Source organism: Heterodontus francisci, chromosome 29 (assembly GCF_036365525.1).
Source record: "Heterodontus francisci isolate sHetFra1 chromosome 29, sHetFra1.hap1, whole genome shotgun sequence".
NCBI lineage: Eukaryota > Metazoa > Chordata > Chondrichthyes > Heterodontiformes > Heterodontidae > Heterodontus > Heterodontus francisci.
The window spans coordinates 23,221,527-23,365,705 of NC_090399.1; the positions used below are offsets into that span (position 1 = coordinate 23,221,527).

The 144,179-nt window shown below is 46.1% G+C and overlaps 3 protein-coding genes across 11 annotated transcripts; 1 reads left to right on the forward strand and 2 right to left on the reverse strand.

The window, feature by feature from the left end:
* Positions 1-15,345: 15,345 nt before the first annotated feature.
* On the reverse strand, positions 15,346-30,457 carry LOC137346192 (zinc-binding protein A33-like). The gene is made up of 6 exons (XM_068009584.1): positions 29,893-30,457; positions 28,189-28,284; positions 27,869-28,102; positions 21,056-21,078; positions 20,838-20,953; positions 15,346-18,808 (listed from the first exon to the last, which is right to left on the reverse strand). Exons 1-6 carry the CDS (start codon positions 30,307-30,309, stop codon positions 18,258-18,260), a joined length of 1,437 nt encoding a protein of 478 aa, XP_067865685.1. The 5' UTR covers positions 30,310-30,457; the 3' UTR covers positions 15,346-18,257.
* A 2,547-nt stretch (positions 30,458-33,004) lies between these two features.
* On the reverse strand, positions 33,005-71,040 carry LOC137346194 (E3 ubiquitin-protein ligase TRIM39-like). 8 transcript variants are annotated; one of them, XM_068009589.1, is made up of 9 exons: positions 70,544-70,791; positions 68,273-68,417; positions 57,298-57,409; positions 52,187-54,503; positions 50,724-50,819; positions 36,960-37,193; positions 36,839-36,861; positions 36,653-36,759; positions 33,005-35,128 (listed from the first exon to the last, which is right to left on the reverse strand). In XM_068009589.1, exons 4-9 carry the CDS (start codon positions 52,595-52,597, stop codon positions 34,578-34,580), a joined length of 1,422 nt encoding a protein of 473 aa, XP_067865690.1. In that variant the 5' UTR covers positions 52,598-54,503; positions 57,298-57,409; positions 68,273-68,417; positions 70,544-70,791; the 3' UTR covers positions 33,005-34,577. The 8 variants fall into 8 exon arrangements, with proteins under 8 accessions (XP_067865690.1, XP_067865693.1, XP_067865691.1 ...); XM_068009592.1 differs by lacking the exons at positions 68,273-68,417; positions 70,544-70,791 and adding an exon at positions 70,891-71,040; XM_068009590.1 differs by lacking the exon at positions 68,273-68,417.
* Positions 56,658-93,956, forward strand: LOC137346193 (zinc-binding protein A33-like). 2 transcript variants are annotated; one of them, XR_010968677.1, is made up of 8 exons: positions 56,658-56,833; positions 58,854-59,318; positions 75,517-75,612; positions 80,967-81,200; positions 88,360-88,382; positions 89,277-89,392; positions 89,859-91,892; positions 93,497-93,955. XR_010968677.1 is itself a non-coding variant. In XM_068009585.1 (7 exons), exons 2-7 carry the CDS (start codon positions 58,905-58,907, stop codon positions 90,401-90,403), a joined length of 1,428 nt encoding a protein of 475 aa, XP_067865686.1. In that variant the 5' UTR covers positions 56,658-56,833; positions 58,854-58,904; the 3' UTR covers positions 90,404-93,956. The 2 variants fall into 2 exon arrangements, 1 of the variants encoding a protein (XP_067865686.1); XM_068009585.1 differs by having other exon boundaries at positions 89,859-93,956.
* The last annotated feature ends 50,223 nt before the right edge of the window (positions 93,957-144,179 follow it).

Sequence of the window (144,179 nt, forward strand, 5' to 3'; positions counted from 1 at the left end):
TTGGAGGGGATGTGCGAGGCAAGGTTTTTACACAGAGGGTGGTGAGTGCCTGGAACTTGCTGCCAGGGGAGGTGGTGGAAGCAGATACGATAGCGACGTTTAAGAAACATCTTGACAAATATATGAATAGGAAGAGAATAGAGGGATATTGGCCTCGGAAGTGCAGAAGGTGTTAGTTTCGGCAGGCATCAAGATCAGCGCAGGCTTGGAGGGCCGAATGGCCTGTTCCTGTGCTGTACTGTTCTTTGTTCTTTGAGAGAGAGGGTTCCTCTGGAGAATGCACTGAGGGTCATGACCGGAATGTTATGGCTGACTCAGCTGTGCTGGGATGGAGAAAAAGGGACAAGAGAGCAATAGTGGCAGGGGATTCTATGGTTAGAGGAACAGATAAGCATTTCTGTGGTTGCAGACGTGATTCCAGGATGGTATGTTGCCTCCCTGGTGCAAGGGTCTTGGATATCACTGAGCGGTTGCAAAGTATTCTGGAGGGTGAGGGTGCACATCCAGTGGTCCTGGTCCATGTTGGTACCAATGACATAATTAGAAAGAGGGATGAGGTCCTGCAAAAAGAATTTACAGAGCTAGGGTCGCAGAAGAGTTGACTTACCCCTGATCCTGCCAACTACGCCAATTGTTAGTGGGAATGAATCTAGAAGAATCACTCGACACTCAGGTCTGCTCCAATGTCAAACAGTTTATTACGCCAGCCAGCGGGGAGCAGGTCACTGGTCTGTCCAGATGCCTCTCCACCGAACAAAGGAAAATCATCAATACTTATACATTTTCAAACAGTTACTCAGCCCATCCTGGCCGGACATGGTCCAATCACAACGATTATAGATCATATACATTGATTATTAGAGCCAATAGAAGTGGTTACTAGGCATGGAGGGACTGCACAACTGGCCCATAGACAGATAGGGGATTACTCATGATGTTTTCCATTCCCTCTTATCCATTATCCTTGGTTCTCATGTACGCGTACCATCTTATCTTGACCTCGTTGCAGGCTGGTACCTTTGTCAGCATTCCACAAGGACATCTGCTTTCCATTCAATGAGTCTTTGTTTGAATTTATGTTACTCAGCTCCAGTGTGGAATGTGGTCAAGTTGGCTACGCCCCATGATGCCTTGCAACCTCTTCATTGTTCACTAAGATTATACGTTACTGGTTACTCAAATAACATTTCAACAGTATGATATTCACTGCAGGTGCCTCTGGAGAGTTGGCTGGAGCCTGATCCCGAACTTGAGAACAGGATTCGGCGGTCGCTTGATGCCATCAGGAATACCGGGTGAGTATCTTTAAAGCTTATCCCGGGGCCGGGTGGTGTTTCGCGACCAACGAATGCCAAGTTTGTGAACAGGATCTGAACAATGGACAAACAGTGGTAGGTAGTTCGTTAAGAGACGTAGGCACTGTCAAGGAGGGTTTGGAATATATGTATGCGTATATATATCATAAGCTTGTTGCATGAAATACGGACAGACTTGTGACCCGACAGTTAGCCAGGAGACGGTCTACTACAAGTTGCGCTAGGTTAAAAGCAGACCTCTGAGAGTAGATTCTAACGGTTCTACACAAGTATGGCCAGTGAAAAAATAGAGCTCGAGTGGGGACCGGAGGGGTCCGTTACCTGCCAGGTGGCAGAGAAACAAAAAGGAAAAAAGTTTATGGCAGAGTGACACAAAGGACTATGTTTTCGAGTAAAACAAGTTACTGTGTTTTTGATTCGAATGTGTGATTGTTGGAAGCGTCCACGAATGAATTGAATGTCTGGAATGTACAGCTTGTGTTCTGTACAGCTTGTTTTCTGTAGAACTGACTGTCGTTAACTCTTTGTTGTCTGGCTTTAATGTTGAAAGCATGAGTCTATTAAGTTGTTTGGAATTGAATGAGTGTGAAAAGTGATTGTTGAGTGTGTTCATTTCGATTTAAGATTGTGCACCCAGGAATGGGATATAAAATTGAATTATATTTTAAGTTAAAATTTTATTTTGATTTTAAAAGTTGGTTTTGCAACTGTGAAAAGGCAATGAACAATTTTCTAAGAGATAAGCTTCAGCCTTGAAGGTCTGAAGATGTTTGGCAGAAATCCAATTTGAAGTTTACAACTCCTGCTTTAATTGGAGTTCCAGTTTAAAATCTGTTCTAGTTTTTTTGGAGTTTAAATTAAAGACATGTTTTACTGACTCTCTTAAGTAGCAAATGTCAGGAATTGGATATTGGTTTAAGGGAGAGAGGGATAAGCAAAGGAGATAATGGGAAAGATTAAAGTTTGTGTAAGGAACTGGTGTTAAATCTTTTGTTATAAGAATGTTAAATAACTTTTTCTTTAGTTTTTGGTTTTATTACAGTCATTTGAAAAGGCGCCTGAAGAACAAGAAAAATGACGTAATTTACCTATCTTTTTTTTTTAAAAAGCACGTGCTATTCTGTTCTGTGTGTAGTTAATAAGTATTATAAGTTAATAAGTCTGAATTAAATAAATACTGTTACGGTTAATTGACCTGTTAAATTTAAAAAAACTGGAAATGTCATTTGCAACCACAATGAACTTTCAAGTTTAGCATGTCGAGTTTTGGGGGAGTCTTAAGTTTCGGACATCGGACTCACACATATAACATCGGCAGTTTTGATTTTTAAATATTTATTGCAGTAGATTGGAATTTGGAATCATCTTTGTTTTATAAAAAATCCTTGGATTAGAAACCTCTTACAAAAGTTTAATCTAAAATGCTGTCGTTCCTGATGGAAATGGTTTCCTTTGAAGTTGATAATGTTACTAAAGATTTTGTTGTTTGAAAATCCTAAGGATACCAAAAACCATTTAAAATGGAGTTAGTTCTTTTTCGATAAAAAAAGGGTTACGTAAAGCGACGCAGCGGAGAATGCTTTGCTCCGCCCCCTTGGAGACAAGCAAGAAATTAACCTTGCTGCAACTATCTTTATCAATGAGACAAAGTGCTTGAGAAGGAGAAATAGTTGCAAGCACTTCTGTCTTTACTAAAAAAAAATGCAATATCACCAAGTCTGGGCATAAGAAATTGGAATCGATAAACAAAATTAAATTGATATGAGTGGTTAACTAAAGCATTCAAAGGGAAATTTACTGTTATTTGAATTTGGAATAATCTGAGATGTCGAAAATCCAGTTTAATTTGACAAGTTATTTCAGGAATTAAAATGTCATCAAAGGTTAAAAAAAAAACACAAACAATATACACTAATGTCTGGAATCAAACGGAAATGTTTGATTTCTGTTTTAAGGAATTATGAATATTAATTGTAAAGGTTCTCCAGGGCTCAAAATGAAATAGAATTATAATTAATGGGAATTGGCAATCAGATCTGGCTGATGCAAGCGCTAATAAAGGAATTCTGGGGATAAACAAATAGTGAAATAAACAGCTAATTTCCAAGAATATAAATTAACTCCTGGATTCCCCAGGACATGTTCGGTCCCCACAGGTAGACATGTATCCGTCGTTAGGGGATACTCACTACATGGACAAGTACTAACACCTGGTGACCACCAGGGCAGTGTGTTTCAATTACAGATTTAACCACTAGTGGCGATTGGGAAAGAACCGGACTGCAGTGGCTGTGGGGCCTGATGCTAATATCCGGAGAGGAAGAACAAAGACCCAGTAATGGATGCACGACGGATTAATGAAAGGAGTATTAATATGGACTATACACTCGGACACGGAACACAAAAGTCCGAGTGTATCAGGCCTGTGTCCTCAGTACCTTGCTCTATGGCAGCGAGGCCTGGACAACGTATGCCAGCCAAGAGCGACGTCTCAATTCATTCCATCTTCGCTGCCTTCGGAGAATACTTGGCATCAGGTGGCAGGACTATATCTCCAACACAGAAGTCCTTGAAGCGGCCAACATCCCCAGCTTATACACACTACTGAGTCAGCGGCGCTTGAGATGGCTTGGCCATGTGAGCCGCATGGAAGATGGCAGGATCCCCAAAGACACATTGTACAGCGAGCTCGCCACTGGTATCAGACCCACCGGCCGTCCATGTCTCCGTTATAAAGACGTCTGCAAACGCGACATGAAATCGTGTGACATTGATCACAAGTCGTGGGAGTCAGTTGCCAGCATTCGCCAGAGCTGGCGGGCAGCCATAAAGACAGGGCTAAATTGTGGCGAGTCGAAGAGACTTAGTAGTTGGCAGGAAAAAAGACAGAGGCGCAAGGGGAGAGCCAACTGTGCAACAGCCCCAACAAACAAATTTCTCTGCAGCACCTGTGGAAGAGCCTGTCACTCCAGAATTGGCCTTTATAGCCACTCCAGGCGCTGCTTCACAAACCACTGACCACCTCCAGGCGCGTATCCATTGTCTCTCGAGATAAGGAGGCCCAAAAGAAAGAAAAGAATATGAACTTTGGGGCTTTGTACATTTTTGCTGATGGTGTGTGTATCCCAGCGACAATGGACCCGGGTGATGAGAACTCTTTTGCTGCATGGCTACGTGCTCACCTGGGAAGGGATGAGATATGTGTACAGTGTTCAGCCGGGTTAACCATCAGACCAGCATGGGCCCGCTGCATCCGACGGGGAAAAACTGAGAGGTGCTGCATTAGGCGGGGAGATACGTGTGTTTTCCTCCCCCTTTAATGCACCCCCCCCACCGTAATAACCACCACACAACCCGAGGAATTACCATGCCCCTTAATTATCGAAGGGCCTAAAAACGGAATTGTGCTTTTTAATGAAGGAGAGATGTTATATGATAATGTTAAACATGAGATTGTGCCTGTCCTGGTCAATATCTCAGGGATGCAAATGCCAGGATATTGTACGGAACAGGCAAGAAATATGTATAGTGTGTTAAGTAAGGTTGTAATGCAGCAGGCTGCCGATGCCATGGGTGCCGTCAAATTTCGAGGTCAGAATCAACTTTATAGGACAAAGAGGGGGATAGTTAATGATGTTGCTACCGGATTCAATACCGGTGCCTCCAGAGTAAACTCATTAGATATACAAGGTCTGAATGAAAAGATAGAACATCTTAAAGGAGTAATGAAGGGACTTTTAAAGAGAGCAGAGAAAAATCAGGAGGATCAGACCAATCTGGGAGAAGAGGGCATGGAGATACAATTAGACGGAATTACAATACTAGAGGCACATGCCAGAACCATCAACCACCTCATAGATAGAGAACGGGAAGATGTCGGAAAATTAAGACAGGGGCAACTCTGCCACGCTTATGGCTTATGGATGGTGGGACAAATACAACACAATCTCGATCAGATCCAAAGTGGGGAGGTGCCCGATTGGATAGACAGCCTACATTTGGCTCAGCTGGCCGAGAGGAAGGGGACACTGGACAACTGTACGCTAAAGGGACTCACCAGAGTGTACCCAGTGATCCCAGACTGTGAGTTGGGTAAATCCACCGGAGTGGGAATGGTCCTGATGGGCCATTCCCCCACGACCAGGTGGAAAATATTGGGGTTGTACGTGATAACACCTCCCTCTGACACGATCTAACTGAAGCCTCTGCCATACTTAGAAATAACACGCTGTATGGAATTTCACTTACGGGATGTAAGCAGAGGGGAGATATGACAGTCTGTCCCCACCCAGTGGGACAGGGAAAATTGGATGAATGTGGGTTTAATCGAACAGATGGTTGTGTCGTAGAGGTCATCCCTGCCCCAAAGCATTTTGCAAGGACAGGCTACGGAGGTAAAAGGAAATATTGCGTTTCCCCGACAGAAAGTTCCTATCGTTACAATAATCTACAGTGCCCCATCCCGTTTCCTAATTTTTGCTTTACGCTCTTACGACCAGTCACTATAGGGCAAGCCCGAATTATCCAGGTGCGGCGCAGAGGTACCATGACCCTTAACATCACCGATTATCTCCATGACCACCTGCAGGATTACGAGGAACCAGAGCCAGCCCCCCTCCCACACCTAGCTGAGGTACTGAGGGAATTAAGGCTCAGGGTGGGCCAATCTGTAAAAATCTACCACCAACTGCAGACAAAAATCAAAAGGTTAGAGGAAGATACAGACACAGAATTACAGGAACAGAGTTGGTGGGAGAAAATTTGGGATTGGGGGATGAATTTGAATATCCACCCTTGGATTAGGATAATTTCTCATATGCTAGTTGGGGTACAGCTGATACTGGCTATAACATGGGGCATACTGGCCTGCCAAACATGCAGGCGATATGTGCAGCGAAGGAGGATAAAACCTAGAGTAAAGGCAAGGGAGACAATTCGTCCATCTAGGGGAATAAGTCATTTGGATCACATTAATGTGATATAGTACGACCGGAATTCCTGAAATCACGTGACTGGCCAGCACGTCCGAGGCAGGGAATACCGGGCGAGTTTAAAGGGTTAAAAAAAAACAATAAATGGTGTCGGTTAAGGAGACTGGGGTTAGTCTCCCTACCAAAAGGGGGGATTGTTGTAGGGTATTACCAAGTGCAGAGGCACCTGCAGTAAATATCATACTGTTTAAATGTTATTTGAGTAACCAGTAACGTATAATCTTAGTGAACAATGAAGAGGTTGCAAGGCATCATGGGGCTTAGCCAACTTGACCACATTCCACACAGGAGCTGAGTAACATAAATTCAAACAAAGACTCATTGAATGGAAAGCAGATGTCCTTGTGGAATTCTGACAAAGGTACCAGCCTGCAACGAGGTCAAGATAAGATGGTACGCGTACATGAGAAACAAGGATAATGGATAAGAGGGAATGGAAAACATCATGAGTAATCCCCTATCTGTCTATGGGCCGGTTGTGCAGTCCCTCCATGCCTAGCAACCACTTCTATTGGCTCTAATAATCAATGTATATGATCTATAATCGTTGTGATTGGACCATGTCCAGCCAGGATGGGCTGAGTAACTGTTTGAAAATGTATAAGAAAAGATGATTTTCCTTTGTTCGGTGGAGAGGCATCTGGACAGACCAGTGACCTGCTCCCCGCTGGCTGGCGTAATAAACTGTTTGACATTGGAGCAGACCTGAGTGTCGAGTGATTCTTCTAGATTCATTCCCGCTAACAGGCGGCACTGGACTTAATCCTAGGGAATGAAGCCGGACATGTGGCAGCACAGTGGCGCAGTGGTTAGCACTGCCGCCTCACAGCTCCAGCGACCTGGGTTCAATTCTGGGTACTGCCTGTGTGGAGTTTGCAAGTTCTCCCTGTGTCTGCGTGGGTTTCCTCCGGGTGCTCCAGTTTCCTCCCACATGCCAAAGACTTGCAGGTTGATAGGTTAATTGGCCATTATAAATTGCCCCTAGAATAGGTAGGTGGTAGGGAAATATAGGGGCAGGTGGGGATGTGGTAGGAATATGGGATTAGTGTAGGATTAGTGTAAACGGGTGGTTGATGGTCGGCACAGACTCGGTGGGCCGAAGGGCCTGTTTCAGTGCTGTATCTCTAAACTAAACTAAATTAAGTGGTAGAAGTGGCAGTGGGGGAGCATTTCGGGGATAGTGACCACAACTCTAAGATTTAAGGTTGTTATGGAAAAGGACATAGAGGGACCGGAAATAAGAGTACTGATTGGGGGAAGGCAGATTTCAATATGTTAAAACAGGATCTGGCCAAAGCGAACTGGGAGCAGCTTCTTGTAGGAAAGTCTACATCAGACCAGTGGGAGTCATTTAGAAGGGAAATTGTGAGGGTTCAGGTGCAGCATGTTCCTGTAAAAGTGAAGAGTAGGACCAACAGGGCAAGGGAACCCTGGATGTCAAGGGATATAGAGGATTGGATAAGGAAAAATAAAGGCGGCGTATGGCGATTCAGAGTGCTGAAAACAGCGGAGGCCAGAGAGGAGTATAAAAAGTGTAGGGGAGTACTTAAAAAAGTAATTAGGAGAGCGAAGAGGGGGCCTGAAAAATCACTGGCAGACAAGATAAAGGAAAATCCCAAGGCGTTTTATATTTTAATAGGCACAAGAGTCTAACCAGGGAAAAAGTGGGGCCCATTAGGGATCATAGAGGCAATCTGTGTGTGGAGCCAGAGGACATAGGTGAAGTTTTGAACAATTACTTGGCATCTGTGTTCACTATGGAGAGGAACGATGTAGGTGTAGTGATCAGGGAAAGGGATTGTGATATACTTGATCAAATTAGCATTGAAAAGGAGGAAGTATTGGCTGTATTAGCGGGCTTAAAGGTGGATCAATCCCCAGGCCCAGATGAGATGTATCCCAGGGTGCTATGTGAGGCAAAGGACGAGATAGCAGGGGCTCTGACACAAATTTTCAGATCCTCTCTGGCCACAGGAGAGGTACCAGTGGATCGGAGGACAGCGAATGTGCTACATTATTCAAGAAGGGTAGCAGGGATAAACCAGGTAATTCTAGGCCGGTGAGTCTAACATCAGTGGTAGGGAAATTATTGGAAAAAATTCTGAGGGACAGGATTAATCTCCACTTGGAGAGGCAGGGATTAATCAGGGATAGTCAGCATGGCTTTGTCAGGGAGAGATCGTGTCTAACAAATTTGATTGAGTTTTGAGAGGCCGTAACTAGATGTGTAGATGAGGGTAAAGCAGTTGATGTGGTCTACATGGACTTCAGTAAGGCTTTTGATATGGTCCCACACGGGAGATTGGTTAAGAAAGTAAAAGCCCATGGGATCCAGGGTAATTTGGCAAATTGGATTCAAAATTGGCTTAGTGACAGGAGTCAGAGGGTGATGGTAGAGTGTTGTTTTTGTGAATGGAGGCCTGTGACCAGTGGGGTACCGCAGGGATTGGTGCTGGGACCCTTACTGTTTGTAATGTACATTAATGATTTCGACATGAATATAGGAGGTATGATCAGTAAGTTCGCAGATAACACGAAAATTGGTGGTGTCGTAAATAGTGAGGAGGAAAGCCTTAGACTCAGCCACAACATAAAATTCCAGCCGGTGTATTCGGAAGTTGAGTTTCATCCTTAACTGGTCTTCCAGCGTAGACCATATTTTGCTTGCGTCTTTTGAGGTTGTCCTCTAACAGTCCTGATGTGTTCAGTCTGTGGAGACCTTCGTTGCCATGGCTATTTTTAAGCTTTATGGCTTGTCAGTCTGGTTTGGAGACAGCCAGCTCCAGAAAACATAGCTCCATCCACTGCCTGGACAACTTAAATTCAGTAAGGAAGTCTGCTGCCTTCCAATAGAGGAATGAGAATTTTATAGTCATCCTGTCAGTATTCACAGAGGTTTCACTTAAATCTGGGGCAGGAACAAATATTCAAGCATGCAGTGCTTACGGGGTTAAATTCTGTGGCTCCACTGGCTTGCAGTACACTGGATGGCCAGACCGAGATGTTAGGCTTAGGATCGACGGCACTGTTGGTACCATCCCGCTCTTTAGCTCTGCCACCCCCACGCAGCTGGGTTTTGGAGCCAAAAATGTGAATGAAGGTGAAGGCCTTTTCCAGCCTTCTCAAAGCGGTTGGCGGCTGCCACTTGACGGACTTATCTTTCTATTTTCCGGCACCATCTCAAATATTCGGTCGCTTCCACTGTGACGTGTTTGCTTTTCTTTGTGTTAGCATGAACTATACACAAAACCGACCGTACGTCAGGCATTAGTTAACACTTCAGTGAGTAAAGAACGCTCCATGCAGTTGGACCGTGCCGTACCACCTATCCTTCGTGGAGCAGTTTCTGCGGGAAAACACCTTTGACCACCAATCCATCAGGCAATGGTCTGCACGAAATGTCCTCAAGGCCCTACGGGAAAAGGAGACAGTGGATCCTGTCGGATGGTTCCCCGAGCAGACTGCCAAAGTCATTTGGCAGATTGCCTCATCACCAGAACTTTCAAACAAGCACCAAGATGTAGTTTGGCTGGTGGTGAGAAGAGCCCTCCCCGTCAGATCCTTCCTGCACGCCCGAAGTCTCACCCCCTCCGCGCAATGCCCCCGCGGTGGCTGTGGTGGGGAAGAGACGGTTGCCCACCTCCTCCTGGAATGTGTCTTTGCAAAGCACGTGTGGAAAGAGATGCAGTGGTTTTTGTCGCGGTTCATCCCAAGCAGCTCTGTAAGTGCTCTACGGGCTGTTCCCAGGGACGCACACCGAGACAAACATCAACTGCTGCTGGAAGACTATCAATTCAGTGAAAGACGCCCTTTGGTCAGCCCGAAACTTGCTGGTCTTCCAGCACAAAGAGTTGTCCATGACCGAATGTTGTGGACTGGCACATTCCAAGGTTCAGGACTACGTGCTGAGGGACACACTAAAGCTTGGGCAGCCGCAGCAAAGGCTCAATGGGGAAAGACCACAGTGTAAGGTCCCAACACCAAGCTGAACTGAGGGGCTGGATCCATGGGAAACCCCTCGAACTGCATCGGGAAAATTTTCATTTGCTGTAAATGTAAAAATGTAATTGGCATGACAAATGTGAAATGGAAGGGTTGTGAAGCAACTCATGATTGTATTGAAGGAAACGGATCTCCCTTGCAATGTTTGTATTTTTTGGTGCTGTTTGAAACTGTTTGGCAATGTATTTTTTACAGATTTTTATGAATAAAGTATATTTTGGAAAAAAAAAAGAGCATGACCTGTTTATAGTCAGCTTTTTACAGTAGTTAGAGTATATAATAAATGTCATTTGAAACCAGAAACCTCCCTTGTCTTTTTGTTTTAAATTGATCATTTTCATGTTTTGTTGCAATGCCGTGAAATTTACAATTTAAATACTTGCAATTCACAATTCTTAAGATGCTGTGATTATGAAATTTGTAAAATTTGACTGTGAATTTGGTAGGGTCCTATTTCCGGGTCTTGGGACACCCAGCATGTAAAAGGTGGCGTGAAGGGCTGGATCCATAAGGTAAGTGCATTTACAGCACTGTTTATTGGCCAGGAGGAACAGAATTGTTTCTCATAACCCACAGCATTCATCCAACATCTCCACCTGGATGCCAGTGATCTCCCACCCACATCCCAACCCACACCCTCCTTACAATTTTTCCTCTGAACACATCTTTCTGCTTGCACTCTGCCCCTCAGCTGGCTGTTGGGTGGGAAATCTTGTTAAAAATTTTCAAACACAGCCTGTCATTTATTTTTGCAGCCCGGGATTTCCGGTTTTTCCACCTAAAATTCTGGCATCCACACCCGCCCCCACCGTCTCGCAAATATCGAGGACATAGAGCACAAAAGCAAGTCCATTAAACGTTTAAAAATCACTGTTTAGGCCTCAGCTAGAGTATCCTATCCAATTCTGGGCTCCACACTTTAGGCCTTGTCAAGGCCTTGGAGAAGGTGCAGAAGAGATTTACCAGAATGATACCAAGGATGAAAGACTTCATTTATGTGGGGAAACGAGAGAAGCTGGGATTGTTCTCCTTACTTTCACAGGGGCAGCAAAAGAGTTCCACGACCGATGTCACAGTTCAGAAAGTGATGCGTTGCAAGAGGAGGCAGCTGATTGGTAAGTAGGAACAGGTGGGTATTTCTACTCTTTTTTGTACTACTTTCAGTAGCTGAACTAAAAGTAAAGGTAGGGATTTTAGATTGTAGTCGGTAGTGTTTGGAGTGGAATAAAGTCCAGCGTAATTTGTACTCGATATGAAAGGGAGTAGTTTAGTTTAGTTTATAGATACAGCACTGAAACAGGCCCTTCGGCCCACCGAGTCTGTGCTGACCATCAACCACCCATTTATACTAATCCTGCACTAATCCCATATCCCTACCTGTCCCTATATTTCCCTACCACCTATCTATACTAGGGGCAATTTATAATGGCCAATTAACCTATCAACCTGCAAGTCTTTGGCATGTGGGAGGAAACCAGAGCACCCAGAGGAAACCCACACAGACACAGGGAGAACTTGCAAACTCCACACAGGCAGTACCCAGAATTGAACCCGGGTCACTGGAGCTGTGAGGCTGCGGTGCTAACCACTGCGCCACTGTGCCGCCCTAACTAAGTAACTAAGATAAGAAAGATCTGCAGTTTATTTTCATATATAGTAAGTAATGTTTTTTTTTAAAGAGAATTCTGTAGTAACGAGGACCAGGGAAAAAGGGCCCTAACATAATTGATATTATTTGATATTAAGCATCTTCCAAAAGGTTTAATTTAAAGGGTTAAGTCATGACAGGAGAGCTCAAAGCCATGGTGTGCTCCTCGTGCTCTATGTGGGAAGCCGGGAACAATTCCAATGCTCGGGACCAGCATGTGTGCAGGAAGTGCCTCCAGCTGCAGCTCCTGGAAGCCCGGGTTTCAGAGCTGGAGCGACGGCTGGGGACACTGTGGAGCATCCACGAGGCGCAGAGTATCGTGGATAGCACGTATAGAGAGGTGGTCACACCACAGGCTCAGACTCCACAGGCAGGAAGGGAATGGGTGACCACCAGGCAGAGCAAGAGGACTGGGCAGGCAGTGCAGGAATCTCCTGTGGCTATTCCCCTGCAAAACAGGTATGATGCTTTGGATACTGTTGGAGGGAATGGGTGACCACCAGGCAGAGCAAGAGGACTAGACAGGCAGTGCAGAAATCTCCTGTGGCTATTCCCCTGCAAAACAGATATACTGCTTTGGATACTGTTGGGGGAATGGCCTCTCAGGGGAAAGCAGTAACAGCCCAATTCGTTGCACCACGGTTGGCTCTGCTGCACAGGGGAAGCGGAAAAAGAGTGGGAATGCAATAGTTATAGGGGATTCAATTGTAAGGGGAATAGATAGGCGTTTCTGTGGCCGCAAAAGAGACTCAAGGATGGTATGTTGCCTCTTTGGTGCTAGAGTCAAGAATGTCTCACAGCAGTTACAGGACATTCTGAAGGGAGAGAGTGAGCAGCTAGTGGTCGTGGTACACATTGGTACAAACAACATCGGTAAAAAAATGGATGAGGTCCTAAAAAAATATAGGGAGTTAAGAAGTAAGTTGAAAAATAGGACCTCAAAGGTAATGATCTCAGGATTACTACCAGTGCCACGTGCCAGCCAGAGTAGAAATAGCAGGATATATCGGATGAATACGTGGCTGAAGAGATGGTGTGAATGGGGAGGGTTTTAGATTCCTGGGACATTGGGACCGGTTCTGGGGGATGTGGGACCAGGACAAACTGGACGGGTTACACTTGGGCAGGACCGGGACTGATGTCCTAGGGGGAGTATTTGCTAGAGTGGTTGGGAAGCGTTTAAACTAAAATGGCAGGGGGATGGGAACCTTTCCAAGGAGTCAGAGGAGGGGGGAATCAAAGACAAGAACAAAAGACAGAAAGGGGAATAAGAAAAGTGATAGGCAGTGAAATCAAGGGCCAGAATCAAACAGGGCTGCAGTGAAAAATAGTGGGAAGGGGACAAGTAATGTTAAAAAGACAAGCCTTAAGGCTTTGTGCCTTAACATGTGGAGCATTCGGAATAAAGTGGATGAATTAATCGCGCAAATAGATGTAAACGGGTATGATATAATCGGGATTACGGAGATATGGCTGCAGGGTGACCGAGGATGGGAAATGAGCATCCAGGGCTATTCAGTATTTAGGAAGAACAGACAAAAAGCAAAAGGCGGTGGAGTTACATTGTTGGTTAGAGGAAATTAATGCAATAGTGAGGAAGGATATTAGCTCTGACGATGTGGAATCTGTATGGGGAGAACTGAGAAACAGCAAGGGGAAAAAAACATTAATGGGGGTTGTATATAGACCCCCAAACTGTAGTGATGTTGGGAATGGCATTAAACAGGAAATTTGAGACGCATGCAATAAAAGGAACATCTGTAATTATGGGTGACTTTAATCTGCATATAGATTGGACATATCAAATTAGTCACAATACCGTAGAGGAGGAATTCATGGAATGTATATGGGATGGTTTTCTGGACCAATATGTTGAGAAACCAACTACAGAACAGGCCATCCTAGACTGGGTATGGTGTAATGAGAGAGGAATAATTGGCAATCTAGTTGTGCGAGACCCCTTGGGGATGAGCGACCATAATATGATAGAATTCTTCATCAAGATGGAGAGTGACATAGTTAATTCTGAGACTAGGATCCTGACTCTTAATAAAGGTAACTACGAAGGTATGAGATGCGAGTTGGCTATGATGGATTGGGAAACGTTACTTAAAGGGATGACGGTGGATAGGCAATGGCAAAGATTCAAAGAGCGCATGGATGAACTGCAACAACTGTTTATTCCTGTCTGGCGCAAAAGTAAAATGGGAAAGGTAGCCAAACCATGGCTTACAAGGGAAATTAGAAATATCATTCGATCCAAGGAAGAGGCATACAAATTCGCCAGAAAAAACAACAGACCTGAGGATTGGGAGCAGTTTAGAATTCAGAAAAGGAGGACCGAGGGATTGATTGAGAGGGGGAAAATAGAGTACGAGAGTAAGCTTGCGGGGAACATAAAAACTGACTAACAGTTTCTATAGATATGTAAAAAGAAAAAGATTGAAGATAAATGTAGGTTCCTTAGTCAGAAACGGGGGAATTGATTATGGGGAACAAAGAAATGGCTGACCGACTAAATGCATACTTTGGTTCTGTCTTCACAGAGGAGGATACAAATATCATACCAGAAATGTTGGGGAACACAGGTTTAGTGAGAGAGAGGAACTGAAGGAAATCAGTATTAGTAGAGAAATGGTGTTAGGGTAATTGATGGGATTGAAGGCCGATAAATCCCCAGGGCCAGATAATCTACATCCCAGAGTACTGATGGAAGTGGCCCTAGAAATAGTGGATGCTTTGGTGGTCATCTTCCAAAATTCTATAGACAGTTCCTACAGATTGGAGGGTAGATAATGTAACCCCACTATTTAAAAAGGGGGGGTCAAGAGAAAACAGGGAATTATAGACCAGTCAGCCTGACGTCGGTAGTAGGGAAAATTCTAGAATCCATTATAAAAAGATTTTATAGCAGAACACTTGGAGAACAGTGGTAGAATCGGACAGAGTCAGCATGGATTTACGAAAGGGAATTCATGCTTGACAAATCTACTCTAATTCTTCGAGGATGTAACTAGTAGAGTTGATGAGGAGGAGCCAGTGGATGTGGTTTATTTCAACTTTCAGAAGGCTTTCAACAAAGTCCCACATAAGAGATTAGCATGTAAAATTAAAGCACATGGGATTGGGGGTAGTGTATTGTGATGGATAGAAAATTAGTTGACAGACAGGGAAACAGAGTAGGAATAAACGGGTCTTTTTCTCAATGGTGGGCAGTGACTAGTGGGGTACTGCAGGGATCGGTGCGGGGACCCTAACTATTAACAACATTAATTAATGATTTAAATGAGGGAACTAAATATAATATCTCCAAATTCGCAGATGACAAAACTGGGTGGGAGGGTGAGTTGTGAGGAGGATACAGAGAGGCTTCAGGGTGATTTGGACATGTTGAGTGAGTGGGCAAATGCATGGCAGTTGCAGTATAATGTGAATAAATGTGAGGTTATCCACTTTGGTAGCAAAAACAGGAAGGCAGATTATCTGAATGGCTATAAACAGAGAGATTTTTTTTTTTTTATTTTTATTTTAGAGATACAGCACTGAAACAGGCCCTTCGGCCCACCAAGTCTGTGCCGACTATCAACCATCCTATATTAATTCCATATTCCTACCACATCCCCATCTGTCCCTATATTTCCCTGCCACCTACCTATACTAGGGGCAATTTATAATGGCCAATTTACCTATCAACCTGCAAGTCTTTGGCATGTGGGAGGAAACCGGAGCACCCGGAGGAAACCCAAGCAGACACAGGGAGAACTTGCAAACTCCACACAGGCAGTACCCAGAATTGAACCCGGGTCCCTGGAGCTGTGAGGCTGCGGTGCTAACCACTGCGCCACTGTGCCGCCCTTTGGGAATATGCAACGAGACCTGGGTGTTCTTCTACACCAGTCGCTGAAGGTAAGCATGCAGGTGCAACAGGCGGTAAAAAAGGCAAATGGTATGTTGGCCTTCATAGCGAGAGGATTCGAGTACAGGAGCAGGGATGGCTTTCTGCAATTATACAGGGCCTTGGTGAGGCCACACCTAGAATATTGTTTGCAGTTTTGGTCTCCTTATCTGAGGAAGGATGTTCTTGCTATAGAGGGAGTGCAATGAAGGTTTACCAGACTGATTCCTGGGATGGTGGGACTGACGTATGAGGAGAGATTGGGTCGGTTAGGATTATATTCGCTGGAGTTCAGAAGCGTGAGGGGGGATCTCATAGAAACATATAAAATTCGAACAGGACTTGACAGGGTAGATGCAGGAAGGATGTTCCCGATGGTGGGGGAATCCAGAACCAGGGGTCATAGTCTAAGGATACAGGGTAAACCTTTCAGGACTGAGATGAGGAGAAATTACTTCACCCAGAGAGTGGTGAGCCTGTGGAGTTTGCTACCACAGAAAGCAGTTGAGGCCAAAACATTGTATGTTTTCAAGAAGGAGTTAAATATAGCTCTTGGGGTGAAAGGGATCAAAGGATATGGGGAGAAAGCGAGAACAGGTTATGGAGATGGATGATCAGCCATGATCATAATGAATGGCAGAGCAGGCTCGAAGGGCCGAATGGCCTATTCCTGCTCCTATTTTCTATCTTTCTATGTTTACAGCAAGAGAAGGTTAAGGGGAGATTCAATGGAGGTCTTGAAAATTATTAGGGATTTTGATAGAGAAAGTAAGAAGGAACTGCACCCACCATGAGGATTGGTAGCCAGAGGACAAAGATTTAAGATTATTCGCAAAAGAAACAGAGTGGAAATAAGGAGACCATTGTTTATGTTGTGAATTATTCTGATATGGAACGCACAGACCTGAAACGTTAACTCTGTTTCTCTGTCCACAGATGCTGCCAGAACCGGCTGAGTATTTCCAGCATTTTCTGTTTTTATTCCAAATTTCCAGCATCCACAGTATTTTACTTTTATATTGCAGATTGCAAATTCCTTTTCCTTGCTTTCTAACCCCTTTTCTGTACAGTTACTAGTTATGCAGTTTTCACATCTCTCCGCCCTCTGTTGTAACTGGGACTCTTTCATTTATCAACATCCCTCAAAAAACACAACTCACAGTCCTTATATTAATCACACTTCTCTCAGCCGCCTACCTCCTTCTGGAATGTGCCTTTGCAAAGCATGTGTAGAAAAAGATGCAGTGGTTTTTGTCGAGGTTCATCCCAGTAACACAGGAGTCTGTGCTCCATAGGCTGTTCCCAGGGACGCACACCAAAGAGCTGTCGACGACCAAATGTTGCAGACTGGCACCTTCCAAGGTCCAGGACTACGTGCTGAGGGATGCACTAAAGCTTGGGGCAGCTGCCGCAAAGGCTCAATGGGGAAAGACCACTGTGTAAGATTCTCCGACCATAGTACACCGAGGGTCTGGAACCCATGTAAAACCCCTCGGGCTGTAGGCGTGTTTCCCTCTAGATTTGAATTCCGACTGGTGCTCACTTTTAATTTGTATTTCCAAGTGTTTTGTTTTACAGAATCACAGAATTCTTACAGCGCAGAAGGAGGCCATTCGGCCCATCGTGTCTGCACTGGCCCTCTGAAAGACCAATTCCCTCAGTCCCATTCCCCTGCCTTCTCCCTATAACCCTACTTATACTTGATACTTCCCTCTGGTATGAGTTAATTTGCTGCTTCTAGGAGGGTTTTCCTTTGCCATGTACTCCCCACTGGCATTCTCCTTCACATGGTTTCTCACCCCTGCCCTCGCTTTACCTTTAACTTCCCAATTGAAGTTCCCTTTGGTGTATTCCTGCCCGTGTTTTAATGCCTTTTGTAGCTCGGCCGGGATGATTCTCATGTTGCTCTTTTGTTTTGAGACTGCATTTTGCAGGAGCCTCTGGAGTATCTGCCATGAGTTTGAGAATGTAAAAAGTTTCTCACTGGGTTATACCCACCCTGACCTCTGGTGGCATTAGCATTGCCAATTCTGCTTCGACATATCCCTGGAGGTTTTATCACATGACCTTCAGCTTCCAAGCACCCCGCCCCCCACAGTCCTGCCATTGGTCAGCCAACATGTCCATCCTCATGGTGCGCAGCCAATCAGAAAGTGAATGAGCTCTTCATTACCCGACTGGATCATTCTTGGCTGTCAGTCAAATATAATTTTTCTTTGATGGCCTTGACTTTCTCCCAGCTGTGTCCTGCAGATTATGCTCGAATTCCTGGAGATTCCAGGGAAATCCTGGAGGGTTGGCAACCCCGAGGTCACATCTGGACTGTCCGGACCACTTGTGACTGAGTCAAAGCCCAGCAGTTTGAGACTGGCTGGTCGGTAATGGGGAATTGATGGGTGGACCTGTCAGTGACCTTTCACCCGGCAGAGTATCAGCGGGGCTGAGTTTTTCCCACCATCAAGTGGTCCTGGGTGAAAGATTGGCAACAGTCTCTCAGTGAAAATGTGGGTGAAAGTGTGGAGATGGGACATGTCATCTGCATTGTAAAAGGACAGCTGTCCACCCTCATAGTCCAGGTAAACTCCCAGCTTCCGGGGCTTTGCACTCACAGCGAGGCGGGTTGGTGATGGAGAGGTGAGTGCAAAATAGTCACTTCCGGCCAACAGCCACACAGTCCAGTATCCAGCCTCCGGTCTCAGTCTTATTCTCCCTTTCCTGTCGGCAAACTCTCGGGCCACTCCCACACGCCAGAAAGTCTTGTTTCCCACCTCCACCTCCCAGTAGTGTCTCCCTGACGTGAATCCCTCCGATCCCAGGACGCAGCCCCAGGAATCAAACCGCTCCGGGGTGTCAGGGAGCGGCTGCCATTTGTCTCCGAGCCTCACACTGGTCCGGTCTTCAGACACGATGAGCCGGGGATGGGCTGTGTTCGGATCCAGAGTCAGAAAGGCTGGAGCTGGGGATGGGAGGGAAGTTAAAAACAGCACACAGTCAGTGGTTCACATTCTTGCTGCAAATTATTACATTGAATTTACAGCACGGAAACAGGCCATTCAGCCCGACTTGTCCATATTGGTGTTTATGCTCCAAGATGGGCCTCTTCCCAACCTCAGCTTCTAGCCCCATCAGCATTTCCTTTAATTCTTAATGGCCTCATGTGATTATCTAGCTTCCCATTAAATGCATCGATATTATTGTCCTCAATTCCTCCTTGTGTTAGCGAGTTCCACATTCTCATCACTCCATCGCTAAAGATCTTTCTCCTGACTTTAGTGAACTTATTTGTAACTATCTTACATTGATGGGCTCTAGTGTTGGGCTACCCCACAAGTGGGAAAACTGGGGGGGGTGGATATTAACATGGGAGTGTCAATGGGATGGGTTGCAGGTGGTGGGGGGTGGGGGGGGCAGTGGGATGGGGGTTAAATGGCAAAAATTCCAAGCGTGTTGGGAAGCTGACTCAATAAAGTGGGCCCGGGACGGACAGCATAGCCGCTCTCAGGTGTCGGGTTAGCATTTTAAATACAGTAATGAGTCCTGGAGCCTCAGATTTAACCAGTTTTGCTGGCTTGACTGCAGCCCGGCCTACTTTCCCAGACCTGCAGTGAGCCGATGATAGCCTCAGCCTTCACAGCACTGCCAGTCAGTCAGCAGGAGCTGGAGTGCTTACTACTCACTACCGGACCGCCCCCCCCCCCCCCCAGCCTGTGAGCAGTAAAAATTCCCCCGATTTTCCTCATGTCTGCCCTATCAGACACCTCACTCTATTAGGTCACTACTCAGCTTCCTCTTTCTTCAAGAAAAGTGCTCCAGCCTGTGCTAAAAAAAAAAATTCATTTTTAAAGCGTCTGCTCAGAGGAATCCCGGATATTTTGAAAGGGTTCCTGTTTCAATTGTTGAAACCTGTTTCCACCCTGGGGTGCAGCCACGGCCGTTTTACAATCCTTGGACTGTCTGGCTTCCCAAACCAGTAAAGAGCAGGGACGTGCTCAGAGTATTGCTTTTGTTTTGCCTTTCGCCAGTCTCTGGTGGCCACTGCAATCCTGACCTGCTGGAGTGATCTCTGTGGTCACGGTTCCCTGGGATTTCCAGTGCCTGTAGGGTATCGCAGCAACCTTCAGAAATATACAAAGGCCCAGATATTAATGGGGAGGTGGGGAGGGTGCAGGGGAAGCCAGACTCAGCCTTAGGACGCAGCAAGGCCAGAGACTGGAGGCCTTGCCCATCTCAAAATGATAACCCTAAATCTCAACAGCCTCCAACACAGAATCAGGCAAAACAATAACTGGTCTACTGTGCCCATTTTGGCTCAGTGGGTCAAACACTCAGAGTCAGATGGTTGTGGATTCAAGTCCCACTCCAGGGCCCAGAGCACAAAATCCTGGCCGACATGCCTCAGTGTAGTACTGAGGGAGTGCTGCACTGTCAGAGGTGCCACCCATTTGGATGAGACACTGAATCGAGGCACTGCCTTGGTCTCTCAGGTGAGTGTTAAAGATCCCTTGGCACTATCTTGAAGAGGAGCAAGGTAGTATTCCCCGGTGTCCTGGCCAATATTTACCCCTCAACCAGCAACATTACAACACAGATCATCTGGTCAGTATCAGCTTGCTTTGGTGGGATCTTCCTGTACACAAATTGGCAGTCAGGATTCTTACATTGTGACAGTCACTACACATCAAAAGAAAAGAAAACAGTACTTTGTTGGCTGCGAAGCACTTTGGGACATTCTGAGGTTGTGAAAGGCACTGTTTAAATGTCAGCTATTTTATTCTTCTTACAGAAAAGGACAGGTGGATCTCTGCAGAAGACGCTCCTCACTGCCCTCAGATCTGGGTTAGAAGATGGATAACACTTTTGAGAGACAGATTTTGAACTGTATTTTTTGTAGCCACTTTGTGTTTAAAGATATCCCTCTTCAATATGATTTAACTTTCTATATATAGAAAAATGCTATATATTAGGAAAAGAAATACGAGTTTTACCGGGATTAATGACGTCTATCAATTCTCTCCACACCAAGTACTGTAAAAGGCCGTTGATCTTTCCGATCGACAGCTCATCATCTGCCAATGACAGGTCATCATAATCCTCATCAGTCCTGTAATTATGAAACAGTTGATGTTATAAATGGACCATAACAAACACTTTGCTCAGATATTTTACTAAACTGTACAAAGTTTAACTAACAGCTTATCATTACCTCCTCTTGTGGTGCGTTTTCTCCTGAAATAAATAGAATACAAATCTGAGTTAACAGGGACTGACCATCAATATCCAGACAGCAGAAATACATTGTTACAAGTTGCTGGTATTCCCACGTCTCAATGCTGGGGTCATACAGATAGGAAATCGGATTTCTGTTGGCAGGTTCTGGGACTCAGCACAATTCCCACTCTCAGACACAGAGGGGGTAATTTTAACCCCCAGAAACGGGACTGTTTCGGTCAGGTGGGAGGTTGAAAAGTTAAAAATCTGAATGAGAACCCGCTCGCTTTGTGTTTTAACAGAAACAGGTAACCAATCTGCTCCCAGCAGACAGGCAGGTCACCCAAACCTTTACCTTATCAGTACTAGTAAGGTTTTATTAATAATTCTAAGGTGTTGTAGTATTGGTAAGGTTTCTTTTTTTCTTAGCAGTAGCAAATGTTCAACTAATAAATAAAGGAATGGCAGGGGTGCTTCAACCTCAAGAGTGCACCTCCTGTGCTGCGTGGAAGCTCCAGGATGCTTCCCGTAACCTGGAGAACCATTTGCACAGCAAGTGTCGTCAATTGCAGCAGCTCCAGCTCTGGGTTTCGGAACTTGAGCAGCAGCTGGCGACACTGCTGCGCATTCATGATGATGAAAGCTACATGGATCACATGTTTATAGATGTGGTCACCCCACCGCTAAAGAGTATGCAGGGAGAGAGGGAATGGGTGACCACCAGGCGGTCAAAAGGTATCAGGCAGCTACTGCAGGAGACCCCTGAGTGCATCTCACTCTCCAACAGGTTTTCAGTTCTGAATACTGAGGAAAATGATGCTCACCTGGGGAATGCAGCCAGAGCCAAGTCCTTGGCACCACGGGTTGTTCAGCTGCACACAGCGGGGTACAGGGAAGACTGGAAGAGCCATAGTGATGGGTGATTCAATAGTCAGGGGAACAAATAGGTGTTTCTGTGGCCACAGACATGAATCCAGGATGGTGTGTTGCCTCGCTGGTGCCAGGGTCAAGGATGCCACTGAGCAGCTGCAGAGAATCCTGTAGGGGGATGTTGAATAGCCAGCAGTCGTGGTCCACATCGGAACCAATGACATAGGTAGAAAGAGGGATGTGGTCCTGCAGTCAGAATTTAGGAAGGTAGGTAAGAAATTAGTGAGGAGCTCAAAAGTTGTAATCGCCGGATTAATCTCAGTGCCACACTCAAGTGAGTATAGAAATAGAAGGATAAGACAGATGAATGTGTGGCTGGAAAGATGGTGCAGGAGGGAGGGCTTGAGATGCCTGGGACCGGCCCTGGGGGAGATGAGACCTGTACAGGCCGGACGGGTTGCACCTGAACAGAGCCGGGACTGAATTCCTTGCAGGACATGTTGCTCATGCTGTTGGGGAGGGTTTAAACTAGTTTGGCAGGGGGATGGGGACCTGAGGGTAGACTCAGTTGGGGCCGAATGAAAAATGAAAATGGAAGGCAGAAAATTAATGGATGACTCTGGAAGACAGAGGAAACAAAGTTTAGAAAATAAAAAGAGTTTGGCAGTGCTCAAGGGTATCTATTTCAAAGCAAGGAGTATAGCAAATAAAGCAGATGAGCTGAGGACACAGATAGACATGTGGCAGTATGATAACATAGCTATTCCAGAAACACGGCTGAAGGAGGAACAGGAATGGCAGCTTCATGTTCCTGGTTACAGGGTTTTCAGACACGGTAGGGAGGGGGATAAGAAAGGAGGGGGAGTGGCAATTTTGGTCAAGCAAATTATTATAGCTGTGAGGAGGGATGATATGTTGGAAGGTTTAATCAAAGACGCCACATGGATTGAACTAAGGAACAAAAAAGGGGTAATCATACTGCTGGGAGTGTACTATAGACCCCCAAAAGGTCAGAGGGAGATAGAAGAGTAGATATGTAGGCACATCTCAGAAGTGCAAGAACAATAGGACAGTAACAGGAGGGGATTTTAACTACCCCAATATTAACTGGGAAAGTTTTAGTGTGAAAGGAACTGAGAGAGCAGAATTTTTGAGGTGCATTCCGGAGAACATTTTTGGCCAGTACATAGCAAGTCCAACAAGAGAGGGCACAGTTTTAAGAAATGAAGATGGGCAGGTGGAAGGAGTGGCAGTGGGAGAGCATTTTGGTTGTAGTGATCATAATTCAGTCAGTTTTAACAATTATGGAAAAGGATAGGAGTTAGAGTTCTCAATTGGGACAAGGCCAATTTTACTAAACTGAGGAGTGATTTAGCAAAAGTGGACTGGAAACAGATACTTGAAGGTAAATCAGTGTTAGAACAGTGGGAGACATTCAAAGTGGAGATTCAAGGGGTTCAGAGCAAACACGTTCCCACAAAGAAAAAGGGTGAGATGACCAAATCTAGAACCCCATGGATGTCAAGGAGCCTACAGGGTAAAACAAGGCAGAAAAGGAAAGTTTATGTCTGACACCGAGAACTCAATACTACAGAAAACTGTCACTTAAAAGGCACAGATTAATCAAGGATAGTCAGCATGGATTTGTTAAGGGAAGATCTTGTTTGGCCAACTTGATCGAATTTTTTGAAGAAATAACAAGGAAGATGGAGGAGGGTAGTGCAGTTGATGTGGTCCACATGGATTTTAGCACGACTTTAGACAGGGTTCCACATGGCAGACTGGTTAAAAAAATAAAATCCCAGGGGATCCAGGGAAATGCAGCAATGTGCATACAAAATTGGCTCAGTGGTCGGAAACAAAGGGTAATTGTTGACGGCTTAATTGTTTTAGCCACTAAAGCGCTGTTTCCAGTGGCGTTCTGCAGGGCTCAGTACTGGGTCCCCTGTTTTTTGTGGCATATATTAACGATTTGGACGTAAATGTAGGAGGCATGATCAAGAAGTTTGCAGACGACACAAAGATTGGCCGTGTGGTAGATCGCGAGGAGGATAGCTAATAGGCTGCAGGAAGATATTGATGGTCTGGTCAGATGGGCAGAAAAGTGGCAAATGGAATTCGACCTGGAGAAGTGTGAGGTGATGCGTTTGGGGAGGTCAAACAAGGCAAAGGAATACACGATTAATGGGAAAATACGGAGAAGTGCAGAGGAAGTGAGGGACCTTGGAGTGAATGTCCACAAAACCCTGAAGGTAGCAGGACAGATCGTTAAGGTGGTTAAGAAGGCACATGGAATCTTTTCCTTTATTAGACAAGGTATAGAATACAAGAGCAGGGAGGTTATGCTGGACCAAGCGCAGACTGGGTGACCGCTTTGTGGAACATCTCCACTCAGTCTGCAAGCAGGACCCTGAGCTTCCAGTTGCTTGCCATTTCAACACTCCCCCCTGCACTCATGCTCACATCTCTGTCCTGGGATTGCTGCAGTGTTCCAGTAAACATCAACGCAAGCTCGAGGAACAACATCTCATCTACCGATTAGGCACACTACAGCCTGCCGGACTGAACATTGAGTTCAATAATTTCAGAGCATGACAGCCCCCCATTTTACTTTCATTTTTAGTTATTTTTTCTTCCTTGTTTTTACATTCTTTTTTACAATTTTTTTTTTTGCATTTATTTCATTTCATCTTAGTTTGTTCAGTTTGCTTACCCACTGTTTTTTTTTCAGGTTTGCACTTGCTGCTGTTCAATATTCAGTGTATTTACACCTAATCTGTACTAATGCTTTGTCTTTCAACACACCATTAACATATTGTTTGCCTTTGCTCCGTGACCTTTTGGTCAGCTATGTGGCCTGGTCCAATCTACACCTTCTCCTTTGTTATCTCTTGCCCCACCCCCACCTCACTTACTTATAATCTGTGACTTTTCTAATATTTGTCAGTTCCAAAGAAGGGTCACTGACCCGAAACGTTAACTCTGCTTCTCTTTCCACAGATGCTGCCAGACCTGCTGAGTGATTCCAGCATTTCTTGTTTTTATTTCAGATTTCCAGCATCCGCAGTATTTTGCTTTTATTTTAGGTTATGCTGGAACTGTATAACTCATTGGTTAGGCCACAACTGAAGTACTGTGTACAGTTCTGGTCACCTCATTACAGAAAGGATGTAATTGCACTAGAGAGGGTACAGAGGAGATTTGAGGATGTTGCTAGGACTGGAAAAATGCGGCGATGAGGAAAGGTTGCATAGGCTGGGGTTGTTCTCCTTGGAACAGAGAAGGGAGATTTGATTGAAATGTGCAAAATTTTGAAGGGCCTGGATAGAGAGGCAGTGAAGGGTCTATTCACCTTAGCCAAGAGGGCAGGATGAGGGGGCATAGATTTAAGATGATTGGTAGAAACATTAGAGGGGAGATGAGGAAAAACCTTTTCACCGAGAGGGTGGTGGGGGACTGGGACTCACTGCCTGAAAGGGTAGTTGAGGCAGAAACCCTCAACTCATTCAAAAGGAGTCTGGATGTGCACCTCAAGTACAGTAATCTGCAGGGCTACGGACCAAATGCTGGAAGGTGGGATTAGAATAGGGGGATCGTTTTTCAGCCGACACAGACACGATGGGCCAAGTGGCCTCTTTCTGTGTCTTAAACTTTCTAGGATTCTAGGATATATGCTTTGATTTTAAGTGTTCTATTTTAAACCCACGTTGGTCTGGTTTCACAGGTCTCAGGAAACCCAGCAAATAAAAGGCAGCGAGAAGTGCTGGATCTATCAGTGTCTTTACAGCATTGCTTCTGGGTCAGGAGGAGCAGGGAGTGTTTCCTCCAGGGCCAGCAAGTTGATCTGTAAACATCCCCCCACCTCCAAGAACACCTCCGATACCCTACATCCACCAGTGTCCCCCAAAACAAACATTCCTGATCCTCGGCTGCGGCTTTGACTGGAGAACGTCCCCGCCCAGCAGTCAGGATAGTTTCCAGGTGGGGAATGTTAAAAAAAAAAAAACACACACACCACGGAGTTCAAAACTTTTCCTCCACCAACCACCCCACCCCCTGCCACTTCTTCCGAACCCTGTCCCAGTAATTATCGGCACCAGTGACTTTCACATCCAACGTATTATATACGTGCATACACACACGTACAGAATTGTTACAGCTCAGAAGGAGACCATTCTGCCCATCATGTCTGCACCGGCTCGCCGAATGAGCATTTCACCACCTTCTCCCCATAACCCTGCACATTCTTCCTTTTTATATAACTGTCTAATTCCCTTTTGAATACTTCAATTGAACTTGCCTGCACCACGTTCTCAGGCAGCGCATTCCAGACCTTAACCACTCGCTGCGAGAAAAACTTTTCCTCAGGTCACTTTTGCTTCTTTTACCAAGTACTTTCAATCTGTGCCCTCTCGTTCTCAATCCTTTCACGAGTGGGAAAAGATTCTCTCTATCTACTCTGTCCAGACCCCTCATGATTTTGAATACTTCTATCAAATCACCTCTCAGCCTTTTCTTCTCCAAGGAATACAATCCTAACTTGTCCAACCTACCTTCGTAACTGAAGTTCCTCACCCATGGTACCATTCTTGTAAATCTATTCTGCACCCTCTCTAACTCTTTCACATTGCTGCCTAAAGCACGGCATCCAGAACTGGGCTGAAGCTGAACTAGTGTCTTATACAAGTTCACTATAACCCCCTCGCTCTTGTACTCTATGCCCCTATTAATAAAGTCCAGGATACTGTACGCTTTATTAACCGCGCTCTCAGCCTGTCCTGCCACCATCAATGACTTATGCACAGATGCACCTAGGTCCCTCTGCTTCTGCACCCCCTTTAGAATTGTACCCTTTATTCTATATTGTCTCTCCGTGTTCTTCCTCCCAAAATGAATCACTTCACATTTCTCCGCACGCACACACTCACAGCAGCTTGCATTTACATAATGCCTTTAACGTAGCAAAAGGACGTAAGGAATTTCACAGGAGCATTATGAAACAAGATTTTACATGGAGTCACATAAGCAAATATTAAGATGTGACCAAAAGCTTGGTTCAAAGAGATAAGTTTTTAAAAATGTCTTGAAGGAGGAGAGCGAGAGAGCCTGAATTGCAATGTGAATTCCAGGGCAATATTTAACACGTAGGGAACACAGATATAATTTCAAGTAAAGTATCAGGACCACAGCACAACATAAAAGCAAAATACTGTGGAATTAGGAAATATAAAGTGTAAAGACAAAATGCTGGAAACATTCATCAGGTTAGGCAGTGTCCATGGAGACAGAAACAGAGTTTCAAAGATCCATGACCTTTCGTCAGAAGTGGAAGAAGGCAGAGATTTAACAGTTTATAAGCAAGTGCGGAGAAAGTGTGGGGAGGGGGAGGAAAGAACAAAAGGGAAGTTCTATGATACAGTAGAAGGCAGGAGTGATTAAAGGATATAACAGATGGTAGTGCAAGGCAAAGTATTACAGTAGAACCAGTACGAGCACCTGCTACCCGAGTGTGGTGGTTATGATCTAAAGTTCTTGAACTCAAACTTTCAATCTGCAAGATTGCAAAGTGCCGAATCAAAACATTCTGAATGCTGTTTCTCGAGCTTGTAATGAGTTTCACAGGAACCCTGTAGGAGGCCGAGGACAGGGAGGTTGGAGTGGGGTGGAGAATTAAAATGGCAAGAGATCAAAAGCTCAGGGTCACACTTGCGGACTGCATGGAAGATCGCGGGATCTTATTCTAGGATGGTTACAGTCATACCGGGATTGTCAGGACAGTTTGGGAGCCTGACAGATTTGCCCAGGGAACGGTTAAATCGATCAACTAGATGAAATCAGTATCAAATTTTTCAAGAAATTCTGCACTTAATTCAAAATACTCCTGTTATTTTGTGACCGTGTGAAGCATCATTGATCTAAACCACAACAGAATTCTCACCTTCAGAAATATCAGAGCATCTTTTTGCTCTATCTGTTTTCGCAGCTTTGAGAGCTTTTCCTCCATCCAATTTAAATTATCTTCAATTCCCTGAAGGTTTTCCTCCATTCTTTCTAGAATCCTTTCCTCTTGTTCTTGGAGATCACAGATTAAACGCTGCTCTTTCTCAGTGAGAAGCTGGTGCATTTTAGTGAACTCAGATCTGATGTAGGACTGCAGACTGCATGACTGTGCCTACAAAACAAAACGTGAAACTGCAAAAACGGGACAAGACGAGTCCAGATCGAAGAAACTTTGCACAGGGAGATTTTTTTTTTTACCCGGACTTGTGCGATCTTCTGCTTTTGGTTCAGTTCCATTTTACGAGCAGTTGTTTTCTTCTCAGTGAGAGAATCTAGGGAAGATTTCAGCTGGTGCTGGGATTGGGAGAGAAAAATTACAGAATAAAAGTCACATAGAATTTGCAGCTCACAAACAGGCCATTCAGCCCAGCTGCCCTGTGCCTGTGTTTATGCTCCACACAAGCCTCCACCCACACTACCTCATCTCATGTTATCAGCATAACCTTCTTTTCCTTTCTCCCTTTTGTGCTTATCTCATTTCCCCTTAAATGCATCTAATGCTATTCACCTCAACCACTCATTGCAGTCACGAGACTGGCATTTTAACCACTTTCTTGGCAAAGAAGTTCCTGAATGCTTTATTGGATTTATTAGTGACTATCATATTTATGACCTCTAGTTTTGGAATCTACACGAAGTGGAATCATCTCCCCTATGAATATCCAATCAAACCTCTTTATATTCTTAAAGGCCTCTACCAGGTCATCTCTTTTCAATAGAAAAGAGCACCAGCTTCTTCTGTCTTTCCCTTAGTTCTGGTATTGTGCTTGTAAAAATAAAACAGAATTTACAGCACAGAAACAAACCTTTCAACCCAAGTGGCCTACGCTGGTGTTTCGGCTCCACACCAGCCTTCTGCATCCTCTCTTCCTCTAACCTGATCAACACATCCTTCGATTTGTTTCTCCATTCTGTGGTTAAAAGACTTCCCTCTATGTAGTGCCTTTCATGACGTCAGGACATCCCAAAGCACTTTACAAATAACAAAGTACTTTTGAAGTGTAGTCATAGAAACCGTTACATCACAGGAGGAGGCCATTCGGCCCATCGAGTCCGCACCATCTCTCTGAATGTGCAATTCCCACCATTTCCCGCCTTCTCCACATAGCCCTGCACATCCTCCCTTTTCCGATAGCAGTCTAATTCCCTCTTGAATGCCTTGATTGAAGCTGCCTCCACCACGCTCTCAGGCAGTGCATTCCAGATCCTAACCACTTGCTGCATGTCACTGTCGTTCCTCATGTCTCTTTTTCTGTGTAAAGTAGGAAACACAGCAGCCAATTTCCGCACAGCAAGCTCCCACATTCAGATAATCTGTTCTTGGTGAAATTGATTAAAGGATAAATATTGGCCAGGTGAACTCCCCTGCCCTGCCCTCCCATGTTTGAAACGGTGCCATCGGATCTTTGACATGCGCCCGAGAAAGCAGATGGGGCCTCGGTTTAACGTCTCATCTGAAAGACAGAGAAAGAGAGTAGGAGGTCACGATCGAAAGGGAGAGGGAGTCCAAGAGATGGATATGCAGAGAACACGAACGAGAGCCAGAGGGAGAGAATGAGAACTGGAGAGGCAAAGATAAGCTTTGGTCAACAAATGCTATAGTATAGGTCTTGATTTTGCTCCCCACATTTCCGAGTTACTGCAGTTCAATATCTCTGTTATCTTCTTTTTTTAAAATATATCTTGATGACAATTAATTAGGTTCTTTGGGACCTTCTGCTCTCTCCAGAAGAGGCAGAACAGCTTCTGTGGGACGCTCAGCAAGTCTGGACACCCAGTCTTGTTATCTAGCTTGCCCTGAAATGCATCTGTGCTCCTCCCCTCAACCAGATGGCCAGGTCCATATTCTTGATCACCATATAAAAATGGCCCAAGTGATGGGAAAACATGTTCCCCTTTTACCTTGTAGATTTCAACAGCTTCTTTAATGGGCATGAAGTCGTGAGATTTGTGTTCCCGCGCATCTCTGCAGATCAGGCAGATCAGTTTCTGGTCAGTTTCACAGAACAGCTTCAGTTCCTCCTGGTGCTCCTCACACTGGGGTTTGCTTTGCAGGTCTTGCGGCTGCAGCTTGAATTGCCGCGCCTTCTCAGCCAGGTTGCCCAAGGCGCGATTGAGCCGGAGGTTTCTGTCTGCAAACTCCAGTCGGCATTCCGGGCAGGAGAAGCTGCTCTTTCCCTTCCTCCGCCAGCACCGTGTGATGCAGGAGCGGCAGAAGTTGTGCCCGCACTCCAGTATCACCGGATCGGTGAAAAAATCGAGGCAAATGGAACAACTCGCCTCCTCGGTCCAACTCTCCCACTGCCGGCTGGAAGCCATGCTCACGCTCGATCGGCACTTCCGGGGGCGGCGGGATTTTATGACGCGGCGGAGGCCCCGCCCACCGCCCCGAAAGTCGGGTGGCAAACCCGCCTCCGCCGGGCCGAGAAAGCCACTGCGCGGCCTGGGCGGCTCACTGGCCTCGGGCGGGACTTCCGCCCCGCTGAGGCAGGAAATCCCGCCTCCAAGGGCTGCCAGCCAATCAGTAGATGGGAGGCTCTCCGTCCCAGCAGCGCCACCGCCAGCATTGGCCAATACTGGGACTGCAGCTCCTCGCTCTTAAAACGAGCCCACAGAGTGGGGTGCGATTGAACTGTTGGGCAGACCAATGGAAAATAGGAATGTCACCCTATTGGGATCAATCCTTTATGCTGCCAGACCTGCTGAGTATTTCCAGCATTTCTTTCTTTTATTTCAGATTTCCAGCACCTGCAATATTTTGCTTTTATTTCAATCCTTTTCTGGTTCCCCCCTACAGTAGTGCCAGCCAGTAAAGAGATAGGATAGGTTCTTCCTTTCGCAGAGATGTGAGCCTCTGGAATACATTACCAGCTGGTGTGGTGAGTACTGACTGTCTTAAAGAGGGATGTGGACTAGTTCTTGACTTGACCAGAGATTGTATCATATACAAGGTAAGTGTCTTTATAGAGAATGCTTGCTGCATGTGATTGCCTGGGAGGGGTTGGAGGACATTTCTCCAGAGTTTTATTTCCTCCCTGTTAGCCCCTGGGTTTTTTCTCTGGTGTTTTGCCCCTGCCAGGAGATTATATAGCTGGAGGGGGCTGTGGGAAGTATCCAGTGATGCTCCAGCCACCATGTGTGAGTGAGGCAGTCTTGATGGACCAGGTGTTCTTTTCCTGCTCATCATTTTTGTATAATCAGGAAACCTCTAAAAGGATAAAATGGGATGAAAAACTGTAGGGAACGGGGTTTATACACTCTTAAATGGTTTTTGAGAACTGGCAACAGTGACAGAATGTAGTATAGTCTCCAGCATTCTGTATTTGACTGCTTGTGATTTTCCTTCTCATTAATGTGAATAGAAGGAAAGTCTCGGGCTGATGAGCACACCTAATGCCAAGACTCCATCTTCCTCATCCCTCTGAATTTCATGGTCAAATTTGAAACTATGTCGAGGTGTAATCTCGGAGGAGGGGTGGGGTGTTCATGTTTCTGAGTCAATTTTAGTTTTGTTACAAAGGCAGCCAATAAGGAGGGAAATTCAGGACTAATGCAGGGGGTGTGTGTCCTGGAGCAAGGTAACATATGTAAAGTCATAGAGTCATTTACAGCATAGAAGGAGGCCATTCAGCCCATTGAATCTATGCTAGCTCTCTGCGGAGCAATCCAGGCAGTCCCACTCTCTCACTCGATTCCCATAGCCCTGCAGGTTTATTTCTTTCAAGTGCCCATCCAGTTTCATTTTGAAGTCATTGATTGTTTCTGCTTCCACCACCCTCGTGGGCAGCAAGTTCCAGGTCGTTACCACTCACTGCATAAAAAAAGTTCTTCCTCACGTTCCTGCAGCTCTTGCTCAAAAGCTTCTATCTATGTCCCCTAGTCCTTGTATGATTAGTTAATGGGTTGATTTATTGCTAAGCTTATCTAACTAAGCCTGTCAGAATCTTGTACACCTCGATCAAATCTCCCCTCAATCTGCTTTGCTCCAGGGAGAACAACCCCAGATTTTCCAATCTAACCTTGTAACTAAAATTCCCCATTCCTGGGACCATTCTGGAAAAATCTCCTCTGCAACGTCTGAAGGACACTCACATCCTTCCTAAAGTGTGGTGACCAGAACTGGACGCAGTACTCTAGTTGGGAACTAACTAGCACTTTATCACAGAAGCACTGAATATTTACAGTACAGAAGGAGGCTATTCAACCCATCGTGTCCGCACCGGCTCTCCGAAAGAGAAATTCATTTACTACCATTTCCCCGCCTTCTGCCCATAACCCTGCACATTCTTCCTTTTCATATAACAGTCTAATTCCCTGTTGAATGCTTCAATTGAACCTGCCTCCACCACACTCTCAGGCAGCGCATTCCAGACCTTAACCACTCACTGCACGAAAACATTTTGCTTCATGTCACTTTTGCTTCTCTTACCCATTACTTTAAATCTGTGCCCTCTCATTCTCGACCTTTCATGAGTGGGAACAGTTTCTCCCTATCTACCCTGTCCAGACCTGTCATGATTTTGAATATCTCTATCAAATCACCTCTAAGCCTTCTCTTCTCTGTTATAAAGGTTCAGCATAACTTCCCAGCTTTTGTATTCAATACCTCTGTTTATGAAGTCCAAGATCCCATACGCTTTACTGACCACTCTCTCAATATATCCTGCCACCTTCAAAGATTGATGCACGTGCACCCCCAGGTCCGTTTGTTCCTGTACACCCTTTAGAACTGTGTCATTAAGTGTATATTGCCTCACCCTATCCCTTCTGCCAAAATGCATCACCTCACTCTTGTCTGCAGTAAAATTCCATCTGCCACTTGTCTGCCCATTCTGCTGGCCTATCTATAACTGCAATAAATAACTTCATACAATGAGATTGTTCAGGAGTTCCACGCTGCTAAATCTAAATGCTGGGAGCGATGCAGGCAGACTCACTAATTTTCATATCAACATCAGGACTGGGTAAATGGATTCCGGCTAATTGACAGTGCCCCTGAATTATGAAAATGATATAGCAATCAAGTCCATCTTTATTAATGGTTTCTCCAGATTAGCAAAGGTGATACACAATATTTGAGATTACAATATCTATTTACATAGAATGATATAGAATCTACAGCACAGAAACAGGCCATTCAGCTCAACTGGTCTGTGCTGCTGTTTTTATATTATACAATATTATTGCTGTTTGCGGATCTTGCTGTTGCAGATTGCCTGTCGGATTTATCACATTATAGTGACTACTCTTTGAAGATGCTTTGGGACATACTAATATTGTGAAAGGTGCTGTATAAATCTGAGTTCGTTCTCTGCTTTTTCTTTTATATGTGTGATTTTTTTAATAAGTCGACTAATCCTGTTCTGAAGTGCTCCTTTGGCTGGTGCGCGGTGCTTTGCATTGCCTTCCAGTGCTTTAGCCACAAGTGCCTAGAGTGTGAGTACGAGTAAGCAATGGGCTAGCTGCCCTCACCTGCCATCCATGTGGAATTTTCAATAAAGATTTGGTGATAGCGATCAGGGGTGGGACCTCTGGCTGATTTACCCAGCGGTAGTGAAACCAAATGTAGCTCCTTTGGCGCCACCAGCATAGCTGAGATCAGCTCAGGGATTGACCTAGGACCTCGCTAGTCCCTCCTCTCAGTGCTGCACCCTCTCTGGCTGAGGCACTGCTGCAGCACTGCCCTGGGTTCAGAGTCTGAGCTCACAGTGACGCAGGACCAGGAGGAGGCCATTCAGCCCCTCATGCCTGTTACACCATTCAATCAGATCATGGCCAATGCATACCTTGACTCCATTGACCTGCCTTTGCTCCATATCCCTTAATATTGCTAGCCAACAAAAATCTATATCAGTCTTGACCATTGCAATTGGCCCCCAATATAAGATTATATCCCTTTGTTGATTCTCCCACCAGAAAAAAAAAGTTTCTCTTTCATCATTTTAACCACGTTGATTAGATCACCCTCTATACACGAGGAATACAAGACAAGCTTTACGCAACCTATCCTCACACCTTAACCCTCTTAACCCCTTATAACTGCAACATGTCTACCTTCATATAATAGTGAGTACCATAAAATTCTTCAAAACACCAAAAAGGGAAGCGATAGTTGTAACAAGGTACATTGCCTCTTGGAAGTGGGGTTCTCTCTAGCCCACACCCCCACCAATGTGATAGGCAGCTGCAACTATTAGTATGTGAGCATCTGCTGTAGCAGAATTACTATTACAGATAACAAGGGAATGATGTCAGAAAGTGCAGACATCACAAATAGGCAGGTGGACAGACAGATAACTAGATATAGACAGGTAGATATGCAGATAGAGAGACACAGCGAGAAAGAAAGACGGGGGTGAAATTGGACCTGGGCAGGGATGTAAACCAGGCAGAATCACATTTGTTGCCAGCTGTACAACACATTTGATATTCAGTGCTATTGAAGTCAATGAGACCAAATATCAAATGGAGCATAGAACAGGATACTGATGCAATTCCGTCTATTTTAAATCCCCACCATGCCCAATTTTACCCCCCACCCCCAGTGACCCCCGTACTGTATATAAGATAGAAAAACAGATACTGTGTTAACCAGTGAGCAGTGTGAGTGGTTCATCGTTTTTGCCAGTTAGGTTATTACACGGACTAAAGATGGGATAGAGTTTCTCAGTGAATGTGTCAGTGAAAGTGTACAGGTGGGACATGTGATCTGCATTGTAAAATGAAACCTGTCCTCCCTCATAGTCCAGATAAACCCCCAGCTTCCAAGGCTTCACTTCAACAGGAATGCTGGTATTTATCAAGGTTGATGCTCTATAATCATTCTCATTAAACAAAGCCATGACCCAGTATCCTTCTGAAGGTGCAGTTAGGATGTCTCCTTTCCTCCTGACGGACTCTCCACAAACACCTATAACCCACTGGACCTTGTTTCCAAGATCCACCTCCCAGTAGTGTATCCCTGATGTAAAACTCTGTGAGCTCAAAACATATAAGTATTCATCAAATCTTTCTGGTGGATCAGGAAGATCTTGCTCCTCATCTTGCTCTTCATTACTGTGCTTCACACTCATCAGATCCTGGGTCAAGATCAGTTGTTTGTTTGCCGTCACTGGGTCCAGGGTGAGATTCTGTGGGACTGAAACAAAATATAAACGGGAAGCTGTTACCATCAGAATATCAGGACTGAATCGCGAGATGTGTGCAGGTAGTGATGGGCCATCACCGCTTTCCTCACCTTTCAACCCTCACTATTCCCTCAGCCCTATTTACTCAGCACAGGTTTGTATCGATTTATTTCAAATAAAGATCTCGCTTCAGTTCAAATCCTCATTGATCAGAACATGTAGAATCTCCGTTTTCCCCCTACCCTGAGCCCAACCTGCTGTATTCAGGCACTTTCTAGACGGTGTTGACGCACTTTCTAATGGTTGAATGGGACTGAAGAGGCAACAGTTTCATTTTGATCTACACAACAGCCGATGGGGAGTCTGAAAACATGTCACTTATTCCATGTGTGCAACCAAGGAGCTAAAAAATCTCATTGGCAACTTCACCCATTCGTGAACGCAGTAATACCTGAGGCAAATTCAGCCGCAAATTTACCACACTATCTTCGAAGGATATTCAAGGTGGCACCAGGCCTGTATGGTGAGAGGCAAAAGGCCATTCGTTCTCACTTGTGATAATTCATTCACATTAAAACTAAATAGCAAGGCGTATCTTCCAGTTCTCAGCCGCAGTTCAGTCGGTAGTGCTGTCACCTCTGTGTAAGAAGGTTGTACCTCTTCCCTACAAAGAGGGGCTGAATGTCCACATGGAACCTCTCCCACCTGCAGCACGTGCTGGCTGTTAGGTGTCAGCTCTGGCTCAGTTGGTAGCATTCTCGTCTCTGAGTCGGAAAGTCATTGGTGCAGGTCCCACTCTAGAGATTTGTGCACAAAGTCTAGGCTGATACTCCCAGTGCAGTACTGAGAGTGTGCTGCACTGTTGGTGGTGCTGTCTTTCCACTAAGAGTTGTTACATTTTCTGGCTTGTCCTTTTAAAATTTGTGGGCCTTGTCATTTTGAAATGGGCTATTCTAGGTGCTAGTGCCTCATTGGTAGGATAAATCCTAAATCTGTGCACAAAAATCTGCCAGTCTCAGCAACTTGAGATGCAGGAAAATGAATGGGACTTAAACGTTATGTAGACTTCCCCAAGCTTCTAACGTAGACATCAGTGCAACCCATAAAGACAAGAAATATGTATTACTGCTCTAAACCATTGATTTTGTTTTCCATTCTGGCCTGATTCAGACATCTTGTCTTCATGTCAATAGGGTCTGTAGATAATGCAGACCCGAGAACATTCACTGAGTAGAGTAAATCCTATTTTAGATATTTATTACTACACCAAGTGAATGCTATTGCTACAGAATGGAAAAACAGTTACGATACAAGGGAAAGTACATAGAGTAGATTTTCAACTTGACATCCGGGGCATAAACTGGCATTGTGGATTGGCTGACCATTATAGAAACCGCTCGGTTATCATTTCTGCTGCATTGAAAGAAAGTTTGAATATTTAAGCCCACCCCTCCTAGTGACTGAGTCAAGGTGGTGGGGATAGAGGGGTGTGGGGGGGTGGGGGAATGCAAGGAGAGGTGCACTCTGATTCTTACCTGGTTCGATTATTCTCCTCATCCGCTTCCACACTTTGAAAAACTGGAAGGGCTCACCAAACACTTTGACATCAACTTCCTCTGGCATCTGGGGTCCGAAATCACAGCTGGGAAAAGAGATTATGTGTGTGAGCAGCAGCAACGACAAAGGCATAGGACAGGTACATACAATGAGATGAGACACACCTGGTGAGAAAGTCTTTAACTCCCTAAACAGAGAGGGAAAAAAAAAACACAGAAATTAATGTCAAAACAGGTGTAATTCCCAAATCGGGCAAACTTTTTTTAATTCCATATTAGTTACTACCTTGAGTATGTCTGCAGCCTCTGTCAACTTTAGTCGTGTCTGTATCTCTGAAATTATTCCCTCAGTAGCCGACATTTCCTCCATAATTGCTTTGATGTTCTTCTCCAATCTCTTTAATATATTTTCTTCTTCTTCTCTCAGTTGATGTCTCATGGCCTCTTCTTGTTCAGTCAGGAACGTGTGCATCTTCTCAAATTCTTCTCTGATTTTCTCCATCAGCTGCTCCCCTTGTACCTGCAGTAAAGAAAATACCAGGCCCGGTGAACATTTGTACGATTGTGACAGAAGCGGCTCCCTTCTTGTCTAGACGAATTGTTGTGATCTGGAATTCACTGCCTGAAACAATGATGGAAGCAGATTCAACAGCTAAATAAGGAGAAACTGTTTCCACTGGCAAAAGGTCGGTAAGCACAGCACACTGATTTAAGATAACTGGCAAAAGAACCAGAGGGGAAATGACGAGGCATTTTTTACACACAGCGAGTTGGAATGTACTGCCTGAAGCTGATTCAGTAGAAACTTTCAAATGGATATTGATAGATACTTGAAAAGAAAAAGAAATGAGGGCTATAGAAAAAGAGCAGGGAACTGTGGCTAATCGTACGCCTCTTTCAAAGAGCCAGCACAGGCGTGATGGGCTGAATAGCCTCCTCCGAGCTGTAAGGTTCTATGATTCTAGTTTAATGGTGAGGAAAGCTTCTGTGCAGCAGTGCTACATGAACAACATCCGCAGCGAGATTTACAAATGCACATGGAAATTGAGAGAAAATGATGGCGTTGCATTCCCTTGGGCTCCTTGGCACAATGATGGGCGGGAACAGATTTTGTGGTGGGGCCTAATTAGCCCCGCCTCTTTTTCCTTCTCTGTTAAGTTACGGCCCACTTAAAGGCTGGCATGCGTATAGCCTTAGAAAAGCTGCTGATGTCTCAAGGAACCACAGAACAGTTACAGCACAGAGGGAGGTTATTCGGCCCATCGAGTCTGTGCTGGATCTCTGGAAGAGCATAATCAGCTAGACCCACTTCTGCACCCATTTCCCTTTATACCTGCAAACATTTTCTCTTCAGGTGCTTATCTAATTCCCTTTTGAAAGCCACAGTTGACTCTGCCTCCACCACACTCACAGGCAGTGCATTCCAGCTCCTAAGCACTCTCTGTGTAAAAATATTTTTCCTCATGTCGCCTTTGGTTCTTTTGCCAATCGCCTCTGGTTCTCGACACTTCCGTCAATGGAAGCAGATTCTGTCTGCTTACTCTGTCCAGATCCCTCATGATTTTGAACACCTTGATCAAATTTCCTCTCAACCTTCTGTTCTCCCAGAAGAACAGCCCCAGCTTCTCCAATCTATCCACTAACTGAAGTTCCTCATCCCTGGAATCATTCTCATAAATCTTGTCTGGACACCCTCTCTAAAGCCTTCACATCCTTTCTAAAGTGTGGTACTCAGAACTGGACACAATACTCCAGTTGAGGCCAAACCAGTGCTTTATAAATGTTCAGCATAATTTCCATTTCTCACATGATTTTCCACTGCCCCTTATCACGAGGGTAGTGCAGGCATTAAAATTTCAAAAAGGTCATGGTTTCCCTGCTGTAAAGTCAACATTTTAATTGCACAGGATTATATAGTATTTACAGCACAGAAACCGGCCATTTGACCCAACTGGTCTATGCTGGTATTTATGCTTCCTCCAACCTCCTTTTTATCCAAATACAAAGGCAGCATACTGAGGAAGTTGGCAAACTGAAATATGAACAGAAAATGCTGCACATACTCAGCAGGTCAGGCAGCATCTGTGGAGAGAGAGAGAGAAAACATTTCAGGTCGATGACTTTTCCTCGTAACTGCTAAATGTTACAGATGTAACAGGTTTTAAGCAAGTATTGGGGCAGGGAAAGGGGTGGGGTGTGGGAGACAAGAAAGGGAAGGTCTCTGATAGGGTGGAAGGCAGGAGAGATTAAATGACAAAAGGGATGATGGTGCAAAGCATCTGTTCTTGCTTAAAACCCTTTTGCACCTGCAACATTTTCTAGCTCTGACGGAAGGTCATTGACGTGAAATGTTAACTCTGTTTCTCCCTCCACAGTTGTTGACTTGAACCATAGAATCATTCCAGCACAGAAGGAGGTCACTTGGCCTGTCGCGTTCTGCTCAGTATTTCCATCATTTTCTGTTTACATTTCATCTAACCCTATCCGCATATCTTATTGCTTTCTCCCTCATGTACTCATCTACCTACACCGTATAATGCACCAATTCTATTTCCTTCAAATACCCCATATAGTAGTGAGTTCCACATTCTCACCACCCGCTGCGTAAAGTGTTTCCTAAATTCTTTACTGAATTTAAGAGTGACTGTCTTACAATGATGTGCCCCACAAGCGGAAACATTTTTTCTACGTCTATGCTAACAAACCCCTTCATAATTTTAAAGGCTTCTACCACATCACCCCTTGGCCTTCTTTCTAGCGGAAAGAGCCCCAGCATGTTCAATCTTCCCTGATAGTTATAACCTCTCAGTTCTGGTACCATCCTTGCAAATCTTTTTTGCTGCTTCTCCAGTGCGTCTACATCCTTTTTGATAATATGGAGGTTAGAACTATGCATTGTCCTCCAAGTGTGTTTTAACCACAATTGAGTTTCTTCATTCTGCCACTTTACAATGCAACCAGTCCATACAAAGCCACATTATAGGAAGGATGTGATTGCACTGGAGAGGGTGCAGAGGAGATTCACCAGGCTGGAGCATTTCAGCTATGAAGAGAGACTGGATAGGCTAGGGTTGTTTTCCTTAGAGCAGAGAAGGCTGAGGGGGACCTGACTGAGGTATACAAAACTTTGAGGGGCATAAATAGGAAGAAACTTTTTCCCTTAGTGAGATGTCAATAAAGCACAGATTTAAGGTAAAGGACAGGAGGTTTAGAGGGGATTTGAGGAAAGTTTTTTTCACCCAGAGGGTGGTTGGAATCTGGAACACACTGCCTGAAGAGGTGGTAGAGGCAGGAACCCTCACAACATTTAAGAAGTATTTAGATGAGCACTTGAAACTCCTCAGCATACAAGGCTACGGGCCAAGTGCTGGAAAATGGGATTAGCATAGATAGGTGCTTGATGGCCGGCATGGACATGATGGGCCGAAGGGCCTGTTTCTGTGCTGTATAACTCTATGACTCGAACAGGTTTTCTCAGACAGGTACCCCTGTTGCCCTGCTAATGATGCAGGCCATTGCCTGATTCAGGCAAGTGCCCTGACTACGGAATTTAGGTCAAGTTCAAAGGTCCCCAATAATGCTTAAGTAAATGCTCTCCATCCATTCAGATCTTCCCTCCCAAAAGAAAATTGTTGGCTGACATCTTTTTAAAGTGTCAGCTCTTGCAGCTGAGTCAGAATGGTTGTGGGATTGCATCCCACTCAAGCACAAAATCAAAGTTGATGCTCTCCAGTGCAGTAATGAGGGAGTGCTGCAGTGTCGGAGGTGCCGTCTTTCGGATAAGACGTTAAACCGAGGCTCCGTCTGCCCTCTAACATGGATGTCAAAATCCCATGGCACTATTTTGAAGAGCAGGGGAATTCTCCCCTGTGTCCCGGTCAATATTTGTCCCTCAACCAACATCACTCTCAGGTCATTATCACATTGCTGTTTGTGGGAGCTTGCTGTGCACAAATTGGTTGCTGCATTTCTTACATTACAATAATAAATATACTTCAAATGTATTTTATTGGCTGAAAATTGCTTTGGACCATCCTGAGGTCATGAAAGGCACTGTATAAATACAAGTCTTTCTGTTTTTAATAACCATATAAATAACTGAAAATAAAGATTTCAGGAGGGAAGCAGAAACAAATAAATGCAAATGCTTACATCTTAAACAAATACTTATAATACACCATGGGAAGAAAGGGAAAAAATATACATGGAATAAAAGGGACAGTGGCAGCATTGATATGAAGTTGGTTGAATGGTAGGAAACAATAGTAGTGAAAGGTTGTTTTTCAGCCTGGAGGAGGGTGTATAGTGGGGTTCCCCAGGGGTTGCTATTAGGATCATTGCTTTTCTTAATATAGACCTAGACTTGGGTGTACAGGGCACAATTTCATAATTTGCAGATGACACAAAATTGGGAAGTATAGTGAACTGTGAGGAGGATAGTGATAGACTTCAAGACGACATAGACAGGCTGGTAGAATGGGCAGACACATGGCAAATGAAATTTAATGCAGAGAAGTGTGAAGTGATACATTTTGGTAGGAAGAATGAGGAGAGACAATATAAACTAAGGGGTACAATTCTAAAGGGGGTACAGGAGCAGAGGGGCCTGGAGGTTTATAGGCACAAATCATTGAAGGTGGCAGGGCAGGTTGAGGAAGTGGTTTAAAAATCATATTTTTAGAATTAGAATTAGAATTAGAATATTACAGCGCAGTACAGGCCCTTCGGCCCTCGATGTTGCGCCGATCATCTGACCTACACTATTCCATTTACATCCATATGTCTATCCAATGACCACTTAAATGCCCTTAAAGTTGGCGAGTCTACTACTGTTGCAGGCAGGGCGTTCCACGCCCCTACTACTCTCTGCGTAAAGAAACTACCTCTGACATCTGTCCTATATCTTTCACCCCTCAACTTAAAGCTATGTCCCCTCGTGTTTGCCATCCTCATCCAAGGAAAAAGACTCTCACTATCCACCCTATCTAACCCTCTGATTATCTTGTATGTCTCTATTAAGTCACCTCTCCTCCTCCTTCTCTCTAACGAAAACAACCCCAAGTCCCTCAGCCTTTCCTCGTAAGACCTTCCTTCCATACCAGGCAACATCCTAGTAAATCTCCTCTGCACCCTTTCCAAAGCTTCGACATCCTTCCTATAATGCGGTGACCAGAACTGCACGCAATACTCCAGGTGCGGCCTCACCAGAGTTTTGTACAGCTGCATCATGACCCCGTGGCTCTGAAACTCGATCCCCCTACTAATAAAGGCTAACACACCATATGCCTTCTTAACAGCCCTATTAACCTGGGTAGCAACTTTCAGGGATTTATGTACCTGGATACCAAGATCTCTCTGCTCATCTACACTACCAAGAATCTTCCCATTAGCCCAGTACTCTGCATTGCTGTTACTCCTTCCAAAGTGAATCACCTCACACTTCTCCGCATTAAACTCCATTTGCCATCTCTCAGCCCAGCTCTGCAGCCTATCAATGTCCCTCTGTACCCTACAACACCCTTCGACACTATCCACAACTCCACCGACCTTCGTGTCATCCGCAAATTTACTAACCCACCCTTCTACACCCTCATCCAGGTCGTTTATAAAAATGACAAACAGCAGTGGCCCCAAAACAGAACCTTGCGGTACACCACTAGTAACTAAACTCCAGGATGAACATTTGCCATCAACCACCACCCTCTGTCTTCTTTCAGCTAGCCAATTTCTGATCCAAAGCTCTAAATCACCTTCAACCCCATACTTGCGTATTTTCTGCAATAGCCTACCGTGGGGAACCTTATCAAACGCCTTACTGAAATCCATATACACCACATCCACGGCTTTACCCTCATCCACCTGTTTGGTCACCTTCTCGAAAAACTCAATAAGGTTTGTGAGGCACGACCTACCTTTCACAAAACCGTGCTGACTATCGCAAATGAACTTATTCTTTTCAAGATGATTATAAATCCTGTCTCTTATAACCTTTTCCAACATTTTACCCACAACCGAAGTAAGGCTCACAGGTCTATAATTACCAGGGCTGTCTCTACTCCCCTTCTTGAACAAGGGGACAACATTTGCTATCCTCCAGTCCTCCGGCACTACTCCTGTCGACAATGACGACTTAAAGATCAACAACAACGGCTCTGCAATCTCCTCCCTGGCTTCCCAGAGAATCCTAGGATAAATCCCATCTGGCCCAGGGGACTTATCTATTTTCACTCTTTCCAAAATTGCTAACACCTCCTCCTTGTGAATCTCAATCCCATCTAGCCTAGTAGGCTGTATCTCAGTAATCTCCTCGGCAACATTTTCTTTCTCTACTGTAAATACTGACGAAAAATATTCATTTAACGCTTCCCCTATCTCCTCTGATTCCGCACACAACTTCCCACTACTATCCTTGATTGGCCCTGTTCTAACTCTTATCATTCGTTTATTCCTGATATACCTATAGAAAGCCTTAGGGTTTTCTTTGATCCTATCCGCCAATGACTTCTCGTGTCCTCTCCTTGCTCTTCTTAGCCCTCCCTTTAGATCCTTCCTGGCTAGCTTGTAACTCTCAAGCGCCCTAACTGAGCCTTCACGTCTCATCCTAACATAAGCCGCCCTCTTCCTCTTGACAAGCGCTTCAACTTCTTGAGTAAACCACGGCTCCCTTGCTCGACAACTTCCTCCCTGCCTGACAGGTACATACTTATCAAGGACACGCATTAGCTGCTCCTTGAATAAGCTCCACATTTCGTTTGTGCCCATCCCCTGCAGTTTCCTTCCCCATCCTACACATCCTAAATCTTGCCTAATCGCGTCATAATTTCCTTTCCCCCAGCTATAATTCTTGCCCTGCGGTATATACCTGTCCCTGCCCATCGCTAAGGTAAACCTAACCGAATTGTGATCACTATCGCCAAAGTGCTCACCTACATCTAAATCAAACACCTGGCCGGGTTCATTACCCAGTACCAAATCCAATGTGGCATCGCCCCTGGTTGGCCTGTCCACATACTGTGTCAGAAAACCCTCCTGCACACACTGGACAAAAACAGACCCATCTAAAGTACTCGAACTATAGTATTTCCAGTCAATATTTGGAAAGTTAAAGTCCCCCATAACCACTACCCTGTTACTCTCGCTCCTGTCGAGAATCATCTTCACTATCCTTTCCTCTACATCTCTGGAACTATTCGGAGGTCTATAGAAAACTCCCAACAGGGTGACCTCTCCTCTCCTGTTTCTAACCTCGGCCCAGACTACCTCAGTAGACGAGTCCTCAAACGTCCTTTCTGCCGCTGTAATACTTTCCTTGATTAACAATGCCACACCCCCCCCTCTTTTACCCTCTTCTCTGTTCTTTCTGAAACATCTAAATCCCAGAACCTGCAACATCCATTCCTGCCCCTGCTCTACCCATGTCTCCGAAATGGCCACAACATCAGGATCCCAGGTACCAACCCATGCTGCAAGCTCACCCACCTTATTCCGGATGCTCCTGGCGTTGAAGTAGACACACTTTAAACCAAGTTCTTGCTTGCCAGTGCCCTCTTGCGTCCCTGTAACCTTATCCCCTACCTCACTACTCTCAACAGCCTGGACACTGGCACTGCAATTTAGGTTCCCATTCCCCTGCTGATTTAGTTTAAACCCCCCCGAAGAGCACTAACAAATCTCCCCCCCAGGATATTGGTACCCCTCTGGTTCAGGTGAAGACCATCCTGTTTGTAGAGGTCCCACCTACCCCAGAAAGAGCCCCAATTATCCAGGAAACCAAAACCCTCCCTCCTACACCATCCCTGCAGCCACGTGTTCAACTCCTCTCTCTCCCTATTCCTCTCTTCGCTAGCACGTGGCACAGGCAACAACCCAGAGATAACAACTCTGGTTGTTCTCGCTCTAAGCTTCCACCCTAGCTCCCTGAATTTCTGCCTTAAATCCCCATCTCTCTTCCTACCTATGTCGTTGGTGCCTATGTGGACCACGACTTGGGGGTGCTCCCCCTCCCCCTTAAGGATCCCAAAAACACGATCGGAGACATCACGTACCCTGGCACCTGGGAGGCAACACACCAACCGTGAGTCTCTCTCGTTCCCACAGAACCTCCTATCTGTTCCCCTAACTATGGAGTCCCCAATGACTAATGCTCTGCTCCTCTTCCCTTTTCCCTTCTGAGCAACAGGGACAGACTCTGTGCCAGAGACCTGCACCCCATTGCTTACCCCTGGTAAGTCGTCCCCCCCAACAGTATCCAAAACGGTATACCTGTTGTTGAGGGAAACGGCCACAGGGGATCCCTGCACTGCCTGCTGGTTCCCTTTCCTTCCCCTGACGGTAACCCATCTACCTACTTCTTTTACCTGAGGTGTGACTGCCTCCCTATAACTCCTGTCAATAATCCCCTCCGCCTCCCGAATGATCCGAAGTTCATCCAGCTCCAGCTCCAGTTCCCTAACGCGGTCTGCGAGGAGCTGGAGTTGGGTGCACTTCCCGCAGATGCAGTCAGCAGGGACACTCTTGGCGACCCCTACCTCCCACATTCTGCAGGAGGAACATACAACTGCCTTTACCTCCATTCCCACTATTCTAGATTCCCAATAAATCTACTGAAAAACCAAACGAAAAAAAAAGTCAAAACTTGTTCGCTTAGCAATCCGACGGACTGAAGTTTTAAATAAAAAGCTTACCTTATCAACACCCTAGAGTCCTTTTTTTTTGGTTAGAGGAGGAGGGTGGGTGGGAGACACTACACGTGTAGTGTCTCGGGTACTGCCACTGCCCAAATAAATAGTTTTCCCCTACCCAGCAGTCCCCGGTCCTCCGAAACAAAAAAGGGATTAACTTGTAACTTACTGAAATTGACCGCTCAGCTGAAAGTCCGCTCCGCACCCCGTTCTATCAAGGCTGCTCCTCGCAAAAGACAAAGATTTTAAAACTGCCCAAATAAATAGTTTTCCCCTACCCAGCAGTCCCCGGTCCTCCGAAACAAAAAAGGGATTAACTTGTAACTTACTGAAATTGACCGCTCAGCTGAAAGTCCGCTCCGCACCCCGTTCTATCAAGGCTGCTCCTCGCAAAAGACAAAGATTTTAAAACTGCCCAAATAAATAGTTTTCCCCTACCCAGCAGTCCCCGGTCCTCCGAAACAAAAAAGGGATTAACTTGTAACTTACTGAAATTGACCGCTCAGCTGAAAGTCCGCTCCGCACCCCGTTCTATCAAGGCTGCTCCTCGCAAAAGACAAAGATTTTAAAACTGCCCAAATAAATAGTTTTCCCCTACCCAGCAGTCCCCGGTCCTCCGAAACAAAAAAGGGATTAACTTGTAATTTACTGAAATTGACCGCTCAGCTGAAAATCCGCTCCGCACCCCGTTCTATCAAGGCTGCTCCTCGCAAAAGACAAAGATTTTAAAACTGCCCAAATAAATAGTTTTCCCCTACCCAGCAGTCCCCGGTCCTCCGAAACAAAAAAGGGATTAACTTTTAATTTACTGAAATTGACCGCTCAGCTGAAAGTCCGCTCCGCACCCCGTTCTATCAAGGCTGCTCCTCGCAAAAGACAAAGATTTTAAAACTGCCCAAATAAATAGTTTTCCCCTACCCAGCAGTCCCCGGTCCTCCGAAACAAAAAAGGGATTAACTTGTAATTTACTGAAATTGACCGCTCAGCTGAAAGTCCGCTCCGCACCCCGTTCTATCAAGGCTGCTCCTCGCAAAAGACAAAGATTTTAAAACTGCCCAAATAAATAGTTTTCCCCTACCCAGCAGTCCCCGGTCCTCCTATGGGGCCCTGGGCTTTATAAGTAGAGGCATAGAGTAAAAAGGTAAAGAAGTTAAGGGGAACTTTATAAAACACTTGTAGAGCATCAACAGGAATATAGTGTGTAATTCTGGACACCACACTTTAGGAAGGATGTGAAGGATTAGAGACGGTGCAGAATAGCTCCAGGGATGAGGGATTTCAGTTAAGTGGATAGATTGGAGAAGCTGGGGTTTTTCTCCCCAGAGCAGAAAAGGTTGAGAGAGGATTCAATAGAGGTGAGAATCTGTTCACATTGACGGAAGGATCGAGAACCAGAGGACACTGATTTAAAGTGATTGGCAAAAAAAACAAAAGACGACGGGTGTCACGCTTACGAGAAGTGTGATGATGAAAATTACAGACTAAAACTGAAGTTATAAAACAACTTAACTTTGCCTTTTTAAGAAAATGGACACTGTATTCAAACATTGCCACACTGTGAGAGAAAAGAATACCTTCAAAGCTAAGAGGTGTCAACTGCACCCATGCTAAACCCATCCTGAAACATTCCTGAATTGAATGGGTTCTACTGAAACAAAGGCCAGAATTTTACATTGGGCAGGAAGTCTCACTCACCGGCCAAAAAGTCAGCCGCGAGCCCACCTCCATCGGGCCTGGGAGCCACGCTATTTTACGTTCCCCAGGCCCTTATTTGACCTTGGGTAGGACTTCCGCCCCTCTGAGGCAAGAAATCCTGCCCCCAAGAACTGCCGGCCAATCAGCAAGCCAGCAGCTTTCCGGCCCAGCAGCGCCACCAGGAGCCAATGAGAGGAGCAAGAGGGAAGTCAGCCCCTAAAAAAACGTTAAGTATGTGAGGCCTTGGCGGGGACAATCGGCTGTGCCCCGGCGAGGCAAAGTGTGTCGGTTGAGGGGGGGTGGAATGTAGTGCAGTGGGTGCAGTTGGGCCATTGGGTGGGGGGGGGGGGTGCCCTCTGTGGGGCACAGGGTACCCAATCAGGAGGATCCCACCCCCCTCCCCCCAGCCCGCAAGGAAGCCACCAGGTTTTACTGTGCCGTCCTGGGTGTCCTGAGATGATCCTTAAGTAGCAGTACATTGGCCACTTAAGGGCCTTAATTGTCCTGGGCCGGGCCAGGCCATTCCTTGACATCGCTGCCCCTTGTAATATTACAGCAGGGGCCGGAAGGTGACAGGAATGTACCCCCCCCCCCCCTCCCACCTCCCACTCAATTTAACGACCACCCGCCTCCAGCCCGCTCCTGTGGGTGGGGAGCGGGAGTGGGGGTGGGCGCGTAACATTCCGGCCAGTTAAGTTATGAAGTGAGAACATCATAACCGGATTATTCCCATCCTGGGCCATTGTGTGATCACCATGATGTTGTGACAAATGTTTTACCTTAAAATAAGACAGCCCTCAAAGAGAGAGGCTCCCAGAAAAGCTGCATCATCAAACTGCTTGTCCAGCTAAGGGGCTGGGAGAAGATCCAGCGAACCATAAGGGTGGCTCCCTGCTGTAAAATTCTACATTTTTAACTTGCACAGCGGTGAAATTGGAAGTGGCCCTCTGTCTTCAAACTGTACTTTCAACCAAGGGAGAAACCTACAAACACCTCAGGCTTGCAACCAACGGGAACTCGACTTCCGAGAGAACTCAACAGCTTTAGAGTGAACCCCGAAACCTGAAATCACTTGAAAATCACTTACCCCCTTTTCCTCTCTATCTGTCTCTTCTTGCGTGTGCGAGTGATGTGTGAGTGGATACGGTTGCAACAATTTCAGGATAAGGCATATCGTTCAATAAATGATTGATCTTCAATTTGAAACCTACAAGAAAACCTGTCGCTCTTTGTTTATTTGACAAATAAAACACCAAGGGGTTAAACCCGAATAACACAAAAAACATTTGCTGCGGTCAGCTGAGAGTTAAACAGTGGGAATGACCCATATGTTACATTCCAGAAAGCTTGTTATGCAAGGGTAATACTGGACCCTATATTTACTCAGTTTCTCATTGATTGTGCAGAGCAACATGTAACTCCTCACTCAAAACTTCCAGCAGCCTCAATGAGTATCTGCTTATAAGTGCTCAACGAAGACCCCAATTAACACCTTTCACCTGCATATAAACAAACCATGGGCACACAATTAACAGATTAACACCATACCCTTCACCACGTGGTCAGAACTCAGCCAATGGTTACGATAGGGATACACTTCCTGAAAGGGTGATGGAGATTCAATCATGGCTTTCAAAAGGGAATTGGATAAGCACCTGAGGGGCAAAAATTTACAAGGCTCTACAGGGAGAGGGTGGGAGAGAGTGAGACTAACTAAACTGTTCTTGGAGAGAGCTGGAATGGGCTCCATGGGCCGAATGATCTCCTTCTGTGCTGCTACGATTCTATTTAAATAACTGGGAATAAGAGTCTTTTAGGGGAGTAGAGAGCCGAACAAATATACTTGCATCTTAAATGTCAGCCATGGCTCAGTATAGCACTCTCATCTCTGACTCTCCTACCTTGGAGAATTGTGCATTAAAGTTGGGCTGACGCTCCAGTGCAGGACTGAGGGAGTACTGCACTGCTGGAGGAGCCACCTTTCAACTGAGATGTTAAACTGAGGTCCCATCTGCCCTGTCCCCAGAGCAATATTCAAAGAAGAGCAGGGGAGTTCTCCACAGTGTCCCGGCCAATATTTATCTCTTAACATACACCACTTGTAAAAACACAGATTCATTGGTCATTAATACATTGCTGTTTGTAGGAATTTGCTGTGTGCAAATTAGTTTCCACATTTCTCTATGTTACACCAGTGACTATACTTCAAACATATTTCATTAGCTGTAAAGGGCTTTGTGATTTCCTGAGGTCATGTCAATGCAAATGTTTGTAAAATTATAGGTAAATAGGATTACAAATGTTGTATCTGAGATGCATGTCATTCAGTTGGTTTAAGGAGTGTAATATTTTACCTCATGTCAGTCACATGGTACATTGTTTAAGTAATTTTGCTGTAATGCAGAACTGGGTGAAAGGCTGCCATGCTTAGGCTGTGGTCAAACTACACTAAGCATCAATAACCGTGCTCCAAGGCCTAGAGCAATTCTACGGAAGAACAAATGAATGGCTGAACCCACAGTCCATTTGCAGCTCCAGCTATCTGCAAACTCTGTTTAAATGACTTTGAAGTGTAATTTTACAAGTCCATGCACCATTTGAGGAGCCTTGTCCTAATGGGAACACATACTGGAAATACAGGCAAACACTGTCCACAATTTTCTTTAAATACGAATGAGTCAGTGCGCTGGGAATACGTAATGTATTCAATTATCCCCTTAAATATAGATAGAGAATTCTGAAAATACTCAGCAGGTCAGGCAGCACCTAGTGGAGCAAGAAACCGAGTGAACTGGAAAGTGTTACAGATGTTACAGGCTTTACGCAAGAACAGGTGCAAGGGAAGATTTACTTGTACTTCTTTCAATTTAGTTACTGAATTTGCTGCTCACAATGCTGTTCTCCTCTAGACTGGAGAGACCAAATGCAGAATGGGTGATCGCTTCGCTGAACGCCTCTATTCAGACTGCAAGTGTGACCCTGAACTTCCGGTTACCCTGATTATTTTAATTCTGCGCTCCACTCCCACCCTGACCTCTCTGTCCTTGGCCTCCTACACTGTTCTAATGAAGCTCGAGGAACAGCACCTCATCTTTCAATAAGAAACGTCACAGCACTCTGGACTCCACATTGAGTGCAACAATTTCAGATCATAACTGCTGTTTCAGACGGCAGATGCTGGTAATAATTCTGCGGTTGCCATTTACAGCTCTTCCAGACCCATCTTTTCCTCCTTCACCTGTCCCATTACCATCCTCTTTTGTCTCGATCACCATCCCTCTTAGCATTTAAATCACTCCTGCCTTCCACTCTATCACAGACCTTCCCTTTTGTTCTTTGCTCTCCTCCCTCCTTTCCCCGCACCTGTACTTGCTGAAAAGCTGTTACATTTTCCCAGTTTCGACGGTCACTGACCTGAAACATAAACACTGTTGCTCTCTCCGCCTATGTTGACATATCGCAAAGTATTTCCAACATTTTCTGTTTATTTTTCAGATTTCCAGCGTCTTCAGTATTTTGTCATTTTTTGAAACTCTTTAATGCCCTGGACCCACTTCAAGAAGACCCACCACCACCATTTAAAGTCCACTAGAAATGGACAATAAATCCCAGCCTTGACCATATCCCGTGAGTAATTTTTTTTTTTAAATTAACAGTGGAATTGATTTTTTTACCTTCAGTTCGTCCATCTTTGCCTCTTCTTTCTTTTTGTTTTCAATCACTTCCTCCATTTTCCTTTCCAACAAATCCAAAGCTATTTCAAATTCTTCCTGGAACATTTAATGTATTTAAGTTGTATGAATGAATGAGAGTTCCAGTAAAACCAATAACCTGAGTGTAATTATTGGATCAGACGTACTTCATCAGTTCAGTCAACAGTGTGACAGCCAATGTAGGAAAACACTTTGCGTTGGAACCTGAACAATATCAATTAGGAACCATTGATGTTCCTTAGACATATCTCAGTGTCAGGATAACCACGTGCAATGCTAGGCACTGGGACACCTCATATACACAGCCAGGCACTGCGTTACCCCCGTATATATAGTCAGACACTGGGTTACCCCATATACATAGCTAGACAATGGAATACCCTTATATACATAGTCAGACACTGGGTTACCCCATATACATAGCTAGACAATGGAATACCCTCATATACATGGATAGACACTGGGATACCCCATATACATAGCTAGAGACTGAGATATACCATATACATAGCTAGACACTGGGTTACCCCCCATATATGTAGCTTGAGACTGGGATACCCCATATTCAAGGCTAGACACTGGGATACCCCATATGCATGGCTAGAGACTGAGATACACCATGTACATAGCCAGGCACTGGGTTAGCCCCCGTATACATAGCTAAAGATGTTCCCTGTAAGCTGTGCAGCCACACAGCAACCTGAAAATCCCTATACAGGCCACACACACGTCAGCCTCTTTAAGTTTCTGTTCATGCATTGCTGTGCACAAAATTTTAAAGGGGCCGTGCACTTTAAAAAAAAAAAATCACCCATGCACACCCCAAAATTTTAGAGGGAATCGAGTTGGAGGAGGTTACAAAGATGGGGAGGAGCAAGGCCATGGAAAGATTTGAGCACGAGGGTGAGAATTTTAAAATCAAGCTCCCTGACAACACTATGAGTGTACGTACACCACTTGGACTGCAGCGGCTCAAGAAGGCGGCTCACCATCACCTTCTCGAGGCCAATTAGGGATGGGAAATAAAATCTGGCCTTGCCAGCACTGCCTGCATCCCAGGAATAAATAAAAACAATGGGGCGTTACTGGATCAGAAGCCAAAGTGGATTAAACCCACCCTCTTTCTTCCCCCCCCCCACCTTTCTTTCCTCCTCCTCTCCCATTCTCTCCTATCCTATCCCTGTTCCCTACCTCTCTCCCTTCTCCCCTGTCCCTCTCCCCCCCTACCTCTCCATTCATTCTCTTTATACTTATTCTTCCTCTCCTACCCTCCTCTTTCCCCTTGCTATATTTCTTCCCTCCTCTGTCTACCTCTCCTTTAACTCTCCTACCTCTCTTTCTCCTCTCCCCTCTATTCCTCCTACCCAACCCCATTTCTCCCCTTCTCAATATCTACCTGTGCCAGTCGGGTAATGATCCATTACCTTGTATATCTGGGCAGCCTCTTTTATAGCAACAACATGGTGAGTTTGATGCTCTGAGCTCCAGCAGTCCACACAGATCGCTTGCTGCTCTTCCATACAGAACATCTTCAGCTTCTCCTTGTGTTCCTCACAGTAAATCTCCTCCACCCGCTGGGTCACCTTCTCCTGCAGCAGTCTGAGCTTCTCCACAACATTGCCCAGGGTCCGAGCCGACCTGACGTTCCTCTGAGTGAAGAGCTGCCGACACTGGGGGCAGGAAACATCTCCCGGGACCTTCTCCCAGCTCTGAGAGATGCAGCTTCTGCAGAAATGATGCTCACATTCCAGAGACACCGGGTCGGTGAACATCTCCAGGCAGATGGCACAGGTTAGTTCATGTGTGAGATCCCCCATCTCTTTCCCTGATGCCATTCCACAGCTTGTTGTTCATCTGCCTTTTAGTTTTAACTTTCAGTTCTGCTTCTGAAAAACATTCCCACCCTTTCTGAAATATCACATGGTTCAGAATCAAGAAAGTTCGTGTTTTTCCCCTGAGTCATCAACAAACATAATTAGACCCAATTGGCAACAAATCAAAGTTCAGACAGGAAATACATTCCAAAAAGTGCTTTTCTAAAGGGTCAAGGAAATAAGAATGGAAAATTCATTGAAACAAGAGATGGATTAAGAAGAGGTGATAATGGTTCACCTCCTTTCAGATGCTCTTTAAAACATATCTCGGACCAAGATTTTGGCAATCTGTCCTAATATCTCCTTAAATGGCTCAGTGCCAAATACAGTTTGTTAACTCTGCTGAGAAGCATCTTGAATGTTCTCCTCACTTAAAGCTGTTGTTTTTGTTGTTGGAGAATGTCGAAGAGAAAATGGACATGGGTTCAGGTGGTTGAGATCTAAATCCGTTAAACTCCTTTTGCCTTGTATCATGATCCCTTTTGCTATTTAATCACTCCCGCCCTCCACTCTAACACGGACCATGCAGTCACGGGGAGAACTTGCAAACTCCACACAGGCAGTACCCAGAACCGAACCCAGGTCGCTGGAGCTGTGAGGCTGCGGTGCTAACCACTGCGCCGCCCCCAGTCGTTCATCTCCAGCATTTTCCAGTTCTGGTGAAAGATCATTGACCTGAAACATCCATACTTTTAAACGGAGGGGCGGTGCGTTCACCATTTTAAGAAACCCAGACAGTAGGAATGTCCAGAAAAGAACTTTATGACGCTGCTGGCTGACCTTAGACTCCAAGAACAGAATACACACTTCAGAAAACAGATAGAACCTACATTTATATGGCATCTTTCACAACCCCAGGACGTTCCAAAGGGCTTCACACTAATAAAGTATTATTGAAGTGTTGTCACTGTTGTGGTGAAAGGTAGCAGCCATATTGTGCACAGGAAGGCCCTGTAAACAGCACTGAGATCAAGGCCAGATAATCCTGTTTTACTAATATTAGTTCAGAGATAAATGTTGGCCAGGGCATCAAGGAGAAATCTCCTGCTCTTTATCGAATTATATCCTTTATAGCCACCTGAGAGATCAGGTATAATGTATCATCGAAAGGATGGCACCTCTGATAGTGTAGACCTCCATCAGTACTGCACAGGAATGCCAGCCTAGATTAGGTGCTCAAGTCTCTTGAGTGGAATCTGATCGCCCGAGCTTCTGACTCCCCAGAAGGGGGTGAATTTCCATGAGGGTTCTCCCGCTCATCTGAGGAAAGCTCAGTGGAAGTGCCACAGAAATCCCAGTCTTTATATTCCTAGAGTCCCCTGTTGATTTACTCACCACTTCTCCTCAACAAGAAGTTGTATTTACATAGCATCTTTTAAGATAGTAAGACATCCCAAGGTGCTTCACAGGAGCGTGATCGAATAAAATTTGACCAGTGTTATCAGCCTCCATCACCCTGTCTTGACATTCACCATCCCTTTTGAGCCTCATCCAGTTCCCCATCTTTACCACTGTCAGCGTCATGGTAACCAGTTTCTCTGGGTTTGACTTGTGAATACACTGTTTTCTTGGACCAGCTTTCCCTTGTTCCTTTACAGTCCACTGGATTCTGAAGGTTAATGGGGAGTTTTGAAGAGCGGTGGAGGTGGGGATGGTGGGAGCGTGTGTGACACTTTTTACATCGAATACATAGCATTTTACAGGACAGAAACAGGTCATTCAGTCCAATAGGTTGTCAGTGTTGAGTCCACATGAGCCTCCACCCGTCTTACTTCATTTCACCTTGTCAACATACGCTTCTATTTCGGGCTCCCTCATGCACTTAAAAACAAGAAATGCTGGAACCACTCAGCAGGTCTGGCAGCATCTGTGAAAAGAGAAGCAGAGTTAACGTTTCGGGTCAGTGACCCTTCTTCAGAACTGACAAATATTGGAAAAGTCACAGGTTATAAGCAAGTGAGGTGGGGGTGGGGCAAGAGATAACAAAGGAGGAGTAGATTGGACCAGGCCACATAGCTGAATTTTGCTTTTATTATCCCTCATGTACTTATCTGGCTACCCCTAAAATGCATCCTAGTTATTCGCCTCAACCACTCCAGTAGTTCCACATTCTCGGCACTGTCTGAGTAAACTTCTCTCCTGAATACCTTATTGTGTTTGTTTGTTATATTATTAGCTATTTCTTAAATGTATATTTTATATTTATGGCCCCGAGTGACCCTTGATCTCAATGTTTGTTTTCTACAGCAGGAGTTGATAACCTATGACCATGGAAACCATCTTCCGTGCCACCCCCACTTTTTTCCCTCCCCTCCTGAAAGTGCAGTCAGCTCGACACTGTCTCGAACAAAAGAGACCGCTCAATCGGCAGCACTTCCTCCACCATAAACGTCCACTCCCTCCACCGTGGCTGCACTGTGTGCTATCGACAAGAGCACAGCAAACTTGCCAAACGTGCAGCCTATACTACCGAGAAAGACAAGATCAGCAGGCGCATGGGAACACCCACCAACACCAAATGACCCATGAGGTCATACACCATTCTGGCTTGGACATCTATAACCGCCATTCCTTCATCATTGCTGAGTCAAAATCCTGGAACTCCCACTCTAACAGCATTGTGGGTGTATCTACACCACATGGACTGTTGCAGTTTAAGAGGATGGTCCACCACCACCTCCTTATGGGCAAGAAATGCTGGCCTTGCCAGTGATGCCACATCCCAAGGGTAAATTTTTTAAATGTTTGGGGTACACTTTTGCATCCGGTGATCATTTGTTGGTGTCTTGTCCGAGTGGCCATTCTGCATGCCTCATCCTGCACAATGGGTAAGACATTCCACCTTGTGAAAGTCAAAGCCAAGTCGCTCCTCAACAGCACTGTAACGCCAAGGGGGACAGGGGTCGGTACTGCAGCGCCGTGCCCCCTTTGGTGGCTGGGATCGGTACTGCAGCGCCATTGGTGGCTGGGATCGGTACTGCAGCACCATTGGTGGCAGGAGTCGGTACGGCAGCGCCGTGGCCCCTTTGGTGGCTGGGATCGGTACTGCAGCGTCATTGACGGCGGGGGTCGGTACTGCAGCGCCTTTGGCGGCAGGGATCGGTACTGCAGCGCCGTGGGCGGTTTGGCGGCAGAGATCGGTACTGTAGCGCCGTGGGCCCTTTGGCGGCAGGGATCGGTACTGCAGCACCATTGACGGCAGTGGTCGGTACTGCAGCGTCATTGACGGCAGGGGTGGGTACTGCAGCGCCATTGGTGGCTGGGATCGGTACTGCAGCACCATTGGCGGCAGGGGTCAGTACTGCAGCGCCTTTGGCGGCAGGGATCGGTACTACGGCAGCGCCGTGGCCCATTTGGTGGCTGGGATCGGTACTGCAGCGTCATTGACGGCAGGGGTCGGTACTGCAACGCCTTTGGCGGCAGGGATCGGTACTGCAGCGCCGTGGGCCCTTTGGCGGCAGGGATCGGTACTGCAGCACCATTGGTGGCAGGGATCGATACTGCAGCGCCGTGGCCCCTTTGGCGGCAGCGATCGGTACTGCAGCGTCATTGACGGCAGGGGTCGGTACTGCAACGCCTTTGGCGGCAGGGATCGGTACTGCAGCGCCGTGGGCCCTTTGGCGGCAGGGATCGGTACTGCAGCGCCGTGGGCCCTTTGGCGGCAGGGATCGGTACTGCAGTGCTGTGGGCCCTTTGGCGGCAGGGATCGGTACTGCAGCGTCATTGACGGCAGGGGTCGGTACTGCAGCACCATTGGCGGCAGGGATCGGTACTGCAGCACCATTGACGGCAGGGATACTGCAGCGCCGTGGGCCCTTTGGCGGCAGGGATCGGTACTGCAGCGTCGTGGGCCCTTTGGCGGCAGGGATCGGTACTGCAGCGCCGTGGGCCCTTTGGCGGCAGGGATCAGTACTGCAGCACCATTGACGGCAGGGATCGATACTGCAGCGCCGTGGCCCCTTTGGCGGCAGGGATCGGTACTGCAGCACCATTGACGGCAGGGATCGATACTGCAGCGCCGTGGCCCCTTTGGCGGCAGGGATCGGTACTGCAGCACCATTGGCGGCAGGGGTCGGTACGGCAGCGCCGTGAAGCCCACAATCCCAGGGGAGAGGGTTTCGTCACTTCCAGAGAATGGGCAGGAGGGAAACATTGTGACAGTGAATGAAAGAAGGTTGTGTGTAAAAGGAACTGAAGGTTTGTTTTCAGAGCGCCTTCCTTCGCAGCCAGATGCTAACATTGGGTTAAACTGGGAAATGAAAGTGAAAGCACCTTTTCCCTGCAGTTTGCAAAGTGTGAATGTGGCGTGTGCAGAAGTTTGAATAAGTGACGGTGGTGCTGGCAGAGGCAGTGCTGCATCTTAAACAACAGCCCAGGAGATTCCAAAATTCGCTTATGAATTGAGAAACTTTTAATTTGTTTGCAAAGTTTTGTGAGGAGTGTCTATGCCCATGCACAGTGTTTATGCGTAAAGATGTTGATTTGTAAACACCTACTGCAAACTTTATGAGGGGGAAAAAAGTGTTTTGGGAGCGTGGTGGCATATATCGACAGCACAGGGACTTTTTCTTTTAAATAACATTGCTGAAATTACTTAAAATGGCGATTTAAACAGTAGCTGTTTGAAACATAAACTCCAGAGCTGAGCTGAGGGAAGTTACCTTGTGGGCCAGGGTCCATTACCCAAAGCAACAGTCGAATCTGGAAAATCAAGGCTGCCTTTAAGTTCCCCTCACCCTCGAAATTTTGAACTATCACAAGGGTTTCATTTTACTGTAATCAAAGCAGAAAATGCTGGAAAATTGCATCAGGTTATGAGAGAAACAGTTAATTCCGGTTGATAACCTTTCACCAGAAGTTTGCTTGATAGAAAATATATCAAGCTAAGTTTAGTTTAGAGATACAACACTGAAACAAGCCCTTCGGCCCACCATCTGAGTCTGTGCCAACCATCAACCACCCATTTATACTAATCCTACACTAATCCCATATTCCTACCACATCCCCACCTGTCCCTATATTTCCCTACCACCTACCTATACTAGGGGGAATTTATAACGGCCAATTTACCTATCAACCTGCAAGTCTTTGGCATGTGGGAGGAAACCGGAGCACCCAGAGGAAACCCACGCAGACACAGGGAGAACTTGCAAACTCCACACAGGCAGTACCCAGAATTGAACCCGGGTCGCTGGAGCTGTGAGGCTGCGGTGCTAACCACTGCGCAATTGTACATATGTGAATGTACATTATTTAACAGAATTTGTGTTTTAAATATTCTTGAGTAGGAAACTATAGTTATGGGGAGGGCACTTGCTCTGGGATTATTTTCACTGGAGGCAGGATGAGATTTAATTAAGGTTTTTAAAATTATGAAGTGAGTTGACAGAAAATGAGACTGATGGGGTCTCAGTGATAAAATGTCATCAATTGAGAAAATTTCAGAAATGTATTTACATAGAGTTGTTGGAGCATCGAATGTTTTGCCGCAGGGAGAGGTTGAAGCAGTGACCATTGCATTTTGGGACAAGTTGTTGAAATATTTGAAGCAGAGAAAAATATATGATTTTGGGGGGGGGGGAGTAGGCGTACAGTGGGGTTAGACTTTGATTGCTCGAGCAAAGATGTGATGGGCCTAATGGCCTCTTTCTATGTTGTCAGTTTTAGTAAGAAAGAACTTTAATTTACTGGGTGGCTTTCATGTCATTGGGATGTCCCAGAGTGTTTTACAGCCAATGAAGTGCCATCTAAAGTATAGTCACTGTTGTTCTGTAGGAAATGGAGCAGATCATTTGCGCACAGCAAGGTCCCACAGCCAGTAATGACTAGATAATGTGTTTTTAAGGGACAGAACTTTTGGGTACTAGGGAGAACGCCCCTGCTATTCTTCAAAATAGTGCTGGGGGATCTTATATGTTTACCAAAGAGGACTGGGACCGACCATGGTTCAACACCACCTCGTAAAGACGGTTCCTCTGACAGTGCAGCACTGTCAGTACCGGGCGGGAGTGTCAGCCCAGATTATGGGGTCAAGTCTCTGGAGTGCGGGTTGAATCCAAAGCCTCCTGACGCAGGTGAACGTGCTACCCACTAAGCAGTAGCTGACAGTTTGCGATTAAAAGTTCCACTTAATCTGAAATGAAGGTGACTGGGAAGGTCATAGTGAGGATGTGTATTAATTTTGATTTTTTTTTATATATATATAACTGTTTTTAAGGTGGATATTTGAGAAGGATTGGAAGGATATTCTTTCCAAGTTGGGTTGAGAATGGCAACTGGTCAGCATGTCAACCGACTCTTTGGTGAAGTGACCTGCTCCATCTGCCTGGATTTCTTCCAGGAGCCAGTGGCACTGGAGTGCGAACACAACTTCTGCCGGCTCTGCATCTCCCGAAGTTGGGAGCAGGGAGGCACCTTCTACTCCTGCCCCGAGTGCCGGGAGGAGTTCCGTGAGAAGAAGCTGAAGCCCAACCGCATGCTGGCCAACATCGTGGAGGGGGTAAGGGAGCTGAAACTGGAGCCTCACCAGGGCCACCCTGCCTTCTATTGCCAGCGGCACGAGGAACGCCGCAAGCTCTTCTGCCAGGACTGCCAGGAGGCCATCTGTGTGGTGTGCTCGTGTGCCAGGGAGCATCGGGGCCACAGCTTCATCCCCGTTGAGGAGGCTGCTGTTCTCTACAAGGTGAGAGGTGTGGATGCACAGGGGCAGGGAGAGGGGTGTGGGACATAAAGGGGGCAGAGGGAGGGGTGTGGGACATAAAGTGGGCAGGGAGAGGGGTGCGGGACATAAAGGGGGCAGGGAGAGGCGTGAGGGACATGCAGGGGGCAGGGAGAGGGGTGTGGGACATGCAGGGGGCAGGGAGAGGGGGGAGATAACATACAGGGGGCAGGGAGAGGGGTGCGGGACATAAAGGAGGCAGGGAGAGGGGTGTGGGACATAAAGGAGGCAGGGAGAGGGGGGAGATAACATACAGGGGGCAGGGAGAGGGGTGCAGGACATAAAGGAGGCAGGGAGAGGGGTGTGGGACATAAAGGAGGCAGGGAGAGGGGTGTGGGACATAAAGGAGGCAGGGAGAGGGGTGTGGGACATAAAGGAGGCAGGGAGAGGGGTGCGGGACATAAAGGGGGCAGGGAGAGGGGTGAGGGACATGCAGGGGGCAGGGAGAGGGGTGTGGGACATGCAGGGGGCAGGGAGAGGGGGGAGATAACATACAGGGGGCAGGGAGAGGGGTGCGGGACATAAAGGAGGCAGGGAGAGGGGTGCGGGACATAAAGGAGGCAGGGAGAGGGGTGTGGGACATAAAGGAGGCAGGGAGAGGGGGGAGATAACATACAGGGGGCAGGGAGAGGGGTGCAGGACATAAAGGAGGCAGGGAGAGGGGTGTAGGACATAAAGGAGGCAGGGAGAGGTGTGTGGGACATAAAGGAGGCAGGGAGAGGGGGGAGATAACATACAGGGGGCAGGGAGAGGGGTGCAGGGCATAAAGGAGGCAGGGAGAGGGGTGTGGGACATAAAGGAGGCAGGGAGAGGGGTGTGGGACATAAAGGAGACAGGGAGAGGGGTGTGGGACATGCAGGGGGCAGAGGGAGGGGTGAGGGACATATAGGGGGCAGGGAGAGGGGTGTGGGACATGCAGGGGGCAGGGAGAGGTGCGGGACATACAGGGGGCAGGAAGAGGGGTGCAGGACATACAGGGGCAGGGAGAGGGGTGTGGGACATGCGGGGGGCAGAGGGAGGGGTGAGGGACTTGCAGGGGGCAGGGAGAGGGGTGTAGGACATGCGGGGGGCAGAGGGAGGGGTGAGGGGCATGCAGGGGGCAGGGAGAGGGGTGTGGGACATGCGGGGGCAGAGGGAGGGGTGAGGGACATGCAGGGGGCAGGGAGAGGGGTGTAGGACATGCGGGGGGCAGAGGGAGGGGTGAGGGGCATGCAGGGGGCAGGGAGAGGGGTGTGGGACATGCGGGGGCAGAGGGAGGGGTGAGGGACATGCAGGGGGCAGGGAGAGGGGTATGGGACATGCGGGGGGCAGAGGGAGGGGTGAGGGACATGCAGGGGGCAGGGAGAGGGGTGCGGGACATTAAGGGGGCAGGGAGAGGGGTGCGGGATATACAGGGAGCAGGGAGAGGGGTGCGGGACATTAAGGGGGCAGGGAGAGGGGTGCGGGACGTACAGGGGGCAGGATTGGGGTGCGGGACGTACAGGGAGCAGGGAGAGGGGTGCAGGACGTACAGGGGGCAGGATTGGGGTGCGGGACGTACAGGGACCAGGATTGGGGTGCGGGACGTACAGGAGGCAGGGAGCGGGGAGCGGGACGTACAGGGGGCAGGAGTGGGGTGTGGGACCTGCGGGGGGCAGGGAGAGGGGTGTTGAATGTACAGGAGGCAGGGAGAGGGGTGCGGGACATGCAGGGGGCAGGGAGTGCGGTGTGGGATATACAGGGGGCAGGGAGAGGCCTGTGGGACATAGAGGGTGCAGGGAGAGTGGTGTGGGACGTACAGGGGGCAGGGAGAGGGGTGTTTGATATACAGGGGGCAGGGAGAGTGGTGCAGGACATGCGGGGGGGCAGGAGTGGGGTCCAGGACGTACAGGGGGCAGGAGTTGTGTGCGGGGCGTACAGGGAGCAGGTAGAGAGATGTGACATATGCAGGGCTAGGGAGTGGGGTGTGAGATACATATGGGGCAGGGAGAGGGGTCTGGGATGTGCAGGGGGCAGGGAGAGCGGTGTGTGACGTACATGGGGCAGGGGGAGGGGACTGGGACAAACAGGGTGTAGGGACAGGGGTCTGGGACAAACAGGGTGTAGGGACAGGGGTCTGGGACAAACAGGGTGTAGGGACAGGGGTGCGGGACATACAGGGTGCAGGGAGGGGGTTGCTGGAGTGACGGGGCAGGGAGAGGGATGTTGAATGTACAGGAGGCAGGGAGAGGGGTGTGAGATATATAGGGGGCAGGGAGGGGGTTGCGGGAGTGACGGGGCAGGGAGAGGGATGTTGAATGTACAGGAGGCAGGGAGAGGGGTGCGGGACATGCAGGGGGCAGGGAGTGCAGTGCGGGACATGCAGGGGGCAGGGAGAGGGGTGTGAGATATAGACGGGGCAGGGAGTGGGGTGCGGGACATGCAGGAGGCAGGGAGAGGGGTGCGGGACATGCAAGGGGCAGGGAGAGGGGTGTGAGATATAGACGGGGCAGGGAGTGGGGTGCGGGACATGCAGGGGGCAGGGAGAGGGGTGCGGGACATGCAGGGGGCAGGGAGAGGGGTGCGGGACATGCAGGGGGCAGGGAGAGGGGAGCGGGACATGCAAGGGGCAGGGAGAGGGGTGTGAGATATAGACGGGGCAGGGAGTGGGGTGCGGGACATGCAGGGGGCAGGGAGAGGGGTGTGGGACATGCAGGGGGCAGGGAGAGGGGGGAGATAACATACAGGGGGCAGGGAGAGGGGTGCGGGACATAACGGAGGCAGGGAGAGGGGTGCGGGACATAAAGGAGGCAGGGAGAGGGGTGTGGGACATAAAGGAGGCAGGGAGAGGGGGGAGATAACATACAGGGGGCAGGGAGAAGGGTGCAGGACATAAAGGAGGCAGGGAGAGGGGTGTAGGACATAAAGGAGGCAGGGAGAGGTGTGTGGGACATAAAGGAGGCAGGGAGAGGGGGGAGATAACATACAGAGGGCAGGGAGAGGGGTGCAGGGCATAAAGGAGGCAGGGAGAGGGGTGTGGGACATAAAGGAGGCAGGGAGAGGGGTGTGGGACATAAAGGAGGCAGGGAGAGGGGTGTGGGACATAAAGGAGACAGGGAGAGGGGTGTGGGACATGCAGGGGGCAGAGGGAGGGGTGAGGGACATATAGGGGGCAGGGAGAGGGGTGTGGGACATGCAGGGGCAGACGGAGGGGTGAGGGACATGCAGGGGGCAGAGGGAGGGGTGAGGGACATATAGGGGGCAGGGAGAGGGGTGTGGGACATGCAGGGGGCAGAGGGAGGGGTGAGGGACATGCAGGGGGCAGGGAGAGGGGTGTGGGACATGCAGGGGGCAGAGGGAGGGGTGAGGGACATATAGGGGGCAGGGAGAGGGGTGTGGGACATTCAGGGGGCAGAGGGAGGGGTGAGGGACATATAGGGGGCAGGGAGAGGGGTGTGGGACATGCAGGGGGCAGAGGGAGGGGTGAGGGACATATCGGGGGCAGGGAGAGGGGTGTGGGACATGCAGGGGGCAGGGAGAGGTGCGGGACATACAGGGGGCAGGAAGAGGGGTGTGGGACATGCGGGGGGCAGAGGGAGGGGTGAGGGGCATGCAGGGGGCAGGGAGAGGGGTGTGGGACATGCGGGGGCAGAGGGAGGGGTGAGGGACATGCAGGGGGCAGGGAGAGGGGTGTAGGACATGCGGGGGGCAGAGGGAGGGGTGAGGGGCATGCAGGGGGCAGGGAGAGGGGTGTGGGACATGCGGGGGCAGAGGGAGGGGTGAGGGACATGCAGGGGGCAGGGAGAGGGGTATGGGACATGCGGGGGGCAGAGGGAGGGGTGAGGGACATGCAGGGGGCAGGGAGAGGGGTGCGGGACATTAAGGGGGCAGGGAGAGGGGTGCGGGACGTACAGGGGGCAGGATTGGGGTGCGGGACGTACAGGGGGCAGGATTGGGGTGCGGGACGTACAGGGAGCAGGGAGAGGGGTGCGGGACATTAAGGGGGCAGGGAGAGGGGTGCGGGACGTACAGGGGGCAGGATTGGGGTGCGGGACGTACAGGGGGCAGGATTGGGGTGCGGGACGTACAGGGGGCAGGATTGGGGTGCGGGACGTACAGGGGGCAGGATTGGGGTGCGGGACGTACAGGGGGCAGGATTGGGGTGCGGGACGTACAGGGGGCAGGATTGGGGTGCGGGACGTACAGGGACCAGGATTGGGGTGCGGGACGTACAGGAGGCAGGGAGCGGGGAGCGGGACGTACAGGGGGCAGGAGTGGGGTGTGGGACCTGCGGGGGGCAGGGAGAGGGGTGTTGAATGTACAGGAGGCAGGGAGAGGGGTGCGGGACATGCAGGGGGCAGGGAGTGCGGTGTGGGCTATACAGGGGGCAGGGAGAGGCCTGTGGGACATAGAGGGTGCAGGGAGAGTGGTGTGGGACGTACAGGGGGCAGGGAGAGGGGTGTTTGATATACAGGGGGCAGGGAGAGTGGTGCAGGACATGCGGGGGGGCAGGAGTGGGGTCCAGGACGTACAGGGGGCAGGAGTTGTGTGCGGGGCGTACAGGGAGCAGGTAGAGAGATGTGACATATGCAGGGCTAGGGAGTGGGGTGTGAGATACATATGGGGCAGGGAGAGGGGTCTGGGATGTGCAGGGGGCAGGGAGAGCGGTGTGTGACGTACATGGGGCAGGGGGAGGGGACTGGGACAAACAGGGTGTAGGGACAGGGGTCTGGGACAAACAGGGTGTAGGGACAGGGGTCTGGGACAAACAGGGTGTAGGGACAGGGGTGCGGGACATACAGGGTGCAGGGAGGGGGTTGCTGGAGTGACGGGGCAGGGAGAGGGATGTTGAATGTACAGGAGGCAGGGAGAGGGGTGTGAGATATATAGGGGGCAGGGAGGGGGTTGCGGGAGTGACGGGGCAGGGAGAGGGATGTTGAATGTACAGGAGGCAGGGAGAGGGGTGCGGGACATGCAGGGGGCAGGGAGTGCAGTGCGGGACATGCAGGGGGCAGGGAGAGGGGTGTGAGATATAGACGGGGCAGGGAGTGGGGTGCGGGACATGCAGGAGGCAGGGAGAGGGGTGCGGGACATGCAAGGGGCAGGGAGAGGGGTGTGAGATATAGACGGGGCAGGGAGTGGGGTGCGGGACATGCAGGGGGCAGGGAGAGGGGTGCGGGACATGCAGGGGGCAGGGAGAGGGGTGCGGGACATGCAGGGGGCAGGGAGAGGGGAGCGGGACATGCAAGGGGCAGGGAGAGGGGTGTGAGATATAGACGGGGCAGGGAGTGGGGTGCGGGACATGCAGGGGGCAGGGAGAGGGGTGTGGGACATGCAGGGGGCAGGGAGAGGGGGGAGATAACATACAGGGGGCAGGGAGAGGGGTGCGGGACATAAAGGAGGCAGGGAGAGGGGTGCGGGACATAAAGGAGGCAGGGAGAGGGGTGTGGGACATAAAGGAGGCAGGGAGAGGGGGGAGATAACATACAGGGGGCAGGGAGAAGGGTGCAGGACATAAAGGAGGCAGGGAGAGGGGTGTAGGACATAAAGGAGGCAGGGAGAGGTGTGTGGGACATAAAGGAGGCAGGGAGAGGGGGGAGATAACATACAGAGGGCAGGGAGAGGGGTGCAGGGCATAAAGGAGGCAGGGAGAGGGGTGTGGGACATAAAGGAGGCAGGGAGAGGGGTGTGGGACATAAAGGAGGCAGGGAGAGGGGTGTGGGACATAAAGGAGGCAGGGAGAGGGGTGCGGGACATGCAAGGGGCAGGGAGAGGGGTGTGAGATATAGACGGGGCAGGGAGTGGGGTGCGGGACATGCAGGGGGCAGGGAGAGGGGTGCGGGACATGCAGGGGGCAGGGAGAGGGGAGCGGGACATGCAAGGGGCAGGGAGAGGGGTGTGAGATATAGACGGGGCAGGGAGTGGGGTGCGGGACATGCAGGGGGCAGGGAGAGGGGTGTGGGACATGCAGGGAGCAGGGAGTGGGGTGTGGGACATGCAGGGGGCAGGGAGTGGGGTGCGGGACATGCAAGGGGCAGGGAGAGGGGTGTGAGATATAGACGGGGCAGGGAGTGGGGTGTGAGATATAGACGGGGCATGGAGTGGGGTGCGGTACATGCAGGGGGCAGGGAGAGGGGTGTGAGATATACAGGGGGCTGGTAAAGGGGTGTGGGACGTACAGGAGGCAGGGAGTGGGGTGCGGGATATGCAAGGGGCAGGGAGAGGGGTGTGAGATATACAGGGGGCTGGTAAAGGGGTGTGGGACGTACAGGAGGCAGGGAGTGGGGTGCGGGATATGCAAGGGGCAGGGAGAGGGGTGTGAGATATACAGGGGGCTGGTAAAGGGGTGTGGGACGTACAGGAGGCAGGGTGTGGGGTGCGGGATATACAGGGGGCAGGGAGAGGGGTGTGCGATACATAGGGGGCAGGGAGAGGGGTGTTTGATATGCAGGGGGCCGGGAGAGGGGTGTGGGATGTCCAGGGAGCAGGTGTGGGGTGCGGGACGTCCAGGGAGCAGGTGTGGGGTGCGGGACGTACAGGGGCAGGAGTGGGGTGCGGGACATACAGGGGCAGGAGTGGGATGCGGGACGTACAGGGGCAGGAGTGGGATGCGGGACGTACAGGGGCAGGAGTTGGATGCGGGACGTATAGGGGGCAGAACAAGAACCAAGAACAAAGAACAGTACAGCACAGGAACAGGCCATTCAGCCCTCCAAGCCTGCGCCGATCTTGATGCCTGCCAAAACTAAAACCTTCTTCACTTCTGGGGCCCATATCCCTCTATTCCCTTCCTATTCATATATTTGTCAAGATGTCTCTTAAACGTCACTATCGTATCTGCTTCCACCACCTCCCCTGGCAGCAAGTTCCAGGCACTCACCACCCTCTGTGTAAATAACTTACCTCGCACATCCCCTCTAAACTTTTGTATTCATACATCCTCTCACGTTGCCTAATTAATTTCTTAAGTTGCCAAATTAAGTAGGTCAAAAATAACACCATGATACCCAAAACCACTATCAGGACATGGGAGATAATTCTAAACCAGGGGTGTATCTGCACGTCTGATCCCCAGTTCCATAAGTCCTCCTGTCAGGTAGAATCATTTATCTCGTCAATCTCATCTTGTAGCATCTTCGACTGTTGTTCCAGATTGTAGTACACTACAGCAATGACTTCTCGCTGCTGTCTCTCTTTACCCAAGCGTGTGGGCAATGGCTGTATAGTGTATTCATATTCCCGGAGGTAATTTATCAAATCCTCCCTAATACTTTCTGTCACAGTTATTGTTTCTGTCTTTTGTTTATGTATCTCTACCAACTCCATCTTCCCTACTCGGGTTGGTATTAGTGGGTTGAACCAAAATGTACTATTGCTCACCGGACAAGTCCGTTTATGTCCATACTGGTACTCCTTCGCTGTGGTGGTTAAGCAATATCTCCCTTTTCCCATATAGGCCACTTGGGTTAGCCCTGACACTGCTTTCCTAGTTTCCATGGTGCAATTTGCAGTGGCATTAAATCCACATTTTGATTCTGCCATTTTATATATGAGGACATATGACCACATGGTTTTCCAGACTACACTCAGACAATGTTGTTCCAATTACCTCTTTTCCAATTTCCACAACATTTCCATAACATAGGGTAATATATCATCGTATTTTATGTAATCTTTTCCCCTTATCACCCCTATATTTTCTACTTCATGTAATTGCATCCCTAACTTATCTCTCAGAATTACAGGTATTCCCAACACTACTCCAATACTCATAGATCCTGTATTTACACATACCTGACCTTTCCATACCTTAAGTTTTCTGATTTGGCACTTGGTAATTTTATCATTCGTGTGACTAGTTAAGTATTCCAACTGGGTGTCATTGATCCAAACTGGCACCTGTCCTGCATCAATTTGCCTCAAATTTTCCTTTGTTTGTTCTAACATCCACGGACCATGTGTACTACAAACACTTTCATTATTTGAAATGATATCATTAATAGTATGAGCATGACCTTCTGGTACTCTCATCAGTCCTGTAATTAGTTCAGTTGCTCTGCATGTAACAAATCACATTTTCTTCCATTCCCGGTATCTCTTTGCATACCAGGTGGTGTTTATTTTGGAGTCTGTCATTTGCTGTTGACTTTATATACCTTCATTTGGGACCAGTGTTTCCATCGGCCCTTCCCTTTTACCATTACTTTGTCTCCCACAACAGGCACCTCCGTCTGTTCCTCTTTCATGTTTCTATAGACTCTCCTGCCTCAGCTCATACAGTTGCCTGCACAGCTCCTTCACAAATCTTTAACCCTTTCTCTCTTGGGTCCTACTTCCTTACTACCTCCTACTACATACCTTGGCAGTCTCATCACCCTTCCTGTCACCGTATTCATCAAATCCTTTCCTACTTTAGCTAAACCACTCTGTCCCTTTTGTTCCTTTTTCAAAATATCCTTTACTAGCTGACTAAGAGTTCTAACCTTCTGGTCCACATTTTCCAAATCTATAGTATTGACAATTAAGGACTGTGGCTGCGTCATTCACTGAACTATGTTTATGTCTCTTTCCCTTTATTATTCCCTCATCACCAAATTCTTGTCTTAGCAGTTGTTACAGTAATACTTTGTACAACTTTCGGGTCTTCTCAGGGCACCAGCCAGGTAGCTGGATATCTGAGATATTCAATATTACCGGTACCAACTCGAGCTTTATATTATCATAAACAATTTTAGTGGTATGGACCAGAACCCATTGCTAATGTCCAACACAGTAAACCACTTAGACTGCTTTGTTTTTTACTTTCTAAAACTTTGGGATTGTCCTCTTAAATATTAGATAAATTTCCCTTTGAGTGCTTTAAATAACCACTCATATTAATTAAATTGTGTTTATTGATTCCAATTTCTTATGCCCAGACTTGGTGATATTTTTTGTACGTTAAGGACAGAAGTGCTTACAACTATCTCTCCTTCTCAAGCACTTTGCCTCATTGATAAAGATGCTGTGACATTTGATGTCTGCAATTCAGTTCTTAAATTCTCAAAGCTGCTGGATCTCTTGTTGTGGCATCAGTTCTCACGTGGCCTTGGAACCTGCTGTCACCTGCTTATAAAAAAACATGAATCCATTGTGGCTCTGCCCCTGAGCCCAATGGGTTAATTTGTCCACCTATATCTGTCAATTTAGAAATTTAAAATTTAACAATGTCCAATATGTATAACTTTTACCCTCAGCAATGCAAAAAGCTGCAGCAGGGTTAATTTCTTTGTTTGTCTCCAAGGGGGCGGAGCAAAACATTCTCAGCTGCGTCACTTTACGTAACCTTTTTTTCTGATCGAAAAAGGACTACTCTCCATTTTAAACTTTTTTCAATCTTTTTGGTATCCTTAGGTTTGAAAACAACAAAATCATTAGTAACACTATCAACTTCAAAGGAAAGCATCTCCATCAAGAAAGACAGCATTTTAGATTAAAGTCCAATTATTACCAAACTTTTAACATCTTTTGTAAGAGGTTCCTAATGCCAGGATTTTTTTATATCAAAGATGATTCCAAATTCCATTTCACTGCAATAAATATTTAAAAATCAAAACTGCCAATGTTAAATGAACGATTCTCGTGTCCGGAACTGAAGACTCCTCCAAAACTTGACATAATAAACTTGAAAGTTCATTGTGGCCACAAATGAAATTTCCAGTTTTTCAACCTACAGGTCAATTAACCATAATAGTATAAACTTAACTCAGACTTATTAACTTGCAATACTTATTAACTACACACAGAACAGAATAGCACGTGCTTTTTAAAAAAAGATATGTAAATTACGTCATTTTTCTTGTTCTTCAGGCGCCTTTTCAAATGCCTGTAATAAAACTAAAAACTAAAGGAAAAGTTATTTAACATTCTTAACACAAAAGATTTAACACCAACTCCTTACACAAACTTTAAACAGGATTTCTTTCCCATATCTCCTTTGTTTATCCTTCTCTCCCTTAAACCAATATCCTATTCCTGACATTTGCTACTTAAACACAGTCAGTAAAACATGTCTTCAAGTTTAGACTGCAAAATAAAGCAATAGCAGAGTTTCCAATTAAAGCAGTGTTTTAAACTTCAAATTGGATTTTTGCCAGACATCTTCAGACCTTCAAGGCTGAAGCTTATCTCTTAGAAAATTGTTCATTGCCTTTTCACAGTTGCAAAACCAACTTTTAAAATAAAAATAAAACTTTAACTTAAAATATAATTCAATTTTATATCCCATTACTGGGTGCACAATCTTAAATTGAAATTAATACACTCAACAATCACTTTTCTCACCCATTCAATTCCAAACAACTTAATGGACCCATGCTTTCAATATTAAAGCCAGACAACAAAGAGTTAACAGTCCATTCTACGGAACGCAAGTTGTACAGAACACAAGCTGTACATCCCAGGGACATTCAGTTCATTCGTGGAAGCTTCCAACATTCACACATTCAAATCAAAGACGCAGTAACTTGTTTTTACTCTAAAACATAGTCTTTTATGTCACTCTGCCATAAACTTTGTCATGGAGCCTTCTGGCCTTTATCGGCCAAGGACCATTGGGTCCGTTCTTTATCCTCACCCAAACTCTCTTTATATCTTCCAGGGACCACTGTCCCGTGGAGGCGCCATATTTTTGCCCAATTTCAGTGTACGTTTTAGCCAGATTAAACTGTTGCTCTACATATTCTTTCAACTGCCGAAGTATTTCATCTTCGGGAATGTCAGGTGGGGCCCGCCCACCTTTGTCAGTAGTTGGTAACTGTCGGTTGCCTTCGTCTGTCATTTTATCCATTCAGGTAGGAAAGTAGGTCTCGAGGCGTCAGGCTTTTCGCCAAGTATGTATTTCATCAAATACCGCCAAGTTAGACGTCAAGAACGGGGGTCTCGAGCCGCACAAGAAAGGGTATTTCCGTCAAATACCGCCAAGTTAGACGTCAAGAACGGGGGTCTCGAGCCGCACAAGAAAGGGTATTTCCGTCAAATACCGCCAGGTTAGACGTCTAGAACGGGGGTCTCGAGCCGCACAAGAAAGGGTATTTCCGTCAAATACCGCCAAGTTAGAAATCTAGAACGGGGGTCTCGAGCCGCACAAGAAAGGGTATTTCCGTCAAATACCGCCAAGTTCGGGATCGCGTGGCAGGGAACCGAAATTTAGACAACGACCAAGGACTTTTAACATAAAGAGGAGTCCTTACCTCTGGGGCGCCGATATAGGTCCGATGTCTGTGGCTTCGGTCTTAATTCTCCAGCGGTCTACGCCAAATTGTTGGATCCCATTAGTTGCACAAAGAGAGACGAAGTCCAACTGTAGCTTTAAGAAACTTTATTGCAGTACTTAATTGTTACATCTTCAGAAAACTTCACAATGAACTGAACTAAAACTAAAAGCAACACATACACTGAACTAACACTGAAACTAATAGCAACACATACACTAAACTAACCCCCGAACTAACCCCCCACCCCCCCCCCCCCCCCGAACTAACTATTCGCGCCAAATCAATCCTTATTATAGTTATTCATACAAATCAGTAACACCTACTCTTTGTTCCCAATTGGTCTACAAACTTCTGCAGTTTCTTGGTGTCGGGGCCTGGTTGGGGTACTGCCTTGTCACCTTCTCCTCAAACAGTTTCTCATTCCCCTATCTCTTCGGACCGTTAGGCTGAGCCACCCTTGGACAAGGGGCGTGGGTTTGCCTGGTCAGTATGTTTCTCACACTAACTGTTCCTTAGGAATGTGTCATGTCTGGGTGATGAGATAAGAAGAGTGTTGTTGAAGCATAAAGTCTCTTTCTGCTATTGCGCTGTACCAGCTGCAAGGCCAATGGTGAGATTCCTGTTAGTTTCTGCTTGTTAGTCTGTTTCTGCTGATAAGTTGCCTCTGCAGCCCTGAAGTTATGAAGTCATTTCTGATATGCTGTCTCTGCAACTCTGAGATTATTTTGTTAGTAGGCTATACTTAATTGATTAGCTCACTTTAAATGTCCCCAATAGTTCTGTTCTTGAAAATTCTGTTCCCATACCTGGTTACCCTCTTGCTCTTTATATACGTATAAAAAGACTTGGGATTTTCCTTAATCCTGTTTGCCAATGACTTTTCATGACCCAAATGCTTCCTTTTTCTTTTTGACTAGGTTCGCAATATCCCGCATTATCCAAGCTTCCCAAAACTTGCCAAACTTGTCTTTCTTCTTCACAGGAACATGCTGGTCCTGGATTCTAATCAGCTGACGTTTGAAAGACTCCCACATGTCAGATGTTGATTTACCCTCAAACAGCCGCCCCCAATCTAAATTCTTCAGTTCCTGCCTAATATTGTTATAATTAGCCTTCCCCCAATTTAGCACCTTCACCCGAGGACTACTCTTATCCTTATCCACAAGTACCTTAAAACTTATGGAATTATGGTCACTGCTCCCGAAATGGTCCCCCACTGAAACTTCGGCCACCTGGCCGGGCTCATTCCCCAATACCAGGTCCAGAATGGCCCCATCCCTAGTTGGACTATCTACATACTGCTTCAAGAAGCCCTCCTGGATGCTCCTCACAAATTCTGCCCCATCCAAGCCCCTAGCACTAAGTGAGTCCCAGTCAATATAGGAGAAGTTAAAATCACCCACCACTACAACCCTGTTACCTTTACATCTTTCCAAAATCTGTCTACATATCTGCTCCTCCACCTCCCGCTGGCTGTCGGGAGGCCTGTAGTAAACCCCCAACATCGTGACTGCACCTTTCCTATTCCTGAGCTCCCCCTATATTGCATCGCTGCATGACCCCTCTGAGGTGTCCTACCGCAGTACAGCTGTGATATTCTCCTTAACCAGTAATGCAACTCCCCCACCCCTTTTACATCCCCCTCTAGCCCACCTGAAATTTCTAAAACCTGGAACATTTAGCTGCCAATCCTGCCCTTCCCTCAACCAGGCAGGAGCGGGGTGCGGGACGTACAGGGGGCAGGGAGAGAAATGTGAGATCTGCAGGGCTAGGGAGAGAGTTGTGAGATGTGCAGGCGGCAGGGAGAGGGGTCTGGGGTGTGGGACAAGCATGGGGTAGGGAGAGGGGTGTGTGACGTATAGGGGGAAGGGAGAGGGATGTGGGACATACAGGATGCAGGGGGAGGACCGTGGAATGGACAGGAGGCAGGGAGAGGGGTGCGGGATGCACAGGGGGCAGGGAGAGGGGTGCGGGATGTACAGGGGGCAGGGAGTGGGTTGTGGGACGTACAGGGGCAGGGAGTGGGGTGTGGGACGTACAGGGGGCAGGGAGTGGGTTGTGGGACGTACAGGGGTTTGGAAGGTCCTTAACAGCCTTTCTGTCTCATTTCCTCGCAGTATGTTTGCTTCAGAGTACTCATTCTTATCCTGAAATTCTCCAGTGGCCTCGGTTCACCCAACCTCCGGTCCTCTCTGACCTGTCATGCACTCTTTGCTCTTCCCAGTTCCAGTCTGCTGCCTGCTGAGTGTTTCCCCCTCCTGTATTCCGCCATATTCTGCCTCTGGAACAGCAGTGGGCTATTCAGCCTATTTTGCTATGCAGTAAGATCATGGCTGATCTGTGATCAAAGTCCATATACATGCCTTTACCCCATTTTACACTTTGTGTCTTTGGTTATCTCTCCTAACTTCTCGCTTCCACCTCTCTGCTGTTCCTTCCTGGGAACTTGCTACATGTCAGGTGCTGCATAAAGTAAGTTTGATCCTCATGGAATCATAGTCATTACAGCACAGAAAGAGGCCATTTTGCCCATCGAATCCATGCCAGCCCTCTGGAGAGCAATCCAGTCAGTCCCATCCCCCCATTCTATCCCCATCGCCCTGCAAGTTTATTTCCCCTAAGTGCACGTTCAATTTCCTTTTGAAATCATAGATTGTCTCTGCTTCCACCACCTTGGTCGGCAGCGAGTTCCAGGTCGCTGCATAAAAAAGTTCTTTCCTCACATCCCCCTGCATCTCTTGCCTAAAACCTTAATCTGTGTGTCCTAGACTTTGTACCAACAGTTAATGGTAACGGCTTTTCTTTGTCTATCTTATCCATAATCTTGTACACCTCTATCAAAATCTCCACTCAATCACCTTTGTTCCAAGGCGAACAAACCCAGCTTCTCCAACCTAACCTTGTAACTAAAATCCCTCATCCCTGGAACCATTCTGGTAAATCTCCTCTGCACCCTCTCAAGGACCCTCACATCCTTCCTAAAGTGTGGTGACCAAAACTGGGCACAATACTCTCGTTGTGTCCTAACCAGAGCTTGTAAAGGTTTGGCATAACCTCCCTGTTTTTGTACTCAAAGCCTCTATTTATGAGACCCAAGATCCCATATGCTATACGAACCACTCTGTCAATATGTCTTGCCACCTGCAAAGACCTATGGAAATGAAACCCAGGTCCCTCTGTTCCTGCACACTCTTTAGAACTGTACTATTAAGTCTAGATTGTCTTTTCCTATTTCTTCTTTCCTATATCATCTCTCACTTCTCTATATTGCATTCCATTTGCCTCTTGTCCGTCCATTCTGCTAGCTTTTCTGTGTCCTTTTGCAGTCGATTGGTATCATAATAATTTACAGTGCTGCAGGAGGCCATTCGGCCCATCGAGTTCATGCTGGCTCTCCATGGAGCTGTGCTGTCAGTCACACTGCCCGGCTCGATCCCCACAGCCCTATAAGTCTGTTTCTCTCAAGTGGCCATCCAACCTCCTCTTGAAGTCGTTGATCGTCTCAGCTTTCACCACCTTGTGGGCAGCGAGTTCCAGGTCATTACCAGCTACTGCATCAAAATCTTCTTCCTCATATTCCCACTGCATCTTTTGCCCAAAACTTTCAATCTGTGTCCCCTGGTTCATATACCATTTGTTAATGGGAACAGCTTTTCCTGTCTAACTTATCTAAGCCTGTCATAACCTTGGACAGTTCTATTAAATCTCTCTGCAAACTCCTCCTGTTTGCCACATCTCCAAGCTTGGGATCGTAAGCAAGTTTTGAAATTTTATTCTGTATTTCAATAACAAAGACATTTATATATATGTATTTAAAAAGTAGTTGTCCTGGACCGACCCTAGGGGAATACCATCTTACTAGTCTACCATCAACCAGTCTGAAAAACAACCATTCACCATGACTCGCTGATTTCTGTCCTTTAGCCAATTTTTTTATCCAAGCTGACACTGGCTCCATTTCATGAGTCTCAAGTTTGTTAACTAGTCTTATGTGCTACTTTGTCAAACGCATTTTTAAAATCCATATCAATGACATCCATTACTTTTCCTTCATCAACCTTCTCTGCTACTTTATCAAAAAATTCAATTAGATTAGTCAAGCATGATCTGCCTTTTAAAAATCTGTGCTGGCTATCCTTAATTAACTCAAATCTTTCAAAGTGTCTGTTTTCTTTTCCTGATTATTGTTTCTAAAACCCTACACACCACTGATGTTAAGCTATCAGAACTGCCCTTATGCCCTTTCTTGAATAGGGGCGTCAGATTTGTCACTCTCCAATCCTCTGGCACCCCTCCCGTATCTAAACAAGATCAGAAGATTATGGGAAGCCCTTCCGCTATCTCCATATTTTAGGAAGAATATGTTTGCCTTGAAGGCAGTACAGTTGAAGTTTTACTAGATGAGAGGGTTGTCCTATGATGTGAGACTGAGTAAATTGGGCCTGTAGTCTCTGAGGTTTAGAAGAATGAGGTGAAACATTGAAACATACAAGGTTCTGAAGGGGCTTGATAGGGTAGAAACTGAGAGGCTCCCCACACCCCCACCCCCCACCGCCCTCCCGGGCTGGGAAATCTAGAACATGGGGGCATAGTCTCAGGGTAAGGGGCCGATCATTGAGGTCAGAGATGAGGAGAAATTTCTTCCCTCACAATTGTGAATCTTTAGAATTCTCTACCCCCAGAGGGTAGTGGATGATCAATCGTTTAATATATTCAAGGCTGTAATCGACAGATTTTTAGGCTCTTGGGGATTTGAGGTTTATGGGGAGCAGGTGGGAAAGTGGAGTTGAAGCCAGCGATCAACCATTATCATATTGAATAGTGGAGCAGACCTGAGGGGCCATATGGTCTACTCTTGCTCCTATTTCTTATGATTTTATGCTACATTAATTAATCATTAATCTACACAAACCTATCCTTACACAGCTCACTGACTGTTTCTCCTGCAGGAAAAATTGGAACAAGCCATCGACTTCCTCGAGTCCCAGAAGCAGCAGGCCTGTCAAAGTCAAAGCCAAGAAGAGGCAAAGATTTGTAAAGTAAAGGTGAGTGTCATATCTTTACATGTCTCATCATTTGGCTTTCTAGGTGAAGGATTCTTTGAGCAGAAGATTTGCAGTGGACCCGAATATTCCAGTCTCTGGAATGCGCTTCCTTACACCTTCAGTGTCTGGTGATTAAAATCCATTTGGATTAATTGGAGCAGGGAATAGTCCTTTGTCTATACAAGCAGCGTCTCTTAGTATGCAGCCCAGTGACTGGTGATCTTCAAACAAGTCATTTCTTCACTCCAGCAACAGTTTAAAATCAATGTTCATATGACAAAATCAATATGCCTCATTCTTGGCGGGTGGGGGTCTGCATGACAGCAGGAAAAGTTGACCAGGCTGTTTAAAAAAAGCATATGGAATCCTTGATTTCAGAAGTGGAGGCATATTTTTGAACCAAAGAAGGATAAGTTTGAGTATTATTTAAATACTGAAAATCTAGGAACAATGGATGTCAGAAAGAGATTTGGGATTCCATATACACAGATCATTGAAATGTAGTAGTCAAGTACAACAAAAAACAATGCCTAATGCATGTTAGCCTTTATAGCGAGAGGCTTAGAAATGACAGGAAGGACATCTTGCTGCAGCTGTGCAAAGCCCTGGTTAGACTGCATCTGTACTGGGCTGTGCTGTGTACAGTTCTGGGCACCACACCTTAGCAACGATATGTGGCTTCAAAAGGAGTGCAGCGTAGATTCACCAGAATGTTACCAGGGTTCCAAGGGTTAGATTACAGCAAGAGGCTAAACTAAGTCTGTATTCCCTGGAATGTAGAAGGTTAAGATGTGATTGATTGAGATATTTAGGATTTTGACAAAATTGGTACGATAGAGAGAAATTCTCTCCACTGGTGGGGGAGTTTAGAACAAAGGGACATAAACTTAAAGTGGCAATCGGTGTGTGGTGCCGGAGAACATAGGTGAGGTTTTTAAATGATTACTTTTCATCTGTGTTCACTATGGAGAAGGACAGTGTAGGTGTAGAGATCAGGGAGGGGGATTGTGATGTACTTGAACATAATAGCATTGAAAGGGAGGAAGTATTAGCAGTTTTAGCAGGCTTAAAATTGGATAAATCCCCAGGCCCAGATGAGATGTATACCAAACTGTAATGTGAGGCAAGGGAGGAGATAGCGGGGGCTCTGACACAAATTTTCAAATCCTCTCTGGCCACAGGAGAGGTGCCAGAAGACTGGAGAACAATGAATGTGGTACCATTATTTAAGAAGGGTAGCAGAATTTAAACCAGGTAATTACAGCTGATGAGTCTAACATCAGAGGTTGGGAAACTATTGGAAAAACTTCTGAAAGACAGGTTTAATCTCCATTTGGAGAGGCAGGGATTAATTAGGGATAGTCAGCATGGCTTTGTCGGGGGAGATCATGTCTAACATATTTGATTGAATTTTTCAAGGAGGTGACTAGGTGTGTAAATGAGAGTAAAGCAGTTGATGTAGTCTACATGGACTTTAGTAAGGCTTTTGATAAGGTCCTGCATGGTAGGTTGGTCAAGAAGGTAAGAGCCCACGGGATCCAGGGCAATTTGGCAAATTGGATCCAAAATTGGCTTAGTGGCAGGAGGCAGAGGGTGATGGTCGAGGGTTGTCTTTGATTGGAAGCCTGTGACCAGTGGTGTACCGCAGGGATCGGTGCTGGGACCCTTACTGTTTGTAGTGTACGTTAATGATTTCGATGTAAATATTGGAGGTATGATCAGTAAGTTTGCAGATGACACGAAAATTGGTGATGTTGTAAATAGTGAGGAGGAAAGCCTTAGATTACAGGACGACATAGATGGGCTGGTAAGATGGGCAGAGCAGTGGCAATTGGAATTTAATCCTGAGAAGTATGAGGTGATGCATTTTGGCAGGACTAACAAGGCAAGGGAATATAGAATGGGTGGTAGGACCCTAGGAAGTACAGAGGGTCAGAGGGACCTTGGTGTAGTTGTCCATAGATCACTGAAGGCAGCAGCACAGGTAGCTAAGGTGGTTTGGAAGGCATATGGGATACTTGCCTTCATTAGCCGAGGCATAGAATATAAGAGCAGGGAGGTTATGATGGATCTGTATAAAACGCTAGTTAGGCCACAGCTGGAGTACTGTGTACAGTTCTGGGCACCACACTATAGGAAGGATGTGATTGCACTGGAGAGGGTGCAGTGGAGATCCACCAGGATGTTGCTTGGGCTGGAGCATTTCAGCTATGAGGAGAGACTGGATAGGCTGAGGGGGACCTGATTTGAAGTATACAAAATTATTAGGGGCATAGATAGGGTAGATAGGAAGAAACGTTTTCCCTTAGCTGAGGTATCAATAACCAGGGGGCATTGATTTAAGGTAAAAGGCAGGAGGTTTAGAGGGGGATTTGAGGAAACAGTTTTTCAACCAGACGGTGGCTGGAATCTGGCACACACTGCCTGAAGAGGTGGTAGAGGCAGGAACCCACACAACATTTAAGATGTATTTAGATGAGCACTTGATAGCCATAGCATACAAGGCTATGGGCCAAGTGCTGGAAAATGGGATTAGAATAGATAGGTGCTTGATGGCCACACGGACACAATGGGCTGAAGGGCCTGTTTCTGTGCTGTATAACTCTATGACTTCATAACTTGAAAAGGAAAAAAATTACAGAGCGCTGGGGAAACAGCAGGAGAGTGGGACTAATTAGATAGCTCTTTCAAAGAGCTAACACAGTCTCAATGGACCGAATGGCTGCCTCTTGTGCTGTGCGATTCTATGATTCCTGCTGCTGCATTAGTTCTCGGTGTTAACTTGTTTATCATTTATTTTACCCTGAATTATTATAAAAATTGACATAAAGATCAAAAATCGTGAACACACAAAATTTGAGATAAAAATAGAAAATAGCAAATGGCGACAGCAAATAAAAGGGGTATGAGAGACATAGTATATAGTATGTTTTTTGTGTTTAGGGAACTGGCTAGATGGCACTTTGGGGGAGGCGGTGATGTAATGGTTCTGTGACTGGACTAGTAATCCAGAGCCTGGAGGTATGGGTTCGAATCCCACCATGGCAGATGGTGAAATTTGAATTCAATTAATAAATCTGGAATTAAAAGCTAGTCTAATGTTGACCATGAAACCGTTGTTGATTGTTGTAAAAACCCATCTGATTCACAAATGTCCTTTAGGGAAGGAAATCTGCTGTCCTTACCTGGTCTACATGTGACTCCAGACCCACAACAATGTGGTTGAGTCTGTGCTCTCTGAAATGGCCCAGCAAGCCACTCAGTTCAAGTGCAATTTGGGATGGGCAGTAAATGCTGCCTCGTCAGCGATGCCCAAATCCCACAAACAAATAAAAAAAAAACTTGCTGTTCCCATGCACGCTAATGCAGGAAATAACGAGCCACGTCCATTCGACTCGCGACAAGTAAGCTAAAACTTTGGGTGGGCTTCATCCTTTTGTAATCTCGTTTTACCTTTGATCGGAAGCGACTGAGAGCTCACCTCATACAGGCATGTAGTAAATAAATTCACCAGCATCGAAATGGTGTATCCTGAACTGAACAATACTAAGCTGTGACAGCAAGACTTCTGGGCACAGATTCAAACTGTTGAAGATATATTTAGGACTGACATCAAAATTCTCTTCACGCAGAGCCCTCAACACGGAGTATGAGCAACAGGTAGGGTAGTAAAGGGCAGCTTCTGGAATCATTCAGGAAATAGTGGTGGTCTTCCTGAATCAGTGAGCCAAGGGTGGTCTCCTTCATCCAGATCTTGCATATTTAACCTTCCTATTGACTAATTCTGCCAAGTTTCATAAGAACAAGGAGTAGGCAATTCAGCCCCTCGAGCCGACTCCGCCATTCAATACGATCATGGCTGATCTCATCTCGGCCACAACTCCACTTTCCTGCCTGTTCTCCATAACCCTTCAATCCATTTCTAATTAGAAATCTGCCTATCTCCTCAAATTTACCCAATGTCCTGGAATCCACCGCATGCTGGGTCAGTGAATTCCACAGATTCACGACCCTTTGAGAGAAGTAATTTCTCCTCATCTCTGTTTTAAATCTGCTACCCCTTATCCTAAAACTATGACCTCTCGTTCTAGATTGCCCCACAAGAGGAAACATCCTCTCTAAGGGGATTGACAAAGTAGACATAATCATCTTATGTACCTCAATTAGATCTCCTCTCATTCTTCTAAACTCCAGAGAGCAAAGGCCTAAACAGCTGAATCTCTCTTCATTAGACAAACCCCTCAGCCCTGGAATCAATCTAGTGAACCTCCTCTGAACTGCCTCCAATGCAACTACATCCTTTCTCAAGTAAGGGGAACAAAACTGTACACAATACTCCAGGTGCGGTCTCACTAATGCCTTGTACAGTTACAGCAACAATTCCTTACTTTTATATTCTATTCCTTTAGCAATAAATGCCAAAATTCCATTTGCCTTCCTTATCACCTGCTGTACTTGCAAACTAGGGTACGTTTCTTGGGTACATTCTCAGCCACATTGTTACTGGCAGGAACAAACTGTGAGAAACTTGCAATCCTGCACCTCATTGATAGCATTGATCTGTGAGATTAATTTGTTTTTTTTATTGGTAATGATTCCACGGTAAGGAAGTGGTAGTTCCTCTTCAGTTCACCTTGGTATTATCTTTTTGATTCTTTCATGGGATGTGGGCATCACTGGTAAGGCCAGCATTTGTTGCCCATCCCTAATTGCCCTTGAACTGAGTGGCTTGATAGACCATTTCAGAGGGCCGTTAAGAGTCAGCCACATGGCTGTGGGTCTGGAGTCACATGTAGGCCAGACCAGGTAAGAACAGCCGATTTCCTTCCCCACCTAAAGGGCATTAGTGAACCAGATGGGTTTTTATGACAATTGATGATCGTTTCGTGGCACCATTACTGAGACCAGCTTTCAATTCCATATTTTCAATTAATTGAATTTAAATTCCACCAGCTGCCGTGGTGGGATTTGAACCCGTGACCCAGAGCATTAGGCCTGGGCCTCTGGATTACGAGCCCAGTGACATTACCACTATGCCACCGTCTTCCCCCGAGGGAAGGTGGATGGATATTGAGAAGGTAGATGGATAGATTTATTTCTATGTTTTTCATTTGATTTTATTTGACGGCTTAGTAGAAAGAGGTGGCTCGACTGTGGTGTCCTCCAGGGTCCAGTGCCCTGCTGATGCTGTCTGCCCTGGGTTACATGTGCAGGGTACCATCTGTCAGCTTGTGCTTGTAGAACCGTAATTCCAGCTGTGCCTTTCAGTGGGGAGGGTAGGCAGGGGGAAATTAAGAGCGAGGGTGAGACGCAACACATTTGCAGTGTGATTCTACCAGGTCATTTTCACCCAGGAACAAGGCAAAATGCTGAAGGAGCAGGTTGAGGGCGATCTGGTCACCATCTATCAATTTCTAGATGCGAAGAAGCAGGAGCTGGAGTCGAAGATTGAGGAGGAGGTATGCAGGACCATCGAACCCGTGCAAGAAAACCTGGTGAAGATCCGCCAAGAAACCTCCACGATTGAGCGAGTCATCCTGGATGTGCAAGTGCAGCTGAGTTTCAAGGAGCCACTGGAGCTGCTTCAGGTGAGAGGCAGGTCTGAGCATGCAAACCCCGCCCCCCCCCCCCCCCCCCCCCCCAGCCCCTCTTTCACCTGTGTTGCTCTTTGTTCACTGTCTCGTGGGCTTTGGGGAATTTTTACTGGATGAGAAAAGAAAAGAACGAGCGTGCATTTTATATCGCAGCTTTCCCGACTCGGTATCCTGAACGTTTTACCGTTAAAAGTGCAGTCACTTACAATGTAGGAAACGTGACAGCCAATTTACACACAGCAAGCTCCCACAAACAGCAAGGTGATAATGACCAGATGTAGTTGAGAGGTAAATATTGACCAGGAGGAGAACTTCGCCCCCTCCCACCTCCACCCAGTATGATGGTATCTTTTAAATCCACCTGATAGGGCAGGCAGGGCCTTGAGCTAACATCTCATCTAAAAGACAGCGCCATCGGCAGTGCAGCACTCCCTCAGGATGGCACGGAAGTGTCAGCCTTGTGCTCAGATTTCTGGAGAGGGGCTTCGACCCTTGACCACCTGATTTAGAGGCAAGAGTGATACCCACTGAGTCACAGCTGACACCTGAGCTGCATATATTCCCTGCAGGGCATGTGATATGTGTCATTGTGCTTGTATAAGTACTGACCATCTGCATCATCAACTTCCTTTCTCCCCTGCTTCAGTAATCTGCCTCAGGCCTGAGTTCAGTAGGGTTCCCCTTGCTGCAGTGCAGTGACATTTCCAGTTCCTAAATCAGCCTTCCTTATGGCCTCCTGGAGTAAAATTGCCAATCTGTTCCAAATTATATATTGAGGGCAAGTGCTGTGGCCCTCTCACCTCTGACCCCAGTAGACGTCAAAGATTCCACGGCAATGTTTCGCAGAAGAGCAGGGGAGTTATCTCTGGTGTGCTGGCCAATATTTATCCCGCAATCAGCATCGCAAAAACAGGTTATCTTATTATCACATTGCTGCTTGTGGGAGCTTGCTGTGTGCAAATTGGCTGCTGTGTTTCTACAGTACAACAGTGACTACACTTCAAAAGTAGTTGATTGGCTATCCAGTTGTCATGAAAGATGCTATATGAATGAAAGTCTTTTCTTTCTTTAACCTATCCATCGTGAAACTGACGGGATCAGGAGTAACGCTGGTTTTATACCTGCCTGATTTTACACCCTATTGAACTAAGTGGGGAGTAATATGCACTGTCATGAATCCCTGCCTTTTCGGTTCTTTAGGTATCCTGGCCAACATTCCTCCCTCAACAAATACAGACAGAAAACATGATCTGCTGGTCATTCATCATCTTGCTGTCTGTGGGAGGCGGTTGTTTTTGCTAAAGTAACATTCACTGCACCTCAAAGGTATCTCATGGTGTGACTGTTGCCTGCGTTTATGGAACAGAAGGAGGCCATTCACCCCATCAAGTCCACGCCGGCTCTCCACAAAACTGTGTATTCAGTCCCACTCCCTGGCTCGATCCCCTAGCCCTATTGTGACTATTGCCAGGGAAGAGGAGCCTTTCACTGCCATCAGTCTGCGCTGCACACATAGCCAGCTTGGCAGCCACTCCACTAACCAGTATTAGAGCGATGTTTTACCATGTCAACGGTGCTGTATAACAACTTCTTGTATGTCCGTGCATGGGGCTGAAGGTGTGTATAGCTGAGGCTGTGAGTATATATGGGTGAGGTCTTGGATAGTTATTCAGTTACTGTACCCATTTGTGTGTGTGTGTGGGGCACTGGGATCTGGGAGAGTCAATCAATCACTGTTGCTATTCTGAGTGTGCGCATTGGTGAGGTTTAGGGTAGTCATTCAGTTGCTTCCCTATTCTGTGTGCTTGTGTCTGGGAGGGGCTCTGTGGTCTGGGATGAGTCTCGGTGACTCTTCTGTTTCTGTGTGTGCTGGGGGGAGAGTTATTCAGCTCGTGTCCCTATTCTGTGTGCGCACGCGCTTTTGGGGGGTCTGGGAGAGTCTCAGTTACTGCCCCTATGTATGTATGTGTGGCGGGGGTGAGGGGTGATGATGCTGGGGTCTGGGAGAGTCTCAGTTACTGTCACTGCCCTGCTGACTCGCAGGGAAAAGGCTGAAGCTTTGCTGCTATGGTTTAAGCTATCACCAGAGCTGTTTGATCAAGTTACTGCCCTGTACCTCCCCCACAGTCAGCTGTTACTCTGTCCTTGCTCTTCATTATATGCGACTGTTGGGGGGAGGGGGGACAGGGGTGTCTTGTCCCTAATCAACCTGACACGCAAAACAACATGGGAATAAAATGACCAATTGTGTTTTAAAGCAAGCATCACCATTTTGCTTTTGGACTGTACACAAACTGAAGCAAGATCTTTCCCCAGTTCTCTTCCTCCACCACAGTCACCCTGGAGTCCTGCCAGCCATACACATGACTGTGACAGTTTCAGACTGTTGCTATATTTGCCTTTTGACACTGCACAAGAACAAAGGCTCTTTCCCAATGGGGCATGTGTGCAGAGCCAGTGAGAGCAACTCCAACCTGTATTTTACTGCAGTTGCTGCAAGACTCATTACCCAAATCCAACCACACACACACACACCCAAAACCACACACACACACACCCCAACCATACACAAAACAGACACACACACTCTATCTCTCTCTCTCTCTCTCTTTCCCCACCCACACCAACATCCCCAGGCACATCCACCCCAAGTCCTTTAGGCTCAAGCCCTCCCGGGCACATGCTTCTGCTCCAGCCCCTGGGCACATTGAAATAGAATCACAGAAAGTTTAAGGCACAGAATGAGGCCACTTGGCCCATCGTGTCTGTGGTGGGTGTCCCTTCTCACCAAGTCACACTGTGTGCTTTTGACCTATTTTTGTGCCCTTTCCTTTTGAGCTCCTCCCCTTGTTCCACTCCTCTCACCTCTCCTTTAAGATCGATATTGTCTACTGCTCCCTCCAAGCTCTTGCCCTGGTCTCACTGAGAAATCCCAGCTCTTTTCCTTTCTCAGCCATTGCACTAATGAATAGATAGGTGCTTGATGGCCAGCATGGACACGAGGGGCTGAAGAGCCTGTTTCTGTGCTGTATAACTCTTATAACTAAAATACCTCTCATCCTCAGTGCTTTGTTTGACCATTGCAGCTGTCCTTGCCCTCTTTGAATTCACTGCCTTCCTGCCTCTCTAGACCTCTCCCTCCATATATACTCTCCCACCCATATTGGCTGCCAATCTCCGGATCTTGCCGTCTCTCCCTTGATCTCAATTGCCTTGACAACACATTTGTATCCCTCACCACCCATAACCCCACCTCAGTCTGTATCCATTCTAGGGAAAAAAAATTCTCTTTCCCCAAGTCATTTACAACTGTGCTTTGAAAATGCCACTGCCTGATTTTTGGTCTTCCATTCGCCACAAATACTTCTGCACTTGTTGATTTTCGCAACCACTTGCTCACCTTCAACTTTGATGCTTTATCTCTAGCAAAATCTTTTCTCTCTCTCGTACCAGCCGTTCTTCCTGATGTCACCTCCGTCTTTGTTTCCTCAGTCCAAGGTGTGCAAACTTGAGTGTATCTGGTGCACAACTGGTATAGCCATCCATCACCAGATCTGAATGAACCACATCAAGCGCCTATCCTACACTAAAACCAGACATTACACATTATCACAAAGAATAAAGATAATTCCTCGATTCCTTTTCTCCACTATCAATCGTCTCCTTAAACCCCTCTCCCTTGCCCTCACCCCTCAGCTTCAGCAGCAAGTGCAAGGAATTCTTTGTCACTTAAGGCTGAGTTTATCCATTCAGATACTTTTGCTGTTTTCCTCCAGCTTTGCCATTTCCCACCATCCCAATCTCCCTACTGCTCCAATCCTGAACCTGTATCTCTCTCCAGTCTCTTTCCCATGTCCCCTCACGCACTCTCTGAACTCATCTTTGTGATTCACCTTTAGCTTCCTTGAACCCATTCCTATTCAATAGTTGGTTACTCAACTACTATTCCTGGCCCTCTGCGAGGTGAGGTTGAAAATGGTTTCCCTTCCTCAGGTATTGTCCCTCTTCTTTCAAAACTGCCATCATTACCTCCTATTTTTTATCAAAAAAAAAAATACCATATGCCCCTATGTCCTAACAGACTACCAGCCCATACTCTCAAATCTCCTTTTCCTCAAAGTCCTTAAATGTATTGTCACCTCTCAAAGCCATATCAGTGGCGCAGTGGTTAGCACCGCAGCCTCACAGCTCCAGCGACCTGGGTTCAATTCTGGGTACTGCCTGTGTGGAGTTTGCAAGTTCTCCCTGTGTCTGCGTGGGTTTCCTCCGGGTGCTCCGGTTTCCTCCCACATGCCAAAGACTTGCAGGTTGATAGGTAAATTGGCCATTATAAATTGCCCCTAGTATAGGTAGGTGGGGATGTAGTAGGAATATGGAATTAATGTAGGATTAGTATAAATGGGTGGTTGATGGTCGGCACAGACTCAGTGGGCCGAAGGGCCTGTTTCAGTGCTGTATCTCTAAATAAATAAATAAAAATAAATATCCATCTTTTGCACAACTCAACCTTTGAGTCCCTCCAATCAGGTTTAGTCCTTGCCATCACACTGAAATGGCCCTGACTAAAGTCACAAATGATGTCCTCTGTGACTGTGATCATGGTGCCTTATCCATCCTCCACCTTTTCTCAGCCTTGGACGTGGTCGACCGAACCATCCTGCTCCAGTGCCTCTCCTCTCTTGTCCAGCTCAGTGGGGTTAATCTTGCTTGGTTCCACTCTTGCATATCAAACCATAGCCAGATCTCTGCATATCTCATATCTCCAGCAATGGCCCCTCTTCTCACCCCTACACCATCAGCTCCGGAGTCCCCTAAAGATCTAACCTTGCCCCCTCCTCTCTCATTTGCATATTGCCCCTTGGTGACATCATCCAAAGGCATCGGGTCACTTTCCACTTTTGCTGCCTCTTAACCATCTCATTGAGGCCCTCCACTCCCTGTGTTGCCAGACTGTTTATTCAATATTGGTCTTGGATGAGCTGTGATTTCCTCCAGTTAAACAAGGGTAAGACCAAAACCATTACTTTCAGTCACCACCACAAACTCCGTACACTTGTTACTGATTTTATTCCTCTTTTCAGCCACTCTCAGGCTGCAACGGACTGTTTGCAAATATCACATCCTATTTGACCCTGTTCTGTCCATCACACAGACAAATTATCCATCTTGCCTTGGCTCATCCACTGCTGTAAATCTCATCTATTCCTTTGTCACTTTTGGACCTGACTGTTCTAATGCTGTCCTGGCAGCGTCTCATCACTTCCCCCCGCCCCTCAATAGAGTCAAATCCACTCTCTGTCGAGTTTAAATCATCTGGAACTCTGGTGCCCTTATTCCAAACTGCACCAAGTCCCATTCACCCGTTATCCTGGTCCTTACTGACCTATGTTGGCTCCCAGTCCCACAAACAACTCAAATTTAATATTCTCAAAACTTCTTTTTAATTCCCTTCAGAACTTCACCCTGCTTTACATCTGTAAACTCCTCCAGACCTATAAACCACCTCCCCAACTTCCAGGACTCTCCATTCTCTGACTCTGGCATCATGTGCAGCTCTTCATCCCATCATTGGCCAATGCCCCAATCTCCAGAATTGCCTCCCTGAACCCCTCGCACTCTCCAACTCCCTCTGCTAGCTAAAGACCCTCCTTGAAGTCCAGCACTTGAAGGAAGCTTCTGGTTAATATCTTCCTTTGCCGCGGTGTCTTTTCCTTACGCCTCTGTGAAGTGCTTTTGGATGTTTTCTTCTACATTAAAGGGACTATATCAATGAAAGTTGCTGCTTGTTGTTATGTTGGTAACGAAGAGGATAACTGGGCACATCAAAAAATAAAGGAGAGGTTAGCAAAAATATTTTTAATGTAGATGGTTATCAAGACACAGAATTAGAGCAATTATATAAAGCCTTGGGGAGACCACATCTGGAGTATTGTGCACAGTTTTGCTTTCCTTACCTAAGGAAAGATATACTTGTCATGGAGGGAGTGCAACAAAGGTTCATCAAACTGATCCCTGGGATGGAGGGATTGCCCTATGAGGAAAGATTAGATAGACTGGCCTTTATTCTCTGGAGTTTAGAAGAATAAGAGGTGATCTCATTCAAACATACAAAACTCTTACAGGGCTCGACAGGGTTGTTGCAGGAAGGATGTTTCCCCTGGCTCGGGAGTCTAGAACCAGAGAGCACTGTTTCAGATAAGGGGCAAACCATTTCGGACTGAAATTAGGAGGAATTTCTTCACTCGGAGGGTGGTGAATCTTTGGAACCTTATTCCCTCGCCTCCCCCCACCCCCCCCCCCCCCCCAAGGCTGAGGAAGCTCAGTCGTTGAGTATGTTCAAGACTGAGATAGATAGATTTCTGATTTTTTTTTTAAATCAAGGGATAGAGCAGGAAAATGGTGTTGAAGTAGAAGATCAGTCATGATCTCATTGAACGACGAAGCAGACTCGAAGGGCTGAATGGCCTACTCCTATTTCTTAAACAATGGTGAAAGAATCCACAATAGCTTTTAAAAGGGAAGTGGGTAAATATTTGAAAAAGATAAGAAAGGAAGAAAAGACTTGCATTTATATAACGCGTTTTACCACCTTAGGTTGTCCGAACATATTTTGCAGACACTTAAGTACTTTTGAAATGTAGTTGCTGTTGGGAAATGTGGCTGCTAATTTGAACAGAACAAGATCCCGCAAACAACCATGTGATAAATGACCAAATAATCGACATTTTAAATATACTGGTTGAGGGAGAAATATTGCCCAGGACACTGGAGAGAACTCCCCTGCTTTTCTTCAGAGTTATGCCATGGATCTTTTGCGTCCATGTGAGAGGGCAGGCAGGCCCTTGGTTTAACGTGTCGTTTGAAAGACGATGTTTGACAAATCAGTACTCCTTCAGTACTGCAGTGGAATGCTGATCAAAAATTAAGAGGGTACAGAGAGAGACACTAAGTGGATAGCTCTTTCAGACAACCAGTGTATTGGGTCAAGAAGCCTCATTCTGTGCTGTAAAAGTCTACTGAGTGTTAATTAGCTTCTACTGCACGACCCTTATTGATACATTCATTTATATACTCTGGACAATTTATTTGATTCTTGCTAGTAATTGTCAAATGTGGAGATTATAACCTAGTTTTTTTTTTTGCTTTTCTTTAGGACATTAAACTGCTGCTGGACAGGTGAGTGAGTGCCTTAAGTTCTTTCTGATCGTATGCTCCTGAGTTCCCACTAGTAGCCCCACTGGATATATTCATAGCCCTGAGCCCCGCATGCTACGAAGCTCCCAGCTTCGATACCCAATCTGTGACGATTTAATTTGTATTGTCTGGGGTCGTGGCCCCAATTTCATGGTTGATCTGAGCGCCTGTGGAATTGGGAGGGGATCGGTCACTACCCAGTAACTCTGACTAGCAAGCACACTTGATGTCAGTCATGGCTCAGTTGGTGCTCTCGCTTCCCAGTCAACCCCCACTCCAGAGACTTGAGCACAAAATCCAGACTGGCACTCCAATGCAGAACTGAGGGAGCACTGCACTGTCAGATACCAGCCTTCCGATAAGATGCTAAACTGAGGCTCCATCTGCCCTCTCGGGTGAACGTAGAAGATTCCATGGCACTACTTCAAAGAACAGAGGACTTCGCCAAGATATATCCCTCAATTGACACCTAAGAACAGATTATCTGGTCATTATCACATTGTGGAGCCTTGTACAAATTTAATTCCTATGTTTCCAATGTTACATCAGTAACTGGATTTCAAAAAAAAAAATTAGCTGTGAAGTGTTTTAGAACATGTCCTGTGATAGTGAAAGGCGTTAATTCTTTCGCGAACTGCAAACAGTCTCTGGCTTGGTCTGATACTCCTAGCCAAATGCTCTGCCAACATTTCACTGTCTAAAGCTCGCATAGGAAGAGTAACCACTTGGGAATGATGCTCAGAAGATGCCCATCCCTGGGGAAGCGTATCTCAGCAAGAGTCCTCGGCTTCAGGAAAGGAGAAATTTGGGGGATTTTGTTTCTGTAAAGCATTAATTTGTCACCCTTACCTCTGACACTCCAGTTCTCCATTCCAGGTGCAAACAGGGACACCTCAAACCAGTGGACGTTCCCGCTGAGCTGTGTACCGACTCCATCATCACGCCTTTCCGCTACGTTAAAATCTGGGACGAGCTTAAAGCATTTGTGCCAGGTACGTGATCAGGGTTTGCAGGGTTTGAGCTGTAACTGAATCGGCTACGCAGCGGTTATAGTGGCCTGTGCTCGGTTGGCCCCTGTTTCAGAGGGTTGTGGGTTCAAGTCACTCCAGAGACAAAATCTGGGATGGCATTGCAGTGCAGTACTGAGGGAGTGCTGCATTGTTGGAGCTGCTGTCTTTCGGATGAGGCGTTAAACTGAGGCCCCGCCTGCCCTTCCATGTGACCTCATGCCTGTATTTTAAAGAAGAGCAGAGAGTTGTACCCAGTGTCCTGTCCAGTATTCATCCCTTAATCATGACTAAAAAAGCAGAATATCTGGTCATTATCACACTGCTGTTTACAGGAGTTTGCTGTGTAAATATTGGCTGGTGAGTTTCCCAGTGTCATACATATTAAGGGAGTGAGCTCTGTAGCAATGAATGGACAGTCTGCATCTCTAATAGAATGTGTGTCTTCTAGCCAAGGAGTTTCTGAAACTGGACCCAAAGACAGCACACCCTAGACTCATCCTGTCTGAGGACCTCGTCAGTGTGATTGATGGCGACAAACGTCGGGAGTGCTCAGCCATGCCCCATCGCTTCAACTACTGGCTCTGCGTTCTGGCCAGCAGCAGCTTCCTGTCGGGGCAACACTACTGGGACGTGGAGCTGGGCAGCAACACGGCGTGCGTCATCGGTGTGGCCAGCGGATCTGCCGACCGGCTAACAACCAGACAGCTGACGCCACAGGACGGCTACTGGGTAATCGAGCTGCTCAACGGGAACCTGGTCAACATCAACACACCCGGTGCCAGGATCCTCCCTCTCCGTCGCAAACCTCGTTCCATCCGTGTCTACCTGAATTACGAGGGGGGGCAGGTGTCCTTTTATGACGCCGATGACCTGTGTCCTATTTACACCCTGCGGGATAAGTTCAAAGAGAAGCTGTATCCCCTCTTCAACCCTCACAACAAAAAGGAAGGGAATTCCGAGCCACTGAGGCTGTGCAATCCGATGGGATGCTAAGATTAATTTGACCCTGGCAAGTTGGGGGCGGGGGGGGGTTAGAAATTGTGATGATCCTTCTTATAACACTCTGGCAAATAAATGAGCCCCTGTCCGTATTTTTCAATCATCTTTTGTTGCCAGATATTAAACATTAAAGGTGCTGCTTGGAATGAGCTGGATTTTCACTTTGGTGTTCCTGGTTCCGGTCGGGAACTCGCATTAGTCAAATCTGCACTGTCAGTCTGTTACCTTCCCATCACTAAATTTAAAGGGGGTAATACCACAGGCTGGGTCAGGAGGAGCAGGGGTTGCTGAATGTCCCCTTCAGCATCAGGAGCACGGAGGTGGGAAATCTCAGTCACTATGTAATATGGTGATTTTCAAACCGGTCCACTTCGGCTGGGAGGTTGAGGGATCTGCAAAGAAACAACACGAGATCTGGATCCCTCTGTGCTTGCGGAGTCCAGAGTTGGTGCTGTGTTTCTGTCATGAGAAGTTTTCCACAGTGCGCACATTGGTGTAGAGACTATACCTCCTACTACCCCTCTCCGCGATTCCATGAGTGGAATTGGTGATCCGTGATGGTGTCGGGATTCCCCGAGCATGGGCAGAAATCCAGATTTCACCTGACCTCACAGTCCCCAGTCTGAAAACCGCCACTGCGTACAAGAGGAGGGATGGGATACTTTGGTGAGGCCCTATGTCACGAGCTGGGGTGTAAGCAGCCCCTGATTTTTCACCCACTGACATTGAGGGCAAACCACATGAATTGATAAACCATCCACAAAGTTGTGGTACAAATGGGAGCCTTGGAGCAGGACCCCCTCCCCTTCACTTCCACCCCCCACCCTATCCCCAGCTCCCATGGGCCATCTCTTGAGCTCCACCTAAGGTGAAGCTTTAAAGCATTAAGCCGATAACAGAAGTCGAGATATTCCGGAAAGATGTTACCTTGATGTATGAAGCAGTGTTTCCCCAGGTTACCTAGCAGGCTGCAGGCAGCAATAGGGAGAGCTCAGCGCTCACTTTAACTAAATGGGTTGAATTTGACTCGAAACAGCTGAAAACAATTCACCCATTCACTCTACTAAACTTCAGTGATGAATTTATGGCTGTCGGAGTCGTGTACACTAGCAAAACAATGACTGTAATTAATAATCTAATATATATCTTGATCACTTTGCAATAGTTTTTCTCCCGTCCACTCTTGTAGAAAAAAAACTTTTTGCAGTTTATCCTCAGTGAGAATAAACGATAGGCCATGAGGGAATTACTGGGTGACCTTTGACCTCTGGGATCTGTGTTTTAATCGAGGGCAAGCGGATGGCATGAAGGCCATTTCAGCCCATTTGCCCAAAGTTTTGTGCAGCGAGCAGACCTGATCGACCTACCGTTAGGTAATGGGCCTATATCATTAAACTGCAGCTTACAGGTCACAGAATGACTCACTCGTGTGGGTAACGAGGAAGAGGAGAGTGACACCATTACTGCTTTCCTGAGGTTTAAGGTAAGGTGCATTGTCAAGTTTTGCCCAATATATAATTTTGCTGTATGTGATACATGGCTGAGTACAGGAAATGGGGAGAGTGTTCTATTCCCCAATACTGATATCCCGCGTCTTAATGAGGATGGGGAAAAAGAATGATCAAAATCTTCTGTGACTACATAGTACGTTTCTGGAAGTCTTTGTCAGTGCCCATTGATGAAATTTGAGTCAGAAGTTACAGCACAAACTGAGGTTCAGTTTTTTTTGATAGATCATTATCTATCGGTTAGTCCCAAACACTCGAGTTCGGGAGGGGGAGGTGGGGTGTGCTAGAATATTGATTGTACGTAAGAAATTTGAAGTTGTTGAAGTTTTGGTCAGCACTGGAAATTTGACCAGACATTGCTTTTGCAAAGTATTCAAAAAATAAATTTGTCTCAAGTTAAGCTGCTTGTGTGTTTAATACTTCTGTTACTGCTGGTGGTTAAATAGAAGAAATAGGAATTCTGTTTGCACAAGATACATCAAAAGGAGAAAATTTCAACTGATGTTTGTTATCCTATTGAGTGAATATTGTTTTGAGCTGCGCACCTGTTATTTTATTTTTTATTTATTTCGAGATACAGCACTGAAACAGGCCCTTTGGCCCACCGAGTCTGTGCCGACCATCAACCACCCATTTATACTAATCCTACATTAATCCCATATTCCTACCCCATCCCCACCTTCCCTCAATTCCCCTACCACCTACCTATACCAGGGACAATTTATAATGGCCAATTTGCCTATCAACCTGCAAGTCTTTGGCTGTGGGAGGAAACTGGAGCACCCGGCGAAAACCCACGCGGTCACAGGGAGAACTTGCAAACTCCGCACAGGCAGTACCCAGAATCGAACCCGGGTCGCTGAGGCTGTGGTGCTAACCACGGCGCCGCAGTGTCGGAGAAAAAGGAGGAACAACTTGCATTTACAGAATTCCTTTCACAACTTCAGTGCATCCTAAAATACTTTATACCCAATGAAGTACCTTTGAATTGCAGTCAAAGGCAGCCCTTTGACACGAGCTCTTTCTTCCTCATACTCTCTCCTAACCCAGTTACAATTTTGTTCCTTGTGGGAATGTTGTTCTGTTTTATCCCCCTTTTCCTGAGGTATTCCCTTCACCCATCTTCCCGAACAAAGCCTCTTTATATAACCAGGTCCAAGGAGATGACTCAGTAAGCCGCAGGATAACTCCCACTTATTTATATCCCCAAACTCCACAGAAAGGCCTGACCTCTACTTGGGGCATCACCATAACAATGTGGTTAGTGGGCACTGGGTGCCAACCTATACTATACCATTCTGTACCAAAAGCCACTACACTGTCTCCTCCATGTGTAGGTAGTTACATTGGATGATATAAGCAAGACCCTACATGAACCTGAGTCTCGATTGCAAAACAATCAGAAACGATTTCATTTTTCCCCTTAGAGGTTTAACGGGGGGAGTTATTGGGTCGACTTGGGTCCTTAATTGTTCCATTCTGCTTTAAAGCTGCTCAGCTGGATGAACCTACCAGTTTTGGGGCATAAAGTTTGTGCTACAAACTTCACAAAACAGTATTTATGTTTTTCTCCCTGCAGTATAAAAAATGTTGATCATAGCAATGGGTGCGAAAAGGCTGAAGGCATCGTATCACGGAAGAATGGCATGGCCAGACTCTGGACTGGGCAGCTACATGTCCCTTTAAAGCAGCTTTCATTGTAATCAGTTCAATGCCAATATTTTGTTTAGAATGAAGTGGCACAAACATACCTCAGAAAGACTGACGAGAGGAATACTTTGTTTGTGAAGTGCTTTGGCACGTTTTACTCCATTATAGGTGCTCTCTGAATGCAAGTTGTTATGCTTAGTAGACACTGCAGATTGATATTGGGTGGGGCAAACTGAGGAAGCTTGATAGAGACTTTTTAACAGTGATGCGAGGAAAAAATTGAAACGCATGATGAGCAAATGTGCTATCTCACCTTGTATTGTAATAAATGCATCATGAATGTTTGCTCGTTGCAGTTTTGAAGGATTTTATGTTAAATAAAGTTTTTCCATTGAATGCATTGTAAGGTTTCCCTCTGCTTCTGTTCATGTCAGCATTATGGATGCCACTCCAAGACTCTCACTTTGCTCCCACTTTTCAGCTTTTTCTGGAAACTGATCTGCTTTCTCCTCTTCATCCCATTTGGCCATGCCACTTTTTAATCCATTTCTCGGTGCCATTGCTCCCTTTAGCCTTTCTCCAAGATGACGCTATCCCTCAGCCTTTCCGCCTTCTATTGTCAAGCTGAAGACCCTCAGGATCAAGCCCTCAATCTGTATCTATGACCCTCTTTGCATCTTTTCATTATGGTCATCGCAGCATCTCATTACTGGCCCTTCCACAGCAGGAACGCCAAGTATGCCCTCCATTGCTTTTGGCGACAGTCTTGTGCTCGGGGGTTATATTTGCTCTCCTCTTCCCTGACTTGCTTATCTCTTTCATTGCCCCACACCTAACTCCTGCCAGAAAATTATCAATAAATCCCTACTATATTGGTCTCCAATTTATGAATAATGCTGTACTGGGAGAATATGTCAACATACTGGCACTGACAAAAACATGACTTATGGTGAGCCTAAGAAGGGTTTTGATAGAATGAATAAGGAGAAACTGTTTCCACTGCGGGTGTGTTGATTAACAAGATACGGGCTTTACATGGTCCTGGCACGGTTCCAAGTTGATGACTGCATCAAGGCGTTGGTAGGGAGTCTCCAATATGAAATACATTGAGATACTGCCGCTGCTGTGTCAGCTGTAATACCCAAGGAAGAGCTTGCTCAGCTCAGGCAAGTTATTTTATAGGACGTAAAGAAGAGGCTTTCCTCTTAAAAATACAGATATTCTGGTTGGGACGCAGAAAAGTGTACAGTAATTCGTGCTCACGATTGTAACTGATTAACAAGAGTATCCTTGGGGTTGATTTTACGAAGAAGAATCATTGATCTTACTAACTGTGTTGCATGTCCACTGTTGCTCAGCCGGCAGCGCACTCACTTCTGAGTAAGATCATCATTGGTTCAAGTCCCATTTCAGAGACTTGAGGCCAAAAATCTAGGCTCATACTCTAGTGCAGTACTGAGGAAGTGCTGCACTGACTGAGGTGCCATCTTTCAGATGGGGAATTAAACCGAGGCTCCACCTGCCCTCTCAGGTGGATGTAAAAGATCCTGTGGCACTATTTCAAAGAGCAGCAGGGGAAGCCTCCCTGGTATCCTGGTCAATCTTTACCCCTTAACTAACATCGCAAAAATAGATTATCTGGTCAATTTAAGATTGCTGTTTGTGGGAGCTTGCTGTGTACAAATTGGCTGCTGTGTTTCCTACTCTGCAACAGTGATTAAACTTCAGAAAAGGCTAGCATTGATGTAATGCCTTGTACAACCTCAAGCCAGTTAAGTACTTTTGAAGTGTAGTTCACAATGGTAATGTAGGAAATATGACAACCAATTTTTACAAGCAAAGTCCCACAAAGAGATAAATGATCAGATAATCTGTGTCTACTGATGTCTTCAAAATAGTGTCATGGGATCTTTTACAGCCATTGAAGGTGGAAGGGCAGGTTGAGAGAGAAGTTAATAGAGCATGCAGCATCCTCGGCTTCATTAATAGGGTTATAGAGTGGTCGGCACAGACTCAGTGGGCCGATGGGCCTGTTTCAGTGCTGTATCTCTAAATAAAATTTTTTTTTAAATAAATAAAGATTAAAAAAAGCAAGGAAGTTATGTTAAACTTGTAGAGAATGCTAGTTTGGTCTCAACTGGAGTATTATTTCCAATCTGGGTGCCACACTTAGGAAAGCTGTGAAGGCATTGGAGAGAGTGAAGAAAATGTTCACAAGAATGACTCCAGAAATGAGGAACTTGAGTTACGTGAATAGATTGGAGAAGTTGGGACTGTTTACTTTGAAGAAGAGAAGGTTGAGGTGATTTGATAGACGCATTCAAAATCATGAGGGGTCTGGACAGGGTAGATAGGGAAAAACTTTCCATTAGTGGAGGGATTGATAACAAGAGGGCACAGGTTTAAGGTAATTGGCAAAAGAAGCAATGGGGAGATGAGGAAAAACTTTTTCATGCAGTGTGATTAGGATCTTAGACTGCACTGGTAGAGGCGGGTTTAATCGAGGCATTCAGGAGGGAATTGGATTGTTGCCTGAAAAGGGAGAATGTGCAGGTTATGGGGAGAAGGCCAGGGAGTGGCACTTGGTAAACTGCTCTTTCAGAGTCGGCACAGACACAACGGACTGAATGGCCTCCTGTTGTGCTGTAATGATTTTGTGGATTCATCCGAGAGGTTAGATGGTTAACAGCTCATCTTAAAGATAGCACCTCGACAGTGCAGCTGTCCTTCCGAAGGATGTTGGAGTGTCAGCCTGGATTTAGTGCTTAAGTCTCTGGAGTGGCAATATCAAGCCACAACCTTCTGATTCAGAGATGAAACTGCTACCCACTGAGCCATGCGGGAACTTTAGATCAATAAATGTGTTGAAATCTCTGATCCTGACCCACCGGCTCAGAGACAATAACCTGAGTCGAGAGAGGCAGTTCCACATCTACTGTAGACGATCGAGTCTCTCGCAGACCAAAGATTGGCCCAGACCCATGTGTCCCAAACCAGTGCACCCATCAGTATGGAAACCTTGTAAAGTGAACAAGGCAACCCTGATCTGTGCCCCGATAGTGTCATCAGCCCTTATTTATTTCAAAAAGTAGCAGTTTTAAGTTTATTCCTTTTTTTTCCTCCTTTTCCTTTGGCCTCCTTGTCCCGAGAAACAATGGGTAAGCACCTGGAGGTGGTCAGTGGTTTGTGAAGCAGCGCCTGGAGTGGCTATAAAGGCCAATTCTAGAGTGACAGGCTCTCCCCTTGCACTTCTGTCTTTTTTCCTGCTAACTGCCAAGTCTCTTCAACTCGCCACAATTTGGCCCCGCCTTTATGGCTGCACGCCAGCTCTGGCGATCGCTGGCAACTGACTCCCAAGACTTGTGATCAATGTCACAGGACTTTATGTCGCGCTTGCAGACGTCTTTAAAGTGGAGACATGGACGGCCGGTGGGTCTGATACCAGTGACAAGCTCACTGTGCAATGTGTCCTTGGGGATCCTGCCATCTTCCATGCGGCTCACATGGCCAAGCCATCTCAAGCGCCACTGGCTCAGTAGGGTGTATATGCTGGGAATGTTGGCCGCCTCGAGGACTTCTGTGTTGGAGATACGGTCCTGCCACCTGATGCCAAGGATTCTCCGGAGGCAGCGAAGATGGAATGAATTGAGATGTCGCTCTTGGCTGACGTACGTTGTCCAGGCCTCGCTGCCGTAGAGCAAGGTACGGAGGACACCGGTTTGATACACTCGGACTTTTGTGTTCCGTGTCAGTGTGCCATTTTCCCACACTCTCTTGGCCAGTCTGGACATAGCAGTGGAAGCCTTTCCCATGTGCTTATTGATTTCTGCATCGAGAGGCAGGTTACTGGCGATAGTTGAGCCTAGGTAGGTGAACTCTTAAATCACTTCCAGAGCGTGGTCGCCGATATTGATGGATGGAGCATTTCTGACATCCTACCCATGGTGTTCGTTTTCTTGAGGCTGATGGTTAGGCCAAATTCATTGCAGGCAGCCGCAATTCTGTCAATGAGTTTCTGCTGACACTCTTCTGTGTGAGATGTTAATGCAGCATCGTCAGCAAAGAGGAGTTCCCTGAAGAGGACTTTCCATACTTTGGTCTTCGATCTTAGATGGGCAAGCTTGAACAACCTGCCATCTGATCTTGTGTGGAGGAAAATTCCTTCTTCTGAAGACTTGAAGTTTATTCCACCTTGAGCATATCTAGCAGTCATTTCTCCTGATAGGGGAGAGCCAGTATAAGTTGTCTTTAAGTGTGAAGGGTGACTGTATACTTGGACGTACTTACAATTACCACAAGGGCTTCCTACTTCTCTGGTGAGTTTCACCACTACATAGGACATTGGAGGAGTTTTCATTGCCCAGAAATGTGTTTCAATATGTGAATAATATTGGTCTGACAACAAAGGCCAAACAGCAGAGCTCTCCTGTGCCTTTAATGAAAAGTCAGTTTAAAGTTTAACCCAAATCCAAACCCAGCCAATGAAACTTCAAGTCTCTTTAAGGTGGTGTTCTTTTGAAAGGAGGGAATTCTGATCAGCAAAAAGTGGAGGTACTTTGTCCAATCTCACTGCTGGCATCTGTAAATACCGTGAGGTCCTCCATGGGTTTGGTAAGCTATCAGTGGGCTTTCATCCTGCACTTCACTGTAACCACTGCCCCACCCTGGTATCAGCTCCTCAGAAATGAAGTTGGGGTGAGAGGGAAACCAAATCTGTGGAAGGGCTGAAGCACTGCCCTTGAGGCACCCATCCCAATTGGCTGCAAGCCAAACAGCTTTTGCCTCCATCCTGACTCAGGAAGGGCAAATAAAGCAGTTCGATGGAGTCCTGCTTTGACAGAGTGCTTAAGTCCAGAATTTGGTGAGTGTGGGAATTCGGTGCTGTGAGTGAAGAGGTACTGTTCTGGTCTTTTAAGAACAAGTGGTCTGAGAGGGTGTGCAGGGCACAGTGAGACCTGAGAGCTGAAGTCTAGAACCATTAATTAGGTAAGCAGGTCGAGGATTGGTGAGTTTCAAGGATTATTTTATTTTCTGTAAACTGTGGCAATCGTTTGAACCAGTACTGGGGAGATAGAAGCACAGTATTACATTTATAACTGAATTATTTAAGCTACTTAATATAATTAAAACTTATCATTGAGTGATATTTCTAAATTTGAAACCATAGTTAAACAAAATAAAATAAACATGGCAGGGCAGATGACGTGTTGCAGCTGTAACATGTGGAAGCTGGTGGACACTAGTGTAATCCACTGCAACTATGTCTGCTGTGTCTGCAGTTTGAGGAACTTCGGCTCAGAGTTGATGAGCTGGAGTCTGAGCTCGGACACTGGTGCATCAGGGAGGCACAAAGTTACCTGGACCCTTTGTTTCAGGAGGCAGTCACACCCATTAGGTTAGATACTTTCGATTTGGTCTGTGGTCAGGGATAGGAAGGTGTGACTATGAGTGAGGAAGGTGTGACTATGAGTGAGGCAGGTATGGGGGAGTGAGGCTTAGCAATGGAGGAACCTCAACCCTTGAATTTGTCCAACAGGTTCGAGGTTCTTGCAGGCTGTGTGGGCAAGAGCGGGGACTACAAGGAGGATGAACAAACAGACCGCAGCACACTGGTGCAGGGATCCATTTAGGTGGGGGGAGTAAAATGGAGTCTAGTAGTAGTAGACAGTATAGTTAGGGGGATAGATACTGTTCTCTGTAGCCGAGAGCATGAGTCCCAAAGGCTGTGTTGCCTGCCCGGTGCCAGAGTTAAGGGCATTTCCGTGGGACTGGAGAGGAACTTGGAGTGGGAGGGAAAGGGAGTGCTGTTGTGGTTCCCATGGGTACTAATCACATAGGTAAGACTAAGAAAAAGGTTCTGACAAGGGAGTATGAGTAGCTGGCGGTTAAATTAAAAAGCAGAAACACAAAGGTAATAATCTCTGGATGACTACCTGAACCATGAGCAAATTGGCGTAGGGTAAGTAAGATTAAAGAGTTTAATGCGTGCCTCAAAGATAGCTGAGGGAGAAATGGGTTTCAATTCATGGGACACTGGCACCAGCACTGGGGAAAGAGGGAGCTGTATTGTTGGGATGGCCTTTGCCTGAACTGTGCTGGGACGAGTGTCCTGGCGAATCATATAACACTAGGGCTATGGAGAAGGCTTTAAACTGAATAGCGGTGAGAGGAAATTTAGAAAGGAAATGAGAAAGGACAAGTCAATAGTGAAGGGTAGTGATACGGAAGAAGAGGAACAATTTTGTAATGAAATTAGAGAGAAATTCAAGAATTATGGAGTAGGTGGGGTGGGGGGCTTTAATTATCCAATATTGACTGGGATAATAGTAGTGTAAAAGACAGAGAGGGCAAGAGTTCCTAGAGTGTGTTCAGGAAAAGTTTCCACAGCAGTCTGTTTCCAGTCCGACGAGAGGGGAGGCAATGATGGACCTGATTTTGGGGAATGAGAATAGGCCAAACATTTAGGGGACAGTGATCATTGTATCATAAGGTTTAGGTTGGTTATGGAAAGGGGCAACGAACCATCTAGAGTAAGAATAATTAACTGGGGGAAAGCCACCTTCAGTTGGCAAGAATGGATCTGGGCTATATAAATTGGAATCAAAGGTTGGTAAGGAAAAGAATAGCTGAACAATAGGCTACCTTCAAAGAAGAGATAGTTTAGGCACTGTCAAGGTATATTCCCTCGAAGGGGAAAGGTAGGGCAAGAAAATCCAGAGTTCCCTGACAAAAGAGTTAGAGATGAAGATGAAGAAAAAGTGTGCTGATGACAGATGTCAGGTAGATAATACAGTGGTGAATGTAGAAGGTTCAGAGGGGAAGTGAAAAGCAAATAAGAGAGGAGGAGTCTGCCTGTTCCAGGATTGACTTCCTGTTTGTGTCCCATGCATTTCATGGTCAGATCCACCAACATCAAGTTGGTGTTCTTCTCTGACCACTGTTTCCTACATCTTGTTAATCAGAAAATGACCCATTTATGTCTGCTCTCTATTTCCTGTTAGTTAGCCAATCTTCTATCCATACCAATATGTTACCCCCTACACCATGAGTTTTTTTCCCACAATAACCTTTGATGTGGCACCTTCTGAAAATGCCTTCTGGAAATCTAAGTACAGTACATCCACCAGCTCCCCTTTATCCACAACACATGTTACTTCTTCAAAGAACTCCAATAAATTGGTGAAATATGATTTCCCTTTCACAAAACCATGTTGACTCTGCTTGATTACCTTGAATTTTTCTAAGTGCCCTGCTATAACATCTTTAATAATAGCTTCTAACATTTTCCCTATGACAGATGTAAGCTAACTGGCCTGTAATTTCCTGCTTTCTGTCTCCCTCTCTTTTTCAATAAAGGAGTTACATCCGCTATTTTCCAATCTTCTATGAATCTAGAAAATTTTGGAAAATTAAAACCAATGCATCAACTATCTGAAATAAAAACAAGAATTGCTGAAAATACTCAGCAGGTCAGGCAGCGGCTGTGGAGAGAGAGAAGCAGAGTCAATGCTTGAGGTCAGTGACCCTGGCAAATATTAGAATCTTAAAGGTTTTAAGCACATAAAGTGGGGGTGGGGCAAGAGATAACAAAAGAGAAGGTGTTGATAGGACAAGGTCACAGAGAAGAACTGACTAGAAGGTCATGGAGAAAAGGCAAATGGTATGTTAATGGTGTGGTGAAAGACCCCTAGCCACTTCTTTTAGGACCCTAGGATGAAGTCCATCAGGACCCAGGGACTTGTCAACCATCAGCTCCAAAGGTTTGCTCAGTACCACCTCCCTGGTGATTGTAATTTTTATGAGTTACTCCCTCCCTTCCATTTCCTGATTTACAGCTATTTCTGGGATGTTACTTGTGTCCTCTGTCGTAAAGACCAATGCAAAATACCTGTTCAGTTCATCTGCCATCTCCTTACTTTCCCTTATTAATTCCCCAGACTCACTTTCTATAGGACCAACATTCACTTTGATAACTCTTTTCTGCTGTCTTTACTTGTGTGGCCTACGTGTGACTCCAGATGCACAGCAATGTGGTTGAATTTTAACTGCCCTCTGAAATGGGCTAGCAAGCCATTCAGTTCAAGGGCAATTAGGGATTGCACAACAAATGCTAGCCTTACCAGTGATGCCCACATCCCATGAAAGAATCAAAAAAAAAATTAAGGCTTGTAAATGGTGCAGAGGATGGTCACTTGAGTAATTCCCAATTGAAAGCATCTTATTTATCAAGATAGGCTAAAAATGCTGGGACACGACACTTTAGAAAAGAGGAGACATATTGGTGATCTGATTGTGGGTTGTAAGATATAATGATTGCTATAATTAAATAGATTAGGGTGAACCAGGGGTCACAATTTGAAGCTGTATAAGGACAGCTCCTATATTAGATAAATAAATGAGTTTTAGTTTAGTTTAGAGATACAGCACTGAAACAGGCCCTTCGGCCCACCGAGTCTGTGCCGACCAACAACCACCCATTTATACTAATCCTACATTAACCCCATATTCCCTACCACATCCCCACCATTCTCCTACCACCTACCTACACTAGGGGCAATTTACAATGGCCAATTTGCCTATCAACCTGCAAGTCTTTGGCTGTGGGAGGAAACCGGAGTACCTGGCGGAGGGAGTCACAGGGAGAGCTTGCAAACTCTGCACCGAGTCACTGGAGCTGTGAGGCTGCGGTGCTAACCACTGTGCTGCCCATTTTTTTTTTCTACTCCAGAAAGCTAGTGGAGGTAAAGAGGTATATTGAGAAATCAAGATGTCTTCCTTTGCCGGAGAATAGTGAAACTCTGGAATGAGCTGCTCATGTGGTGGATGCTAATTTGTTGAATTCCTTCAAGCAAGAGCTGGACCTGTTTCTGGCTGGGGTACCGATCACCTTTTACCAAAAGTAGCTACAACAAGGAATTTGGGCCAGAGGGACCTCCTGGACTGGTTTTGATTGCCTTGGTGATCGGAGAGGAATTTCTCAGATTTTCTTTCCCCAAATTGGCCTGGTTTTTATCTGTCTTTCACCACACCCAGGAGATCACGTGGATTTTGGGCAGGATGGAGAGTACATATATTGTGATATTTGTAGATATCACAATTGTGTGGCATGGGCTAGATGGAGCAGAGGGCCATTTGTTGTCCTTCATTGTTTGTATAATAGTTCTAATGGTTATTATATAAGCTTAATAAATCTGTGACTATCTAACTGTAATGTTGTGAATTCTGTTAGTTTTGAGCAGTAACTTTTCTAAGTAAAAGCATCCTTCGTCTAACCCCTCACCCAATAGAGTCACACTGTGGGTTTAATAGTTCAGTATGACCTATGAAACAACAGACTTGGATGAAGGGACCGAGTGTATTGTCGCCAAATTTTCTGATAATATGAAGATAGGTAGAAATGCAGTTTGTAAGGGATATAGATAGGTTGAGTGAGTGCGCAAGAATTTGGAAGATGGTGTATAATATGGAAAAATGTGAGGTTGTTCACTTTGTCAGGAAGAATTGAGAAGCAGAATATTATTTAAATGGAGAGATTCAGCAGAATGCTGCGAAACAGAGGGATCTGGGTGTCCTTGTACATGAATCACAAGAGGTTAGCATGCAGGTACAGCAAGTAATTAGGAAGACAAATGGAATGTTGGCATTTTATTGCAAAGGGGATGGAATATAAAAGTAGGAAAATCTTGCTACAACTGTACAGGGCATTGTAGGGTGAGACTACACCGACAGTTCCGTGTACAGTTTTTGTCTCCTTATTTGAGGAGGAATATACTTGCATTGGAAGCAGTTTGGAGAAGGTTCACTAGGTTCATTCCTGGGATGAAGGGGTTTGTCGTATGAAGAAAGGTTGAGCAGGTTGAACCTATACTCATTGGAATTCAGAAGAATGAGAGGTGATGTTAGTGAAACATGTAAGATTCTGAGGAGGCTTGAAGGGTAAATGCTGAGAGGATGTTTCCCCTCGTGGGGGTATTTACAACTAGGGGGAACAGTTTAAGAATAGGGTGTCTCCCATTAGCCATGGTAAACCATAAACTGAGCATGTGGGAGCAGTGTTCCCCCTCCATTCAGAGAAAGAACCTGATCATCAGACGCGAGGCGCTTACATTGTTACTGTCCGTGGCACAGGTGTGTCCGATACCCCAGTCCTGCGCCATGTTGGTCACCCGTGCCATCTTCTGCTTTACCTGGAGATCCAAAATGGACTGTGTCTGGAGGGATGTTCAAATAGATAAAGGGGGTAAAAACGTACTCAACGTTGCCCTCATCCCAATGGCCACCTTGTGCGTGGCTGCATCAAGCTATGTGTAGAACCCCAGTGTGCAAACACCAATTGTCACTACGTGCTGTCCCCAGTGTTGTGAAGGATGGGTCTGGCCACATTGCCACGGAATGCTCCATCCAGTTGGACCATGCCGTACCACCCAGCCTTCGTGGAAAAGTTTGTACAGAAAAACACCATTGACCACCAATCCACCAGGCAGTCATCTGCATGGAATGTCCTCAAAGCCCTACGGGCAAAGGAGATGGTGGATACTGTCAGATGGTTCCCCGAGCAGACTGCCAAAGTCATTTGGCAGAATGCCTCATCACCAGAACTTTCAAACAAGTCACAAGACATAGCTTGGATGGTGGTGGGAAGGGCCCTCCCCTTCAGATCCTTCCTGCATGCCCGGAATCTCAACACCTCCGCACGCTACCCTCAAGGTGGATGTGGTGGGGAAGAGACTGCTGCCCACCTCCTTCTGGAATGTGTCTTTGCAAATAGGTGTGTAAATAGATGCAGTTTTTTTTGTCGCAGTTCATCCCGAGCAGTTCGGTAACACAGGACTCTGTGCTCTGTGGGCTGTTCCCAGGGATGTATACTGAGATAAACATCCACTGCTGCTGGAGGAACATCAACTCGGTGAAAGACGCTCTTTGGTCTGCCTGAAACTTGCTGGTCTTCCGGTACAAAGAGTTGTCCATGACCGAGTTTTGCAGACTGGCCCATTCCAAGGTCCAGGACTACGTGCTGAGGGACGAACTAAAGCGTGAGGCAGACGCCGCAAAGGCTCAATAGGGAAAGACCAATGTGTAAGGTCCTCCCGCCATAGTGAACCAAGGGGCTGGAACCTGTGTAAAACCCCTCAGGCTGTATATATCAGAAAATGATTTTGTTTTGTAATACAAATGTACATTGCAGGTAAAATGGAATGGAAGGGTTGTGAGGCAATTCATGTTCTGCATTGAAGGAAACTGATTTGTTTTGCACTTTCTGGAATGTTAACGTGGAACGATGTGAAATGTTTTTTAATGTATTTTTTTTTACATATTTTTATGAATAAAGCATATTTTTGGAAAAAATGTTTCTCCCATTTCAGACAGAGATTAGGAGGAATTTCTTCTTTCAGAGGGTCGTTAATCTTTGGAATTCTCTACCCCAGAGAGCTGCAGAGGCTGGGTTATTGAATATATTCAATGCTGAGTTCGACAGAGTTTCGATCTACAAGGAGTAAGGGTTATAGAAGGCAGGCAAGAAAGTGGAGTTAGGGCCACGATTAGATCTGTCATGATCTTATTGAATGGCGGAGCAGGCTCGAGGGGCTGAATGGTCTACTGCTGCTCCTAGTTCTTACGTACTTATGTTTCCAAGGCAGAAGATGCTACACTGACCACGGTAAAAGAGGAGGTAATTAATACACGAGAAGGATTTAAAATTGATAAGGATGAGGTATCAGATAGGGTGTCTATACCTCAAGTTGATAAACCACCAGGACCAGATGAGATGCATCCAATGATACTGAGAGAAATGAGATTGGAAATTGTGGAGGCACTGGCCATAATTTTCCAGTCTTCCTCAGACTCAGGGCTGGTGCCAGAGGACGGGACAATTGCGAATGTTACAACCTTGTTCATGAAAGGATGTAAAGATAAGCCCAGCAACTACAGACCAGTCAGTTTAACTTCGGTGGTGGAGAAACCTCTAGAAACAATAACTTGGGACAAAATTAATAGTCACCTGGACAAATGTGGGTTAATTAAGGAAAGCCAGCATGGATTTGTTATGGGAAAATCATGTTTAACTAACTTGCTGGAGTTTTTTGAGGTGTTAACATAGAGGGTTGAAGGGAGCAATGCTTTTGATGTGGTGCATATTGACTTCCAGAAGGCATTCGATACAGGGCCGCACAACAGACCTGTGAGCAAAGTTGTAGCTCATGGAATAAAATGACAGTAGCACCACGGATACGGAATTGACTGAGTACAGGAAACGAAGAGCAGTGGTTAATGGATATTTACCGGGCTGGAGGAAGATTTTTTTTTATTAAGAACATTACAGCGCAGTACAGGCCCTTCGGCCCTCGATGTTGCGCCGACCTGTGAAACCATCTGACCTACACTATTCCATTTTCATCCATATGTCGATCCAATGACCACTTAAATGCCCTGAAAGTAGGCGAATCTACTACTGCTGCAGGCAGGGCGTTCCACGCCCTTACTACTCTGAGTAAAGAAACTACCTCTCACATCTGTCCTATATCTATCACCCCTCAACTTGAAGCTATGTCCCCTCGTGTTTGCCATCACCATCCGAGGAAAAAGACGCTCACTATCCACCCTATCTAACCCTCTGATTATCTTATATGTCTCTATTAAGTTACCTCTCCTCCTCCTTCTCTCCAACGAAAACAAACTCAAGTCCCTCAGCCTTTCCTCGTAAGACCTTCCCGCCATACCAGGCAACATCCTAGTAAATCTCCTCTGCACCCTTTCCATAGCTTCCACATCCTTCCGATAATGCGGTGACCAGAACTGCACGCAATACTCCAGGTGCGGTCTCACCAGAGTTTTGTACAGCTGCAGCATGACCTCGTGGCTCCGAAACTCGATTCCCCTACTAATAAAAGCTAACACACCATATGCCTTCTTAACAGCCCTATTAACCTGGGTAGCAACCTTCAGGGATTTATGCACCTGGACACCAAGATCTCTCTGTTCAACTACACTACCAAGAATCTTCCCATTAGCCCAGTACCCTGCATTCCTGTTACTCCTTCCAAAGTGAATCACCTCACACTTTTCCGCATTAAACTCCATTTGCCATCTCTCAGCCCAGCTCTGCAGCCGATCTATGTCTCTCTGTACCCTACAACATCCTTCGGCAGTATCCACAACTCCACCGACCTTAGTGTCATCTGCAAATTTACTAACCCACCCTTCTACACCCTCTTCCAGGTCATTTATAAAAATGACAAACAGCAGTGGCCCCAAAACAGATCCTTGCGGTACACCACTAGTAACTAAACTCCAGGATGAACATTTGCCATCAACCACCACCCTCTGTCTTCTTTCAGCTAGCCAATTTCTGATCCAAAGCTCTAAATCACCTTCAACCCCATACTTCCGTATTTTCTGCAATAGCCTACCGTGGGGAACCTTATCAAATGCCTTACTGAAATCCATATACACCACATCCACTGCTTTACCCTCATCCACCTGTTTGGTCACCTTCTCAAAAACCTCAATAAGGTTTGTGAGGCACAACCTACCCGTCACAAAACCGTGCTGACTATCTCGAATGAACTTATTCTTTTCAAGATTATTATAAATCCTGTCTCTTATAACCTTTTCCAACATTTTACCCACAACCGAAGTAAGGCTCACAGGTCTATAATTACCAGGGCTGTCTCTACTCCCCTTCTTGAACAAGGGGACAACATTTGCTATCCTCCAGTCTTCCGGCACTATTCCTGTCGACAATGACGACATAAAAATCAAGGACAAAGGCTCTGCAATCTCCTCCCTAGCTTCCCAGAGAATCCTAGGATAAATCCCATCTGGCCCAGGGGACTTATCTATTTTCACACTTTCCAAAATTGATAACACCTCCTCCTTGTGAACCTCAATCCCATCTAGCCTAGTAGGCTGTATCTCAGTAATCTCCTCAACAACATTTTCTTTCTCTACTGTAAATACTGACGCAAAATATTCATTTAACGCTTCCCCTATCTCCTCTGATTCCACACACAACTTCCCACTACTATCCTTGATTGGCCCTAATCTAACTCTAGTCATTCTTTTATTCCTGATATACCTATAGAAAGCCTTAGGGTTTTCCCTGATCCTATCCGCCAATGACTTCTCGTGTCCTCTCCTTGCTCTTCTTAGCTCTCTCTTTAGATCCTTCCTGGCTAGCTTGTAGCTCTCAAGCGCCCTAACTGAGCCTTCACGTCTCATCCTAACATAAGCCGCCGCCTTCCTCTTGACAAGCGCTTCAACTTCTTTAGTAAACCACGGCTCCCTCGCTCGACAAGTTCCTCCCTGCCTCACAGGTACATACTTATCAAGGACACGCATTAGCTGCTCCTTGAATAAGCTCCACATTTCGATTATTCCCATCCTCTGCAGTTTCCTTCCCCATCCTACGCATCCTAAATCTTGCCTAATCGCATCATAATTTCCTTTCCCCCAGCTATAATTTTTGCCCTGCGGTATATACCTGTCCCTGCCCATCGCTAAGGTAAACCTAACCGAATTGTGATCACTATCACCAAAGTGCTCACCTACATCTAAATCTAACACCTGGCCGGGTTCATTTCCCAGTACCAAATCCAATATGGCATCGCCCCTGGTTGGCCTGTCTACATACTGTGTCAGAAAACCCTCCTGCACACACTGGGCAAAAACTGACCCATCTAAAGTACTCAAACTATAGTATTTCCAGTCGATATTTGGAAAGTTAAAGTCCCCCATAACAACTACCCTGTTACTGTCGCCCCTGTCGAGAATCATCTTCGCTATCCTTTCCTCGACATCTCTGGAACTATTTGGAGGTCTATAAAAGACTCCCAACAGGGTAACCTCACCTCTCCTGTTTCTAACCTCGGCCCAGACTACCTCAGTAGACGAGTCCTCAAACGTCCTTTCTGTCGCTGTAATACTCTCCTTGATTAACAATGCCACACCCCCCCCCCTCTTTTACCATCTTCTCTGTTCTTACTGAAACATCAAAATCCCGGAACCTGCAACATCCATTCCTGCCCCTGCTCTACCCATGTCTCCGAAATGGCCACTACATCGAGATCCCAGGTACCAACCCATGCTGCAAGCTCACCCACCTTATTCCGGATGCTCCTGGCGTTGAAGTAGACACACTTTAAACCAGGTTCTTGCTTGCCAGTGCCCTCTTGCGTCCTTGTAACCATATCCCTGACCTCACTACTCTCAACATCCTGTACACTGGCACTACAATTTAGGTTCCCATTCCCCTGCTGAATTAGTTTAAACCCCCCCGAAGAGCACTAGCAAATCTGCCCCCCAGGATATTGGTACCCCTCTGGTTCAGGTGAAGACCATCCTGTTTGTAGAGGTCCCACCTACCCCAGAAAGAGCCCCAATTATCCAGGAAACCAAAACCCTCCCTTCTGCACCATCCCTGCAGCCACGTGTTCAACTCCTCTCTCTCCCTATTCCTCGCTTCGCTATCACGTGGCACGGGCAACAACTCTGTTTGTTCTCGCTCTAAGCTTCCACCCTAGCTTCCTGAATTTCTGTCTTAAATCCCCATCTCTCTTCCTACCTATGTCATTGGTGCCTATGTGGACCACGACTTGGGGCTGCTCCCCCTCCCCCTTAAGGATCCCAAAAACACGATCCGAGACATCACGAACCCTGGCACCTGGGAGGCAACATACCAACCGTGAGTCTCTCTCGTTCCCACAGAACCTCCTATCTGTTCCCCTAACTATGGAGTCCCCAATGACTAATGTTCTGCTCCTCTTCCCCCTTCCCTTCTGAGCAACAGGGACAGACTCTGTGCCAGAGACCTGTACCCCATTGCTTACCCCTGGTAAGTCGTCCCCCGCAACAGTATCCAAAACGGTATACCTGTTGTTGAGGGAAACGGCCACAGGGGATCCCTGCATTGCCTGCTGGTTCCCTCTCCTTCCCCTGACGGTAACCCATCTACCTACTTCTTTTACCTGAGGTGTGACTACCTCCCCATAACTCCTCTCAATAACCTCCTCCGCCTCCCGAATGATCCGAAGTTCATCCAGCTCCAGCTCCAGTTCGCTAACGCGGTTCTCGAGGAGCTGGAGTTGGGTGCACTTCCCGCAGATGCAGTCAGCAGGGACACTCTTGGCGACCCTTACCTCCCACATTCTGCAGGAGGAACATACAACTGCCTTAACTTCCATTCCCACTATTCTAAATTCCCAACAAATCTACTGAAAAACCAAAAACAAAAAGTCAAAACTTGGTAGGTGAGCAATCCAACAGACAGAAATTCTTAAATAAAAAGCTTACCTTATCAACACACCACAGTCCTTTTTTTTGGGTTAGAGTAGGAGGGTGGGTGGGAGACACTACACGTGTAGTGTCTCGGGTACAGCCACCACACAACTATATACTTTTTACTTACCCAGCAGTCCCCTGGTCCTCCGAAAACAAAAGGGAATTCATTTTTAAACTTACACTGAAATTGACTTCACAGCTGTAAGCCCGCTCCCGCACCTCCGTCACTATCAAAGTCTGTAGTGGAGTTCCCCAGGGATCAGTGTTGGGACCCTTGCTTTTCCTGATATATATCTTAATGGCCTAGACCTTGGTGTACAGGGCACAATTTCAAAATTTGTGGATGACGTGAAGCTTGGAAGCATTGTGAACTGTGATGAGGATAGTGTAGAACCTCAAAAGGACATTGACAAGTTGATGGAATGGGCAGGCACATGACAGATGATGTTCAATGCAGAGAAATGTGAGGTGTTTCCTTTTGGTAGGAAGAACACAGAAAGACAATATAAGATAAAAGGTACAATTCTAAATGGGGTGCAGGAGCAGAGGGACCTGGGAGTATATGTGCATAAGGCATTGAATGTGGTAAGACCGGTTGAGAACACTATTAATAAAGCAGACAGTATCCTGGGCTTTATTCATAGGGGCATCGAGTACAAGAGCAAGGAGGTTATGTTGAACTTGTATAAGGCACTAGTTTGGCCTCAGCTGGAGGATTGTGTCCAGTTCTGGGCATCACACTTTAGGAAAGATGTGAAAGGTGAGAGTGCAGAAAAGATTCACAAGAGTGGTTCCAGGGATGAGGAACATCAGATTGAAAAATTTGGGACAGTTTTCTTTGGAGAAGAGAAGGCTGAGAAGTGATTTGACAGAGGTATTCAAAATCATGAGGGGTATGGACAGAGTAGATAGGGAGAAATTATTCCCACTCGTGAAAGGATCGAGAACGAGAGGGCACAGATTTAAAGTAATTGGCAAGATTAGCAAAAGCGACATGAGGAAAAATCTTTTCAGGCAGCAAGTGGTTAGGATCTGGAATGCAATTCTGAGAGAGTGGTGGAGGCAGATTCAATTGAAGTATTCAGAATGGAATTAGACTGTTGTCTGAAAAGGAAGAATGTGCAGGGTAACGGGGAGAAGGCAGGTGAATGGCACCAGGTGAATTGCTCATCAGAGAGCTGGTGCAGACACGCTGGGCCGAATGGCCTCCTTCTGTGCGACAGCAATTCTGTGATTCTGTTTACTGATCTGTGTGCAGGTGGAAGGAGGGTGGGAGTAAGCTATGAATGAGGTGGCAGTTTGGAACTGAATTAAAGGTGGACATTCATTTGTATTTAGACATTTTAGTCCAAACAATTTCAGTTGTTGCACTTCACCAAAAACAATCTCAGTGTGCACGGAAATCTTTCCTACCAGGATTTGAGGAGCTGCAGAATTTTAAAGACATGTGATATCAGGGACAGTGTCAGTCAGTGAGAGTCTGTTCAAGCTCGGCACCAGTTAGTGAGGGACTGTCCACTCTCAAAGCAGGTCAGTGAGAGACTGTCCATTCTCAAAGTCAGTCAGTGAGGGACTGTCCATTCTCAAAGTCAGTCAGTGAGGGACTGTCCACTCTCAAAGTCAGTCAGTGAGGGACTGTCCACTCTCAAAGCCAGTCATTGAGGGCCTGTCCACGCTTGGTGCCAGTCAGTGAGAGACTGTCCACTCTCAAAGCCAGTCAGTGAGAGACTGTCCACTCTCAAAGCCAGTCAGTGAGGGACTGTCCACTCTCAAAGTCAGTCAGTGAGGGACTGTCCACTCTCAAAGTCAGTCAGTGAGGGACTGTCCACTCTCAAAGCCAGTCAGTGAGGGACTGTCCACTCTCAAAGTCAGTCAGTGAGGGACTGTCCACTCTCAAAGTCAGTCAGTGAGAGACTGTCCACTCTCAAAGCCAGTCAGTGAGGGACTGTCCACTCTCAAAGTCAGTCAGTGAGGGACTGTCCACTCTCAAAGTCAGTCAGTGAGGGACTGTCCACTCTCAAAGCCAGTCAGTGAGGGACTGTCCACTCTCAAAGTCAGTCAGTGAGGGACTGTCCACTCTCAAAGTCAGTCAGTGAGGGACTGTCCACTCTCAAAGCCAGTCATTGAGGGCCTGTCCACGCTCGGTGCCAGTCAGTGAGAGACTGCCACTCTCAAAGCCAGTCAGTGAGGGACTGTCCACTCTCAAAGCCAGTCAGTGAGGGACTGTCCACTCTCAAAGTCAGTCAGTGAGGGACTGTCCACTCTCAAAGTCAGTCAGTGAGGGACTGTCCACTCTCAAAGCCAGTCAGTGAGGGACTGTCAACTCTCAAAGTCAGTCAGTGAGAGACTGTCCACTCTCAAAGCCAGTCAGTGAGGGACTGTCCACTCTCAAAGTCACTCAGTATGAGACTGTCCACTCTCAAAGCCAGTTAGTGACAGACTGTCCACTCTCAAAGCCAGTCAGTGAGGGATTGTCCACTCTCAAAGTCAGTCAGTGAGGGACTGTCCACTCTCAGAGTCAGTCAGTGAGGCATTGTCCACTCTCAAAGTCAGTCAGTGAGAGACTGTCCACTCTCAAAGTCAGTCAGTGAGAGACTGTCCACTCTCAAAGTCAGTCAGTGAGGGACTGTCCACTCTCAAAGTCAGTCAGCGAGGGATTGTCCACTCTCAAAGTCAGTCAGTGAGGGACTGTCAACTCTCAAAGTCAGTCAGTGAGAGACTGTCCACTCTCAAAGCCAGTCAGTGAGGGACTGTCCACTCTCAAAGTCAGTCAGTATGAGACTGTCCACTCTCAAAGCCAGTTAGTGAGAGACTGTCCACTCTCAAAGCCAGTCAGTGAGGGATTGTCCACTCTCAAAGTCAGTCAGTGAGGGACTGTCCACTCTCAAAGTCAGTCAGTGAGGCATTGTCCACTCTCAAAGTCAGTCAGTGAGAGACTGTCCACTCTCAAAGTCAGTCAGTGAGGGACTGTCCACTCTCAAAGTCAGTCAGCGAGGGATTGTCCACTCTCAAAGTCAGTCAGTGAGAGACTGTCCACTCTCAAAGCCAGTTAGTGAGAGACTGTCCACTCTCAAAGTCAGTCAGTGAGGCATTGTCCACTCTCAAAGTCAGTCAGTGAGAGACTGTCCACTCTCAAAGTCAGTCAGTGAGGGACTGTCCACTCTCAAAGCCAGTCAGTGAGGGATTGTCCACTCTCAAAGTCAGTCAGTGAGAGACTGTCCACTCTCAAAGTCAGTCAGTGAGGTACTGTCCACTCTCAAAGCCAGTCAGCGAGAGACTGTCCACTCTCAAAGCCAGTTAGTGAGGTACTGTCCACTCTCAAAGCTGGTCAGTGAGAGACTGTCCACTCTCAAAGCCAGTCAGCAAGAGACTGTCCACTCTCAAAGCTGGTTAGTGAGGGGCTGTCCACTCTCAAAGCCGGTCAGTGAGGGACTGTCCACTCTCAAAGCCAGTTAGTGAGGTACTGTCCACTGTCAAAGCTGGTCAGTGAGAGACTGTCCACTCTCAAAGTCAGTCAGTGAGGGACTGTCCACTCTCAAAGCCAGTCAGCAAGAGACTGTCCACTCTGCAAGCCAGTTAGTGAGGTACTGTCCACTCTCAAAGCTGGTCAGTGAGAGACTGTCCACTCACAAAGCCAGTCAGCAAGAGACTGTCCACTCTCAAAGCTGGTTAGTGAGGGGCTGTCCACTCTCAAAGCCGGTCAGTGAGAGACTGTCCACTCTCAAAGCCAGTTAGTGAGGTACTGTCCACTCTCAAAGCTGGTCAGTGAGAGACTGTCCACTCTCAAAGCCAGTCAGTGAGAGACTGTCCACTCTCAAAGCTAGTCAGTGAGAGACTGTCCACTCTCAAAGCCGATCAGTGAGGGACTGTCCACTCTCAAAGCTGGTCAGTGAGAGACTGTCCACTCTCAAAGCCAGTCAGCAAGAGACTGTCCACTCTCAAAGCTGGTTAGTGAGGGGCTGTCCACTCTCAAAGCCGGTCAGTGAGGGACTGTCCACTCTCAAAGCCAGTTAGTGAGGTACTGTCCACTCTCAAAGCTGGTCAGTGAGAGACTGTCCACTCTCAAAGCCAGTCAGTGAGAGACTGTCCACTCTCAAAGCCAGTCAGTGAGGGACTATCCACTCTTAAAGCCAGTCAGTGAGGGACTATCCACTCTCAAAGCCGATCAGTGAGGGACTGTCCACTCTCAAAGCCAGTCAGTGAGGGACTGTCCACTCTCAAAGCCAGTCAGTGAGAGACTGTCCACTCTCAAAGCCAGTCAGTGAGGGACTGTCCAGTCTCAAAGCCAGTCAGTGAGAGACTGTCCACTCTCAAAGCCAGTCAGTGAGGGACTGTCCACTCTCAAAGTCAGTCAGTGAGGGACTGTCCACTCTCAAAGTCAGTCAGTGAGGGACTGTCCACTCTCAAAGCCAGTCAGTGAGGGACTGTCCACTCTCAAAGTCAGTCAGTGAGGGACTGTCCACTCTCAAAGTCAGTCAGTGAGGGACTGTCCACTCTCAAAGCCAGTCATTGAGGGCCTGTCCACGCTCGGTGCCAGTCAGTGAGAGACTGTCCACTCTCAAAGCCAGTCAGTGAGGGACTGTCCACTCTCAAAGCCAGTCAGTGAGGGACTGTCCACTCTCAAAGTCAGTCAGTGAGGGACTGTCCACTCTCAAAGTCAGTCAGTGAGGGACTGTCCACTCTCAAAGCCAGTCAGTGAGGGACTGTCAACTCTCAAAGTCAGTCAGTGAGAGACTGTCCACTCTCAAAGCCAGTCAGTGAGGGACTGTCCACTCTCAAAGTCAGTCAGTATGAGACTGTCCACTCTCAAAGCCAGTTAGTGAGAGACTGTCCACTCTCAAAGCCAGTCAGTGAGGGATTGTCCACTCTCAAAGTCAGTCAGTGAGGGACTGTCCACTCTCAAAGTCAGTCAGTGAGGCATTGTCCACTCTCAAAGTCAGTCAGTGAGAGACTGTCCACTCTCAAAGTCAGTCAGTGAGAGACTGTCCACTCTCAAAGTCAGTCAGTGAGGGACTGTCCACTCTCAAAGTCAGTCAGCGAGGGATTGTCCACTCTCAAAGTCAGTCAGTGAGGGACTGTCAACTCTCAAAGTCAGTCAGTGAGAGACTGTCCACTCTCAAAGCCAGTCAGTGAGGGACTGTCCACTCTCAAAGTCAGTCAGTATGAGACTGTCCACTCTCAAAGCCAGTTAGTGAGAGACTGTCCACTCTCAAAGCCAGTCAGTGAGGGATTGTCCACTCTCAAAGTCAGTCAGTGAGGGACTGTCCACTCTCAAAGTCAGTCAGTGAGGCATTGTCCACTCTCAAAGTCAGTCAGTGAGAGACTGTCCACTCTCAAAGTCGGTCAGTGAGGGACTGTCCACTCTCAAAGTCAGTCAGCGAGGGATTGTCCACTCTCAAAGTCAGTCAGTGAGAGACTGTCCACTCTCAAAGCCAGTTAGTGAGAGACTGTCCACTCTCAAAGTCAGTCAGTGAGGCATTGTCCACTCTCAAAGTCAGTCAGTGAGAGACTGTCCACTCTCAAAGTCAGTCAGTGAGGGACTGTCCACTCTCAAAGCCAGTCAGTGAGGGATTGTCCACTCTCAAAGTCAGTCAGTGAGAGACTGTCCACTCTCAAAGTCAGTCAGTGAGGTACTGTCCACTCTCAAAGCCAGTCAGCGAGAGACTGTCCACTCTCAAAGCCAGTTAGTGAGGTACTGTCCACTCTCAAAGCTGGTCAGTGAGAGACTGTCCACTCTCAAAGCCAGTCAGCAAGAGACTGTCCACTCTCAAAGCTGGTTAGTGAGGGGCTGTCCACTCTCAAAGCCGGTCAGTGAGGGACTGTCCACTCTCAAAGCCAGTTAGTGAGGTACTGTCCACTGTCAAAGCTGGTCAGTGAGAGACTGTCCACTCTCAAAGTCAGTCAGTGAGGGACTGTCCACTCTCAAAGCCAGTCAGCAAGAGACTGTCCACTCTGCAAGCCAGTTAGTGAGGTACTGTCCACTCTCAAAGCTGGTCAGTGAGAGACTGTCCACTCACAAAGCCAGTCAGCAAGAGACTGTCCACTCTCAAAGCTGGTTAGTGAGGGGCTGTCCACTCTCAAAGCCGGTCAGTGAGAGACTGTCCACTCTCAAAGCCAGTTAGTGAGGTACTGTCCACTCTCAAAGCTGGTCAGTGAGAGACTGTCCACTCTCAAAGCCAGTCAGTGAGAGACTGTCCACTCTCAAAGCTAGTCAGTGAGAGACTGTCCACTCTCAAAGCCGATCAGTGAGGGACTGTCCACTCTCAAAGCTGGTCAGTGAGAGACTGTCCACTCTCAAAGCCAGTCAGCAAGAGACTGTCCACTCTCAAAGCTGGTTAGTGAGGGGCTGTCCACTCTCAAAGCCGGTCAGTGAGGGACTGTCCACTCTCAAAGCCAGTTAGTGAGGTACTGTCCACTCTCAAAGCTGGTCAGTGAGAGACTGTCCACTCTCAAAGCCAGTCAGTGAGAGACTGTCCACTCTCAAAGCCAGTCAGTGAGGGACTATCCACTCTCAAAGCCGATCAGTGAGGGACTGTCCACTCTCAAAGCCAGCCAGTGAGAGACTGTCCACTCTTAAAGCCAGTCAGTGAGGGACTATCCACTCTCAAAGCCGATCAGTGAGGGACTGTCCACTCTCAAAGCCAATCAGTGAGGGACTGTCCACTCTCAAAGCCAGTCAGTGAGAGACTGTCCACTCTCAAAGCCAGCCAGTGAGAGACTGTCCACTCTTAAAGCCAGTCAGTGAGGGACTATCCACTCTCAAAGCCGATCAGTGAGGGACTGTCCACTCTCAAAGCCAGTCAGTGAGGGACTGTCCACTCTCAAAGCCAGTCAGTGAGGGACTATCCACTCTCAAAGTCAGTCAGTGAGAGACTGTCCACTCTCAAAGCCAGTCAGTGAGGGACTATCCACTCTCAAAGCCGATCAGTGAGGGACTGTCCACTCTCAAAGCCAGTCAGTGAGAGACTGTCCACTCTCAAAGCCAGTCAGTGAGGGACTGTCCACTCTCAAAGCCAGTCAGTGAGAGACTGTCCACTCTCAAAGCCAGTCAGTGAGGGACTATCCACTCTCAAAGCCGATCAGTGAGGGCCTATCCACTCTCAAAGCCAGTTAGTGAGAGACTGTCCACTCTCAAAGCCAGTCAGTGAGAGACTGTCCACTCGCAAAGTCAGTCAGCGAGGGATTGTCCACTCTCAAAGTCAGTCAGTGAGAGACTGTCCACTCTCAAAGCCAGTTAGTGAGAGACTGCCCATTCTCAAAGCCAGTCAGTGAGAGACTGTCCACTCTCAAAGCCAATTAGTGAGGGACTGTCCACTCTCAAACTCAGTCAGTGAGAGACTGTCCACTCTCAAAGCCAGTTAGTGAGAGACTGTCCACTCTCAAAGCCAGTCAGTGAGAGACTGTCCACTCTCAAAGTCAGTCAGTGAGGTACTGTCCACTCTCAAAGCTGGTCAGTGAGAGACTGTCCACTCTCAAAGCCAGTCAGCAAGAGACTGTCCACTCTCAAAGCCAGTGAGTGAGAGACTGTCCACTCTCAAAGCCAGTCAGCGAGAGACTGTCCACTCTCAAATCTGGTTAGTGAGGTACTGTCCACTCTCAAAGCTGGTCAGTGAGAGACTGTCCGCTCTCAAAGCCAGTTAGCGAGAGACTGTCCACTCTCAAAGCTGGTTAGTGAGGGGCTGTCCACTCTCAAAGCCGGTCAGTGAGAGACTGTTTACGCTCGGTGCCAGTCAGGATCCGGGGAAGCTGCAGCTTCACACAATGTCCATACAGACACTTTGTAGTCGGAATCACAGGATAGTGACCAGGAGCAGGAACCCTCGATGACTTTCTTCACTGTAACTCAGCCCAATTTCACTGCTGCCCTGACTGAGTTTAATAAATTCAACGAAACTGACGGTAATGCAATTACCCACTCAATCATTAAGGAAAGTGCCCTGGTGATGATTAATGATGTTCCTCTTTCCCTGAGGATTAGTGAATATGTTTTTAAAACAGCTCTTAATTCCAGGAAAGTAAAGGACAACTTTATAACAGGAACCAATAAGAAAAGCAATTGTTCGGTTCAATATTTTGCCTAATATTCCTTTAAACAGAGTCTTACTTCTGCACCTGGTAAAAGGTTCAATGCAGAATTAAGCTTTCTCGAGGAGATACCTCCATGTAACTGGGACCTAATTCTGGGGGAAATATAAACCCATTATCAGAACTTGCTGTAATTTCTGTAACTAAGAACCTTATTATGGTGTGTGTGGGATAGCCTGACTGCTGTGCCTGCTGGTGTGGTATAGCAGCTGTGCCTGGGCTGCACCAAGTCTCAGTTTAAAGTTAACACTCTTGGGAAGAGAACAGGTCAGTAAAATGGAAATATTGTAGCTAAAACAGAATGCAGTCTCACTAAAGCCCTGTACAATTGTCACGAGACTTCTTTATTGTTGTACTCCAATTCCCCTGCAATCAAAGCTAACATGTCATTTGCCTTCCTCGCTGTTTGCTGTACCTGCATGCCAGCTTTCTGTGTTCCTTCTATGAGCGCACTGAACATCAATATATCCAAGTTTCACACAAATTTCAGGTGCCTGCTCCTGGTCAATGATTTTCCCCACCCCCTCCACCATCTATTGGAAAGTGAAGGAGTGGAAGTTGAGTGAAGTAAAATTTGGTCTCAACTGTGATGAATGTTCTGCCATGCTCACCCCTTGGGCTCACTTACATGAGGAACTGGGCAGCACCAGTTACTGAAATATCAGACCTCATTGGGCATTCAGGAAAGGAGGGGAGGCAATAACAAAAAACTTGTATTTATATAGTGCCTTTATGACCTCAGGATGTTCCAAAGCACCTTACAGTCAAATGAAGTGCATTTGATGTTGCAATGTAGGGTGGCACAGTGGCGCAGTGGTTAGCACCGCAGCCTTACAGCTCCAGGGATCTGTGTTCGATTCTAGGTACTGCCTGTGCGGAGTTTGCAAGTTCTCCCTATGTCTGTGTGGGTTTTCTCCGGGTGCTCCGGTTTCCTCTCACCTCCAAAGACTTGCAGGTTGATAGGTAAATTGGCCATTGTAAATTGCCCCTAGTGTAAGTAGGTGGCAGGAGAATGATGGGGATGAGGTAGAGAATATGGGGTTAATGTATGATTAGTATAAATGGGTGGTTGTTGGTCGGCACAGACTCAGTGGGCCGAAGGGCCTGTTTCAGTGCTGTATCTCTAAATTAAATTAAATTTAAAAAAATTTCACACAGGCTAGATCCCAAAAACAGCAATGAGGTAATGACCAGTTATTGTGTTTCAGTGACATTAATTGAGGGATATATCTTGGCCAGGACATCGAGAATGTTCTTTTTTGAAATAATGTCATGGGATCTTTTACACCCACCTGAGAGGGAAGACGCGGCTTTGGTATCAGTCTCGTCTGGAAGACAGTATCTATGACAGTACAGAGTTGGCCTAGATTTTGTACTTAAGTCTCTGGTGTGGGACTGGAAGCCATTGTTGTGGTATTGCTTTAAATGTTGTTTAAGGGGTGTACCTTAGATGGCTGTCCATCATCCAGACAGGATATGATGCACAGACCCTTGTGACCTTGAGGCATTCACTGAGAGCAGCTAAAGCAGTAGCAACCAAGTAAAGGACCTTCCCAGTGTTATGGATAGGTGGTAAGGGGTGTGGGTGGTTCCCACTATTCACCTCCCAACTGAACACATTCATGCTTTCTTAAATTGATGCATTAGTCCCTGAGTGTCTTTAGAGTCAAATAAACAGACAAATGACAGGTTTTCTCATAGGTAAAAGGAAATAACTTTTTAAACAATTCCCGAAATGGTCACAACCTCACCCAGGCACAATTCACTTACATACAGAAACAAAATAATAGATAGAAGGAAAAGGGTACAATGCAGTTCAAAGTGAGGTAGATGCTCATGGTTTATAGTAAACCTGTTGAATCTTCTAAGGAGGACAGTCGCTTTTAAAGTTGCAGACCTGAGTGTTTATTGTCTTGAACTTGTTGAGGTGTTGTAGATTTCTAGTGGTTAAGACTTCAGACTGGCGATGGTGGTCACTTTCAGTTCTCTGCTACAGCAAGTTGAGGTGTAAAATTATCAGCAGGGCATTTTCTTGCTTGGCTGGATCTCTTTCTGCAGCCCCTGGCTGGATTGATTCCTTGATGTTGGCTTGATCTCTCATTACCAGGAGGTCAGTTTGCTGTATTGGTGGACTCAAAATGGAACAGGCTTGGAGACCTTGTGATGTTACATCCTCCGTTTCTGTCAAAGCACAGATGGTACTCCTTCTCCCAGTGCTGCTTTTTTTTTGCAGTCAACCTTTTAAGATTAAAAAGAGATAAACGTGGCTGCCCTACCATGTGACTTCTCACAGTTCCTTTTCCAAATATGGTGGTTGTCTTAGGTTGATTAGCCACATCCTGGTTTATTGTTGTAAGACATTCATCCTGAGGGGGGATGGGGGTGGATGAGGGTTAAGGCAATCACCTTCTTTGTCGCCAAAGAAACCCATTCACCTCTTAGTCTGGAATGTATCCTTTTATCCTTTGGAGACAGTGAGACAGTATTTGAATACACAGGCCAGGTCATCTGACCTTCGGTGGCCATCTTTGCAGCACATTTTCCACTTTTACAGGTAAAGTCAATTTCAAAGAGTCCATATTGAATAAAGTTTGTATCTTAAAAAATAGGACTGTGCTATGTCTTTACTGGACATAAAACCAGTATTGTTAATATCTTCAGTAAAAGAAACATCCTTTTAGATTCACTGATCTTGTCTGTGTGAATTACAAACCAGCTGCTTACTGAGCCATGTTTTGCACAGAAACAGGGAACTACTCGTTTTGAGGATAAAGTGGTTTCTGCCCACAGTAAGGGGAAAGGAGGTGCTTGTGCAGTTGTTGAATTGCAGATAGACAGCTGAAAAAAAACAAGAGCAAGATTATCAGTTCACGTATTCTTGTTTATTTGTGGTTATCTGTTCCTTGCAGTTAGTAACTTCAACCCAGAGTATAACTTTCAATTTCACTTCTGCAGCTCCAACTCATCTGACAGCTCAGTGTCAGTGAAATGCTCCAAATCCCTTCAAAGATGCGACTAGTCGTCTGTGTCAGAAATGTAGTAAATTTGAAAAGAAATTCTTTCAGTAAACGCATTTCCATAAAACTATTTCAAACACTTTCGAGAAAGGGGGAGATTCAGTTGCTGTCACCCCCACCGGCCCTGCTCGACCCCACCACACATTAAAGCTAGAATGAAAAATGAGGAGCCAAGACTTGCCTGAGCTGAATTTTGTTCTTTCATGCTGAGTTGCCCTCAAAGACAAGGTCAGTTTTATTTTAACCATGCTGAGGCCAGGCTGGCATGCCATGGTGATTGGGAGAGGGGGGGGAGGGGGGAGTGTGGTGGGTGCACCCGCTATCAGTAGCAATGAAGCCTCAGGGGTGGCCATTGCCACCTGGGTGCTTTTCCATGGGCAATGGAGCAGCCATAAAGAAGACCCCCCCCTACTGGAACCTGCTGGGAGGCCATTCGGGTTTACCAGGTGGTCTCCCCATTGGCTGCTGCCAGTAAAATGCCGGCAGGGGTGGGAAGTGACTCTTAATTCGGCATTAATTGGCTTAATTGACCTCCCGGTGGGCAGCCATGCTGCTGAGGTCCCACCGCTGGTAATATTCCTTGGCAGCAGAAAGATGTCAATCTCCCCTCTCAACGCCATCCAAGCCTGTCTCCAGAGGGCTGGTAAAATCCCACCCAGACTTTTCTTTGTCAGGTGCAAAAATGTCTTAAATCTAAAACACAATGACAGACTAGCTGGAGACCATGATTAGAAACAGATATAGACTGAAGTCTAAATACAAAAGTGACTCAATTTCTAAATAGCCACACAGCATTGGCAATCTCCTAACTACAGTAAGACCACCCTCACAACTGCTCGAACAGTGTTGGCAGAGGCTAAACAATTCTTTTCATTTGTCTTCACAGTAAAATACACAATAAACATTCCAGAAATATTGGGGAACCAAGCATCTAGTGAACATCAGGAGCTTAAAGAAATTAATATTCATTTTGAAATAGTACTGGAGAAATTGATGGGATCAGACGACCTGCATCCTTGGGATTTAAACATGGTGGCTGCAGAGATAGTGGATCCATTGGTTTTGATCTTCCAAAATTCCCTCGATTCTGGATTAGTCTCCATGAATTGGAAGACAGCAAACATAATCCTGCTATTTAGGAAATGAGGGAGAGAGAAAACAGGGAACTATAGGACAGTTAGCCTGACCTCAGTGATATGGAAAATGCTGAAACCTATTATTCGGGCCATGGTAACAGGGCAGTTAGAAAACTAGAATATGATTAGGCAGAGACAACACATTTTTTTTATTCATTCTTGGGATGGGGGCATCATTGGCAAGGTCAGCATTACTAATTGCCCTTGAGAAAGTGATGGTGAGTGACCTATTTGAATCGCTGCAGTCCATGCGGGGTAGGTATATCCACAGTGCTGTTAGGAAGGGAGTTCCAGGATTTTGACCCAGCGACAATGAAGGAACGATGATATAGTTCCAAGTCAGGATGGTGTGTGACTTGGAAGGGAACTTGTCAGTGGTGGTGTTCCCATGCATCTGCTGCCCTTGTCCTTCTAGGTGGTAGAGGTCAAAGGTTTGGAAGGTGCTGTTGAAAGAGCCTTGGTGAGTTACTGCAGGGCATCTTGTAGATGGTACACCCTGCTGCCACTGTGCGTCAGTGGTGGAGGGAGTGAATGTTTGTGGATGGGGTGCCAATCAAGTGGGATGCTTTGTCCTGGATGGTGTTGATATTCATGAGTGTTTAGTTTAGTTTAGTTTAGTTTAGTTTAGAGATACAGCACTGAAACAGGCCCTTCGGCCCACCGAGTCTGTGCCGACCATCAACCACCCATTTATACTAATCCTACACTAATCCCATATTCCTACCACATCCCCACCTGTCCCTATATTTCTCTCCCACCTACCTATACTAGGGGCAATTTATAATGGCCAATTTACCTACCAACCTGAAAGTCTTTTGGCTTGTGGGAAGAAACCGGAGCACCCGGAGAAAACCCACGCAGACACAGGGAGAACTTGCAAACTTCACACAGGCAGTACCCAGAACTGAACCCGGGTCACTGGAGCTGTGAGGCTGCAGTGCTGCCCACTGCGCCACTGTGCCGCCCTGTGTGTTGTTGGAGCTGCACCCATCCAGGCAAGTGGAGAGTATTCCATCACACTCCTGATTTGTGCCTTGCAGGCTTTGGGAGTCAGGAGGTGAGTTACTCGCCACAGGATTCCTAGCTGCTGACCTGATCTTGTAGCCACTGTATTTATATGGCTACTCCAGTTCAGTTTCTGGTCAAAGGTATCACCCAGGATGTTGATCGTGGGGGATTCAGCAATCGTAATGCATTGAAAGTCAAGGGGAGATGGTTAGATTCTCTCTTGTTTGAGATGGTCATTGCCTGGCATTTGTGTGGCGCAAATGTCACTTGTCACTTATCAGCCCTAACCTGGATATTGTCCAGGTCTTGCTGCATTTCTACACAGACTGTTTCTGAACCTGAGGAGTCGCGAATGATGCTGAACATTGTGAAATCATCAGCGAACATCCCCACTTCTGACCTTATGATTGAAGATAGGTCATTGATGAAGCAACTGAAGGTGTTTAGGTCTCGAACACTACCCTGAGGAACTCCTGCAGTGATGTCCTGGAACAGAGATGATTGACCTCCAACAAATATTCCTTTGTGCAAGGTATGACTCCAACCAGCAGAGAGCTTTCCCCCTGATTCCCACTGACTCCAGTTTTGCTCGGGCTCCTTGATGCCATACTCAGTTAAATGCTGCCTTGATGTCAAGGGCAGTCACTTTCACCTCACCTCTTAAGTTCAGCTCTTTTGTCCATGGTGAACCAAGGCTGTATTGAGATCATTAGCTGAATGGCCCTGGCAGAACCCACACTGAGCAGGCTATTGCTAAGCAAATGTCGCTTTATAGCATTGTCGATGACACCTTCCATCACTTTACTGATGATTGAGAGTAGATTCATGAGGTGGTAATTGGCCAGGTTGGATTTATCCTGCTTTTTGTGTCCAGGACATACCTGGGCAATTTCCCAAATTGCTGGGTAGATGCCAGTGTTGTAGCTGCACTGATACAGCTTGGCTAGTGGCGCAGCAAGTTCTGGAGCACAGGTCTTCAGTACTATTGCCAGAATGTTGCCAGTACCCAGAGCCTTTGCAGTATCCAGTGCCTTCAGTCATTTCTTGATATTACATGGAATAAATCCAATTGGCTTAAGACAGGCATCGGTGATGCTCGGGACTTCAACAGGAGGCCAAAATGGTTCATCCACTCGGCACCTCTGGCTGAAGATTGTTGCAAATGCTTCAGCCTTATCTTTGCACTGATGTGCTGGGCTCCCCCAACATTGAGGATGGGGATATTTGTGGAGCCACCTTCTCCAGTTAGTTGTTTAATTGTCCCACCACCATTCACAACTGGATGTGGCAGAACTGCAGAGCATAGATCTGATCTGTTGATTCTGGGATCGCTTAGCTCTGCCTGTCGCATGCTGCCTTCGTTGTTTGGCATACAAATAGTCCTGGGTTGTAGCTTCACCAGATTGAAACCTCATTTTGAGGTACGCCTGGTGCTGCTCCTGGCAAACCCTCCTGCACTCTTCATTGAACAGGGTTGATTCCCCGGCTTCATGGTAATGATAGAGTGGGGGATATGCTGGCCCATGAGGTTACAGATTGTGGTTGAATACAATTCTGCTGCTGCTGATGGCCCATGGCACTTCATGGATGCCCAGTTTTGCATTGCTAGATCGATTCGAAATCTATCCCATTTAGCACAGTAGTAGTGCCACACAACACGATGGTGGGTATCCACAATGTGAAGATGGGTCTTTGTCTCCACAAGGATTGTGCTGTGGCACTCCTACTAATACTGTCATTTCAGATGCATCTGTGACAGGCAGATTGGTGAGGGCGAAGTCAAGTATTTTTTTCCCTCTTGTTGCTTCCCTCACCACCTGCAGCAGACACAGTTTAGCAGCTATATCATTTAGCATTTGGCCAGTTTGGCCAGTCGTGGTGCTACTGAGCCACTCTTGGTGATGGACATTGAAGTCCCCCACCCAGAGTATATTCTGTACCCTTGCCATCTTCAGTGCTTTCTCCAAGTGCTGTTCAACATTGAGGAGTACTGATTCATCAGCTGAGGGGGGTGGTGCGGTAGGTGGTAATCAGCAGGATGTTTCCTGGCTCATGTTTGTCCTAATGCTATGCGAGTTCATGGGGTCCAGAGTTGATGTTGAGAACACCCAGGGCAACTCTCTCCTGACTGTATACCACTGTGCCACCACGTCTGGTGCGTCTGTCCTGCCGTTGGGCCAGGTATGATTCCACGAGTAAGATTATGTCAGGCTGTTGCTTGACTAGTCTGTGGAACAACTCTGCCAACTTTGGCACAAGCCCCACGGTGTCTGTAAGGAGGACTTTGCCCGGTTGACAGGACTGGGTTTGCGTGTCATTTCCAGTGCCTAGGTCGATGCCGGGTGGTCTGCCCGGTTTCTTTCCTTATCGACTTTGTTCCCGTTTAATACAACTGAGTGGCTTGCCAGGCCATTTCAAAGGGCATTTAAGAGTCAACCATATTGCTTGCACTTGATTCGCAGGAATTTCTCAAAGAGATGCAAAAGGGTGCTGATGGTGACTGCTCACTTGGCTGGTTTTCTCTAACTGTTGGAAAACAGGTCACACCTCAACACTCTGTCCAAAGCGAAACCAAAACAATATCTCAAGAGTCAAGCCTCCTGACCCCTATAAATCTTGACCTGTCACTTCTCTGCACAAGGTTCCTGTTGTTTATGTATCTTAAACCAGGTGATTTCCAGTAAAGGTTTGTTTTTCGCACTCCTTCATTCCTCCAGTAATTGTTTGCTTTCAAAGCCAGACCTCTCAGTGATCCTGGTAAAAACCCATCCATGGAGACTTTTCAGTTTTCCCAAATAAACCAATGTCCATCATTTATAAAATCTTCAACCTTACAATAAATCCACTTGCACAATTTAAATGAGTCCTCATAAAAAAATAACAAAAATGGGAACACTTTCAAAACACCTCCATCGTTGGGGGAATGAAATGCCATTATTAAATGCATTTTATGAACAAGAGTGAAAACAACAGAAGATGAAAAATATTAAAACACATTTACACATTCATTCTCATTCACTCTTTACCCATAGCTAATACACTTCAGCGTTGTGCCATCTTTGCACAGATAACTCAAAGCAAAGTTAAATTCTAGATAAAGCATCCACAATTACATTATTTGGTTCCGCAATGTGGATAATCTTTAAGTGATAAGGTTGCAATAGTAAACCCCAGCGAAATAGTGCGGCATTCTGGTTTTTGAATTTTTCCATCAAGACTAGGGAGTCAGCATATACCAGTGTATCTCAGTAGTCGTGTTGGACTTAGACCTCAAAATGCATAAGAGCTAGTAATAAACCCAGAGTTTCTCTTTCCACTGTTGAATATCTTTTTGGTGTCAAATTTAGCTTTTTGGAAAAATATACCACTGGCTTTTCTATGCCTAATTCATCATTTTGTAGCAGTACTGCATCAACCCCCAGGTCATTAGTATCAATTGCTACCATAAAGGACTGAGTGAAATTTGGAGCAGCCAACACTGGTTCATTAATCAAAATGGCTTTCAGCTTCTCAAAAGATGCTGGCACTCTCCTGACCACACACAACATTGGTTTTCTTTTTTTGAAGCAAATTTGTCAGTGGAGCAGCTGCAGTACTAACATTTGATACAAGCTTGTAGTAGAAACTACACATCCCCAAAAATCTCATGATTTCTTGCTTAGTCTTATGGGTCGGGAATTTCACCAATGCTTGTACTTTCACTGTTCTTGGCAACACTTGTCCTTGCCCTACAATATACCTGTGGTAGGTCACTCTCACTTTTGCAAATTCACTTTTGGCTAAGTTTATTACCAAGTTACACAATTGTAATTTTCTGAACAGAGCTTCTGGGTGTTTCAAGTGGTCCTTCCAAGTGTCACTGCATAACAGCACATCATCAAGATAAGGTACACAGTAAGGAATACTGGCTACCACTTGGTTCATTAGTCTCTAAAACTTTGTTGGGGCATTTTTTAATCCTGAATGGCATCACTTGGCATTGGAAAAGACCATCTAGTGTGGCAAAGGCCAACATTTCTTTAGCTCGGGGTGTTAAAGGGACCTGCCAGTATTGCTTTTGCAAATCTATTTGGGCATACATGGTGTTGTTAAAACTGAACTCAACTGCACATTCAATGGTGGTGGTTCTAGATCGCCATGATATCATGCTGCAGCGCAAATATCTATCACTTCCTTAAATAGTACATTGGTGAATAGACTAACAATGTCAAATGAGCATATGGACTTGACATTGCTATCGATATGCAAGTCTTGTATGGTCTTCGCAAATGTGAAGGAATCCTTCAACTTGTATGTAGAGAACTTGCTCAAAACTGGTTGTAACAATTCACCCAACCATTTGGCCAATTCATGTTCAGAACAGCTCATAGATAAGACAGGGTATAGAGGGATATCACTTCTGAGTGTCTTGGGCAGCCCATACATACATAGACGCAGTGAACCATGAGGACAAACCCTGTCATATATATCACCCAGCAGCTCATTGCTCCTACACAAGTCCAGCAAGTGTCCACCAAATCTATTTTTGTAAGAAACGTGGCACTGCCCACTCTGTCAATACAATCTTCCAAGTGAGGAATTGGGTAAGGGTCGGCCTCTGTTATTGCATTATGTAGTCTATGCAGAATCTAGTTGAGCCATCAGGTTTTGGGTCTAACACCACTGGGGAACTCCAGCTGCTTTGACTGTGTTCAGTGAGGTGGTTTTCCAGCATGTATTGGATTTCTGCTTTTACCTGGGCCTGTCTCTCTGGACCTAAGCGATAAGGATGCTGTTTTATAGGAGAGGATTCTTCTACATCTACTTCATGTATGATTAAGGTTGTACATCCTGGTTTGTCCCTACAGACTCCTTTAATTGCTGTGAGGATCTTGTCAGGTCTTCTTGGTGTTCTGCATCGAAATATGAAAGCACAGTGTCCAATCTTCCTAACAATTCAGTATTAGGTAACCTGACAGTAGAGGATTCAATTTGAGAATTGTCTCGGCCTCCTCCTGCCTCATCCTCACTATGCTTTTCATCCTTCAATGTCCCTATTACCTGACATATCTGTGCTTGTTTATCCTCCTCCCAGTGATGATCTTGTTTCAACATATTGATATGACACAGACAATTATTTTTCACAGAATCACAGAATCGTTACAGCGCAGAAGGAGGCTATTCGGCCCATCATGCTTGCACCGGCTCTCTGAAAGAACAATTCCGTCAGTTCCATTTCCCTGCCTTCTCCGCGTAACCCTGCATATTCTTCCTTTTCGTATAACTGTCTAATTCCCTTTTGAATGCTTCAGTTGAACCTGCCTCCACCACACTCCCAGGCAGTGCATTCCAGGCCTTAACTACTCGCGATGTGAAAACGTTTTTCCTCATTTCTCTTTTGCTTCTCCTACCAAATACTTTAAACCTGTGCCCTCTTGTTCTCGATCCTTTCCCGAGTGGGAATAGTTTCTCCCTATCTACTCTGTCCAGACCCCTCATGTTTTTGAACACCTCTGTCAAATCACCTCTCGGCCTTCTTTTCTCCAAGGAAAATAGTCTCAACTTCTCCAATCTATCTTCGTAACTGAAATTCCTCATCCCTGGAACCATTCTTTTCTGTACGCTCTCCAATGCCTTCACATCTTTCCTAAAGTGCGGCGCCCAGAACTGGACACAATACTTCAGCTGAGGCTGAACTAGTGCCTAATACAAGTTCAACATAACTTCCCTGCTCTTGTATTCTATGCCCCTATTAATAAAGCCCAGGAGACTGTTTCCTTTATTAACCACACTCTCAACCTGTCCTGCCACTATCAATACACATATACACCCCCCTCTGCTCCTGCACCCCGTTTAGAATTATACCCTTTATTCTATATTGTCTCTCCATGTTCTTCCTACCAAAATGAATCACCTCACATTTCTCTGCATTGAACTTCATCTGCCATTCCACCAACTTGTCGATGTCCTTTTGAAGTTCTACACTATTCTCCTCACAGTTCACAATGCTTCCGAGTTTCGTATCATCTGCAAACTTTGAAATTGTGCCCTGTACACCAAGGTCTAGGTCACTAATATATATCAGGTAAAACAAAGGTCCCAACACTGATCCCTGGGGAATTCCACGACAAACATTCCTCCAGCCCGAAAAATATCCATTAACCACTACTCTCTGTTTCCTGTCATTCAGCCAATTTCATATTCATGTTGCTACTCTCCCTTTTATTCCATGAGCTACAAGTTTTCTCACATGTCTATTATGTGGCACTGTATCAAATGCCTTTTGAAAGTCCATGTGCACCACATCAACAGCATTGCCCTCATCAAACCTCTCTGTTACCGCCTCAAAAAAATCCAGCAAGTTAGGTAAACACGATTTTCCCTTGAGAATGCTGGATTTCCTTAATTTGTCCAGGTGACTATTAATTTTGTCCCTAATTATTTTTCTGGAAGGTTCCCACCACTGAAGTTAAACTGACTGGCCTAGAGTTGCTGGGCTTATCTTTACACCCTTTTTTGAACAATGGTTTAATGTTTGCAATTCTCCAGTGCTCTGGCAGCACTCCCGAGTCTGAGGAAGACTGAAAAATTATTGCCAGTGCCTCTGTAATTTCCACCCTCACTTCCCTCAGGATCCTTGGATGCATCTCATCCAGTCCTGGTGCTTTACAGGAACAGAGGAACATAGGAGCAGGAGTAGGCCGTTCAGTCCATCGAGCCTGCCCCGCCATTCAATACAATCAATGCCTTTTTTCCACACTGTCCTCTTATCCTCTTCTGTCACTTGTATTTAGAGATCTATCAATCCCTGCTTTAAACATACTCAACGACTGAGCTTCCACAGCCCTCTGGTGTGGAGAATTCCAAGGATTCACAACCCTCCGAGTCAAGAAATTTCTCCTCATCCATGTCCTAAGTGGCTTCCTCCTTATTTTGAAATTGTGTCCCCTGGTTCTGGACTCCCCAACCAGGGGAGACATCTTAGCTGCATCTACCCTGTCTATCCTTTTAAATATTTTGTATGTTTCAATGAGATCACCTCTCATTCTTCGAAACTCTGGAGAATACAGGCCCAGTTTCCCAGTTTCCCAGTCCCTCTTCATAGGATAGTCCCACCATCCCGGGAACAAGTCTGGTGAACCATTATTGCACTCCCTCTATGGCAATAATATCCTTCCTAAGGTAAGGGGACCAAAAGTGTACACAGTACTCCAAGTGTGGTCTAACCAAGGTTCATAGAATCATAGAAATTTTAAGGCACAGAAAAAGGCCACTTGGTTCCATACAATTGAAGTAAAACTTCACTACTTCTGTACTCAAATCCTCTTGTGATAAAGGCTAACATACCATTAGCCTTCCGAATTGCTTGTTTCATCTGCATGTTAGCTTTCAGTGACTTATTGACAAGGATCCCCAGGTCCCTTTGTACATCTACACTTTCTAATTTCTTAGCATTGATGAAATACTCTGCACATCTATTCCTCCTACAAAAGTGGATAATCACACATTTTTCCACATTGTATTCAATCTGCCACACTCTTGCCCACTCACTAAGTCTGTCCACTTGAAGCCGCTTTGCATCTTTCTCACAACACCCATTCCCACCTAGTTTTGTGTCATTGGCAAACTTGGAAATATTACATTTGGTCCCCACATCCAAATCATTAATATTTATTGTGAACATCAGGGTCCCAAGCACTGATCCCTGCGGTACTCCACTAGTCACACCCTACCAACGCGAGAATGACCCGCTTATTCCTACTCTCTGTTTTCTGCCTGTTAACCAATCCTTAATCCATGCCAGAATATTGCCTCCTATCCCATGTGTTTTAATTTTGCTTACCAATCTCCTGTAGGGGATTTGATCAAAAGCCTACTGAAAATCCAAGTACATCACGTCCACCGACTTCCCTTTATCAATTCTGTTAGTAACAGCCTCAAAAATCTCCAACAGGTTTGTCAAAGATGATTTCCCATTAATAAATCCATGCTGACTATGCCAAATAAGATCATTATTATCCAGGTGTCCATTTGTTACATCCTTTAGAATAGATTCTAGCATTTTCCCAATGACTGATGTGAGGCTAACAGGCCTATAATTCCGTGTTTTCTCTCTTCCTCCCTTCATAAATAGTGGGGTGACATTTGTGAACTTCCAATCTGCAGGAACCCACTCCAGAATCTATAGAATTTTGGAAGATGATCACCAATGCATCCACTATCTCGATAGCTACCTCTTTCAACACTCTGGGATGTAGAATATCAGGTCCTGGAGACATATCAACCTTCAGCCCCATTAATTTCTCCAATACAGCCTTCTTACTAATACTAATTTCCATCAATTCCTCATTCCCCTGATCTCTTGGATCTCTAATTCTGGAAGCTTTCTTGTATCTTCCTCAGTGAAGACAGACATAAAGTAATCATTCAGCTTGTCTGCCATTTCTCTATTCCCCATTATAAATTCTCTTGACTCTGCCTGCAATAGATCCATATTTGCCTTAGCCAAATATTTCCTTTTACATACCTATAGAAGCTTTTACAGTCTGTTTTTATATTTTTTGCTGGCTTACATTTATATTCTATTCTCCCATCCTTTATCAGTTTCTTCATCCTCCTTTGCTGAATTCTAAAATCCTCCCAATCTTCAGGTTTACGACTATTTCTGGCAACTTTGTAGGCCTTTTCTTTTAATCTTATACAAACCTTAACTTCCTTTGCTATCCATGGTTGACCTTTCTTTAATTTTATGGTTTTTGTGTCTTGAAGAAATGACTAGTTGCTGTAAACTATGTAATATTTCTTTAAAGACTATCCATTGCCGATGTAGTGTCATACCTTTTAATGTATTTTCCCAATCCACCTCAGCCAATATGACCCTCATAGCTTCATAATTTCCTTTATTCAAATTTAACTACCTGGCTTCAGATAGAACTAATTCACTTGCAAACATAATGTCAAATTCTATCATATTATGGTCACTCATCCTTAAAGGTTCTTTTCCAACAAGATTATCAACAAGCCCTTTCTCACTACATATTACTAGATCCAAAATAGCATGTTCCCAACTTTAAGTACAGACAGCCTATCTAATACTTCCTCTTTATCAATTTTATACCTCTGTAGAGTCTGACTTACCTCCCCTTTCAACATTGCCTGGGTTGCATCTTTTTCCTTGGTAAAGGCAGATGCAAAGTATTCATTTAATACCTCAGCTATGCCCTTTATCTTCAGGTGTAAATCTCCTTTCTGACCCCTAATCGGCCCCACTCCTCCTTTTACCACCCTTTTACTATTTATATGCCTATTGAAAACTTTGGGATTTCCTTTAATGCTAGCTGCCAGTCTCTTTTCATGCTCTCTCTTTGCTTCTCTTATTTGCTTTTTCATTCAGCCTCTGGACCATCTTTATTCAGACTGGTTCTCAATAGAATTGATCACCATGACCTCCTTGTCAGTTATTCTCTGTGACCCTCTGTCCTTTCAACACCTTCCCTTTTGTTCTCTTTTGCCTCACCAGCGCTTTATTTTCTTGAAATCTATTACATTTCTAACCTTTGCGAGTTCTGGTGGAAGGTCACTGACCTGAAACATTAACTCTGCTTCTCTCTCCACAGATGCTGCCAGACCTGCTGAGTATTTCCAGCACTTATTATTTTTATTTTCGACCTCTCGGTGACCCTGGTAAAAACCCATCCATGGAGTCTTTTCAGTTTTCCCAAATAAACCCAATGTCCAGCATCTATGAAATGTTCAACCTTCCAATGAATCCACTTTCACAATTTAAATATACATCCTCAAAAAAATGAACAAAAAATTAGAAGCACTTTTGTAATATTAGGTATGAAATATTAAATGAAACTTGACTGTTAGTTTATTATCATTAAATGCTAATAATATTAACCTGGATGAACATATTGTTTTAGATAGAATTAAAAACCTATAAATAGACAAGGAAGCCTAGCCGGATGGTACCCACTCGAGGGTCCTCAGGGAGATCTGGAGACATGTGTCAGCCTCATGTAGTTTCTCTAAATATTACAATATCCTTATGCTCAGCCACCATTGCAGTGAGGGTAAATGTCACGGCATTCACAGCTGAACAAACTGTTCTCAGTTTCAGTTTATAGGGTGCATTGGATGAAGAGGTCAGTCACTCCATTGAGTTGCTGGGCACTTCTAGACCCATCAAATGCTTCCACTTCTAGGTTCCTTCCAGTCCTCACCAACTGTGCCTTGACATCTTACCAGTGCAAACAACAGCCCAACAGCTCAAGCTATTTTCTGAAGTTGAACCTTATGGAATTGAAAGCAAATTATTGACCTGGTTAAGAAATTAGCTGAGTGGTAGGAGATGAAGAATAGGGATATTGGGTTGTTACTCTAATTGGCAGGCTGTGACTAGTGGTATCCCACAAGGATCTGTGTTGGGATTCCAACTATTCACCATATTTATTCATGACTTAGTTGGCAGGATGGAAAACCACATTAGCAAATTTGCCAAATATCAAGAAGAGAGGTGACATTGTAAGCAGTGTAGATGGAAACATCAAAGTACAAAGTGATATTAATAGATTAAGTGAATGGGTTAAACAGTGGTAAATGGATTTCAATATAGGCAGTTGTGAGGTCATCCAGTTTGGACCCAAAAAGGAGAGAACAGGGGATTTTTAAATGGTGAAAAGCTAGAAACAGTGGGGGTCAAAAGAGACTTCAGGGTCGCACAGATCATTAAAAGGTCAAGAACAGATACAGAAACTACTCAAAAATGCTAATGTAATGCTGGCCATTATAAATCGAGGAATAAAATACAAGGCTAGAAGTCATGCATCAGCCATACAAAGCCCTTGTTAAACAACACCTAGAGTATGGCGAGCAGTTCCGGACACCACACGTTAGGAAGGAAATATTGGACTTGGAGGGAGTGCAGTGTAGAATGACTGGAATGATAGAGTTAAACTACCAGGAGAGATTAAACAAACTATGTTTGTATTCCCTGGAAATTAGAAGTTTAAGAGGTGATTTGATTGAAGTTTTCCAGATATTAAGGGGAACAGGAAGGGTATATTAAGAGAAACTATTTCCACTATTTGGGGAGTCTAGGACAAGAGGCAATGGGTGTCTAAAATGGAGTCTAAAAGATAGAACCAGACCTATCAGGAGTGAAATTAGGAAACACTTCATGTAAAATGTGGTAGAAGTTTGGGATTCTCTTCTGAAAATGACAATTAATGTTAGATCAATTGTTAGTTTTAAATCTGAGATTTTTGTTAGCCAATGGTATTTAGGAATATGGGGCAATGGCGAGTATATAGAGTTAGGTTACAAATCAGCCTGATCTCACTGAATGGCAGAACAGGCTTGAGGGGCTTAAATGGTCTATTCCTGTTCCCATGTCTAATAGATTTAGGCTGGGGTGGGTGCTGGGAAGTGGGGGATGCGTGGGTGCGTGCGTGAAACGAACTGTATCAAATCTTGAGGCTGGGATTCGCAGGTTTCAGTATTTCACATCCCAGTTGTGATCATGTCGGCTGGTGCTTCGTGAAGCTGGACACTTACAACGACATCTTATAAAAACTTCGTATTTGTTGTTCACAGTTTGGTCTCCTCGGCAGCAGGGAGACCAGGTTAGGTGATTGATTTACTGAGCACTTCCATTCTGCCCATAAGTATGACTGAAAGCTCTGTGTCATTTTCTACTTCAATTCTTCATCCCACCTGCACTCCAAATTCTCTGTCTTTGGCCCACATTATTCCAATGAAGGGCTTTGAAAGCTGGAGGAACAGCACATCCTATTTCCCTGAGGCACTTTGCAACCTGATGTTGATCATATTGACTTTAACAACTCAGATCTTGTTCCATCTCCCATTTTCTCTGCAGCCAGAGGTGCTGACCATATCGGATGAGTGTGGCAGCATTAAGAGTTTGTCACTATTTTTGTCATTAGCAGTAGAATATTTTCCAGTACATAATATGAAAAAAAATTAATTTGCTCCTCACACAGATCATACACAATTTACACCATTGCAGACTTCACCTCATCCCATTTAGTCCCTCAATCTCTGCAAAATTTCTCCCTCCGCACCCAATACCGAATAATCCTTCCCCAACATAGCAGCTACCCTCCAGTACCTCAGCCGACTGCTCATCCCTCCTGTGTGAGTACAGACATTAAGTGGTCACAGACTATTTGATCAAGGAGGGCATCACAGCAAAACATAATCCTGTCTTCACCTGACTCCCACACATGTACTTTCCAGCAAAGGCCACTGGATAGTGATTAAGAACAGGAACTGCGGCTGATTTCACCCTCCGTAACCCAACTCTGGGGCCTCTACTGCCAACACCATTGAACATCAGCTAACTGTAATCAAAACTGAAGCTTGGGCTTTTCCTCCATCACTTAATACGACACTCATGCACTCACTGAAACTTCAGGACACTGAAGTCTCAACAATTTAAAAATCCCAGCTTCTTCCCCAATTAAAACAAAACTGTTATCTGATAGTTACCACTGACATCTGGGATTGAGGGAAGGAGAGATACTGACAGGGTCTGGGAGTGAGGGTGAAATCAGAATTTGGATGAAAAAGACCCTTCGCCCCATTCTGGCTGATCCTGCCACAATACAAACCCCACCAACTACCCATTACAACACCCAGCTGTGTTTTGAATGATTCCAGTGTCCTGCTCTTCTCCATCATTGCTGGAAACTTCCTGCAGCTGTTGCTCAATCTTTGTAAAATGATGGTTTGTGTGTTTCCTGTTCATATCAATTCAAATCAGACTAAATATTTTTGGCAATTCATGGGAATGGATTCAGCTCCCCAACACTCCATCCTATAAATGCTCAATGTCACAAACGAAATTAGAAGCTGCTCATGTGACGATATCTAAAGGATTTTATTTTCATACAAACTTGGGTGGAGGAGTGAAAAATGCAGGGCTTGACGACACTGAAAAAATATCACTGGCTAAATAAAGTAGGCCATTCAGCCCATTTGATTTGATTTTTCCAGAACACCAGCCCTACAGTCATCCCATTAAAGATAGTGAAATCTGTGCTGTCACGGTGAAGCCAAGGATTGCACAGGACATGCATTAGATCCCATGATCAAAGTACAAAGCTCAAAGGACACATTCTCAACCTTTATCTATATGATCTCATCCTCCTATCCCCTTTCCACAAACATCAAAGGACATTCCTCTAAGTTTATCTGTCAGATTCCATTGTTGCCTTTACACTCATCCCAAAGGACAATCTCCCTATCTTATCTATCTGTATCTGTAAGATCCCATCCTTCTGTCCCCTGGACACAAACCCCAGATGATTCATTCCATCTTTATCTGTAATACTTGCAAAACAGTGAGACCTTGAGAGCAGATCATGAAAACAGCTTCTTTGAGAACATCGATTTGTCTCATAATGTGATAAGGTACCTCGGAATTTAAAAGCATGGAATAAAATAGTCAATACACAGGATATTATCTATGTAAACCCAAAAGGTTAGCAACAGCTAAAGAATGATCCTTGATGGGTTAAGAAAGGCATCCTTTAAACACAAAGCTGAAGATGATCGGAGGAAGGGAGGGTTCATGAGAAAGCAGCCTGGATTAAGGATGTCTTGTCCATGTCCCTGTACGGAAGAGAATTTTTGAAAAACAACAAGTGAGGGGGAGAGAGAGACCAAAAGAACTTGAGGACCAGAAGCAACAAGAGAAAATGTTGTGCGCTCTGCGATCCAGTCTCTAATATGGGCAATATCTGTGTTAGACTGTTAATCACTGCCTGAGGTTCTGACCATGGTCTATCCGAAAGCTTCATGAACTTGCCCTTACCTTTATCTCAATAAAGTTGATTCACAACAAAAGTTTTGCTGCCGAGTCTATTTCTGCCTGAGAAGGGGGCATTAAACCCCCACTCATCTTACTGAAACTTACATTCTAGCTAAACAAATAGGTATATTTTTGCCAAATTACAAGTTCATGTTTAAGATTACTTGTGCCTTCCTCCAATCATGCTTAAATCTGGCTTCACCACTGCCTATCATCCGATCCTTCTTAAATTCGTATTCTTTGCTGTCAAGTCTCTACTGTATTAGGTTTTCAGCTTTATTTTACTCCAGTGTGTTTCTTGGTCAGGAATTGATTTTTCTGACCTGTAGTCCATTCCTCTGCTCCATCTGGATCTTTTAGCGACCTCCAAATTCTCCCTGGTTTTTATGCCCTGTGATCGATTCTGCACACTTCCCAGATCTTCATTTCCATGGAAGAACATTCCGTAGTGCAACTGCCGCTGATACGCTATCCTTCAAATAGCTTCTGGTTACTTTGCAGGGCCTATCTATCCTAGCCTTCTTGTGTAACCACACCTATATAATTTCAGTTTCCCTGTTTCCATTCATGTGCGTGTTTTGGCTGCCACACTGGGCTGGAGAGCCTCACTTCTGTTTTCCCTTTGTTTTATTTTCAAGGCCTGTCTCTCCTGTCTTGCCTCCCTCAGCCTACAGCTTCCCTATGTAACTCACTTGGCATCTCAAAAGGACCCATTGAGGCTGCCGTCACGACCTCCTTAGGAACTGCGAACTCGACTTCCCCATCCTACCCTATTGAATGGAATACTGTGATGCAGAATGGTTGGGAGTAGGTGGAAAGTGGACTATCAAGAACGGCATTTGATGAATTAAGTGTTGTGCACGATGTAAGTCTGATGGAGTGACGGTTGAGTGTGACATACAACAGGCCGATAGTCTTGGATTTAAGTGTGGGTCCAAAGAGCAGACTCCACATCCAGCTCATGCAGAGCTGATCACTAAAGCCTCTCACAGCAGTGATGGAGTTCCGCCATGCAAATGGGAGGAGTCTCTGAGAGGAGAACCAGGCAGGTCACAGCCTTGTTATTGATGGAAAGAATATCATCCAACAGTGGGCACGATACACTAACCAGACCCCTCCAGGGCACCAGTGCAATCGGCCAAATCAAGCACACAATTCAATGAATGAATCGATCGTTCTCACTTAACCAGCTACTATATGGGTCCGACTCCAACACCATCCCCTCCCAGCTTCAAGGCCGAGTACTCGCTAGGAGGGTTCAGGGTAAAGGTCAGCAGCGAATCAGGACACCACCACTCCCACCCCCAGTCTGGGAAGCTGTTCACCATGAGAACTTCCCCAAACTGTTCGCTCAGTATCTCCTTCCAATTTGTTTTCCAGTTCCCTCACCATGGGCTGTGAGATAATCATCACATTGACCTTCAAGGTGACAAAGAAAAGGTTGCATCGCCTTGCACCAGCTTGTGTATAACCACCACGTCCTGAGTCTGGTATATTTATCTTTCTACACCAGGAGATGACAACTCAACCAGGATGAGTTACAGAAGGTGGAGGAAATGGTCAAGCTGCAACCTGGGAACAAATAGCTGAAGGATTATATTCAGCAGCAACTCAACAAGTTAGTCACCCTGATTGACATTAGAAATATAAAGACACAACTCAAAGCAGTTAATGCACATCTATTATACAATGCAAACAGTTGAAGGGTATGTGCTCATAATGCATGTTGGTCTTCAAGCAAAGGACACCCAGTTTATTTACACTCATGACAACAACAATGAAGTCTCTTCCCGAGGCCTTTCCTGAGCTGATGTTTATTGATGAGACCAACAAGATTAACAAGTACAGCTGTCCTCTGCATCATGTAATTTTACAGGACAAATCAGGGGCAAGGCTGGGTTCTCAACCAGGGGCCCATGACCCACTCCGGGTCTGTGAGAAGATTTCAGCCCTTTACACTTCGTGCATAAACCACTAACCACTTTTATCTCTTAAATAAAATTTTGGGAGGTATAATATCTCCTCCAGAATTAAAAACTTTGTTGAGGTTGGGAAGATCTGTGAGTGAGTCTGGCTTTGCCTGTGCCAAGGTAGCGCGAGCTTTCCTTTCAACCCTAACCTTTACCCTCGGACAGAGCCGCATTGTGTCTGTTTGAAGCCACTTGTGGGTTTGCAAAGAGACTGTTGTTTTCCTGATTAAATTGGTATTTGAGATGTGGAGTCTAGTGGGGTGGGAAGTGAAGACTAGGGGAACCCTGTCACGGTTCTGGGAGGGAGGGGAAGGGGTGAGGGTAGAGGTGTGGGAAATGGGCCGGACATGATTGAGGGCCCTGTCAACCACATTGGGGGGGAGGGGGGGGAAGGAATCCTCGGTTCAGGGAAAAGGAAGACATATCAGAAGCACTGTCATGGAAGGCAGCAGCATCACAGCAGATGCATCAGAGACGGAGAAACTGGAACGCTGTTGCGCAAGGTAGCATCATCAGAGCAGACTGTTGGAGATGCAGAAACTGGCACTGATTTAAGGTGATTGGCAAAAGAAGCAATGATGACCTGAGGAAAAACATTTTTTACACAGCGACTTGTGAGGATCTGGAATTCACTGCCTGAGAGTGTGATAGAGGTAGATTCAATCATGACTTTCAAAAGAGAATTGGACAATTATCTGAAGAGAAAAAAATTGCAGGGCTACGGGGAAAAGGCAGGGGAGTGGGAGTAGCTGTGTTGCACTTGCAGAGAGTTAGCACATACATGACAGACTGAATGGCCTCCTTCTGTGCTGTAACAATTCTATGATTCCATCATTGTTGTTGCTAGGCCAAAATTGGTTGTCCCACAACTCTTCAAGAGTGCCTCATTGTGAAGTACTTTGGGACAATTTAAAAGGAGCTACCTTAATGTAATTTCTTTCTTCCAATCTATAAATGACAGAGAAGTTTGAACCTGATTATCTACATCCCAGAGTGTTGAAAGAGATGGCTGTAGAGATAGTAGATGCATTGAGAACAAAGAACAAAGAACAAAGATAATTACAGCACAGGAACAGGCCCTTCGGCCCTCCAAGCCTGCGCCGATCCAGATCCTCTCTCTAAACATGTCGCCTATTTTCTAAGGTTCTGTATCTCTTTTCTTCCTGCCCATTCATGTATCTGTCTAGATACATCTTAAAAGACTCCATCGTGCCCGCGTCTACCACCTCCGCTGGCAACGCGTTCCAGGTGCCCACCACCCTCTGCGTAAAGAACTTTCCACGCATATCCCCCCGAAACATTTCCCCTTTCACTTTGAACTCGTGTCCTCTCGTAATTGAAACCCCCACTCTGGGAAAAAGCCTCTTGCTGTCCACCCTGTCTATACCTCTCATGATTTTGTACACCTCAATCAGGTCCCCCCTCAACCTCCGTCTTTCTAATGAAAATAATCCTAATCTACTCAACCTCTCTTCATAGCTAGCGCCCTCCATACCAGGCAACATCCTGGTGAACCTCCTCTGCACCCTCTCCAAAGCATCCACATCCTTTTGATAATGTGGCGACCAGAACTGTACGCAGTATTCCAAATGTGGCCGAACCAAAGTCCTATACAACTGTAACATGACCTGCCAACTCTTGTACTCAATGCCCCGTCCGATGAAGGAAAGCATGCCGTATGCCTTCTTGACCACTCTATTTACCTGCGTTGCCACCTTCAGGGAACAGTGGACCTGAACACCCAAATCTCTCTGGACATCAATTTTCCCCAGGACTTTTCCATTTACTGTATAGTTCACTCTTGAATTGGATCTTCCAAAATGCATCACCTCGCATTTGCCCTGATTGAACTCCATCTGCCATTTCTCTGCCCAACTCTCTAATATATCTATATTCTGCTGTATTCTCTGACAGTCCCCTTCACTATCTGCTACTCCACCAATCTTAGTGTCGTCTGCAAACTTGCTAATCAGTCCACCTATACTTTCCTCCAAATCATTAATGTATATCACAAACAACAGTGGTCCCAGCACGGATCCCTGTGGAACACCACTGGTCACACGTCTCCATTTTGAGAAACTCCCCTCTACTGCTACTCTCTGTCTCCTGTTGCCCAGCCAGTTCTTTATCCATCTAGCTAGTACACCTTGGACCCCAAGCGCCTTCACTTTCTCCATCAGCCTGCCATGGGGAACCTTATCAAACGCCTTACTGAAGTCCATGTATATGACATCGACAGCCCTTCCCTCATCAATCAACTTTGTCACTTCCTCAAAGAATTCTATTAAGTTGGTAAGACATGACCTTCCCTGCACAAAACCATGTTGCCTATCACTGATGAGCCCATTTTCTTCCAAATGGGAATAGATCCTATCCCTCAGTATCTTCTCCAGCAGCTTCCCTACCACTGACGTCAGGCCCACCGGTCTATAATTACCTGGATTATCTCTGCTACCCTTCTTAAACAAGGGGACAACATTAGCAATTCTCCAGTCCTCCGGGACCTCACCCGTGTTTAAGGATGCTGCAAAGATATCTGTTAAGGCCCCAGCTATTTCCTCTCTCGCTTCCCTCAGTAACCTGGGATAGATCCCATCCGGACCTGGGGACTTGTCCACCTTAATGCCCTTTAGAATACCCAACACTTCCTCCCTCCTTATGCCGACTTGACCTAGAGTAATCAAACATCTGTTCCTAACCTCAACATCCGTCATGTCCCTCTCCTCGGTGAATACCGATGCAAAGTACTCGTTTAGAATCTCACCCATTTTCTCTGAGTCCAAGCATAACATTCCTCCTTTGTCCTTTAGTGGGCAATCCTTTCTCTCGTTACCCTCTTTCTCCTTATATATGGTTCCTGCAGATTGGTAGTTAGTAAATATACCCTTTCTATTTAAGAAAGAAGGGAGAGGGGAAACAGTGAACCTGTTAGCCTAATATCAGTCATCGGGAAAATGCTAGAATCTATAATAAAGGATGTGATATCAAGACACTTCAAAAATAATGGTAGTATTGGGCAGAGTCAACATGGATTTATGAAAGGGAAATCATGTTTAACAAATCTGTTGCAGATTTTGAGGATGCAACTAGCAGAATAGGTAAGGGGGAACCGGTGGATGTGGTATATTTAGATTTTCAGAAAGCTTCTGATAAGGTCCCACACAAGAGGTTAGTGAACAAAATTAGAACACATGGGATTGGGAAGAATATACTGGCATGGATTAAGAACTGGTTAACTGACCAAAACAGAGAGCAGGAATAAATGGGTCATTTTTGGATTGGCAGGCTGTGACTGGTGGGATACCGCAAGGATCAGTGCTTAGGCCACAGCTATTTACAATCTATATAAATGATTTGGATGTGGGGATTAAATGTAATATTTCCAAGTTCACAGAAGACACAAAACTAGTAAAAGTGTGAGTTGTGAGGAGGATGCAAAGACGCTTCAAGGGGATTTGGAGAGGCTAAGCAAGTGGGCAAAAATTTGGTGGATGGAATAGGATGTGGAGAAATGTGAGGTTATCCACTTTGGTAGGAAAAACAGAAATACAGAGTATTTCTCAAATGGTGAGAGGCTGGGAAGTGTTGAATTTCAAAGGGATTTGGGTATCCTTGTTCATGAGTCACTGAAAGCTAACATGCAGGTAGAGCAAGCTATTAAGAAGGCAAATGGTATGTTGGCCTTCATGACAAGAGGATTTGGATAAAGGAGTAAAGACATCTTTCTGCAATTATATAAAGCCTTCGTGAGACAGCACCTGAAGTATTATGTGATGTTTTCGTCTCTTACCAAAGGAAAGATATACTTGCCATTGAGAGAGTGCAATGCATGTTCACCAAACTCATTCCTGAGATGGAGGGATTGGCCTATGAGGAAAGATTAAATAGACTGAGTCTTTATTCTCTGGAGTTTAGAGGAATGACAGGTGATCTCATTCAAACATACAAAATCCTTACATGGCTCAACAGAGTGGATGCAGGAAGGACATTTCCCCTGGTTGGGGGGTGATGGGGGAGGGGGGGAGTTGTCTAGAACCAGGGGACACAGTCTCAGAATAAGGGGCAGACCATTTAAGACTGAGATAAGAAGGAACTTCTTCACCCAGAAGGTGCTGAAGTTTTGGAATTCTCTGTCCCAAGGGCTGTGGAAGCTCAGTCAGTGAGTACGTTCAAGACTGAGATTGATAGAGTTCTACATATTAAAAACATCAAGGGATGTGGGGATTGTGCAGGAAAATGGTGTTGAAGTGGAAGATCAGCCAGGATCTTGTTGAATGGTGGAGCAGGCTCAAAGGGCTGAATTGGCTTCTCCTGCTCTTTTTTCTGATGTTCTTATGAGTCTTAGATCAGAGACTGAGTGCGAATGTTTTGTATATAAATAAGTAAAAATGTACAAAATTGTGAGGGGCCTGGATAGAGTGAATGTGAAGGGCCTATTTACCTTAGCAGTGAGATCAATGAAGAGTTCTTCTTCTTTGGCCTCCTTGTCTCGAGAGACAATGGGTAAGCGCCTGGAGGTGGTCAGTGGTTTGTGGAGCAGCGCCTGGAGTGGCTATAAAGGCCAATTCTAGAGTGACAGACTCTTCCACAGGTGCTGCAGAAAAAATTGGTTGTCGGGGCTGTTACACAGTTGGCTCTCCCCTTGCGCTTCTGTCTTTTTTGCTGCCAACTGCAAAGTCTCTTCGACTCGCCACACTTTAGCCCCACCTTTTTGGCTGCCCGCCAGCTCTGGCGATCGCTGGCAACTGACTCCCACGACTTGTGATCGATGTTACAGGACTTCATGTCGCGTTTGCAGACGTCTGTAAAGCAGAGACATGGACGGCCAGTAGGTCTGATACCAGTGACAAGCTCACTGTACAATGTGTCCTTGGGGATCCTGCCATCTTTCATGCGGCTCACATGGCCAAGCCATCTCAAGTGCCGCTGGCTCAGTAGGGTGTACAAGCTGGGGATGCTGGCCGCCTCGAGGACTTCTGTGTTGGAGATGCGTCCTGCCACCTGATGCCAAGGATTCTCCAGAGGCAGTGAAGATGGAATGAATTGAGATGTCGCTCTTGGCTGAGATACGTTGTCCAGGCCTCGCTGCCATAGAGCAAGGTACTGAGGACACAGGCCTGATACACTCGGACTTTTGTGTTCCGTGTCAGTGCGCCATTTTCCCACACTTTCTTGCCCAGAATGGACATAGCAGTGGAAGCCTTTCCCATGCGCTTGTTGATTTCTGCATCGAGAGCCAGGTTACTGGTGATAGTTGAGCCTCGGTAGGTGAACTCTTGAACCACTTCCAGAGTGTGGTCGC

Coding starts and splice junctions, on each gene's coding strand:
- LOC137346192 (XM_068009584.1), bottom strand. CDS start 30,309: ATGGCTTCCAGCCGGCAGTGGGAGAGTTGGACCGAGGAGGCGAGTTGT. Junction 28,285..29,892: donor AAGCTGTTGAAATCTACAAG/GTAAAAGGGGAA, acceptor TCCCAATCCCAG/CACCAGCTGAAATCTTCCCT. Junction 21,079..27,868: donor ATGCTCTGATATTTCTGAAG/GTGAGAATTCTG, acceptor TATTTATTTCAG/GAGAAAACGCACCACAAGAG.
- LOC137346194 (XM_068009594.1), bottom strand. CDS start 52,597: ATGGCATCAGGGAAAGAGATGGGGGATCTCACACATGAACTAACCTGT. Junction 37,194..50,723: donor CAAAGATGGACGAACTGAAG/GTAAAAAAATCA, acceptor TCTTTACTGCAG/GTACAAGGGGAGCAGCTGAT. Junction 36,760..36,838: donor GTTAAAGACTTTCTCACCAG/GTGTGTCTCATC, acceptor CTCTTTTCCCAG/CTGTGATTTCGGACCCCAGA.
- LOC137346193 (XM_068009585.1), top strand. CDS start 58,905: ATGGCAACTGGTCAGCATGTCAACCGACTCTTTGGTGAAGTGACCTGC. Junction 81,201..88,359: donor AGCCACTGGAGCTGCTTCAG/GTGAGAGGCAGG, acceptor GCTTTTCTTTAG/GACATTAAACTGCTGCTGGA. Junction 89,393..89,858: donor GCTTAAAGCATTTGTGCCAG/GTACGTGATCAG, acceptor TGTGTCTTCTAG/CCAAGGAGTTTCTGAAACTG.